General features: G+C 42.8%; 2 protein-coding genes across 3 annotated transcripts; one reads left to right on the plus strand and one right to left on the minus strand.

The window, feature by feature from the left end:
* The first annotated feature begins 242 nt into the window (after window positions 1-242).
* tgm2 (transglutaminase 2, C polypeptide) lies at window positions 243-29119 on the plus strand. Of its 2 annotated transcripts, none has more exon segments than NM_001141723.1 (13): window positions 243-297; window positions 10885-11064; window positions 18068-18286; window positions 19270-19388; window positions 20326-20454; window positions 20640-20817; window positions 22432-22567; window positions 22845-22948; window positions 23245-23484; window positions 23794-24069; window positions 25922-26082; window positions 26782-26918; window positions 28642-29119. In NM_001141723.1, coding segments are annotated over 13 exon segments (2040 nt in total). In that variant the 5' UTR covers window positions 243-287; the 3' UTR covers window positions 28793-29119.
* A 13605-nt stretch (window positions 29120-42724) lies between these two features.
* Window positions 42725-94005, minus strand: LOC106583603 (V-set and transmembrane domain-containing protein 2-like protein). Its single transcript, XM_014167972.2, has 4 exons — window positions 93667-94005; window positions 49074-49240; window positions 47285-47326; window positions 42725-47132 (listed from the first exon to the last, which is right to left on the minus strand). The coding sequence occupies exons 1-4, from the start codon at window positions 93782-93784 to the stop codon at window positions 46818-46820; spliced, it is 642 nt and encodes a 213-aa protein (XP_014023447.1). The 5' UTR covers window positions 93785-94005; the 3' UTR covers window positions 42725-46817.
* Window positions 94006-144179: the final 50174 nt, after the last annotated feature.

The raw sequence follows: 144179 nt of genomic DNA on the forward strand, positions 1-144179 counted from the left end.
ATGTTTCTGTGTGAGTGCGTGCGTGTGTGCTTGCTCATGCATGTGAGCACACGCACGTGGGCGTTCGGCGGAAGAAAACCAACACGCCCAGATGACTTCCCAGCCCACGTTATACATTATGCCGTCAGCTTCCCCAAAATGGTAAGAGTATACTACCAATGAATTTTGGTGACGCGCATGACCACTACAAATATGACTTTCGTTCACAGTCAGTGTAGCTGTGCAGAGTAGAGAATACTTTCAACAGCCTAACACAGACTATTACCCGGCTGTACATCAACGCGATAATGGCTCAAGGTAAGATTTTAATAACTGTTTGAAGTGTTTTATTTGCAATGTTTTATTGAATGTGTTGTATCTCTGTAAATCTTCTCTCTAGTACGTGCATAGCATTATTGAACATTTGAACATAACTGTGAATTACATTTTTTGAGTTTCATCAACAGTATAACAACTAATGCATTTTTTTCAATATCAACGAAAACTTGCATCATGGTCTACAAAGTAGACAGTGGCAGATAATTTAAAATAGCTTATCATGTCATGTTATTGCTTCCTAAAATAAATACTTCCTTGCAGGACTGAGCCATATGCCAGAATATGTATCTAAATATTTGAAGCATTTAGAGGATTTCAATATTACCTTAAAAGGCTGGTGAACAATTGATTCGTTTAGAAAACAATCTCAAATCTAAACAGCAAAGTGAAACTTGATCCATCCCTTCACTATGGACCAGGGTTTTCCAAACTCGGTCCTGGCGACACCCTGGGTGCACGTTTTGGTTTTTGCCTTAGCACTACACAGACCGAGTTTGGGAAACCTTGCTATGGACAAATGATGGCAAATAACTTACCGGTAGCTGGTTTCTTTTACGCCTGATACAGTAGGTTAGGTTGCCATTGATTACCATATCCAGGGGTGTCAATCAAAATTTGCCTGAGGGCCACATGTGCACAAAAGAAAATGTTATATTTCCTCGCCATCAAAATTTGCCCAAAATTATTATTATTATATTTTCCATTATTTTAGAAAAATATTTTTCTCCCTGACTGTCTAGCTTTCATTTAGGTGATTATTAGCGAGCTGGACACAGGCAAGAAACTGTATGAATGTAGATCCATGATCTTTTCTACACAGTTTCAATTTGGTTTTAGTTATTTTAAGGTATATTGAGGTTTTTTTATCCCTCAAAAAAAGAATACAAAAATAAATATACTACATGGCCAAAAGTATGTGGACACCTGCTCGTCGAACATCTCATTCCAAAGTCGTGGGCATTAATATGAAGTTGGTCCCCCCCTTTGCTTCTATAATAACCTCCAAACTTCTGTGAAGGCTTTCCACTAGATGTTGGAACATTGCTGCGGCGACTTGCTTCCATTCAGCCACAAGAGCATTAGTGAGGTCAGGCACTGATGTTGGGCGATTAGGTCTGGCTTGCAGTCTGCATTCCAATTCATCTCAAATGTGTTCGATGGAGTTGAGGTCAGGGCTCTGTGCAGGCCAGTCAAGTTCTTCAACACCAATCTCGACAAACAATTTCTGTGTGGCCCTCGCTTTTTGCACGGGGACATTGTCGTCATGCTGAAATAGGAAAGGGCCTTCCCCAAACTGTTGCCACAAAGTTGGGAGCACAGAATCGTCTAGAATATCCTGGCATCCACCAAACCCAGATTCGTCCGTCAGACTGCCAGATGCTGAAGTGTGATTCATCCCTCCAGAGAACGCATTTCCACTGCTCCAGAGTCCAATGGCGGCGAGCTTTACACCACTCCAGCCAACACTTGGCATTGCGCATGGTGATCTTAGGCTTGTGTGCAACTACTCGGCCATGGAAACCCATTTTCATGAAGCTCCCAACGAACAGTTCTTGGGCTGATGTTGCTTCCAGAGGCAGTTTGTAACTCGGTAGTGAATATTGCAAACGAGTACAGACAATTTTTACTCGCTACGCGCTTCAGCACTCAGCCGTCCCGTTCTGTGAGCTTGCGTGGCCTACCACTTCGCGGCTGAGCCGTTGTTGCTCCTAGATGTTTCCACCTCACCATAACAGCACTGGGCAGCTCTTGCAGGGCAGAAATTTGATGAACTGACTTGTTGGAAAGGTGGCATCCTATGACGGTGCCACGTTGAAAGTCACTGAGTTCTTCAGTAAGGCCATTCTTTGAATATACTTTTGGTGCTTCTACAAGGTATTGACTCAGGGGTGTGAATAGTTATGTAAATGGTTCTTTCTGTATTTCATTTTCAATACATTTGCAAAAATATTCAGTAAAACCTGCAAAACGGCTAATGTAAACCAGGGGGACAAAACACACTATCCTCCCCTGTGCCAAATAAAAAAACACACACCCCTCACCAAAGCAAAACAAAAGTTAGACAATCCTCTATTTTGGATGCTATGCTGTAATGCGTAAACACTTTGCCTAGCTGCCAACCTGCTTGCACCAATCCGCTGTAATTACAGTTAAATACTGAAATGCAAAACCTTCCCTTCAATGAATTTCATTCATTCATTTAGATTATGGTAGCATTTACCTTTTTTCTTTTTCTTATTTCTTTTTTTTACAGTGTAATACTTTACATTTAACGCTATTGTACTGTTTGTCATTCCACAGTACTTGATTTGATACTGTATTTATTTTACAGGTGAGGTACACTGTAATATGACATACAGAATTTTCCTTGTCACTGAGCTGCCTGTAAGTTAAATTCACAGCAGCCCCTTTAGAGTGCATGTTATAATGTTGTGAAAATTCAAGTTTCAAGTTTTAATGTCACTTGCAGAAATACAGTGAAATGCCTTTCTTGCAAACTCTAAATCCGACAATGCAGTAATCAACAACAATGTAATACTAAAAATAACATAAGGAGGAAGAAAAAACAGACAATAAATTAAAATAAGAAATAAGAACACAAGAAAGTAAGTAAGCATATTATATATAGGGTCAGTCAGTTCCAGTACCAAATATACAATGTGCAGGGATACTGGCGTGATAGAGGTATATACTGTATGTTTAGGGATAAGGTGACTAGGGATCAGGATATATGATAAACAGAGTAGCAGCAGCGTACGTGATGATTGTATGTGAGTGTGTGTGCATGTGCATAGAGTCAGTATAAATGTGTGTGCATCTTATGTGTGTGTGAGCAAATGATGAAGTGATTGTGTGTGTGTGTGTGTGTGTGTGTGTGTGTGTGTGTGTGTGTGTGTGTGTGTGTGTGTGTGTGTGTGTGTGTGTGTGTGTGTGTGTGTGTGTGTGTGTGTGTTGGAGTGTTAGTGTGCGTGAGTATGTAGGGTCCTGTGTGTGCAGAGAGACAGTGCAAAAGTAAAGGGTCAACTCAGATAGTTTGTGTGGCCATTTTGTTAGCTATTTAGTTAGCTATTTAGCAGTCTTATGGCATGGGTATAGAAGCTTTTCTGAAGCCTGTTGGTGTCAGACTTAATGCAACGGTACCGCTTGCCATGCGGAAGCAGACAGAACAGTCTATGGCTTGGGTGGCTGGAGTCTTTAACAATTTTCCGGCCCTTCCTTGGTTGGCAGGGAGCTCGGCCCCAGTGATGTATTGGGCTGTATGCACTACTCTTTGTAGTGCCATGCGATCGAGGGCAGTGCTGCTGCCATACCAGGCATTGATGCAGCCAGTTAAGATGCTCTCAGTGGTGCAGCTGTGTAACTTTTTGAGGATTTCAAGGCCCAAGCCAAACCTTTTTAACCTTTTGAGGGGGCAAAGATGCTGTCGCACCTTCTTCACAACTGTATGTATGTGTGGACCATTTTAAGTCCTTAGTGATTTGGACACAGAGGAACTTGAAGCTCCACTGCATCCCTGTCGATGTGGATGGGAGCAATCAGCTCCTTGGTCTTACTGACGTTAAAAGAGAGGTTGTTGTTTCGGCACCACACTGCCAGGTCACGGACCTCTTCCCTGTAGGCTGTCTCATTGTCGCCGGTGATCAAGCCTACCACCGTCTTGTCGTCAGCAAACTTGATGATAGTGTTTGAGTCATGCGTGGCTACGCAGTCGTGGGTGAACAGGGAGTACAGGAGGGGACTAAGCACACACCCCTGTGGGGCCCCCGTGTTGAGGGTCAGTGTGGCGGAGGTGATGTTGCCTACCCTCACCACCTGGGATCGACCTTAAGGAGGTCCAGGATCCAGGTGCAGAGGGAGGTGTTCAGTCCCAGGGTCCTCAGCTTGGTGAAAAGCTTAGACGGGACAATGGTGTTGAACACTGAGCTGTAGTCAATGAACAGCATTCTGAAAACTGCACCAACCAAAACTGTCATCCAACATCTAAAAGTTGGATGGGGTGAGAACTTCTTTTCACATTGCCAATGCTGAAACCATAACCACTAAATGACAGCTTAACTTAACAAGCTGTCTATAGGCCATTGTGGTTGATGTCTTAACAGAACCAAATGTAATTTTTATATATTTTTCTGGCTCACCATTGCTGGAGACACAAGTGTTGTCTCCCACGTTGTCAGCTAACCATAAGCTTTAGCCTAGTCGTATGCATCTTCAATGCATCTGAGTTATGTGTTTCAGAGGGAGTTAAGTGTTGCTAAGGGAACTTTGGGCTTTTAATAGCAGACAGCAGCTGTAACTGCAACCAGAAACTGTGGCGAACTTAATTTGTCCTTGGAATGATTTTGCGAAGCCCCTATGAACCCATTCAAACCTTTTACACCTTGCACACACACACACAAGCACGCAGACACATACAGACAACGCTGAGCAGCACGCACACACATACAGACAGAGAGAGAGAGAGAGAGAGAGAGAAGAAAAATTGAACATGTTTATTTTTTTTGTGTTTATTATCTATTTCACTTGCTTTGGCAATGTAAACATGTGTTTCCCATGCCAATAAAGCCCCTTAAATTGAATTGAATTGAGAGAGAGAGAGCTCTTGCTGCTTCATTCGTGACTAGGCTGGATAGGTTGCTGTTAATAGCTGAGAGAAGGTATTTATTGTTCCTGGGATTTACTGTACCTGCTTCTGTGCATTTTTCCCTGACTAGGATCTTTCATTGCCCCAACCTTATTGGGTTTATTCTGGCCCAGTAATTCTGCTTTGCCTATAACAGGACTCTTGATGTGGTGTTGTTCAAGTTTAGTAGACTGGAAGCAAAACAAGGGAGTGTAAGTCTAAAGTGATGGCATGGTGGAGATGGTGACCTCATGGTAGTAGCCTGCTCAATTGGGGCATGTGATCACATAAATGGGAAGACACCCCCCCTACACACATAGCTCACCTTGATCTCTGTCCGTAAATTTATTTTTGCGCTATTCATGTTTGTGACAGACTGTAATTAATTACAGAAACCTTTCCGTTTCAATTCAGACTGCACATTATCTTACATCAGCTTTCATTCCACAATGCGAGAGAGGCTAATAAAAATGCATTTTATTTGATACCAACAGTGTAATACAAGAATGAAACGCAGCAATAACTACACTTTACCATTACATTGATTGAGCCTGCATTGTTTGGACTGTGTTGTCGAAAACAACATTTTGGTTGTTTATCTGCTATCAATCTGCCTAATGGTCTCCAGATTCTAGGTTTGTAGTCCTGTTGCCTCTAGCTCTGGAAAAGCACAAGTTCCCAGCCGCTTTATGACTGAGTAAAATAGGCTTATTGACAACTTTATTTCTCTTTAGGATGAAAGAGCTGGACTGGAGACTTAAGTTTGTCTCCTTTGAAAGACCACTTTTCTTCAACTAGGTGTAAGGTGTAAAACACATGCAAAATTCCCCACGGCTGGTCAAATGTAGAAGATACACTATCCAGATGTTCCTACAGAAATAGATTTCTCATACATGTAGAGTTGGGTAGGTTACTTTTTAAATGTAATATGTTACAGTTACTAGTTACCTGTTAAATTATAATCACTAATGTAACTTTTGAATTACCCAAACTCAGTAACATAATCTGATTAATTTCATGTACTTTTCATTTACTTTTCCCTTAAGAGGCATTAGAAGAAGACAATAAAGAATCTAGCAAACACTTTTAGTGTGTCATCACAGAAGTCTCTGACTTTTGGTCAGACTCACTCAGATGGAACAAACTTAAACACCTTTTTTCAATTCTGAATGGAATGTCATTGAGAAAACAGAACTGTGGCATAATGTATTTTTTTCTCTTGCAAACATCCTTTATGAAATTTAAAGTAATCCATTAAATAATAATCTAGTTTTTAAAAATTATATGTAATCAGATTTTTGTTGTTATAGCAACTGATGAGTTTGTTTTTTTGTAATCAGATTGCAAGTAAGTGATTACATGTAATCAGGTTCTCCCCAACCCTGCATGTAGTTCAAAGTAGCACTCTAACATTATTAAAGAAGTAGTACACTGGCAGAGAGGGTATACAAGCACCCTAAGGCAAGCAACCTTTTAAAGCTTGAACAATATTCCTCTGATTGTGTAATACGGCAATCAGAGGTAGCATAATTACTTTAGCCGTTTGATGTTAAATTCTTTCTGAAAGATACAGTTGAAGTCGGAAGTTCACATACAGTTAGGTTGGAGTCATTAAAACTCATTTTTCAACCACTCCACAAATGTCTTGTTAAAAAACTATAGTTTTGGCAAGTCGGTTAAGACATCTACTTTGTGCATGACACAAGTAATTTTTCCAGCAATTGTTTACAGACAGATTATTTCACTTATAATTAATTCACTGTATCACAATTCCAGTGGGTCAGAAGTTTACTGTGCCTTTAAACATCTTGGAAAATTACAGAAAATGATGTCATGGCTTTAGAAGCTTCTGATAGGCTAATTGACATCATTTCAGTCAATTGGAGGTGTACCTGTGAATGTATTTCAAGGCATATCTTCAAACTCAGTGCCTCTTTGCTTAACATCATGGGAAAATCAAAAGAAATCAGCCAAGACCTCAGGGGAAAAAATGCTGGACCTCCACAAGTCTGGTTCATCCTTGGGAGCAATTTCCAAACACCTGAAGATACCACGTTTATCTGTACAAACAATAGTTTGCAAGTATAAATGCCATGGGACCACGCAGACATCATACCGCTCAGGAAGGAGATGTGTTCTGTCTCCTAGAGATGAACGTACTTTGGTGTGAAAAGTGCAAATCAATCCCAGAACAACAGCAAAGGACCTTGTGAAGATGCTGGAGGAAACAGGTACAAAAGTATCTATATCCACAGTAAAACGAGTCCTATATCGACATGACCTGAAAGGCCACTCAGCAAGGAAGAAGCCACTGCTCCAAAACTGCCATAAAAAAGCCAGACTATGGTTTGCAACTGCACATGGGGACAAAGATTGTACTTTTTGGAGAAATGTCCTCTGGTCTGCTGAAACAAAAATAGAACTGTTTGGCCATAATGACCATCGTTATGTTTGGAGGAAAAAGGGGGACGCTTGCAAGCCGAAGAACACCATCCCAACCATGAAGCACGGGGGTGGCAGCATCATGTTTTGGGAGTGCTTTGCTGCAGGAGGGACTGGTGCACTTCACAAAATAGATGGCATCATGAGGGAGGACAATTATGTGGATATATTGAAGCAACATCTCAAGACATCTGTCAGGAACTTAAAGCTTGTTCGCAAATGGGTCTTCCAAATGAATAATGACCCAAAGCATACTTCCAAAGTTGTGGCAAAATGGCTTAAGGACAACAAAGTCAAGGTATTGGAGTGGCCATCACAAAGCCCTGACCTCAATCCCATAGAACATTTGTGGGCAGAACTGAAAAATTGTGTGCGAGCAAGGAGGCCTACAAACCTGACTCAGTTACACCAGCTCTGTCAGGAGGAATGGGCCAAAATTCACCCAACTTATTGTGGGAAGCTTGTGGAAGGCTACCCGAAACGTTTGACCCAAGTTAAACAATTTAAAGGCAATGCTACCAAATACTAATTGAGTGTATGTAAACTTCTCACCCACTGGGAATGTGATGAATGAAATAAAAGCTGAAATAAATCATTCTCTATACAATTATTTTGACATTTCACATTCTTTAAATAAAGATTGTGATCCTAACTGACCTGAGACAGGGACTTTTTACCAGAATTAAATGTCAGGAATTGTGAAAAACTGAGTTTAAATGTATTTGGCTAAGATGTATGTAAACTTCAGACTTCAACTGTATGTCATTTTGTCCCATAAGCAATTGGGATAAGTGAGTTTTGACAATGCAGCTCTAAAGTGATTGGTGAAACAAAATGGTAATGTTAGATTGTGTGTCAGTGACTGAGCAACCCAGAATACAGTGTTATCTTAACACTTCAGGTGTTAACCAGTTACCAGTGTTAGAACACCAAGCTTTAACACACCATGCAAACAAAAACAAACCTTTGGAAACACTTGTCAGTTAGTCGTTGTTGTTATGTACTGTCTAGAACCAATAAGGGTTCTTCGGTTTGATAGGTTTGGATTTCTAAACTTTAAATATTATTAGTCATTAGCTGTAACAGAGACCTGAGGGGTGCCATAGCCGAGGGGCTACACCAGAGGTTAATGGTTATCTGTAGGAGGAAAGTATATGGTGGGGGCAATTAAGCTTGGAATCTACTGAGTGTAGGGAAAGTGATCACATGTGGTAGGCATTGATAAGGGGAGAGAGAGCCATGGATTAGTGATGAAGGGGGTGGAGGGCAGGTCAGGTCACGTTAAGGGAGAAAGAAAAGTTTATTGCCCGTATCACTTAGTTACCTGCCTAGCAATAAAGCTGCAATGTTTGTTCAGATGTGTAGGAGGAGACTCAGCATAGATAAAGGTTTAAATATCAGTGCTTGTGTGAATATGTCCTTGTTTGATGCAGCTGTATTGACCCTCTGGGAAGAATAAACTTGGTTTGAGCTTTCATAGTGTCCGGTGAGTTTTTATTCTGAGAACCCTTTGAAAACCCTGTTGGTTCCAGGTAGAACCCTTTGGGTTCCATGAAGAACCCAGGGTTCTACATGGAACTCAAAAGGGATGTACCTGGTACCGGAAAAGGTTCTAGCTGGAACCAAAAATGGTTTTCCTATGGGGACAGTCGAAGAACACTTTTGGAACCCTTTTCTAGGAGTTTGGGCATAACCTTTGTCACCTCACATTTTGTTTTCATGTCGTTTTCTCCTGCCAAGATTATTTAACAACAACCAGTCTTGTCTTAAAGAAGCAGGATGACTGTAAATAGGAAATGAGAGGGTGGGATCTTATTCACACACTGAGCCCTGGGGACAAGGAGGTGTACAGTATTTGCTTGCACATCTCGCCTCGCAGGGTGTGACAGAACACTGCTTATTCATGTTTTCTTGTTTTTTCTCTCTTGTGAAATACTTCCTTTTTTTAAAAATGAATCAATGAAAGAGTTCAAGTCTGTGTCTCAATGGGTTGGTGAAGTATTTACCCACTAGTGCTACTTGAGTAAATATAGTTCCCAAGATAGTTATTTGCAAAGCAACATTTCCTGTCTGAAGGATTCCTATGATTTTTATGGCAATACAAGTCTTTCTGTTACACAACAGGTAAGGTGTTTCTCTTTCCACTCAACAACAGGAAGTGAACTCTTATGGTAAGTTTAAATAACAATGAAAGTCCTTGGATTCATGCCTGCTGCCAGAGATAAGATGGCAGAAGGTCTGAAAATGTCTGGAAACAATTTGCAGCAGTCCTTTGACCATTTCTCTAAGGCCTACTTACCGCAAGTTAATTCGACACCCTTAATGCTTTATCCATGCATATGTTTTATTCTATAGGCTATACACTTAATATGATGAAGTATACCATAGCTTATGTACATTTTCTTTAACACTAAAACCGCTAAAGCAGTCATTTTGACAGCTCATGTATAAGAAAAATGTAAAGTCATGCCCCCCTCCGTTCTTGACACTTGGCGCTTATAATGATGTTTAGGCTACTGATGTTTTCATAATTTGACCGTACGTCTTTGTGGTTGGGGTATTTTATTCATTTTGTTGTTATAAAAATAAGCTATTGCCGTGTTCCAACACATATGCTTTTAGTTTCATAGTTGTAATTAAGGCATTCCCCAAATAAAATGTATTGAATATATGAAATGTTGTGTTTTTTGTGTGTTTATGTTTTTACATACAGTATATCCTATAGTAAAATAAACTAATTGAAATGCTATGGTGTTCTAAAAAAAATATTATATTCCAATGTTACCGAAGACCTTCATAAACACAACCAAATTATTGTTTTTGCAATAGCATATATGAAATGTTCTCAATTACACTGTTAGAATGTTGGATTCAGAATGACTGCTCGTTAGCTTGAGGCTCAGTGGTTCTAGTGTTAACAGACATTTAGCAGACGCTCTTTTAGTAAAAGCACATAGTCAAAGAGCTGGACAGCTAGCATAAAAACAAGCAACTCTCTTCAGAGGTCAGTAGAATACTTCATTGTAGTGCTAAAAATAGAATTAAGTGCCAGAATTGAAATGCTACAAGACAATGTAAAGCAACTATTATAGACATTTCCAGAGTAGTAGTGCCATTGGCGGTGAGAGGAAGGGGTGGTCTACTTGGAAGGAACCAGCGTTGAGAGTTGGGTAGCCAATTTGAAGAGGAAGGTCATCAGCCTAGCTAGAAACAGGTATAGACCCAATTGTCTTAAAAGCAATAGGGGAGTTTGGTCCGCCACTGAGGCACCATGAAAGAGAAGACAATCAATTGATAAAATAATATTTCTATAGCACTTTTGACTAACACATTTGTCAGAAAGTGTTAAGCCTTATTATACTGAAGACTGGACTGACACCCCCAAAGAGCAAACAGAGGAACTGTAGGGCAGAATTGTATTCTCTTGTAACTGGCTGGGTAGATGGTCAATCCTGAGGGAATTCTACTCATTGTTTCCTTTCTCTCTCTTATCCGTCTCCCAGCACTGGACATTGCCCGATGGGACCTGGAGTGTGAGTTCAACAACACAGACCACCGTACGGAGCTCAACGGGGTGGAGCGCCTCATCGTGAGAAGGGGCCAGCCGTTCACCATCAACCTGCACCTCCGCTCGGGCGTCTACCAGCCTGGTGGCAGCGCCCTTGACCTCACCGTAGAGACAGGTACTGTGTTATCCCTGGGTTGTTGACTAATCAATTCCATGTGAAAGGCACAAGATAAATGTTGTTTAATTTTTATTAAATCCTAAAGGTTAATCTTAATTAAAACATAAGATCATTTCAGTGTTTCCGCTAGATATTTCCAAAGGCATGACACAAAGGTTCCTGACAACAGAAACCAAAGCCTGGGCAGGGTGAGTAAAGGTAAATGATGCAGGGTAGAGTGTCAGCTAGCTAACTGTTCTGTAAGAGTCAATAGTCTCATCACTGATAATTGGAGCAGGATCAAACAGTTTTCCTATCCTCTAAACAACATTAGACCTCAACATCAGCTTTCCGTATCCCTATCTCCCTATCACTTTTGGAGAAAATTAACAAGTTCCCTGTGCCAATAGAAACACACAATTAGGCATTGCCGTGGTCCTTTTAACATTTCCTGACAGACACGACCCAGTAAAATAATGCTTTCCATTCTCTGCTCAAAATCGAAACAGAAACCCAGTTCCAAAATCTTTGCCATGAGGACTTATTGAATAGCTCCAGTGAATAATACTTACCAATTCTTCCTTGATTGAATGAAGACACAGTCTATTGGGCTGTGACCGATAAATCTCAAGTCTAAATCTTAACTGAAAATACCTCATGCATGTGCTGCTGCATAGTGTGTAACACTATAACAAAATACTCTATGCTATATTTTTCTATTGTTTTAACCCCTTAAAGTCTAAGGCCTTTCTTTTCACTACCTTTACATTTTTGGCTTCTACAGGCATTTCTGTAATAGGAACCATCCACAGGTATACACTGGAGCGATCCAATAAGTCGATTTTGGAACTGGCTTGCTGTTTAGATTTTGACCAGAGACCCAGTCTGTAATACCTACATGTTTCAAGCAAAACCACCATAGTCCCTGTGCCCAAGGACGTCAATGAAACCTGTCTAAATGACTATCGCACCGTAGCACTCACATCTGTAGCCATGAAATGCTTTGAAAGGCTGATCATGGCTCACATCAAGACCATCATCCCAGACACCCTGGACCCACTCCAATTCGTATACCACCCCAACAGATCCATAGATGACACAATCTCTATTGCACGCCAGAGTGCCCTCTCCCGCCTGGACAAGAGGAACACCTATGTGAAAATGCTGTTTCTCGACTACAGCTCAGTGCTCAACACCATAGTGCCCTCCAAGCGCATCACTAAGCTGAACACCTCCCTCTGCAACTGGATTCTGGACTTACTGGCGGGCTGCCTCGAGGTGGTGAGGATAGGCAACAACACATCCACCACGCTAACCCTCAACACGGGGGCCCCTCATGGGTGCGTGATTAGTCCCCTCCTGTACTCCTTGTTCACCCACGACGGCGTGGCCGCACATGAACGCAACACGATCATTAAGTTTGCTGATGACACGACGGTGGTAGGCCTGATCACCGAAGACAATGAGACAGCCTATAGGGAGGAGACAAAGGAGCTGATTGTGGACTACAGGAAACGGAGGGCTGAGCACGCCCCCATCCACATTGACAGAGCTGTAGTGGATCAGGTCGAGACCTTCAAGTTCCTCTGTGTCCACATCACTAAGGAATTAACATGGACCAAACACACCAACACAGTCATAAAGAAGGCACGACAATGCCTCTTCCTCCTCAGAAGGCTGAAAAGATTTGGCATGGGCCCTCAAATCCTCAAAGTTTTACAACTGCACCATTGAGAGCATCTTGACTGGCTGCATCACCGCTTGGTATGGCAACTGCTTGGCATCCAACCACAAGGCGATACACAGGGTAGTGTGTATGGCCCAGTACAACACTGGGGCTGAGCTCCCTGTCATCCAGGACCTCTATGCCAGGCGGTGTCAGAGGAAGGCCCTGAAAATTGTCAGACTCCAGACACCCAAGTCGTAGACTGTTGTCTCTGCTACTGCACAGCAAGCAGTACCGATGCACCAAGCCTGGAACTAACAAGACTCCAAACAGCTTTTACCCCCAAGGAATAAGACTGCAAAATATACTAAGCATGGAAAATATACTGCTCAAAAAAATAAAGGGAACACTTAAACAACACATCCTAGATCTGAATGAAATAAATAATCTTATTAAATACTTTCTTCTTTACATAGTTGAATGTGCTGACAACAAAATCACACAAAAATAATCAATGGAAATCCAATTTATCAACCCATGGAGGTCTGGATTTGGAGTCACACTCAAAATTAAAGTGGAAAACCACACTACAGGCTGATCCAACTTTGATGTAATGTCCTTAAAACAAGTCAAAATGAGGCTCAGTCATGTGTGTGGCCTCCACGTGCCTGTATGACCTCCCTACAACGCCTGGGCATGCTCCTGATGAGGTGGCGGATGGTCTCCTGAGGGATCTCCTCCCAGACCTGGACTAAAGCATCCGCCAACTCCTGGACAGTCTGTGGTGCAACGTGGCGTTGGTGGCTGGAGCGAGACATGATGTCCCAGATGTGCTCAATTGGATTCAGGTCTGGGGAATGGGCGGGCCAGTCCATAGCATCAATGCCTTCCTCTTGCAGGAACTGCTGACACACTCCAGCCACATGAGGTCTAGCATTGTCTTGCATTAGGAGGAACCCAGGGCCAACCGCACCAGCATATGGTCTCACAAGGGGTCTGCGGATCTCATCTCGGTACCTAATGGCAGTCAGGCTACCTCTGGCGAGCACATGGAGGGCTGTGCGGCCCCCCAAAGAAATGCCACCCCAAACCATGACTGACCCACCGCCAAACCGGTCATGCTGGAGGATGTTGCAGGCAGCAGAACGTTCTCCACGGCGTCTCCAGACTCTGTCACGTCCTACACGTGCTCAGTGTGAACCTGCTTTTATCTGTGAAGAGCACAGGGCGCCAGTGGCGAATTTGCCAATCTTGGTGTTCTCTGGCAAATGCCAAACGTCCTGCACGGTGTTGGGCTGTAAGCACAACCCCCACCTGTGGACGTCAGGCCCTCATACCACCCTCATGGAGTCCGTTTGAGCAGACACATGCACATTTGTGGCCTGCTGGAGGTCATTTTGCAGGGCTCTGGCAGTGCTTCTCCTGCTCCTCCGCGGAGGTAGCGGTCCTGCTGCTGGGTTGTTGCCCTCCTACGGCCTCCTCCACATCTCCTGATGTACTGGCCTGTCTCCTGGTAGCGCCTCCATGCTCTGGACACTACGCTGACAGACACAGCAAACCTTCTTGCCACAGCTCGCATTGATGTGCCATCCTGGATGAGCTGCACTACCTGAGCCACTTGTGTGGGTTGTAGACTCCGTCTCATGCTACCACTAGAGTGAAAGCACCGCCAGCATTCAAAAGTGACCAAAACATCAGCCAGGAAGCATAGGAACTGAGAAGTGGTCTGTGGTCCCCACCTGCAGAACCACTCCTTTATTTGAGGGTGTCTTGCTAATTGCCTATAATTTCCACCTGTTGTCTATTCCATTTGCACAACAGCATGTGAAATTTATTGTCAATCAGTGTTGCTTCCTAAGTGGACAGTTTGATTTCACAGAAGTGTGATTGACTTGGAGTTACATTGTGTTGTTAAGTGTTCCCTTTATTTTTTTGAGCAGTGTAGTTACATGGAATATCTGTATTGGCACTTTTTGCACTGACTATTTTGACTCTTCACATACGCAAGTGTTTTCTAACTCCGGTCTCCAACAGCCCAAACACACCTCATTCAACTCATCGAGGACTTGATGATTAGTTGGAAAGTTTAATCAAGTGTGCTTGTCCAGGGTTACAATAAAAATGTGTACTGTTGGGGTATACTGGAGGACCAGGGTTGGGAACCACTGACATACGCTGCTGCTGCGGTTTATTATCTATCCTGTTGCCTAGGCACTTTACCCCTACCTATATGTACATGTAGTGCATTCGGAAAGTATTCAGACCCCTTCCCCTTTTCCACATTTTGTTATGTTACATCCTTTTCCTAAAATGTATTACATTGTCAATCTTAACACAATACCCCATAATGACAAAGCAAAAACAGTTTTTTTTTATTTTGTGCCAATTTATATATATATATATAAAAAATGAAATATCACATTTTCATAAGTATTCAGACCATTTACTCAGTACTTTGTTGAAGCACCTTTGGCAGCGATTACAGACTCCAGTCTTCTTGGGTATGACGCTACAAGCTTGGCGCACTTGTATTTGGGGAGCTTATCCCATTCTTCTCTGCAGATCCTCTAAAGCTCGGTCAGGTTAGATGGGGAGTGTCGCTGCACAGCTATTATCAGGTCTCTCCAGAGATGTTCGACCGGGTTTAAGTCCGGGCTCTGGCTGGGCCACACAAGAAAAATTAAGAGACTTGTCCCGAAACCATTCCTGCGTCGTCTTGGCTGTGTGCTTAGGGTCGTTGTCCTGTTAGAAGGTGAACCCTTTCCCTTGATCCTGACTAGTCTCCCAGTTCCTGCCGTTGAAAAACATGCCCACAGCATGATGCTGCCACCACCATGCTTCACAGTAGGGATGGTGCCAGGTTTGCTCCAGACGTGAAGCTTGGCATTCCGGCCAAAGAGAATCTTCTTTCTCATGGTCTGAGAGTCCTTTAGGTGCCTTTTGGCTAACTCCAAGCGGGCTGTCATGTGCCTTTTACAGAGGAGTGTCTTCCGTCTGGCCACTCTACCATAAAGGCCTGATTGGTGGAGTGCTGCAGAGATGGAACTCTGGAGTTCTGTCAGAATGACCATCAGGTTCTTGTTTTTTTATTTTTTTTATTTTATTTAACCCTTATTTTACCAGGTAAGTTGACTGAGAACACATTCTCATTTACAGCAAAGACCTGGAGAATAGTTACACGGAGAGAAAGGGGGATGAATGAGCCAATTGTAAGCTGGGGATGATTAGGTGACTGTGATGGTATGAGGACCAGATTGGGAATTTAGCCAGGACACCGGGGTTAACACCCCTACTCTTACGACAAGTGCCATGGTCAAGTGCCACGGGTTCTTGGTCACCTCCCTGACCAAGGCCCTTCTCACCTGATTGCTCAGTTTGGCCGGGTGGCCAGCTCTAGGAAGAGTCTTGGTGGTTCCAAACTTCTTACATTTAAGAATGATGGAGGCCAGTGTGTTCTTGGGGACCTTCAGTGCTGCAGAAATGTTTTGATACCCTTCCCTAGATCTGTGCCTCGACACAATCCTGTCTCAGAGCTCTACGGACAATTTATTTGACCTCATGGCTTGCTTTTTGCACTGACATGCACTGTCAACTGTAGGACCTTATATAGATAGGTGTGTGCCTTTCCAAATCATGTCCAATCAATCTAATTTACCACAGGTGGACTCCAATCAAGTGGTAGAAACATCTCAAGGATGATCAATGGAAACAGGATGCACCTGAGCTTAATTTAGTCTCTCATAGCAAATGGTCTGAGTACTTTTGTAGATAAGGTATTTCAGTTTTTTATTTTTAATACATTTGCAAATTTTTTCTAAAAAACCTTTTTCGCTTTGTCATTATGGGGTATTGTGTGTAGATGGATGAGGAACATTTTTGATTTAATCCATTTTAGAATAATGCTGTAACGTAACAAAATGTGGAAAAAGTTAAGGGGTCTGAATATTTTACGAATGCACTGTATCTACCTCAATTACCTTGTACCGCTGCACATCGACTCGGTATATAGCCAAGTTATGTATTTATTCCGTGTGTTAACATTTTTTTCTATAATTTTTCTCTCTGCGTTGTTGGCAAGGGCCAGCTCGTAAGTAAGGATTTCACTGTTAGTCTACACCTGTTGTTTATGAAGCATGTGACAAATAAAATGGGATTTAGTTCTGATTTGAAAGCATTCTTTTACTGGGTTGTGTCCTTCAGGAGATTACAAAGGTACTATGGCAACGCCTACTTGAGTGTTTCTATTGGCATTGGGAACTTATTTATTTTCCCCAATGGTCATTGTGATCTACAAAGTGATAAGGAGTAAGAAAGCTAATGGTGAGGTTGAATGTTGTTTCAAGGAAAGGGAAACCGTTTAAGCCTGTTCAAATTTTCGGTGATAACGCTATTGACTCTTGCAGAATAGTTAGCTGACACTCTACCCTGTCTCCTTTACCATTACTCACCCTGCCTAGGCTTTGGGCTTTGGTTCTGTTGTCAGGAACCATAGATGTTGCGTTTGGGACCCTTTCGGTCCCGCCTTTGGAAATATCTAGGGGAAAACACTGAAATGATCATATGTTAAATCAAGATGAATGTGTCAGATGTAAGTAACAGTCATAAGAGGGGTAGAGTGGCCATTGTACAGACCACAGCAGTTTCTACAGTATCCACCAGTTTGAAAACAGGAAGAGGATCACTCCACAGGAAAGCATGTGTCCTATCAAAGATAAGGCTATCACAGTGAAAGTTAAACTATTTTTTTAATGGACTGTAATATAAACTTTAATACACAGAACAGCCAAGGAAGGAATCTAAGTTGTTTCAGCATGCTGCTGAAAGCAAAGGGGTTAAAAGGGGTGATTCTTTGGCGTTATGCCCAGTCTGAACACAATGGCAATTCAGTTCAGCCAGTTTATCTTAACGGAGGTCACTTGAAGGAAGCTGAGTTTCCATCGTCTTTGATCCTTGTGGAATTGTCCACCATTTTCCAATGTTCTCGCTGAAGGGTTTGGGAATAGTATGTCAATTGTACAGTCTGAATTATGAAAATGTTTCATGTGTGACCTGAAAGCATCTGTGTGCTTCATATTTTTCACAATACAGTAAAGAACGTAATTCTTATAAAGGACAGCAACTTCTGTCGAGGTCATGACTTTTGTCAAGGCCTATTTAAAACCCCACTTTAGACTATTGAGATCCATTGACACATCTCATGACAAAGAATGACAGAATAGCTATGGCCAATATTACTTTCCCTCCAATGGTAAAATAAGTAGGTAAGCTCTAGTGTTTTGGCTTTGAAGTCCTTTACATCATCCCTAGTCAAGTGTTCCATCTTTAACCCTTTCTCTTCTTCATGTCCTCTACTAGGTCCCCAGCCCTCTGACCAGTATGGTACACAGGCCTCCTTTGGGCTGACCGACCAAATCGACACCTCCCGCTGGAGCGCCGCCATCACCAGTCCCCCCGGGAACATGGTGTCCCTGTCCATCTGTTCCCCCCCAGACGCGCCCATCGGACGCTGGCGCCTGACCCTGGGCCAGGGGGGCAGGGTGGACTTTGTGCTGCTCTATAACCCCTGGTGCACCGGTAGGTAAACATTCCATACATCATTCTGTCTGCGAGTGTAGTAGGGGCTATGCATAGTTGAGTGGAATGCCTTAAGAGTAATTCACAGACGCAGAGACGAGACATAGCTATGCGGAATGTGTTGACAGTTGGAGAAATTGCTTGAGCCGTGCTGAGAATTCGAAAAGTAAGAGAGCCAACAGTCCAATATTTTAGAACATTTATGCGTACATGTTTTGGACTCTGATAGGCGCTTTAGATGTCTCTGTTACAAAGACAGCCAGAGATGCAGGCTTACAGGAAGGATCCCACTGTGGGGAGAACAGGATGGCATGGATGGATGGATGGATGGATGGATGGATGGATGGATGGATGGATGGATGGATGGATGGATGGTAGTTTGGGAGAGGATATGATGATCATACAATGGAGAATTGGATGGATGGGGATGGAGAAGTATGCTGTATCTACAATACATGTTACACTTAGACATTTTGTTACACTTAGACATTTTGTTACCTTAGACATCAAAGTAAATAGACAGCAGATAGTCTCATTAAAGATGCACTCTCAAACTTTTGTATCATTTCAGCCAGTAGATTTGAAAGTGGTGCTCACGAGCCAAAAGTGGTCCCCATTTTTTGTGTACTAATTCATCCAATTGCTTACTACATCATCCACTCCGTATGATATGTTACATCCTGAAAAAAACAAATATATGTTTTATTTTTGGGCAATTCATATTATATGTTACAAATCAAATTCGTACTATAAGGATACGAATTTTTTGTACTATGGTAGAATCAGTTTTACCATACATGTTTCATAGAAAGTTATATTGAAAAGAAATTGTAATTTATTAAGCCCTATACATTTTGAAATACTGTTTCCTACTGCAAGCAGATAGTGAGGCACCCTTTATTCCATTCAGCCTTTTGAGACCTTGTCTTTTTCTATGGAGGACGATACTTTATCCCTGTATTATTTACTTCTCTCGTCAACAGGTGATGTGGTGTACATGGACAGTGAGGAGAAACTGAGGGAGTACATCTTGGCTCAAGATGGTATCATCTACCGAGGCGGCTGGAAATACCCCATCCCTACACCTTGGAACTATGGCCAGGTACCAACAGCAGCACAGCTCTGATCGTTGTATAAACAGCCTCCTTGAGGAGAGACAACCCAGAAGTTTGCAGTGGCAGTGATAAAGGCTTGGCTTTTGAATTTGGCTTACGCTTACCCTGATAAGGGAGAAATAGCCATTCATCAAGAGATGTATGTTGAACTGCTTTCCAATGTAACTACTGTACTGTGCACTTTCAAAGGTGAGATCATTCTGCCTCATAGTACTGTATATTTAGAGATGTAGGATCTTAATTTGATCACCCTGTTGCAGGAGAACTTTCCTGCAATGCAGGACATGAAAAACGTGTAGTGTATTTAAAAAGGCTTCTGAAGTTTATCATTTCCATTTTATTCTTATGAAAGAAATTATCAACCCCTACAAAAATGTCCAATAATTATAATCCACATAATAATTCACATTTCCTGTTGCTGCAGGATTATTTTCCTTCTGTAGGAAACAGTCTCAAATTAAGATCCTACATCTGTATGAGTGGCCTGACAAGTTTGATAAAGTGAGAAGATAAATTATAGTTAAGAAGAACTTGTGATGGGTGAACTGTTGACTGGTGAAATCCAATTGAGGCTATTTTCTTTCCACATCAAGACGCTTCCATTGGTTCAATCTGTGTATAATTGACAGATCATGATAATCCCACTGAGATGGTGAGACCAAGATTCAATTGTTGATACAGCTCATTATCTAATTGGTGTGTGTCATAGTTGCATATCGTGCACACTGTTTATGCATGTGACTGGCGTTCAGCTTTACTAAACGTTTGCACATGATATTTTCAGGAGGGAATCAAAGATGAGAAGCAAACTTCTAATCCTTTGATCTTTATTCGATCTTTTGCTCACCTTTGCATGCTTAGTTCCCTTTTGAAAATAAATAGCAGGTTGATTTGACCTTGTGTGGTTTTCTCTGTGTGGTGTAGTTTGAGGATGGGATCCTGAATGCCTGTCTGAGAATCCTGGATATGAACCCGAAGTGCCTGCGTAACCCTGGGAAAGACGCTTCAGGGAGAAGGAACCCAATCTATGTGTCCAGAGTCCTCAGTGCCATGGTGGGATCACATCAATCGGTTTCACATCCTGTCATGCACTGTATTACACACTGCAGTTCATACAGTAGAATAGAATATAAAATATACACATGAACATATAGTAGATGGCAAATAGCAAGGCTCAATATAACAACAAACCTGAATGTGAAATTAAGAGCCTGACCATTGTTGTCCATGTCCCTCAGGTGAACTGCAATGACGACAAGGGAGTCTTGCTGGGCAGGTGGACTGATGACTATGACGGCGGGGTGAGCCCTCTGTCATGGAAGGGTAGTGTGGAGATCCTCCGGAACTGGGACACAAATGCCTGTCAGCCTGTGCGCTTTGGCCAATGCTGGGTGTTTGCAGCAGTGGCCTGCTCAGGTTAGACATGAATGCATAGACATTAAGACTGAGTTTTTTACATACTGTATCGTTATATTATGTAAGAGACATTCTGTCCCCTTTTTGTATTGCACAAGACACCGTTAGTAACACATTCATCACTAAGATAAAGACTCTGGGACTAAACACCTCCCTCTGCAACTGGATCCTGGACTTCCTGATGGGTCGCCCCCAGGTGGTAAGAGTAGGCAACAACACGTCTGCCACGCTGATCCTTAACACTGGGGCCCCTCGGGTGTGTACTTAGTCCCCTCCTGTATTCCCTGTTCACCCACGACTGCATGGCCAAACACGACCCCCAACACCATCATTAAGTTTGCTGACGACACAACAGTGGTAGCCCTGATCACCAACAACGATGAGACGGCCTATAGGGAGGAGGTCAGAGAACTGGCAGTGTGGTGCCAGGACAACAACCTCTCCCTCAGTGTGAGCAAGACAAAGGAGCTGATCGTGGACTACAGGAAAATGCGGGCCGAACAGGCCCCCATTAACATCGACGGGGCTGTAGTGGAGAGGGTCGAGAGTTTCAAGTTCCTTGGTGTCCACATCACCAATGAACTATCATGGTCCAAACATACCAAGACAGTCGTGAAGTGGGCACGACAAAACCTTTTCCCCCTCAGGAGACTGAAAAGATTTGGCATGGGCTCCCAGATCCTCAAAGGTTCTACAGTTGCACCATCGAGAGCATTCTGACTGGTTGCATCACCGCCTGGTTTGGCAACTTCTTGGCATCTGACCATAAGGCGCTACAGAGGGTAGTGCGAACGGCCCAGTACATCCCTGTGGCCAAGCTTCCTGCCATCCAGGACCTATATAAATGAATAGGTGGTGTCTATTAATAGGCGAAACCCATAAAATTGTCAGAGACTCCAGTCACCCAAGTTATAGACTGTTTTCTCTGCTACATCACGGCAAGCGGTACCGGAGCGCCAAGTCTAGGACCAAAAGGCTCCTCAACAGCTTCTACCCCCAAGCCATAAGACTGCTAAACAATTCATAAAAATCGCCATTGGACAATTTACATTGACCCCCCCTTGAACACTGCTGCTACTCGCTGTTTGTTTGTTACCTATGCATAGTCACTTTGCCCCCACCTACATGTACAGATTACCTCAACTAGCCTGTACCCCCGCACACTGACTCGGTACCGGTGGCCCCTGTATATAACCTCGCTATTGTTATTCTTATTGTGTTACTTTTTATTATTGCTTTTTATTTTAGTGTACTTGGTAAATATTTTCTTCTTCTTGAACTGTGCTGTTGGTTAAGGGCTAAGGGCTTGTAAGTAAACATTTCACGGTAAAGTCTACACTTGTTGTATTCAGCGCTTGTGGCAAATAAAGTTTGATTTGATTTGATTCTATGAATAGTGGGGCAGGTAGCCTAGCAGTTAAGAGCCTTGGGCCAGTAACCAAAAGGTTGCTGGTTCGATCCCCAAGCCAACTAGGTGTCCCCTTGAGCAACTTTACCCAAATTGTTCCTGTACATCACTGGATAAGAGTGTCTGCTAAATGACCTGTTAGACCTGTAGTAGAATAGTTGATGAGTAGTATTGGCTAACTGTACATGATTTATGTTCCCTCTCAGTTTCACGAGCCCTGGGCATCCCTTGTCGACTGGTCACCAACTACAATTCAGCCCACGACACCAACAGTAACCTGGTGATAGAGCGCTACGTGGACGAGAACGGACAACTTGTTCAGACGTCCAGAGACATGATATGGTGAGACCTCAGGAGGACTATCAAATCGGTGTATTTCCACTCAGACAAATTCAATACAGAGCTATCCATGTATTTGTTCATGCCTTTTTTCCAACAATCTGGAAATGGTTAAGGGGTTACTATGGTTGGGTATATGAGCAAATGTTCTTCAGTTGTAGCAGACCGTCTGGAAATGGTTAAGGCATTCCAGAGGTTGAGTATATGAGCTAATGTCCTTCTGTTGTAGCAGACCGTCTGGAAATGGTTAAGGGGTTACTGTGGTTGTGTGTCTTTGTAGGAACTACCACTGCTGGGTGGAGAACTGGATGACCAGACCTGACCTCAAACCAGGTTTTGACGGCTGGCAGGTCATGGACCCCACACCACAGGAGAAGAGTGAAGGTGAGGCCTAGATGGTATTGACAATAACCCCAACTACAATAACCCCAACTAAAATAACCCCAACTACAATAATCTCAACTACAATAACCCCAACTACAGTAACCCCAACTACAATAATCCCAACAATTTCAGAATAGCCCATAAAAGGGCCTGACCCCAATTCATATGTGTATTGATTCCAGAAAACTCCTGAATTGCTCATCATCATATTCTACTAGAAGTGATAAGGATATGGCTGCAGATATGTCATAAAAACATGTAATTTTCAGTTCGCTCACAGATTGTCCTTCTTTCAGGGGTTTACTGCTGTGGCCCTATCCCACTGAAAGCCATCAAGGAGGGCGAGCTCACCTATAAATATGACGCCCCATTTGTGTTTGCGGAGGTCAATGCTGACGTGCACACCTTCATGAAGCGCAAAGATGGCACCACGAAGAAGATCATTAGCTCCGTCCATGTGGGGCTGAAGATCAGCACTAAGAGCGTGGGCAGTGATAGGAGAGAGGACATCACACACCTGTACAAGTACCCTGAGGGTAGGGAGCTTCACTATGACACCACTGTAACATGCCACCAGGACACACCAATGTCACATTACACCATGATATGCCGCCAAGACAGCAGATAGGAAAGTCACATATTCTTTCTTTAGTATTTGAAGTAGTCTGTTCATTATATGTACAATCAGATAAAGTATGGAGCTTCAAAATAAGAAATATATGGTGAAGTTCACTAAAGACTACACTGAAAACAAGTTGTTATTCTTCCCTAAATGTGTCAGAATGTATCAGAGTTAATTTACAGTATATGAAAGCATGTATAACTTTTGCTTTCTGTGCCCCCAGGTTCTGACGAGGAAAGGGAGGCCTTTACAAAAGCCAACCACCAGAACAAACTACTGCAGCAGCAAGACAATGCTGGCCTGCTTATCGTCATCAAGGTGTCCGCGGAGATGAGAAAGGGCTGTGACTTTGACGTGTTTGCCGTGATTACAAACAACACGCCCAATGAGAAGAAGTGCCGTCTGGTGTTCGGCTCCAGAGCTGTGTCCTACAACGGTATTCTGGGAGAGAACTGTGGGTTCAAAGACCTGCTCAACGTACAGTTGGCACCTGGAGAAGGTCAGTTGGCTTTGTATAATGGAAAGTTTTGTGTATATATACACTGCCTTCGGAAAGTATTCAGACCCCTTGACTTTTTACACTTTTTGTTCGTTTACAGCCTTATTCTAAAATTGATTACATAGTTTTTCCCCTCATCAATCTACACACAATACCCCATAATGACAAAGCAAAAACAGGTTTTTAGAAATTTTTGCTAATTTATAAAAAAAATTACAATTAAATATCACATTTACACAAGTATTCAGACCCTTTACTCAGTACTTTGCTGAAGCACCTTTGGCAGTGATTACAGCCTTGAGTCTTCTTGGGTATGACACTACAAGCTTGGCACACCTGTATTAGGGGAGTTTCTCCCATTCTTCTCTGCAGATCCACTCAAACTCTGTCAGGTTGGATGGGGAGCGTTGCTGCACAGCTATTTTCCGGTCTCTCAAGAGATGTTCGACGAGAAGTCCGGGATTTGGCTGGGCCACTCAAGGACATTTAGAGACTTGTCCCAAAGCCACTCCTGCATTATCTTGGCTGTGTGCTTAGGGTTGTTGTCCTGTTGGAAGGGGAACCTTTGCCCCAGTCTGAGGTCTAGAGCGCTCTGGATTAGGTTTTCATAAAGGATATATCTATACTTTGCTCCGTTTATCTTTACTTCCATCCTGACTAGTCTCCCAGTCCCTGCCGCTGAAAAACATCCCCACAGCATGATGCTGTCACCACCATACTTCACCGTGAGGATGGTGCCAGGTTTCCTCCAGATGTGACGCTTGGCATTCAGGCCAAAGTGTTCAATCTTGGTTTCATCAGACCAGAGAATCTTGTTTCTCAAGGTCTGAGAGTCTTTAGCTTCCTTTTGGGAAACTCCAAGCGGGCTGTCATGTGCCTTTTACTGAGGTGTGACTTCCATCTGGCCACTCTACCATAAAGGCCTAATTGGTGGAGTGCTGCAGAGATGGTTGTCCTTCTGGAAGATTTTCCCATCTCCACAGAGGAACTCTTGAACTCTAGTCAGAGTGACCAACGGGTTCTTGGTCACCTCCCTGACCAAGGCCCTTCTCCCCCAATTGCTCAGTTTGGTCGGGTGGCCAGCTCTAGGAAGAGTCTTGGTGGTTCCAAACTTCTTCCATTTAAGAATGATGGAGGCCACTGTGTTCTTGGGGACCTTCAATGCTGCAGAAATGTTTTGGTACCCTTCCCCAGATCTGTGCCTCGACACAATCCTGTCTCAGAGCTCTACGGACAATTTCTTCAGCCATTCTGACATGCACTGTCAGCTGTGGGACCTCATATAGACAGGTGTGTGCCTTTCCAAACCATGTCCAATCAATTGAATTTACTACAGGTGGCCTCCAGTCAAGTTGTGGAAACATCTCAAAGATGATCAATGAAAACAGGATGCACCTGAGCTCAATTTCGAGTCTCATAGCAAAGGGTCTGAATACTTTAGTAAATATGATATTTTTGTTTTTAATAACATTTGCAAATAAAACATTTAAAAAACTGTTTTTGCGTCGTCATTATGGGGTATTGTGTGTAGATTGATAAGGAAATGATTTTATTTAATCCATTTCAGAATAAGGTTGTAACATACCAAAATGTGTAAAAAGTCAAGGGGTCTGAATACTTTACAATGGTTCTGTATATGTGAGCGTGATATACTGTAACTCATTTAGAGTTTAAGACTGTGTATGGAGTTATCTTTTCATGTTATTTCATGTCTCATGCTAATTCGTGAATGTGTGTCTGTGTGCAATGAAATCATACTGTCCAGTGTTCTATGTATCTGCTTATGTCAACGTGTCAACATCCTGAGGAATTTTGTGGTGTCTCACTTTCTCTGCATTATGTCTCGCTCCAGAAAAGCGGGTTGCTCTTAGGATGAACTACTCCAAGTATGCAGAGAACCTCACTGAGGACAACCTGATCCGGCTGGCGGCTCTGCTCCTAGACTACGGTACCCAAGAGGCCTACCTCGCTGTGAGGAACGTCGTACTGGTTAACCCCGAGATCAAAGTCAGGGTACGGCCACTACTCACTACTTTAACACTTTACAAAACACAAGAATACAGTGATTAACATGAGTAATAAGTATACTTATTGCAGTAACCTCAGTGGAGTACTCTGACTAGGGAATCAAAAACGTTCAAGCATTTGGTCCCAAGCCAAGGACGCTAACCACAGCTCCAAGAGAACTAAGTTGCTTGGAAGTACTCATGCCAGGACAGAGGTCACAATGTGAAAGAACAGTACCAGCTGGCATTGCAAGTTTGCATATGATTATCAGAGATATCAAATTAAAATCCTACATCTGTAGCTAAAGACATCCATAGATAGTCAAGATATTTATCTAAACTTTCATAAAAAATAATCAACTGTCTTATGTCAACATGTGTTAACATCTGATAAATTGTTTGAAAGAACCGTTCCAGCTGGCATTGCAAGCTGGAGTGTGATTATCAGAGATATCAAATTAAAATCCTACATCTGTAGCTAAAGACATCCATAGATAGTCAAGATATTTATCTAAACTTTCATAAAAAATAATCAACTGTCTTATGTCAACATGTGTCAACATTTGATAAATTGTTTGAAAGAACCGTTCCAGCTGGCATTGCAAGCTTGAGTGTGATTATCAGAGATGGAGCGTTCTCCATGTTCGCCTAGCCGATGAAATGCAATATGTCAAAGCATTAAGAATTTACGTTCCCTGATATATAGATCCTTGGGGAACCCAAAGAGAACCGTAAGCTGGCGGCTGAGATCACCCTGCAGAACCCTCTCCCGGTACCGCTGCAGAACTGCTGCTTCACCGTGGAGGGGTCCAATCTCACTGGAGGACAGATCGTCACTGAAAGGTAGGAGGGAACCATGACAGGGTGACGTTTATTTCCAAACGGGACTGTTTACAGATCAAGTGCATTTACCACTAAAAGTAACAGGAGTGTAAATAGGACCTATTAGTGAGGGTCAAAACAACAATTGCATGTTATGTTTGTTAAGGATGTCTAAAAGGATATGTATAATTCAAAGACATATAATCAATCATGTTTTAGTCACCAAGTAGTGCGTGTCCATGCCTTGGTGGAGTTGGAGGTGTTCATGACAAAGGAAATGTATGTTTTGTAGCAGACTCACAATAGTGCTTACATGTCAAAAGCAGACTAAAAGTCTTATTAGTGCTAAGTGAGATACTGAATTCCCAGCCATGTACAATTCAAGCACACTTTAACTATCCAAGAGTTTTGCCAAGACCACAATTTAATGAATCTTCTCAAAAAATGTTTGGGATTTGAAAATGAACATTTTCACATCAAAGACTAGGAAGTTCACTGGACGGAAGCTGACTGTTTCACCAGGTCGTGAATGTTTGTCTGGATTTATTCAGTATTTATAATAATAATTTGATTGTGAGAGTATTGTTTTGTCATAGTTGGTTTTCCAAGCATTCAGATGGTATAAGGGCACAAGGCAAGACCCAGATGCAGACACGGGAGGCAGATGGTTTGAGTCTTTGATATTTATTATAATCCAAAGGGGTAGGCAAGAGAATGGTCGTGGACAGGCAGAAGGTCAAAACCAGTTCAGAGTCCAGGAGGTACAGAGTGTCAGGCTGGCTCGAGGTCAAGGCAGGCAGAACGGTTAGGCAGGTGGGTACAGAGTTCAGAAACAGGTAAGGGTCAAAACCGGGAGGACCAGCAAAAAGAGAATAGAAAAAGCAGGCGTACGGGAAAAACATGCTGGTTGACATGAACATACAAGACAAACTGGCACAGAGAGACAGGAAACACAGGGATAAATACACCGGGGAAAATAAGTGACACCTGGAGGGGGTGGAGACAATCACAAGAACAGATCAGGGTGTGACAGATGATTGTGATGAGTTGTAGGTTTGGTTGGCATGTGACTCCTAGATGTTTGGCTCAATGTGGTGTTACACAATCGAGACGAGAATATGAATGGATTTGTTCATAAAAACAGTTTTGAATGAGTTTGACGAGCTTATAAAACATAATTAAATATCCTATACTATAATATGTTTATTTAGCCGATGCTTTAATCCAAAGTGTTTTCTAGTTCAGACATATATCTATGTAGAGAACTATGGCTGATGCAATACATACACAGTCCTTGCTGGTCAGCTCAGAAAAATCATTACAATCACACTATAGCTGTAGGATCTAAATTTGAGCCAGTTTACTACAGAGGAATAATAATCCTGCACCAACAGGAAATGTGAATTATTATGTGGATTATAATTCATGGATATTTTTTGTAGGGGTTGATCCATTTTTCATTAGGGCAAATTAAGTCTGAAATTATAAAATGGATATTACAAACTTATATAAGCCTTTTTAAAACTAAAATACACTACAGGTTTGCATTTCAAGTCTCAGAAACAAAAGAGTGATCAAATTAAGATCCTACATCTGTACCTAAAGACATCCATAGATAGTCAAGATATTCAACTAAACTTTCATGAAAAATAATCAACTGTCTAAATATGTATGCTGGGAATGTAGTGTGATAGAGTTACAGTGCATGTAGATAGAGTAACTTCTAAATATTTACCCTTCTTAGACTTAACTCCACGGTGGAACCTGGGCAGGATGCCAAGGTCAAAATCTACTTCACGCCCACCCACTCGGGCCTAAGGAAACTGGTGGTCGACTTCGATAGCAATAAGTTGTGTCACGTCAAGGGCTACAGGAACGTCATCATCGGAAAATAGAGGACCCACCCTGAGCCAACACTCCATAAAACCTGATGAGAAAGAAGCCTTGTTACGAAATCTTTGCAAAGCAACATATTGCTGTTCTCATACATATATCTCTCTTATCACCTGTAGTTTTATACATTTATACATTTATAGGATGTATAAATATTTTGCATGGAAAGCTTTGAATTGTAATACTTTCACATTTTTCCATATTGGTGTCAACAAAATCATATTGTAAATAAATGTATTGACAATATAGTGCTGCAGACCTTTTTAATACATTTATTGACAATATAGTGCTACAGACCTTTTTAATAAATACATGGAAAATAGCACATATTCTATTTTTCGGGCTCTCTTTTTTGTCAAGCAAATCCACAATTTGTTGGGATTAGAAATCTGTTCAAGTAAAGCTTAATAATGTAAGATTTGTGTTATGATTATTGATACAGTAAGTGGCCTATGTTCTAAATGATGTATTGACAATGCATACATTTTTCATTAGGGCAAATCAAGTCTGACATTTTATAGTGGAAATTACAAACTTTAAAAGCCTTATTAAACCTTGAATACACTATCAATTTGCATTTTCTGCTGTGCAGGAAAATTATCAGTAACAAAAGACGGATCAAATTAAGATACAACATCTGTATGAAATGGCATAATGGTTACTATGTACTATTTGTATACTTAGTTTGCGGTCACTGCTATCATTAAAAGCTATTGGATTATACTGTATACAAATACATTTAGATACCCATAAAAAGGTATTTGATATGCCCATTTATTATTTAGACAGACACAGCTTTACAGAAGTGCTGCCAGCTCTAAGCCTATGAACCCTGTGTCAACAATTGTGCAAGGAGAAAAGTATTAAGCAACATGACCAAATAGGACTGATAAGCAATCTTTTGGCAAATACATAGCAATTTCCTTGAGGACAAAAAGTTATCCTCCGTCTTCTTGACAGCTCTGAAATAGGAAGACAGTTTTCTGCATTAAGGAGGTAAATAGTTGGCAGTAGCTAGAGATACAAATCGGAACTTCCACGATGAGATAACGCATGGCAGCGTAAAAACAAAAGGATTGCCAACACACTTTATCTGGAAAATAGTCGTCTATCATGAATGGTCAAGTCACAGGTACATCTTACCCAGCTTGCACATTTGGTTCCTTGGAAGTTGTGGGAACATATGTTTTTGGTTTCACATTCATTGTGGGAACGAAGCCATGTGTTTCCTAACCGGTAAAAAGTAACATTTTTTAAACGTTCTGAGAACAGAAGTAAAAATGTTGCCTGTTCTGGGAATGTTTATTTTTAGGTTGCAGGGAGGTTCTGAGAATGTTTTACTCTGATTCCTTGAAAGTTTTCCTGGGAGGTTTTATTAACACTATGAAAAGGATATTTGAATAACTTCCTTAAAACTTTCACTGAATCTTTCAATAAGACTTTTCATAACACTGCTGACTTATTTGGGGTTAACTTTTTTGAACTCAAAGCACAGATTCCAAGATGGCGTAGCAGTCGGACGTGTGTTTTATCTTGTCCTGTCCCGTGTAAATATCCCTTTTCCTTGTTTTTGACTACTGGCTAGTAGTCAGTTAGCCATTGCTAGGCCCATCTCCCGTCGAAGAGGTCCATCAGCCACTCCTTGGGCTACAATACCAATTTTGCCAATTGGCCTGGACCCCCACCAACCCATCACGACTGGACTACCAACGTTATCCGCCCGAGAGGATTTTTCAACTGACTCCTCCGTCGCGATGTCTCCTGAATGCCCACCCGCTAGCCTGCTTGCCGCGGCCCACTAGCTCTCTAGATCACATCGGACTGTTAGCTTAGGAGGCCCATCGGACAAATTCTTTGGCCACTATACAGTGAGGGAAAAAAGTATTTGATCCCCTGCTGATTTTGTAAGTTTACCCACTGACAAAGAAATGATCAGTCTATAATTTTAATGGTAGGTTTATTTGAACAGTGAGAGACAGAATAACAACAAAAAAATCCAGAAAAATGCATGTCAAAAATGTTATAAATTGATTTGCATTTTAATGAGGGAAATAAGTATTTGACCCCCTCTCAATCAGAAAGATTTCTGGCTCCCAGGTGTCTTTTATACAGGTAACGAGCTGAGATTAGGAGCACACTCTTAAAGGGAGTGCTCCTAATCTCAGCTTGTTACCTGTATAAAAGAAACCTGTCCACAGAAGCAATCAATCAATCAGATTACAAACTCTCCACCATGGCCAAGACCAAAGAGCTCTCCAAGGATGTCAGGGACAAGATTGTAGACCTACACAAGGCTGGAATGGGCTACAAGACCATCGCCAAGCAGCTTGGTGAGAAGGTGACAACAGTTGGTGCGATTATTCGCAAATGGAAGAAACACAAAAGAACTGTCAATCTCCCTTGCCTGGGGCTCCATGCAAGATCTCACCTCGTGGAGTTGCAATGATCATGAGAACAGTGAGGAATCAGCCCAGAACTACACGGGAGGAGCTTGTCAATGATCTCAAGGCAGCTGGGACCATAGTCACCAAGAAAACAATTGGTAACACACTACGCCGTGAAGGACTGAAATCCTGCAGCGCCAGCAAGGTCCCCCTGCTCATGAAAGCACATATACATGCCCGTCTGAAGTTTGCCAATGAACATCTGAATGATTCAGAGGACAACTGGTGAAAGTGTTGTGGTCAGATGAGACCAAAATGGAGCTCTTTGGCATTAACTCAACTCGCCGTGTTTGGAGGAGGAGGAATGCTGCCTATGACCCCAAGAACACCATACCCACCGTCAAACATGGAGGTGGAAACATTATGCTTTGGGGGTGTTTATCTGCTAAGGGGACAGGACAACTTCACCGCATCAAAGGGACGATGGACGGGGCCATGTACCATCAAATCTTGGGTGAGAACCTCCTTCCCTCAACCAGGGTATTGAAAATGGGTCGTGGATCGGTATTCCAGCATGACAATGACCCTAAACACACGGCCAAGGCAACAAAGAAGTGGCTCAAGAAGAAGCACATTAAGGTCCTGGAGTGGCCTAGCCAGTCTCCAAACCTTAATTCCATAGATAATCTGTGGAGGGAGCTGAAGGTTTGAGTTGCCAAACGTCAGCCTCGAAACCTTAATGACTTGGAGAAGATCTGCAAAGAGGAATGGGACAAAATCCCTCCTGAGATGTGTGCAAACGTGGTGGCCAACTACAAGAAACATCTGACTTCTGTGATTGCCAACAAGGGTTTTGCCACCAAGTACTACGTCATGTTTTGCAGAGAAGTCAAATACTTATTTCCCTCATTAAAATGCAAATCAATTTATAACATTTTTGACATGCGTTTTTCTGGATTTTTTTGTTGTTATTCTGTCTCTCACTGTTCAAATAAACCTACCATTAAATTTATAGACTGATCATTTCTTTGTCAGTGGGCAAACGTACAAAATCAGCAGGGGATCAAATACTTTTTTCCCTCACTGTACCTATTGTGCCAATTGGCCTGGTTTACCACACGGAGCCCTGCTGATCCGTCCTCTGAACCCACAACAGAAGCTAGCCAGCTAACTGGCTACTAGCTAGTAGTTAGCTAGCCACTGTTAGCGGTCATCAGCTACCTTTAGCCCAGACAACTCTCGCCAGTCTGCACAGCACACGTAAACCAGAGCAAATCTGACTTATTTTTCTCCATATCTCCGGATTCCTACCGCAAGCTCTGAACCTTTTTTCACCTGGATCATCGGAGCTAGCTAGCTGCTATCCGAGTGGCCACTCCTGGCTAATGTCTCTGTCTTGAAGCAAGAACCAATTAGCCTTGAGCTAGCCTTGCTAGGTCCATCTGCTCGGCTAGCCGAAGAGGTCCATCAGCCACTCCTTGTGCTACAATACCTATTTTGCCAATTGGCCTGGACCCCTGCCGGCCCATCATGACTGGACTACTGACGTAATTCACCCGAGGGGGTTTCTCAACTGGTTCCTCCGTCGCGACGTCCCCTGAATGCCCATCCTCTAGCCTGCTAGCGTTGGCCCGCTAGCTGTCTAGAGCACGTAGGACTGTTAGCTTAAGAGGCCCAAATTCTTTAGCCACTATACCTATTTTGCCAATTGGCCTGGTTTACCACACGGAGCCCTGCTGATCCGTCTGCCGACGTAACACGAGGGGCCACAACAAACTTTCTTCCGTCGCCCTTCTGCTAGCTTGCTAGCCCCAGCCCGCTAGCTGCTTGAAGCCACTCACTGGACTTCTATGATCACTCGGCTACGCATGCCTCTCCCTAACGTCAATATGCCTTGTTCATTGCTGTTTTGGTTAGTAATTATTGCCTTATTTCACTGAAGAGCCTCTAGCCCTGCTTAATATGCCTTAGTTAACACTTTAGTTATACCTCCCACACATGAGGTGACATCACCTGGTTTAAATGATATTTGTAGAGACAGTATCTCTTTCATCGTCACTCTATTCACAGCTTTACCCCCACTTTATTCACATCCTACCATACCTTTGTCTGTCATCATGCCTTGAACGTATTCTACCATGCCCAGAAATCTGCTCCTTTTACTCTCTGTTCTTAATGTAATAGACAACCAGTTCTTTTAGCCTTTAGCCGTACCCTTATCCTACTCCTCCTCTGATCCTCTGGTGATGTGGAGGTTAATCCAGGCCCTGAAATGCCTAGCTCCACTCCCATTCCCCAGGCGCTCTCATTTGTTGACTTCTGTAACCGCAAAAGCCTTGGTTTCATGCATGTTAACATTAGAAGCCTCCTCCCTAAGTTTGTTTTATTCAATGCCCTAGCACACTCTGCCATCCAGGATGTCCTAGCCGTGTCTGAATCCTGGCTTAGGAAGACCACCAAAAACCCTGAAATTTCCATCCCTAACTATAACATTTTCCGACAAGAAAGAACTGCCAAAGGGGGCGGAGTTGCAATCTACTGCAGAGATAGCCTGCAGAGTTCTGTCTTACTATCCAGGTCTGTGCCTAAACAATTTGAACTTCTACTTTTAAAAATCCACCTCTCCAGAAACAAGTCTCTTACCGTTGCCGCTTGCTATAGACCACCTTCTGCCCGCAGCTGTGCCTTGGACACCATATGTGAATTGATTGCCCCCTATCTATTTTCATAGCTCATGCTGTTAGGTGACCTAAACTGGGACATGCTTAACACCCCTAGCCATCCTACAATCTAAACTTGATGCTCTCAATCTCACACAAATTATCAATGAACCCACCAGGTACAACCCCAAATCAGTAAACACGGGCACCCACATAGATATCATCCTAACCAACCTGAACTCCAAATACAGCTCTGCTGTCTTCAACCAGGATCTCAGCGATCACTGCCTCATTGTCTACGTCCGTAATGGGTCTGCGGTCAAGCGACCACCCCTCATCAATGTCAAACGCTCCCTAAAACACTTAAGCGAGCAGGCCTTTCTAATCGACCTGGCCCAGGTATCCTGGAAAGATATTGACCTAATTCCGTCAGTAGAGGATGCCTGGTTATTCTATAAAAGTGCATTCCTCACCATCTTAAATAAGCATGCCCCATTCAAAAAATGTTGAACCAGGAACAGATATAGACCTTGGTTCACTCCAGACCTGACTGTCCTTGACCAGCACAAAAACATCCTGTGGTGTACTGCATTAGCATCGAATAGACACCACGATATGCAACTTTTCAGAGAAGTTAGGAACCAATATACACAGGCAGTTATGAAAGCAAAGGCTAGCTTTTTCAAACAGAAATTTACGTCCTGTAGCACTAACTCCAAAAAGTTCTGGGACACTGTAAAGTCCATGGAGAATAAGAGCACCTCCTCCCAGCTGCCCACTGCACTGAGGCTAGGAAACACTGTCACCACCGATAAATCCGCGATAATTGAGAATTTCAATAAACATTTTTCTACGGCTGGCCATGCTTTCCACCTGGCTACCCCTACCCCGGTCAACTGCCCTGCACCCCTCACTTCAACTTGCCCAAGCCTCCCCCATTTCTCCTTCACCCAATTCCAAATAGCTGATGTTCTGGAAGAGCGGCAAAATCTGGACCCCTACAAATCAGCCGGCTAGACAATCTGGACCCTCTCTTCCTAAAATTTTCTGCCGAAATTTTTGCGACCCCTATTACTGGCTTGTTCAATCTCTCTTTCATATCATCTGAGATCCCCAAAGATTGGAAAGCTGCCGTGGTCATCCCCCTCTTCAAAGGGGGAGACACTCTAGACCCAAACTGCTACAGACCTACTGTATATCTATCCTACCCTGCCTTTCTAAGGTCTTCGAAAGCCAAGTTAACAAACAGATCACCGACCATTTAGAATCCCACCATACCTTCTCCGCTATGCAATCTGGTTTCCGAGCTGGTCATGGGTGCACCTCAGCCACTCTCAAAGTCCTAAACTAAATCATAACCACCATCGATAAGAGACAATACTGTGCAGCCGTCTTCATCGACCTGGCAAGGCTTTCAAATCTGTCAATCACCACATTCTTATCGGCAGACTCAACAGCCTTGGTTTCTGAAATGACTGCCTCGCCTGGTTCACCAACTACTTCTCAGACAGAGTTCAGTGTGTCAAATCGGAGGGCCTGTTGTCTGGACCTCTGGCAGTCTCTATGGGGGTGCCACAGGGTTCAATCCTCGGGCCGACTCTTTTCTCTGTATTCATCAATGATGTTGCTCTTGCTGCTGGTGATTGTCTGATCCACCTCTACGCAGATGACACCATTCTGTATACTTCTGGCCCTTCTTTGGACACTGTGTTAACTAACCTCCAGACGAGCTTCAATGTCATACAACTCTCCTTCCGTGGCCTCCAACTGCTCTTAAATGGAAGCAAAACTAAATGCATGCTCTTCAACCGATTGCTGCCCACACCTGCCCACCCATCCAGCATCACTACTTTGGACTAGAGGTTGACCGATTATGATTTTTTTTAACGCCGATACCGATTATTGGAGGACCAGAAAAGGCCGGTACCGATTACTCTGCCAATTTTTTAGAAATGTCTTTGTAATAATGACAATTACAACAATACTGAATGAACATTTATTTTAACTTAATATAATCCATCAATAAAATCAATTTAGCCTCAAATAAATAATGAAACATGTTCAATTTGGTTTAAATAATGCAAAAACAAAGTGTCGGAGAAGAAAGTAAAAGTGCAATATGTGCCATGTAAAAAAGCTAACGTTTAAGTTCCTTGCTCAGAACATGAGAACATATGAAAGCTGGTGGTTCCTTTTAACCTCTATGGGCAAGGTGGGACGTAACAGCGACTTGCAGCCTGTGGCGCGATTTTCAAAATCTTAAAAATCCTATTACTTCAATTTCTCAAACATATGACTATTTTACAGCTATTTAACGACAAGACTCTCGTTAATCTAACCACACTGTCCGATTTCAAAAAGGCTTTACAACGAAAGCAAAACATTAGATTATGTCAGCAGAGTACCAAGCCAGAAATAATCAGACACCCATTTTTCAAGCCAGAATATAATGTCACCAAAACCCAGAAGACAGCTAAATGCAGCACTCACCTTTGATGATCTTCATCAGATGACAACCCTAGGACATTATGTTATACAATACATGCATGTTTTGTTCAATCAAGTTCATATTTATATCAAAAACCAGCTTTTTACATTAGCATGTGACGTTCAGAACTAGCATACCCCCCGCAAACTTCCGGGGAATTCGCTAACATTTTACTAAATTACTCACGATAAACGTTCACAAAAAGCATAACAATTATTTTAAGAATTATAGATACATTACTCCTCTATGCACTCGATATGTCCGATTTTAAAATAGCTTTTTGGTGAAAGCACATTTTGCAATATTCTAAGTACATAGCCCAGGCATCACGGGCTCGCTATTTAGACACCCGGCAAGTTTAGCACTCACCATAATCATATTTACTATTATAAAAGTTTGATTACCTTTTGTTGTCTTCGTCAGAATGCACTCCCAGGATGTCTACTTCAATAACAAATGTTGGTTTGGTCCAAAATAATCCATCGTTATATCCGAATAGCGGCGTTTTGTTCGTGCGTTCCAGACACTATCCGAAATGGTAAAGAAGTGTCGCGCGCATGGTGCAATTCGTGACAATAAAATTCTAAATATTCCATTATCGTACTTCGAAGCATGTCAACCGCTGTTTAAAATCAATTTTTACGCAATTTTTCTCGTAGAAAAGCGATATTATTCCGACAGGGAATCTCCTTTTCGGCAAACAGAGGAAAAAATCACAAAGGCGGGGGCGGTCGGGGTCACGCACATAAGCCCAGAGTCCCTTGATCGGCCACTTGAGAAAGGCGATAATGTGTTTTAGCCTGGGGCTGGAATGACGACATTCTGTTTTTTCCCGGGCTCTGAGCGCCTATGGACGACGTGGGAAGTGTCACGTTAGAGCAGAGATCCTTAGTAAAAGATAGAGATGGAAAAGAAGTTCAAGAAATGGTCAGACAGGCCACTTCCTGTAAAGGAATCTCTCAGGTTTTGACCTGCCATTTGAGTTCTGTTATACTCACAGACACCATTCAAACAGTTTTAGAAACGTTAGGGTGTTTTCTATCCATATGTAATAAGTATATGCATATTCTAGTTACTGGGTAGGAGTGGTAACCAGATTAAATCGGGTATGTTTTTTATCCAGCCGTGTCAATACTGCCCCCTAGCCCTAACAGGTTTTAACATGAGTCTTCAATATTCCCAGGTAAGAAGTTTTAGGTTGTAGTTATTATAGGAATTATAGGACTATTTCTCTCTATACCATTTGTATTTCATATACCTTTGACTATTGGATGTTCTTATAGGCACTTTAGTATGTCAATGTAACAGTATAGCTTCCGTCCCTCTCATCGCCCCTACCTGGGCTCGAACCAGGAACACATCGACAACAGCCACCCTCGAAGCATCGTTACCCATCGCTCCTCAAAAGCTGCGGCCCTTGCAGAGCAAGGGGAACAACTACTCCTAGTCTCAGAGCGAGTGACGTTTGAAACACTATTAGTGCGCACCCCGCTAACTAGCTAGCCATTTCACATCGGTTACACCAGCCTAATCTCGGGAGTTGATAGGCTTGAAGTCATAAACAGCTCAATGCTTGAAGCACAGCGAAGAGCTACTGGCAAACGCACGAAAGTGCTGTTTGAATGAATGCTCATGAGCCTGCTGCTGCCTACCATCGCTCAGTCAGACTGCTCTATCAAATATCAAATCATAGACTTAATTATAACATAATTACACACAGAAATACGAGCCTTTGGTCATTAATATGGTCGAATCCGGAAACGATCATTTCGAAAACAAAACGTTTATTCTTTCAGTGAAATACGGAACCGTTCCTTATTTTATTTAATGCATGGCATCCCTAAGTCTAAATATTGCTGTTACATTGTACAACCTTCAAAGTTATGTCATAATTATGTACAATTCTGGCAAACTAATTACGGTCTTTGTTAGGAAAAAATTGACTTCACACAGTTCGCAACGAGCCAGGCGGCCCAAACTGCTGCATATACCCTGACTGCTTGCACGGAACGCAAGAGAAGTGCCACAATTTCCCTAGTTATAGGAAATTCATGTTAGCAGGCAATATTAACTAAATATGCAGGTTTATAAATATATACTGGTGTATTGATTTTAAAGAAAGGCATTGATGTTTATGGTTAGGTACACATTGGTGCAACGACAGTGCTTTTTTCGTGAATGCGCTTGTTAAATCATCACCTGTTTGGCGAAGTATGCTGTGATTCGATGAGAAATTAACAGGCACCGCATCGATTATATGCAACGCAGGACACGCTAGATAAACTAGTAATATCGTCAACCATGTGTAGTTAACTAGTGATTATTATGTTAAGATTGATTGTTTTTTATAAGATAAGTTTAATGCTAGCTAGCAACTTACCTTGGCTTCTTGCTGCCCTCGCGTAACAGGTAGTCAGCCTGCCACGCAGGCTCCTCGTGGAATGTAATGTAAGGCAGGTGGTAAGAGCGTTGGACTAGTAACCGCAAGGTTGCAAAAACGAATCCCCGAGCTGACAAGGTAAAAATCTGTCGTTCTGCCCCTGAACAAGGCAGTTAACCCACCGTTCCTAGGCCGTCATTGAAAATAAGAATGTGTTCTTAACTGACTTGCCTAGTTAAATAAAGGTGATTTTTTTGGTTATTATTATTATTATTTTTAAACAATCGGCCACAATTGGTGTCCAAAAATAACGATTACCGATTGTTATGAAAACTTGATCTCTACTCTGGACGGTTCTGACTTAGAATATGTGGACAACTACAAATACCTAGGTGTCTGGTTAGACTGTAAACTCTCCTTCCAGACTCACATTAAGCATCTCCAATCCAAAATGAAATCTAGAATCGGATTCCTATTTCGCAAACAAAGCATCCTTCACTCATGTTGCCAAACATACCCTCGTAAAACTGACTATCCTACCATTTACAAAATAGCCTCCAACATTACCATTTACCAAATAGCCTCCAACACTCTATTCAGCAAATTGGATGCTGTCTATCACAGTGCCATCCGTTTTGTAACCAAAGCCCCATATACTACCCACCACTGCGACCTGTATGCTCTCGTTGGCTGGCCCTCACCAAACCCACTGTTTACTCCATGTGTAACTCTGTGTTGTTGGTGTGTCGCACTGCTTTGCTTTATCTTGGCCAGGTCACAGTTGTAAATGAGAACTTGTTCTCAACTAGCCTACCTGGTTAAATAAAACACAGAAATTCCTTTCCCATTAATCACCCAAACATTGTGACACTCCAGTAAGATTTGAACCTGTACTCTTATCTTCATTATCCATGGAATTAGTCCACTGAGCCACCAGGATGGAGCTAATGTCCCAGGTATTTTTACGCATACAAACCTGTTAATTTCAGTCTATTCACACAGACCCCATTTCAAAGGTAACAGGAACTCATTAAGATCAGGTTTGGTCAATTAGTGTGCGTGGCCAACATACCTGAACACACTCAACAAGATAGAGGATGTAGAGCAATTTGTAGACGCTGAGAATGGAATGTATCTGTTTTTAAATATAATTCTTAAAACGTTCTCTGAGAGTTAATCAAGTTATCTTGTGGTTTTTATGGAAAATGTTAACGTTCTCAGAACAATTTGAGAACATGACTTTAAATAGAATCGTGATGAAACCTGTTGGAAATGTTATGCTGAAGTACTGAAATTCCCACAGAAGAACATTGTTTCTTAACGTTCTCTGAACTAATTGAGAAAATTCCCAAAGTCAAACCAGAATGGAGAACGTTCCTAAAATTGAAATGAAGTGTAACCATGTTTTAACTTTTAGGAAACATTCTGTTAAAGTAATGAAATACCAAGAAAATATTTTTCTTTTGTTAAATTCGTTAAATGTGCTGAGAATGTTCCAATGCCAAGCAACTATTTTGCACGATTTCCAGAAAGTTGTGGAAAGGTTGTATGCAAAATAACCATAGGATAACCACGCTCTCAACAAGCTCTAAGAAACATATGGTTCTCTGAACATTATGTGCTAGCTGGATAATGTCTGCCATTGGATGATTTTGCCATAAAGAATAGGTGTGCCATTAAGTACATACAGTTTACATACACCTTAGCAAAATAATTTTAAACTCAGTTTTTCACAATTCCTGACATTTATTCCTAGTAAAAATTCCCTGTCTTCGTTCAGTTAGGATCACCACTTTATTTTAAGAATGTGAAATGTCAGAACAATAGTAGAGAGAAGGATTTATTTCAGCTTTCATTACTTTCATCACATTCCCAGTGGGTCAGAAGTTTACATACACTCAATTAGTATTTGGTAGCATTGCCTTTAAGTTGTTTAATTTGGGTCAAACGTTTCGGGTAGCCTTCCACAAGCTTCCCACAATAAGTTGGGTGAATTTTGGCCTATTCCTCCTGACAAAGCTGGTATAACTGAGTCAGGTGTGTAGGTCCTCCTTGCTCGCACACGCTTTTTCAGTTCTGCCCATACATTTTCTATGGGATTGAGGTCAGGGCTTTGTGATGGCCACTCCAATACCTTGACTTTGTTGTCCTTAAGCCATTTTGCCACAACTTTGGAAGTATGCTTTGGGTCATTGTCCATTTGGAAGACCCATTTGCGACCAAGCTTAAACTTCCTGACTGATGTCTTGAGATGCTGCTTCAATATAGCCACATAATTTTCCTCCCTCATGATGCCATCTATTTTGTGAAGTGCACCAGTCCCTCCTGCAGCAAAGCACCCCCACAACATGATGCTGCCACCCCCATGCTTCATGAATGGGATGGTGTTCTTTGGCTTGCAAGTCTCATTTTCCTCCAAAAATAACGATGGTCATTATGGCCAAACAGTTCTAGTTTTGTTTCATCAGACCAGAGGACATTTCTCCAAAAAGTATGATCGTTGTCCCCATGTGCAGTTGCAAACTGTAGTCTGTCTTTTTTATGGCAGTTTTGGAGCAGTGGCTTCTTCCTTGCTGAGCGGCCTTTCAGGTTATGTCGATATAGGACTCGTTTTACTATGGATATAGATACCTTTGTACCTGTTTCCTCCACGATCTTCACAAGGTCCTTTGCTGTTGTTCTGGGATTGATTTGAACTTTTCACACCAAAGTACATTCATCTCTAGGAAACAGAACACGTCTCCTTCCTGAGCTGTATGACGGCTGCGTGGTCCCATGGTGTTTATATTTGCGTACTATTGTTTGTACAGATGAATGTGGTACCTTCAGGCATTTGGAAATTGCTCCCAAGGATGTGTCAGACTTGTGGAGGTCTACAATTTATTTTCTGAAGTCTTGGCTGATTTCTTTTGATTTTCCCATGATGTCAAGCAAAGAGGAACTGAGTTTGAAGGTAGGCCTTGAAATACATCCATAGTTACACCTCCAATTGACTCAAATGATGTCAATTAGCCTATCAGAAGCTTCTAAAGCCATGACATCATTTTCTGGAAATGTACAAGCTGTTTAAAGGCACAGTCAACTTAGTGTATGTAAATTTCTGACCCACTGGAATTGTGATACAGTGAATTATAAGTGAAATAATCTGTCTGTAAACAATTGTATAAAATTACTTGTGTCATGCACAAAGTAGATGTCCTAACCGACTTGCCAAAACTACAATTTGTTTAACAAGACATTTGTGGAGTGGTTGTAAAACGAGTTTTAATGACTCCAACCTAAGTGTATGTAAACTTCCGACTTCAACTGTATGTAGGACCTTATTTTGATCACCCTGTTGCTGGAGACCTTTCCTGCAAAAACTTGTATTTGTGGTTTAGAAAGGCTTCTGAAGTTAGTATTTCCACTTTGACATTTTAGAAAAATGTATCCATCAAATACATTTGGTTTTCAGTTTGTGGTTGCACTGTGGCAACACTCAACCCACACACAATATCATAAAAAATATCCCCATGCTTCTGAGATTCTGTTCTACCAGACATCTCTAAGAAGAATTCGGGCAATTTTATCCCGGGAATATGCCATGTTGGGAAGGTTTGGTGATACTACCTGTTAAATACTACCACTCAACCTTTGCACTGGGTATAATCCCTTCACTTCCATTGATTCTACACCCCCAATCTCCTACAGGACTTCTGCTAAAGAAACATTAAGAGCAGGCTAGAAGGCATAAGCAGGCTATGACGGGAGGTGTTGGTGAGGGGACCAAGGTGCAGTCAGAAGAAACAGGTCTCCAGTCTTGGCTGTAAAACTCAGTTGACCTCAGTGAGAGGAGCTAGTAATCCATCAGTTTACATATAGTACCATGCAAAAATCTGAGGGAAACCAAATCCATGGGGGAAATGCACAAACAAATCCCAAAATGTTGATGTAACGGTCTGGTTCTGGTTAGGTTCTGCTCTATGGTTTTTACGAGTGGACCTCCATTTTGTGGTGCACAGCCAAGTTAGCCACACGGAAGATTGTATGCACTGATTGTTCATTTTATTGTTAACTTTGACAAAACATTAAGTTGTATTTATAAAATGTCAGATACAATACAATCTACTGCTACCAAGAGATGGTGACAGGTTTACAAAACCACTCTCCCAAGAAATTCAGAATTATTTATCTCTTACTTTATGATTTCCTGTTAAATAATTTGATTGTTTGAAAACAAGCTAAACAAGTACAAGTATAAGTTGTAAAGCAAATGTGCAAACACAAACATACTATTATTCTGATGGTAGTTTTACCAATGACCTCAGACAACTCTAACCTGCCCTTGGCATATTCTTAACATTGCAGCTGTTGTGTCATGTTGATGCAATGATCACTTCAGCGTGTTCATCTGGGCTGGAATTCCTACAGCATTTCCAGACACGCTTAAAGTGACAATCAGCAGTTAAAACAATTACAAAGCATTCTCCCCTTCCGTTTCAGTAAAAAGCTGAGGGATGGAGCTGGAGAAATATATCCACTCTCAAATTCATATACAAAGCTATTGATGCAAGGACTGACCATCCCTGGTATTAAAATGATAGTTTTAACCATGTTTTGATGCTATATGGTGCTTCTTTACATTGGCTTTGTTTTCAAACAAGCTTATATTTTGGGTTCTGATGGGGTATAATGGTTGAACTAAGCTCATGATTCTTCAAGAATCAATGGCTACATGTCATTCATTTATAAGTAAACTAAATTGATGTGGTAACTGCAGATTGCCTCTTTAAGAGCACTACAGTGAACTAGCTCTGCTGAAATGAAGCATGTTTCCAACCATCTGAAAAGACTTGAACTGCCTCACATCCATGCGGGTGTAACAGTGTAGGTTCCGTCCCTCTCTTCGCCCCAACCCGGGCTCGAACCAGGGATCCTTGCACACATCAACAACTAACACCCCACGAAGCATCGTTACCCATCGCGCCACAAAAGCCGCGGCCCTTGCAACGCAAGGGGAAACCCTACTTCAAGTCTCAGAGCGAGTGACGTCACTGATTGAAACGCTATTAGCGCACCACCGCTAACTAACTAGCCATTTCACATCGGTTACACGGGAATTACCTCACATGCATACGCAAAGGCAATATCTAAGAGCTTAACTGTAACTTCACAGTGGATATTTAGGCATCAGCAGAAGCTCATGACCATAACCTTACTTTTCTAAGTTAGGAAGAGTTGACTGCATGGTTCATGGTGCAACCTTTTGTTACTGTGGTCCGTGATTGTAAAATCACTCCACTGAAAACCGCACCAGAGTCATTACTGAGAAATTACTTTTCAAAGGGATAAGGAGTCTCAGATATGTGTAATGGCAGGTTAGGGTCCTGTTTTTTTATGGTCAATATGGTCAGCAGGTGATAGGATGTGTAACACAGACCTCTATTGTTTAAACAAGGAAGTGCAATTAAGCAGGCTGAGGAGCACTGGTAATTGTAATTCATTGTTAGGACTGTGTGTGGCAGTAGTGCACCCCAAATGAGGATAAGAAGATGGGAAGAGTGAAAAGGGGGGCTGTGTAACACTTCATATTCTGTTGTTGTGTCCTCAAACCAACATAGACCAACTGAAGGGACCAAATAAAAAAAAGACAATTTTGGGGGGGATTTAATAAATATGACAGGAATTGTTCCATATATTTCCTAAAATATTTCACAATGGCAGCATAACATTGATGATGTTGCATTCCACATCCCAGCTCTCCTTTTAAATGTTCAGAGAGTATATAACCGTCACCTTACCTTCCAATGATATGTAATGAATGGTTAAACTTTTTTTTAAACATAGAACTGTCTGTCCTTCAGTGTATAGCGACAACTTCATTCTACAATTTACCAGCTAAGCAACTTTTAAGAGAAGCGTAAAAAACAATCAATTGATCCACACCTCATATATTTGAATGCACTAATTGTAAGTCGCTCTGGGTAAGAGTGGGTGCTAATTGTCTAAAATGTAATTTTCAGGATTGTACAGTTAATATATTATTCACGGGTTATTCAGGGTTTTGTTAAATATGTACCTGTCCGTTTATCTTGGAAATACTAACAGGTGGTACATAGTCTGTCATAAAATCTCAAAACACTGCAATAATGAAGCTTCTATTCTCCTTACATGTAATTCATGACAACTATATCTGACAGATGCTTCAAAAGGTGTTTGCTGGTGTATTCCTGATCACAGCAAAGCAGATGTAGAAGAATACAAGCATCCATGGTCCTGTTGTGCATTTAAGACCTCCCTTTCCTTTTCAAACAGCGCACTCTGCCTATTGACAATCAACTCTTTCATCAACCATCAAGTTCAAATGTTTTGATTTCTGTGAATTACTTTTTTTCTCTGACAGGAGATCACGCAGACATAACAGTACTTTAACTGAAACAATAAAAATAAAAAATCTAAAGACCAAAGGTTTCCCATCAAATAAAAGTATTTAACAGAATAGATATCAAACAGCAGCACTTAGATTGAAGAACAAACACTGTCAAGAAGACGAACATGAAAAGAGTTGAAAAAAACATACCTTAACTGTCATTTTAACTCTACTGATGAAATAATTGCACAAAAAAGCCCAACACTAGTTGGAAATAGAATGACAAAAAAGCAAGGATTAACATACTCTGGGGAGGTTTCTCTGACACATATTAAGCCTAGTCCAGGACTAAAAATTATTCTCAATGGGGAATTTCCATTGAAAGTGCATTTTCGTCCAGCACAGGCTTAATCTGGGTCCAGAAAGCCAACCCACTATGTGCCATATGATTCATTTGGTTACTTAGCACTGAATAAATTGTGTTGTGTTGATAGGAAAAGTGTGTGTGTGTATTGTGAAGACAATATTATACAGTTTATTCCAGGTGATGAAGGCATACATGTATGTTTGGGTTTCCGTTAGACATTCTAGAAGTGGTTTAAATAGTTACACCCTTTAGATAAAGCAAAATGTAAGTACAAACCAAAAAACAACTCTCCAAAGTACTTTCACAGACCTTGATAAAATAAAAAGTGTAGTTTGCATGTAAATACTGTAACTTTTTTTGGCATACATTTCCATAAAACACCATTGAGGAACGAGGCATTTCAATGTATACATCACTGAGAGCAAAATCTCCCTATCCAATCAATCTATCATGGGGTGTCTTTCTCTCCTCGTCTCCTTTACTTTATAACTACAGATAGGGAAAGATCTGGATTGGTTCCTACTATATTGCCTTGTCCCTTTCCAGTCATTTCATATCAGTGCTTAAGAAGGAATGGAGACAAGGGAAGGAATGAAATTCAGACTTTTGAGACACAGGCCTTACCGCCATCTCCTCTCCAGCCAACAATACCCTCATCTTCACCCATCACAATCCCAGAGTCAGAAATCATGGACAAAGCATTTAAAGGTCAAATGCAGCCGTATTTATCTCAATATCAAATCATTTTTGGGTAACAATTAAGTACCTTATTGTGATAGTTTCCAAATAAAATTGTAAAAAATAAACAAAAATAGGTTCTTAGCAAATAGCAATTTCTAAAGCAAGAATTTTGATAGGACTGTCTGGGAGTGGTCTGAGTGGGGAGGGGAAAACTATCTGCCAGAGAGGTCTGGAACTCTCTTTCTTATTGGTCCATTATGATGTCACGAGGCAGGCCAAACTCCATCCCACCAAAACAGGCAGAAATTTCAGCCAATCTTTTCAAACAGCTATTACACTAAAAGGGCATAATCATAATTTTGACAATTTCACAGTATTAATCAAACCTCATGGTGTGGAAATATATTAAATACAGGAAAACACGTTTTTGACTGCACTGGGGCTTTAACGAAAGTGATGAGAAATAACATTACATTGAGAACCAAGATAACGTACGATCATGCCCCCTGGTGGTCTCTGACAATCCTAATCCAAACAAGCATAAAGAAATATAAGACAAACAAACAAGCCAAACAAATCGATTCATAAATGAACATATAAATTAAGCAGAAAGAGTCCTGTTTTTGTCCAGGCCTCTCTGTGGGTGTTAAAACAATCATCCTTCTTATGATAATCGGGAACATGCACTCCTGTTCTTCCCATCTGGACACAATAACCTCTAGAGCACACAGCTCTCAGTGCAGTCCGTGGTGCTGTCATCGGCCGAACGCCTCTTCAGTTCCCGGCCCTCTGTTTGGTGTAGATCCGCCTGGCTCCCCTGTCCCCTGTGCCGAGGCTCCTGAGGCAGGGTGTCTGCCGAGATGTGGCCCAGGCTTCGTTCAGCCTCCACCTGCAGGTAGGCCCGGACACGGTGGTGTTGCGCCACGCTGCCGCTGAAGTCGATGACACGGCACTCGTACGTGCCCTCGTCCGACCGCTTGATGCTGGAGAGGCGAAGCTTGTGGGAGATGTTGCTCCCGGCCACTTTTACCACCTGTGGCAGAAGATAATGTATTTGTAAATCATAAGCATATAAATCCTATTCCTCGGTATCAATAGTATGTATGTTGACAATGAGTTAATCATGTTTAGCTTACAGTCAATTTAGTTTCAAGTGCAGTACTGTACACTGATGTGTCTACTCACACTTATTTTTGCGGCATCTTTAGACATCTCCATGGGAACCACCTATAAGGAATTGATGGAAAGAAGTCAGGCACATGGCTGAAATAACATTAGCAAGTGACATACAGTATCAGTATAGATAAGAATCAAATATCACTTGAAATATGTCGACCCTTTCAAATATGTTACACGTCAGATCATCAACAAATGAAAATGTCTTACAGTCCACCACCTAAAAATGGTATGTAGAACTGTGTACATATTTTAGCTTTCACACATCTGCAATTCAAAACCTTTAGCACTGCGATCAAATAAACAATTTCCTATCCACACTGGGAAGTCTAATATCTTGTTTATGTCACTGGGTAGCCTAATATCTTGGTTGTTATGTCACTGGGTAGCCTAATATCTTGGTTGTTATGTCACTGGGTAGCCTAATATCTTGGCTGTTTTTATGCCACTGGGTAGCCTAATATCTTGGCTGTTTTTATGCCACTAGGTAGTCTAATATCTTGGTTGTTATGTCACTGGGTAGCCTAATGTCTTGGCTGTTTTTATGTCACTGGGTAGTCTCATATCTTGGTTGTTATGTCACTGGGTAGCCTAATATCTTGGTTGTTATGCCACTAGGTAGCCTAATATCTTGGCTGTTTTTATGTCACTGGGTAGTCTAATATCTTGGTTGTTATGTCACTGGGTAGCCTAATATCTTGGTTGTTATGTCACTGGGTAGCCTAATATCTTGGCTGTTTTTATGTCACTGGGTAGCCTAATATCTTGGTTGTTATGTCACTGGGTAGCCTAATATCTTGGCTGTTTTTATGTCACTGGGTAGTCTAATATCTTGGTTGTTTTTATGTCACTGGGTAGTCTTATATCTTGTTTTTTGTTAAGTCACTGGGTAGCCTAGTATCTTGGTTGCTGTTGCACTGGGTAGCCTAATATATTGGTTCCTGTTGTACTGGGTAGCCTAATATATTGGTTCCTGTTGTACTGGGTAGCCTAATATCTTGGTTGTTGTTGTGTCTGATAGCTAGCTATTTCGGGGCATCGAGTGAAGAAAATATCTGGGAAAGTTGGGGAGGGGAAGGAATTATTTTGGGGCATAGGTATGCATTATGCATCGAACAGAGATGTGGAAAATCTATTTCTTCCTTAGTGCCAATTATAGTGTCTAGCACCACAGCAGGAGCTCTAAGTTTCCCTAAGTTAGAGAAGTCAACCTGCTCCCACAGTGCTAGAAAAATGCTAATCAGCAATTATCTATTCTTTCCTGTGCCAAGGGCTGCAGCTAATGTTTTCCTCTGCCTGCTGTATTGTAGGCTAATGTGGATTCAGTCAATTCAGTTCTGTCCACAGTAATGTACATTATCTCTTTGTATGGTAATAGTGCGTTAACAAAGTCTATGTGGGCTTAATGAATGTTTTTTGCATGATGATGATAATCAGATACAGGGCTCCTCTTTTAAGAAACAAGCACATAAGTCAAGTGAATAATGCATTGACCTGTAAGGGAGGAAGTTATACACATGCCGACAAGAATATCTCAAGTTAGGATTTAGGGCTTAATTTGTAACCTTTCAACAGACAAACCAGGGTTGACAGTTACTAATCTCTTAGTGGGTAGGTCTACATTGTTTCATTGTGGTCATCAAGTCCTGAGCAAACACAAGCACTGCTGCTCTATGTCGAGCAGAATCACAGACAGTTACTCGGATTCAATAACTCATAGGTGTCACCCCCGGGCCAATAAAACTCTCCCTTAAATAAAATTCTCGCTGCGACCATAACATTTCTCTCAGCGGCTCACCTGATTGGTGGTCCAGGTGGGTTTCTCTGGCCAGTCTCTGTGGTTCTTCATGTACCACCACTGGATCTCCAAGGAGTAGGAGGGGCCCGCCCCCCGGAACGAACAGGCCATCTCCACGTCCTGACCGCTCTGCGTCGTGATGTCATGAGGAACCTCTGTGAAGACAGCTGAGTGAAGAGAGAGGGAATGAAGAGAGAGAAGAGTATTTATGCACCTGAAAAGTGACCCAAAAAAGTGACCGACCAATCAAGCAATCGATGAAACAAATTACTCTAACATCTGTACAATCTGTAACTTTCCTTCCCAGTGAATAAAACCCATCCCCAAAGTTTACAAACAGGTGCTGGCATACCACTGGAAATAACGGTTATAGATCAAAGGTTAAAAATCCAAATCTTTCTCCTGCGACGGCCTCTGTCTGTTAAACTTTGCCAAACATTTTGCTACAGGAAATGAAAAAGACTGGTTCTTATTGGACAAGTCCGGGTAGTCCCTCCATATTTCAGTCCCTTTTCTTCCATTTGGTGCCTAATGAATAGGACCCAGCTCTGTTGACTCAGACAACGTCATGTGTGGGCTTTTTTTGTTTTCCGTTCCTAATCCTTCAGAGGGCCAAAGTAGCCAGGGACATTTCTCAAACGAAAACATCACTCCCCATATCCCTTATCTATCCTCACACATCTAGCTATTAGGCTAAATCCTCTTGCCAGTTCTGTTTAAAACACATTGCTAATTCAAGAGACTAATCCTCCTTTATAACTTCACCACCACAGAGACTTCCTCCACCGAGAGCTTCAGTCTTATAGACAAGTCTTTGAAAGATAAAGTAGTCAATGGTATTTTGTTTAAGCGATGTGCTGTTGTTTAAGATGCACCATCTGCCGACTATTACGAGGATAAAACTTCAGCAAGAAACAACAGGCGGATGAAGATAATTAAGTTGAAGGGCACTTTGGGGATTTTAGGGAGGATTTTTTTTGCATGCAGTTGGGAGATGTGTCTTCAAGAAAGGGAGATATGTTTTGTGTGTCTTAGTTAATTCGTATAGACATTGGAAATGTATCAGACAAATGTTACTTTACTGGATAATCTAATTACATTTTTGAATCATGCTTCTTATGGATGTTGTCCTTCAGGTAATGAGAAGCATGAGTACAAATGTATCATAATACATAACTACTTCCATAGATTGTGAGAGGTGGTGTCAGAGGAAGGCCCTAAAAATTGTCAAAGACCCCAGCCACCCCAGTCATAGACTGTTCTCTCTACTACCGCGTGGCAAGCGGTACCGGAGTGCCAAGTCTAGGACAAAAAGGCTTCTCAATAGTTTTTACCCCCAAGCCATAAGACTCCTGAACAGGTAATCAAATGGCTACCAGGACTATTTGCATTGTGTGCCCCCCCAACCCCTCTTTTTACACTGCTGCTACTCTCTGTTTATCATATATGCATAGTCACTTTAACTATACATTCATGTACATACTACCTCAATTGGGCTGACCAACCAGTGCTCCCGCACACTGGCTAACCGGGCTATCTGCATTGTGTCCCACCCACCACCCGCCAACCCCTCTTTTACGTTACTGCTACTCTCTGTTCATCATATATGCATAGTCACTTTAACCATATATACATGTACATACTACCTCAATCAGCCTGACTAACCGGTGTCTGTATGTAGCCTTGCTACTTTTATAGCCTCGCTACTGTATATAGCCTGTCTTTTTACTGTTGTTTTATTTCTTTACCTACCGATTGTTCACCTAATACCTTTTTTGCACTATTGGTTAGAGCCTGTAAGTAAGCATTTCACTGTAAGATCTACACCTGTTGTATTCGGCGCACGTGACAAATAAACTTTGATTTGAGATGTGTCTTATCTAAAAGATATAGCATGATCGAAGTGTTACATCTCACAATCCTTCTCCTTGACAGCCTGTTGTTTTCCTAACTGTCATACAGCTACCCCTTGTATTAGACTATGTAAGGAAACATTATTCCTGTCATATAGCATCCTTTGTCCTATTTGTGTAATAGCATATTGCCCCACCAACCCTACAGTACATGCATGACAACAGGTCACAATACACACAGTATCACTGTATCTGTCACACCCTGACCATAGAGAGCCCTTGGTGACTAGGGGGTGTTCTAGTCTTTTCATTTCTATGTTGGTGCTCTTGGTATGGTTCCCAATTAGAGGCAGCTGTTTATCGTTGTCTCTAATTGGGGATCATACTTAAGTTGTTCATTGTTCCCACCTGCTTTGTGGGATATTGTTTTGTGTTTGTGTATGTAGCACCACTACTTTCACATTTCGTTGTTGGTTTATTGTTTTGTAGAAGTTTCACTTTGAAAAAAGATGTCGAACTCAAATCACGCTGCGCCTTGGTCCGTCTCTCATCACGTTTGTGACAACAGTATCATGCCTCTATCAATTCAAGGTATTTTCCAGGGGTCTCCAAATCTCATCCAGGGTGTGCAGGGTTTTACTCCAGCCCAGCATAACACACCTGTTTCAAATAATCAATGAATCATGATCTTCGATGTGGACCATGATTAAGTGAATTAATTGAGTTAGTGTTGGGCTGAAACAAAAGCTTGCACACCCAGTAGCTCTCCAGGACCGGACTAAAGAGTTCCCTGGTCTATGCAACGCCATGCAGGGCAACCGGTTCATTTCGTGCCACATCTATCATGTTGATCTATCTACATTTGATCTATTATCATACTGTACTAATGAAAGTAGTTAACAATGTATTGTGAAACTATATGCATGTTCAGTACATTCAGTTCCTGATCTACAAAGTGTAGAAGTTTAGCCTGAGGTCATGTGGTGGTAAACTCATCACACCCCATTGAGTTTCACATTTTAGACTGTAAATGTCTCTATTTTGCTCTCTCTCTCTCTTTCGCCATATTGATTTTATATGACTATGTACTTACAGTGGTAAATTATTGTGGAAGTGAGTGCTTTGTCCTGTATAAGTGGGTCTCTCCTATTTGTTCACTTTATATTCTTGCACAAATGTTGTTTTTCAGTAAACAGACCTTGCAGAGTAGCTCTAAGCAAATAACATTTTGCAAAGGACACAAAAGGAAGACAAAAGTAAAAGGTCCGTAAGCTAAAACGTACATAACCACTGCTGTACTTCAAAAGCCAAATGTTTTAAGCCTGAGAGGAAAGCATGTGTTCCGAATTCCATGTCCGTCTGGGACCATAAAACAGACAAGTGTGAAGGCGCCACAGTAGCAGCCAATGTGTGATGTTCAATGTAGGTCTACATTACATGAGACTTTTGAAAAAAACATGTAGGGATTGACATTAACCTGTTTATCCACTTGTCCTTCAGACAAGGAGGTGACTGAAAATGTTGTGTTGTTTGATGCATGAAACCACTATACAAAATAAAATGAATTAGTATTTCCATACAATTATTACAGAGTAACAGGCAAATTATGCTACCCCCTGCCTATTGGCTACTTAGCTTATTCAAGCCTGTCTCAAAATACAACACTGACCCTTTAAGACAGAAAATAAGAACTTTACCTGACTTGCTTTTGTGCTCTTGTAGGAAGCAACCACTCCCCCATTGCTGACTAGAAATTAGCTATACCTGGGCTAATAACTCACTTACAAACAAAGAATATGAACTAATGTGCAAACGTGGCTACATGCAGCTCTCACTTTAATTTCAAAACAAGACCACTCATGTTATAAACATTGTCCAGTTCATAGTGAATGGCACAGATCCATGTATGGCAATTGTCTATTTGCATATAGGGATACTGCAGCTCTGATTGGTTATGGCACACCAGTCTCTGTAGATTATGAGCCTGTCAATGCAATAGAATCCTACTCCAATGTGCTCTGCATACAAGAAAATCTCTTGCATAGTTTGTTTTTGTTTTGGTATGTTGCATTGAAAGTTGATTCAATCACAATTCCCAGAGTAGAGGGAAACTAGAAAGTTCAATCTCGTGCTTCTCTGTACAGGCTGATATTTCATCTGCGCACGCGCACAGCTTCGAGGGAACATTGCTCCACGTATCTTCAAACCCTATTGGAGGAGAAGGTCAGAGGGGCGGGACCTCTGGCTTTCTCATCCAATGGCTTTTGAGAAGGAGATGAGGAGAGAGGACTCGAGGACTATGCAACTGAGATCTTCCCCTTGACCTCAAACCAAACCCTCATGCGTTTATGAAAGAGAAGTGAAGTTTGAAATGTGAAATTATGTTAGCCTGCTGCTGTTAGCTAAGTTAGCTAATTGGTGTTAATTAAGTTTGCTAATTGGTGTTAGCTAAGTTGTTTGCTAATTGGCATTATCGAAGTTTGCTAATTGGTGCTAGCCATTCAAAATAATTGCATTACCCATGCAATTAGATCACTACAGATGCTAGTATTATGAAGCTGTAATGATGGTTATTTTTTGGTGCATATAATTTCTGTTCCGTAATTAAGACAATTAGGACATGCTTGATTGCCAGCTGTATTTTATACAGGCATAATCAAGAGCAGGCATAATCAACATGACACTGAATCAAGGTTGAGACAAGCAGTTTCTTAACTTGATGTTAAAATATCTAGTGTTACGACATAAAAATGTCAATTTGTTCGCCATTTTAGAAATAATTTTAGGAGCAATCAGGTCTTCAGAAAGGGATTGATCTATGGACAGACCAATATAAGTTACAATTCTTTTAGATTCAATCTCCTTGCCTGCAGTTTATCTTCATCTTGTCAGCACTAAGCAATCTACGTTTTGTTCCAAACAAAATCGATTTAGTTTTTCCCAAATGTAACAACAATTTGTTGTCAGACCCAATCTCTAACAAAACACAATTCCTTACTCAGGGTCTCCTCTATGTAAACTGTATCCTTCCCTGATATGCCTTTGCATTTGCATATTAAAGTTCGATGTTATTGAATAGAGCCTTTTTGTGTAGCCATTGCATAACCTGATAAAATTCAGGACACACATTCCACCCCACGTGCACTTGGTAAGGTGCACTTATTTGATCATGTCCGTTAACCTGTTGGGGCTAGGGGGCAGTATTTGCACGGCCGGATAAAAAAAAACGTACCCGATTTAAACTGGTTACTACTCTTGCCCAGAAACGAGAATATGCATATAATTAGTAGATTTGGATAGAATACACTCTAAAGTTTCTAAAACTGTTTGAATGGTGTCTGTGAGTATAACAGAACTCATATGGCAGGCCAAAACCTGAGAAGATTCCATACAGGAAGTGCCCTGTCTGACAATTTGTTGTCCTTCTGTTGCATCTCTATCAAAAATACAGCATCTGTGCTGTAACGTGACATTTTCTAAGGCTTCCATTGGCTCTCAGAAGGCGCCAGAAAGTGGAATGGGGTGTCTGCTGTCTCTGGGCGAAGAACAGCAGGAGAATTTGTGAGTGGTCAGCCAGGGGACAGTGAGACAGAGGCGCATTCACGAGAATTCTCCATTTTTTCTTTCAGCCTTTGATTGAATACAATGTTGCCCGGTTGGAATATTATCGCTATTTTACGAGAAAAATAGCATAAAAATTGATTTTAAACAGCGTTTGACATGCTTCGAAGTACGGTAATGGAATATTTTGAATTTTTTTGTCACGAAATGCGCTCGCTCGTCACCCTTCGGATAGTGACCTGAACGCATAAACAAAATGGAGCTATTTGAATATAACTATGAATTATTTGGAACCAAAACAACATTTGTTGCTGAAGTAGAAGTCCTGGGAGTGCATTCTGACGAAGAACAGCAAAGGTAATCCAATTTTTCTAATAGTAATTCTGAGTTTAGTCCCAAACTTGGTGGGTGTCAAAATAGCTAGCCGTGATGGCCGAGCTATGTACTCAGAATATTGCAAAATGTGCTTTCGCCGAAAAGATATTTTAAAATCTGACACCGCGATTGCATAAAGGAGGTCTGTATCTATAATTCTTAAAATAATTGTTATGTATTTTGTGAATGTTTATCATGGATAATTTAGTAAATTCACCGGAAGTTTTCGCTGGGTATGCTAGTTCTGAACATCACATGCTAATGTAAAAAGCTGTTTTTTGATATAAATATGAACTTGATTGAACAAAACATGCATGTATTGTATAACATAATGTCCTAGGAGTGTCATCTGATGAAGATCATCAAAGGTTAGTGCTGCATTTAGCTGTGGTTTTGGTTTTTGTGACATATATGCTTGCTTTGAAAATCGCTGTGTGATTATTTTTGGCAGGGTACTCTCCTGAAATAATCTAATGTTTTGTTTTCGCTGTAAAGCCTTTTTGAAATCAGACGATGTGGTTAGATTAACGTGAGTCTTGTCTTTAAAATTGTGTAAAATAGTCATATGTTTGAGAAATTGAAGTTATAGCATTTTTGAGGTATTTGTATTTCGCGCCACCCGATTCCACTGGCTGTTGACTAGGGTGGGACTCGCCCAGACAGGTTAACCTCTATGGGCTAGGTGGGACCTACTCAACAGGCAGTGTAATCCCGTGGCGCGTTATTCAAATACCTCAAAAATGCAAAAACTTCAATTTTTCAAACATATGACTATTTTACATCATTTTAAAGACAAGACTCTCGTTAATCTAACCACACTGTCCGATTTCAAAAAGGCTTTACAACAAAAACAAAACATTAGATTATGTCAGCAGAGTACCCAACCAGAAATAATCACACACCCATTTTTCAAGCTAGCATATAATGTCACATAAACCCAAACCACAGCTAAATGCAGCACTAACCTTTGATGATCTTCATCAGATGACAACCCTAGGACATTATGTTATACAATACATGCATGTTTTGTTCAATCAAGTTCATATTTATATCAAAAAACAGCTTTTTACATTAGCATGTGACTAGCATTCCCACCGAACACTGCCGGTGAATTTACTAAATTACTCACGATAAACGTTCACAAAAAACATAACAATTATTTTAAGAATTATAGATACAGAACTCCTCTATGCACTCGATATGTCCGATTTTAAAATAGCTTTTCGGTGAAAGCACATTTTGCAATATTCTCAGTAGATAGCCCGGCATCACAGGGCTAGCTATTTAGACACCCAGCAAGTTTAGCCTTCACCAAACTCCGATTTACTATTAGAAAAGTTTGATTACCTTTGGTGTTCTTCGTCAGAATGCACTCCCAGGACTGCTACTTCAATAACAAATGTTGGTTTGGTCCCAAATAATCCATTGTTATATCCAAACAGCGGCGTTTTGTTCGTGCGTTCAAGACACTATCCGGAAGGGTAAATAAGGGTGGCGAGCATGGCGCATTTCGTGACAAAAAAAAATCTAAATATTCCATTACCGTACTTCGAAGCATGTCAACCGCTGTTTAAAATCAATTTTTATGCAATTTTTCTCGTAAAAAAAGCGATACTATTCCGACCGGGAAAGCCTGTATATGTACAAAGAGAGAGAAAATAAATACATCTCGTGCCCTCGTGCACGAGCGTGAGTCTCAGAGTACTCTGACCAGCCACTATCCAAACGCGATAATGTGTTTCAGCCAGAGGCTGCCTCGATATCATTCAGCTTTTTCCCGGGTTCTGAGAGCCTATGGGAGCCGTAGGAAATGTCACGTTACGGCAAAGATCCTTAGTCTTCAATAAAAAGAGCCAAGATGAACAACAACTTGTCAGAGAGGGCGCTTCCTATTTGGAATCTTCTCAGGTTTTTGCCTGCCATATGAGTTCTGTTATACTCACAGACACCATTCATACAGTTTTAGAAACTTTAGGGAGTTTTCTATCCAAAGCCAATAATTATATGCATATTCTAGTTACTGGGCAGGAGTAGTAACCAGATTAAATTGGGTACGTTTTTTTATCCGGCCGTGTCAATACTGTCCCCTAGCCCTAACAGGTTAACTGAGAGTACCATGTCATCAACAGCAACAATCGGGGGAAGAGTTGCAGGGGAGTGGAGAGAAGTTGAATTAGCCAACTGGAAGCTATGGATGATTAGAAGGCCAGGTTAGGTAGATCTTGACATGCATTACAACAAAACTATATAGGCCTTAATCCCCAAATGAATGGGAGAGCTTGGCACCATCTAATAACATGGCAATAAGAATGAACGTTTGGCTACAGTATGGTCCACTATAGTTAACTTATAGGTGTATATACATTAGACAAACTCAGATTTTTGGGTGCACTTCCCCTTTAAAATGCCAGACTCAAACTGTATATTTAAAGGTGATTAGAGGGGTGGTAAATCAGGACAGCTGTATTCTCATCCTCATTCTCATCAATAATAATCTTTCTGAGAGCCTCTGCTGATCAAAAAGACTAGAATCTTTAGGCTGCGGGAGAGAGAGAGAGAGAGAGAGAGAGAGAGGCCCAAATGTGTAATTGATATTCCATCAGGCCTGTGAATCTGTGACACAGCTGGGAGGGAGGGAGTTAAAGAAAGAAGGAAAGAGAAAGGGGGGGTGAGGACTGACTGACTGAGCTCCCACGAGTCGTGCCCTGGATGCTCCGCTGCTCACGGCCAGGCAGTGGCCTCATTTGTGAGGAGAGAGAGGGAAAGGGACAGAGGGCGAGGAGAGTGGGAAAGATGAGATACACCCAACAACACTTATGGAGGGCATTGTACACAACGACTGTATAAAACTGTGTGAAAACTGCTCACACATGAATAAGGGGTCCCTACACACACTGGAAATACTCCAAAGGGTGTATAACACAGAACAGAGAGTGACACTATCATTCTCGTCTTTTGAATCATGAGCAGTGTGCAGGCAGGCATCTTCCTTTTGAAAAGTTGTTTAGCGGGACATCCAAATTCATGTGTAGCCTAAACCCAAGATAGGAACAGTGATTGTGGCAGTTAACTGACAAGAGCGTTTGTTACACAATACAGACAGTTGTAGGCATAGCATATCCATTTCACTAACTGGCTAGAAGCTAAACATGAACATAAATAAACAGGTGAAGGATGGTAGTTGATCGAAAGAGAAGATTAACAATAATGATCATAGCAAAGACAGACACAGTGTATAACACGTTTTTTTTAAACAAACTACATCTTGGGTTCGTGATCATTTTCATATGAGCAGAGAAAGAAAAGCAATGAATGTAGTTTTGATCGGATTTCAGAAATCGGATAGAATTAAATGCATAGAAATATAACGAATAGAACAGATGTACCATTGACTTGAATGGGGACGCCCGTTCTATTGACATATTTCTATGCATTTAATCCTATCCGATTACCGAAATCCGATCAGATCACTTTTGAAAAACTGGACCCTGACGGTATAGCCTAACAGATAAAACCCTAAAGCAAGGTCATCTCAAGGACAGCGCTATTCATGGAGCCCTGTGTGAGGCTTAGATATGGGATTCCGCACCACAGTAGGATGGTCTTATAAGATCCTGTACTTTCAATTCCCACAGCCAAAAAAGAGACGTAGTAAAAAGACTCATTCTGCAGACTCAAGCCTTTTCACTCTATTTCCCCTCCCTCCCTCTCTCTAGCTTCCTATCTTTCACTCTCTCATTCTGTGTATCCCTTTCTTGTTCCTGCTCTTTCTCTCCCTCTCCCTCTCTCTCTCTTTCTCTCTCTCTCTTCCTACCCTACAGTTTCAAACTCACACGCGTTGCTGTCTTCCTCTCAAAAAGACCCTCTTCGTTCTCTCTCTTGTTTCCCCTCACTGTCACCACCTATAAATCCACGATAATTGAGAATTTCAATAAGCATTTTTCTACAGCTGGCCATGCTTTCCACCTGGCTACAAGCCCCCTACCAGATCTCCTTTACCCCTATATGGTTACTAGGGGGATCATTCAGCATATACCTGATAACATTATTTTGCATGACCTACATTCTCTCATGACCTACAGTCTTCGAAAGCCAAGTTAACAAACAGATCACCGACCATTTCGAATCCCACCGTACCTTCTCCGCTATGCAATCTGGTTTCCGAACTGGTCATGGCTGCACCTCAGCCACGCTCAAGATCCTAAACGATATCATAACCTCCATCGATAAAAGACAATACTGCGCAGCCGTATTCATCGACCTGGCCAAGGCATTCGACTCTGTCAATCACCGCATTCTTATCAGCAGACTCAACAGCCTTGGTTTCCCAAATGACTGCCTCGCCTGGTTCACCAACTACTTATCAGACAGAGTTCAGTGTGTCAAATCGGAGGGCCTGCTGTCCATTGTCCAGACCTCTGGCAGTCTCTATGGGGGTGCCACAGGGTTCAATTCTCGGGCCGACTCTCTTCTCTGTATACATCAATGATGTCGCTCTTGCGGCTGGTGATTTTCTGATCCACCTCTACGCAGACGACACCATTCTGTATACTTCTGGCCCTTCTTTGGACACTGTGTTAACTAACCTCCAGACAAGCTTCAATGCCATACAACTCTCCTTCCGTGGCCTCCAACTGCTCTTAAATGCAAGTAAAACTAAATGCATGCTCTTCAACCGATCACTGCCTGCACCTGCCCGCCCATCTAGCATCACTACTCTGGACGGTTCTGAGTTAGATTATGTGGACAACTACAAATACCTAGGTGTCTGGTTAGACTGTAAACTCTCCTTCCAGACTCACATTAAGCATCTCCAATCCAAAATTAAATCTAGAATCGGCTTCCTATTTCACAACAAAGCATCCTTCACTCATGCTGCCAAACATACCCTCGTAAAACTGGCTATCCTACCGATCCTTGACTTTGGCGATGTCATTTACAAAATAGCCTCCAACACTCTACTCAGCAAATTGGATGCAGTCTATCGCAGTGCCATCCATTTTGTCACCAAAGCCCCATATACTACCCACCACTGCGACCTGTATGCTCTCGTTGGCTGGCCCTCACTACATATTCATCGCCAAACCCACTGGCACCAGGTCATCTATAAGTCTTTGCTAGGTAAAGCCCCACCTTATCTCAGCCCACTGGTCACCATAGCAGCACCCGCCTGTAGCACGCACTCCAGCAGGTATATTTCACTCATCACCCCAAAGCCAATTCCTCCTTTGGCCGCTTTTCTTTCCAGTTCTCTGCTGCTAATGACTGGAACGAATTGCAAAAATCACTGAAGCTGGAGATTCATATCTCCCTCAATAACATTAAGCATCAGTTGTCAGAGCAGCTTACAGATCATTGCGCCTGTACATTGCCCATCCAACTACCTCATCCCCATATTTCATTTTTTTTGCTTCTTTGCACCCCAGTATCTCTACTTGCACATTCATCTTCTGCACATCTATCACTCCAGTGTTTCATTGATAAATTGTAATTATTTCACCACTATGGCCTATTTATTGGCTTACCTCCATAATCCTACGTCATTTGTACACACTGTATATTTACTTTTCTATTGTGTTATTAACTGTACGTTTGTTTATTCCATGTGTAATTATGTGTTGTTGTTTGTGTCACCCTGCTATTGCTTTATCTTGGCCAGGTCGCAGTTGGCCTACATGGATAAAGGTGAAATAAAAAAATAAAAATAAAAAATGTCAGCTGTTGCCAGAGGTGGGACCAAGTCATTGTTCTACATGTCACAAGTAAGTCTCAAGTCTTAGCACTCAAGTCCCAAGTCAAGACAGGCAAGTCCGAGTCAAGTTTCAAGTCAAGACCGTCAACTATCAACTCAAGTCTCAAATCCTAAACTTTGAGTTTTGAGTCCTAAACAAGTCATAATGTGCTCTTCACCAAATTCATATTTTTAACAAGAGTTAAAGTTAGTATATTACATTTACACAAATCATGAATGCTTTTAAAAATATCTATATATTTATTACTTTCCAAATAAATATTATATTTCCATGGAAATACATTGCTAGTGTCACGACACCGACGGATGGTGGCGCCCCTCCTCGACCGGGCGGCGCTCGGCGGTCGTCGTCGCCGGCCTACTAGCTGCCATCGATCCTTTTTGTTTCACTTTCTGTTGGTTAGGTCTAGGTAGGCACGCACCTGTTTTGGGTTAGTTATTAGTAGGGGGGGTATTTAGTTTAGCGAGGTATGTCTGTGTTTGTGCGTGATTATGTTCCTTGTCAGGTTTTGTGGTTCTTGAGGAACGTGTGTTTTTCCCTCTGCCTGTGGTTGGTTTTGTGTTTTATCACCGCAGAGGTATTTATGGGCTGCGTCCCATTTTGTGACGTCTACAAGGGTTTTGGAGTGCGATACTGTTTGACGCCCTACCCTACCGTGTTTGGACTATCTTTATTTTTGTACATACGGATTAAAGTGTGTTCAAGAATTCCTGCGCTTGACTCTACCTCTCCTGCTTCCTTGAGCCAGCCTTGACAGAAATCACGCACCTAATTGATGGAGTCAGCAGGAGCTTCAGCGCCAACCCCGTCCATGGAGGAAAGAGTTGCCCAACACTCCACCCTGCTCCACCGTCTGGGTACCGCCATGGATCAGGTGTTGGCGCGCATGGAGAGCTGGGACCGAAGCGCTCTCGGCCCCACGAACGCGGCAGGTCAACAGCCTGCGCCCCAACCAGCACCCACTGCACCCAGTACCAGTGGGGTGAAACTCGCTCCCCCCAGGGAGTATGATGGGACGGCCCCCGGGTGTAAGGGCTTCTTACTCCAGTTGGGGTTATACCTGGCGACCATTCGTCCCTCTCCCTCGGGGGAGGAGAGCGTCAGCGTCCTCGTCTCCTGTCTCACGGGTAGGGCCCTGGAATGGGCAAACGCCGTGTGGGACAGTCCGGACTCAGCCAGGGACAACTACCCAGAGTTCACCCGCCGTTTTCGGGCAGTGTTTGATCACCCCCCGGAGGTGAGCGGCTGTTTCACCTGAGACAGGAGACGAGGTGCGCGCAGGATTTTGCTCTCGAGTTCCGGACCCTGGCCGCGGGAGCAGGGTGGAATGAGAGGGCCCTTATAGATCACTACCGATGTAGTTTGAGGGAGGACGTCCGCTGGGAATTAGCCTGTTGGGACACGACCATCACCCTGGACCAACTGGTGGACCTGTCCATCCGACTGGACAATCTGCTGGCTGCCCGCGGACGTCCGACCCGGGCCCTGCTCATTCCACCCTCCAGCCCTCCTGCTCCCACGCCTATGGAGATAGGGGGGGCAGCAGCCAGGAAGACTGGAGGGGGAGTTCGCTCCTGCACCTCATGTGGTCGCAGAGGGCACACTGTGGACCGGTGCTGGAGAGACTCACCTGGGAGTCCAGAAGGCAGGCAGAGCGCTCCTTTGACACCTCAGGTGAGTCAGAACCAGCCTCACCCTGAGCCTCCTGTCCGTCACATGTATGTGTCAGTGTCTTTTCCTTGTTTCTCCCCTCACTCCCGGTTTAAGGCGCTAGTCGATTCAGGCGCGGCTGGGAGTTTTATGGACCGTGGGGTCGCGGCTAAGTTAGGGATTCCCCTGGTCCAGTTGGACCAACCCTTCCCAGTGCACGCCCTAGACAGTCGACCACTAGGGTCAGGGCTGGTCAGGGAGGTCACTGTGCCACTGGTCATGGTAATGCGGGTGGGTCATGAGGAGCGGATTAGTCTTTTCCTCATTGATTCCCCAGCGTTTCCAGTGGTTCTAGGGATTCCCTGGCTAGCTACTCACAACCCTAAGATTTCGTGGGGACAGAGGGCTCTTAAGGGGTGGTCAAATGAGTGCTCGGGCAGGTGCATAGGAGTTTCCATCGGTGCGACTACGGTGGAGAGTCCAGACCAAGTCTCCACCGTGCACATTCCCTCAGAGTATGCCGATTTGGCTATCGCCTTCAGTAAAACAAATTACCACCTCATTACCACCCCAATTACCACCTCATCGACGAGGAGACTGTGCGATAAACCTCCAGGTGGGCGCTGCACTTCCTCGTAGTCACGTTTATCCCCTGTCTCAGGAAGAAACAGCGGCTATGGAAACATATGTCACTGAGTCTTTGAGGCAGGGATACATTCGGCCATCTAACTCACCCGTCTCCTCGAGCTTCTTTTTTGTGAAGAAGAAGGAGGGAGGTCTGCGCCCGTGCATTGACTATAGAGGTCTAAATGCCATCACAGTGGGTTTCAGTTACCCACTACCTCTCATCGCATCAGCGATAGAGTCATTTCACGGAGCGCGCTTCTTCACGAAATTGGATCTCAGGAGTGCATATAATTTGGTGCGTATCCGAGGAGGGGACGAGTGGAAAACTGCATTTAGTACCACATCTGGCCATTATGAGTACCTCGTCATGCCGTATGGGTTAAAGAATGCTCCCGCAGTCTTCCAATCCTTTGTGGACGAGATTCTCCGGGACCTACTCGGTCAGGGTGTAGTGGTGTACATCGATGACATTCTGGTCTACTCCGCTACACGCGCGGAGCATGTGTCTCTGGTGCGTAAAGTGCTTGGGCGACTGGTGGAGCATGACCTATACGTCAAGGCTGAGAAATGTGAGTTTTCCAAACCAGCCGTCTCTTTCTTGGGATATCGCATTTCCACATCAGGGGTAGTGATGGAATGTCACCGCATATCAGCCGTGCGTAATTGGCCGACTCCCACCACGGTGAAGGAGGTGCAGCGGTTTTTGGGATTTGACAATTACTACCGGAGGTTTATCCGGGGCTTTGGGCAGGTGGCGGCTCCCATTACCTCACTGATGAAGGGGGGCCCGGTGCGGTTGCGATGGTCCGCGGAGGCGGACAGGGCCTTTAGTCGTCTGAAGGTTTTGTTCACCGAAGCTCCAGTGCTGGCGCATCCGGACCCCTCTTTGCCCTTCATAGTGGAGGTGGATGCGTCCGAGGCTGGGGTAGGAGCCGTGCTATCCCAGCGCTCGGGCACCCCCCCCAAGCTCCGCCCCTGCGCCTTCTTCTCTAGGAAGTTGAGTCCGGCGGAGCGTAACTATGATGTGGGGGACAGGGAGTTGTTGGCTGTGGTCAGAGCCCTGAAGGTGTGGAGACATTGTCTTGAGGGGGAGCGTCACCCTTTTCTCATCTGGACTGACCACCGCAATCTGGAGTACATCCGGGCGGCGAGGAGACTGAACCCGCGTCAAGCCAGGTGGGCGATGTTCTTTACTAGATTTCAGTTTAACATCTCGTATATCCCAGGTTCCCGGCCGACGCACTGTCTCGTCTCCATGACGCCGAGGGACGGTCCACCGATCCCACTCCCATACTTCCAGCCTCCTGCCTGATGGCACCGGTGGTCTGGGAGGTGGACGCGGACATCGAGCGGGCGTTACGGATGGAGCCTACTCCTCCTCAGTGTCCAGTGGGTCGTAAGTACGTTCCGCTCGGTGTTCGCGATCGTCTGATTCGGTGGGCGCACACGCTTCCCTCCTCGGGTCACCCCAGGGTTGAGCGGACAGTGTGTGGTCTTAGTGGGAGATACTGGTGGCCCACCTTGGTGAGGGACGTGAGGCACTATGTCTCCTCCTGTTCGGTGTGCGCTCAGAGCAAGGCTCCCAGGCACCTGCCTAGAGGGAAATTACAGCCCCTCCCGGTTCCACAGCGACCATGGTCCCACCCGGCGGTGGATTTCCTGACCGATCTCCCGCCGTCTCAGGGCAACACCACGATCCTGGTCGTTGTGGACCGGTTCTCTAAGTCCTGCCGTCTGCTTCCTTTACCCGGTCTTCCTACGGCCCTGCAGACCGCGGAGGCCTTATTCACCCACGTCTTCTGGCACTACGGGGTGCCCGAGGATATCGTCTCAGATCGAGGCCCCCAGTTCACGTCCCGAGTGTAGCGGGCGTTTATGGAGTGACTTTGGGTTTCGGTCAGTTTGACCTTAGGGTTTCACCCCGAAAGTAATGGGCAGGTGGAAAGGGTAAATCAGGAAGTGGGCAGGTTTCTGCGGTCCAACTGCCAGGACCGGCCAGGGGAGTGGGCAAGGTTCGTGCCATGGGCCGAAATGGCTCAGAACTCTTTGCGCCACTCCTCTACCAACATGTCGCCGTTCCAATGTGTGTTGGGTTATCAGCCGGTCCTGGGGCCATGGCATCAGAGCCAGACGGCGGCCCCTGCGGTAGAGGAATGGGTTCAGCGCTCAAGGGAGACCTGGGACGCTGTGCAGGAATCCCTGGAACGAGCCAGGGAACGACAAAAGTCGAGCGCTGACCGGCGCCGCAGCGAGGCCCCCGTGTTTACCCCAGGGGAGAGAGTCTGGCTCTCGACCCGGAACATGCGCCTCCGCCTGCCCCACCCGGAAGCTGGGTCCGCGGTTTGTGGGGCCATTTAAAGTCCTGAGGAGAATAAACGAGGTGTGTTACAGATTACAACTTCCTTCTTATTATCGTATTAACCCCTCGTTTCATGTGTCTCTCCTCAGGCCGGTGGTAGCTGGTCCGCTGCAGGAAAGTGAGGTGCGGGAGGTCCCTCCACCCCCCTGGACATCGGGGGGCCCCCGGCGTACACAGTCCGGTCCATCTTGGACTCCAGACGCCGGGCGAGAGCCTGCAGTACCTCGTGGACTGGGAGGGGTACGGCCCGGAGGAGAGGTGCTGGGTACCGGTGGAGGACATATTGGACCCAGCGCTCATCCGGGAGTTCCACAGCCTCCATCCGGATCGCCCTGCGCCTCGCCCTCCGGGGCGTCCTCGAGGCCGGCGTTGGCGTGCTGTGGGAGCCGCGCGTCAGGGGGGGAGTACTGTCACGACACCGACGGATGGTGGCACCCCTCATCGACCGGGCGGTGCTCGGCGGTCGTCGTCGCCGGCCTACTAGCTGCCATCGATCCTTTTTGTTTCACTTTCTGTTGGTTAGGTCTAGGTAGGCACGCACCTGTTTTGGGTTAGTTATTAGTAGGGGGGGTTATTTAGTTTAGCGAGGTATGTCTGTGTTTGTGCGTGATTATGTTCCTTGTCAGGTTTTGTGGTTCTTTAGGAACGTGTGTTTTTCCCTCTGCCTGTGGTTGGTTTTGTGTTTTATCACCGCAGAGGTATTTATGGGCTGCGTCCCATTTTGTGACGTCTACAAGGGTTTTGGAGCGCGATACTGTTTGACGCCCTACCCTACCGTGTTTGGACTATCTTTATTTTTGTACATACGGATTAAAGTGTGTTCAAGAATTTACTGTCTCCTGCGCTTGACTCTACCTCTCCTGCTTCCTTGAGCCAGCCTTGACAGGTAGCCATGAGAAAGACCCCCACCCCAATAGTGATTGACTATCGAGGATCGCTATGGGGCGCAATCGGGCGATGTAGGCTTGTACACAATCGCCCAAACGTAACACACACACAGACACACACTCCCTCTCTCTCTAAGTGTGGTTACAGTAGGCTAACGTATATCAATGGTTTTAGGAACAGCAGTAACATCAGGCCGGATTTAGGCTACCAGCTGCCTAGCCAGGTGTAGCTCAATCTTGGGTGCAATGATCACGTTCCCGCACTGACTGTGTGGAGGCTCATTGATTTAACATTACTTTAGCCTACACTAGTAAAGTAATAAAATATATAGCTGTCGGCTATATTAGCCACGACTTACCGTTCTTTGTGCAGCTTCAAATGTCGAACAAAGTTGGAAATTGTTGCACCTCCGTCTGTAATTTTCTTCCCGCATGTTTTGCAAGTTGCAATCCGTTTTTTGTTGATACAGAGTCGTCTTTATATCCAAAAATAATAATTTGGGGTATCATCTTTTCAAGGGCTCCATCTGAATTCACCCGCCGACGTTCCTCTGCACTGCCACGCACAACTTTTTCTCAGCTGGCACAATTTGATTGGCTGCTGTCCGATTCAAACTGTAATCCGTTAAATGAAGAGTTGATGCGCTGCACACTTTTTTTAATAGCATCATTTTTTATATTTGGGCTTGGGGAGGGTATCAAGTCAAGTCGAGTCATAAGGCTCAAGTCCAAGTCAAGTCACGAGTCATTGGTGTTAAAGTCAAAGTCATCATATTTGTGACTCGAGTCTGGCTCGAGTCCAAGTCATGTGACTCAGAGTCCACACAATGCTAGACCTCATGTGGCTGGAGTGTGTCAGCAGTTCCTGCAAGAGGAAGGCATTGATGCTATGGACTGGCCCACCCATTCCCCAGACCTGAATCCAATTGAGCACATCTGGGACATCATGTCTCGCTCCATCCACCAATGCCACGTTGCACCACAGACTGTCCAGGAGTTGGCGGATGCTTTAGTCCAGGTCTGGGAGGAGATCCCTCAGGAGACCATCCGCCACCTCATCAGGAGCATGCCCAGGTGTTGTAGGGAGGTCATACAGGCACGTGGAGGCCACACACACTACTGAGCCTCATTTTGACTTGTTTTAAGGACATTACCTCAAAGTTGGATCAGCCTGTAGTGTGATTTTCCACTTTAATTTTGAGTGTGACTCCAAATCCAGACCTCCATGGGTTGGTAAACTGGATTTCCATTGATTATTTTTGTGTGATTTTGTTGTCAGCACATTCAACTATGTAAAGAAAAAAGTATTTAATAAGATTATTTCTTTCATTCAGATCTAGGATGTGTTGTTTAAGTGTTCCCTTTATTTTTTTGAGCAGTATATATAAATATATATATCAACCTCTCTCTCTCTCATATATATATATATATATATATATATATATATAAATAAATATATATATATCTACATATATCAACCTCTATATATACAGTATGTATGTATATATGTGTTAATCTGTATATATATGTGTGTACAGCCCCTTGTTCTGCTCTCCTGTTTTGGCGTACAGTGATGCCCTCACACTACCAGTGGCACACAAGAGCTGGGTTTCCCAAACTCCGTCCTGCCCCTCCCCACTGGGTGCACGTTTAGGTTTTCGCCCCTGCACTACACAGCTGTATATGTGTGGGACTGCAATGTGTGTGTGTTAGGAGGGTTTGTTGGTGTGTGTGTTTGGAGGGTTTGTTGGTGTGTGTGTTTGGAGGGTTTGTTGGTGTGTGTGTGTTTGTGTTTGTATGCGTCTGTGTTTGTGTTTGTGTAGGTGTGTGTCAGCGCAGAGTGGGAAGGAAGTCTCTAGGTAGGAATGCCATCCACGATGTCCTTTGATACTGTGAGAGAGGACGGATGTATGCAGCCGTGGCCCTGCCAATTTACACCCACTCCACTCACAACCCCCTCCTCTTCCCACCGACCCCTATGACTCTGTACTCGCTAATCCCACAACATGCTCCATCTCCACAACACCCCCAGCCCCACAAACAATCCTGGATTCAGGAAGCTGGCAGATAGATTCATCCAAGCACAGAGAATTATAGCCATTTCAAAGATCAAAGATGAAAACAAGAACTGTATCCTCTGTGCAAAGAAAGGTAGGGAGACAGGGACAGAGTACATCTGAGAAAAAATTACACGGAAGAGTGATTCTCTACGCAATGACTACATGCAAGGAAAACGGTGTATTCTTTTGCAAAAACAACAACACGGTTACGTTCTTAATTCGAGCCATTGTTTTTCTTAATCATACAGTGGTTGAGAGTGTTGTCATGTGGTGTTATTTTAATTCAGCGAATTAGCTGTTTCTCAGTGTTGTTTGTGCTTGTTTATGTCCATTTTAGAAACGTGAAAATACATGGGTTTCATATCAATATAATTCAAATGTAAATACAGAGTAAGAAAGAAAGAGACTATAGAGCTATAGTATCCAGTTAGAAAGACAGACAGACACACAGAGACACATGGTGATGACAGACAGACAGACACACAGAGACACATGGTGATGACAGACAGGCAGACACACACAGAGACACATGGTGATGACAGACAGGCAGACACACACAGAGACACATGGTGATGATAGACAGACAGACACACAGAGACACATGGTGATGATAGACAGACAGACACACACAGAGACACATGGTGATGACAGACAGGCAGACACACACAGAGACACATGGTGATGACAGACAGGCAGACACACACAGAGACACATGGTGATGATAGACAGGCAGACACACACAGAGACACATGGTGATGACAGACAGGCAGACACACACAGAGACACATGGTGATGATAGACAGGCAGACACACGGTGACACATGGTGATGATAGAAAGACAGACAGACACACATAGAGACATGGCGATGATAAACAGACTGACAGACACAGAAACACACAGCGATGACAGACAGACAGACAGACAGACAGACAGACAGACAGACAGACAGACAGACAGACAGACAGACAGACAGACAGACAGACAGACAGACAGACAGACAGACAGACAGACAGACAGACACATGGTGATGATAGACAGACTGACAGACACAGAAACACACAGCGGTGATAGACAGGCACAGACACAGAAACACATGGTGATGATAGACAGACAGATAGATATGTCACAGTGGCTGGGAACAGACCTGGCTCAAAGTAGTATTTGATTTATGTATTTGATTTATTTTTCATTTAACTAGGCAAGTCGGTTCTTATTTACAATGATGGCCTCAGTTACTATATGTGCGCTTGGGTGGGCAGGGTTTGTACACTTGGGACTATTCTATTGGTGTAATTGCACCAGGGAAGCTAAATCAAGGGCACCTAAAGTGTTTGGAAGACAATAAATACTATTTTGACCCAGGTCTGGTTGCGAAACCTAGCCTAAATATTAACAGAAAATGTAGCTTGATGTACTCTGTCAGCCATAGTTGGCTCGGGGTTAGTTTCATTCTATACCATTATGTACAGTCGTGGCCAAAAGGTTTGAGAATGACACAAATATTAATTTCCACAAAGTTTGCTGCTTCAGTGTCTTTAGATATTTTCATCAGATGTTACTATGGAATACTGAAGTATAATTACAAGCATTTCATTAAGTGTCAAAGGCTTTTATTGACAATTACATGAAGTTGATGCAAAAAGTCAATATTTGCAGTGTTGACCCTTCTTTTTCAAGACCTCTGCAGTCCGCCCTGGTATGCTGTCAATTAACTTCTGGACCACATCCTGACTGATGGCAGCCCATTCTTGCATAATCAATGCTTGGAGTTTGTCAGAATTTGCGGGTTTTTGTTTGTCTACCCGCCTCTTGAGGATTGACCACAAGTTCTCAATGGGATTATGGTCTGGGGACTTTCCTGGCCATGGACCCAAAATATTGATGTTTTGTTCCACGAGCCACTTAGTTATCACCTTTTCCTTATGGAAAGGTGCTCCATGCTGGAAAAGGCATTGTTCATCACCAAACTGTTCCTGGATGGTTGGGAGAAAATGCTCTTGGAGGATGTATTGATACCATTCTTTATTCATGGCTGTGTTCTTAGGCAAAATTGTGAGTGAGCCCACTCCCTTGGCTGAGAAGCAACCCCACACATGTATTGTCTCAGGTATGCTTTACTGTTGGCATGACACAGGACTGATGGTAGCGCTCACCTTGTCTTCTCCGGACACGCTTTTTTCCGGTTGCCCCAAACAATCGTAAAGGGGATTCATCAGAGAAAATGTCTTTACCCCAGTCCTCAGCGTTCCAATCCCTGTACCTTTTGCAGAATATCAGTCTGTCCCTGATGTTTTTCCTGGAGAGAAGCGGCTTCTTTGCTGCCCTTCTTGACACCAGGCCATCCTCCAAAAGTCTTTGCCTCACTGTGTGTGCAGATGCACTCACACCTGCCTGCTGCCATTCCTGAGCAAGCTCTGTACTGGTGGTGCCCCGATCCCGCAGCTGAATCAACTTTAGGAGACGGTCCTGGCGCTTGCTGGACTTTCTTGGGCGCCCTGAAGCCTTCTTCACAACAATTGAACCGCTCTCCTTGAAGTTCTTGATGATCCGATAAATGGTTGATTTAGGTGCAATCTTACTGGTAGCAATATCCTTGCCTGTGAAGCCCTTTTTGTGCAAAGCAATGATGACGGCACGTGTTTCCTTAATCGTGGTTGACAGAGGAAGAACAATGATTCCAAGCACCACCCTCCTTTTGAAGTTTCCAGTCTGTTATTCAAACTCAATCAGCATGACAGAGTGATCTCCAGCTGTGTCCACATCAACACTCACACCTGTGTTAATGAGAGAATCACTGACATGATGTCAGCTGGTCCTTTTGTGGCAGGGCTGAAATTCAGTGGAAATGTTTTGGGGGGATTCAGTTCATTTGCATGGCAAAGAGGGACTTTGCAATTAATTGCAATTCATCTGATCACTCTTCATAACATTCTGGAGTATATGCAAATTGCCATCATACAAACTGAGGGAGCAGACTTTGTGAAAATTAATATTTGTGTCATTCTCAAAACTTTTGGCTACGACTGTACAGTAAGTACAAACACTACCCAATAGGAACAGATGAGACCTATAAGGACAACGGCTTATTTAAGATGCAACACTTTTTTTGTCATTGTTTTGTCCTACAGCAGGATTTTCACAAACTTGGTCCTTATTTCTTTACTATTGTGCAGGAAACCAGGAGACCAGAGGAGATTATTAGTGAGTTCAATATACTGGCCACTAAGGCTGACTGAGAAGTTGGTAGGGGTTATTATTGAGGTCTTCAACTGATCAGAGTTCAGATACTGGCCACTGAGGCTAACTGAGATAAGTGGAAGGGGTTATTACTGCTGTCTTCAACTGATCAGAGAACAGATTTTGGCCACTAAGGTTGACTGAGATAAGTGGTAGAGGCTATTAACGAGTTTATAATACTGGCCACCAAAGGCTGACTGAGATAAGTGATAGAGGCTATTAGCGAGTTTATAATACTGGCCACTAAGGCTGACTGAGATAAGTGGTAGAGGCTATTAGTGAGTTTATAATACTGGCCACTAAGACTGACTGAGATAAGTGGTAGAGGCTATTAGTGAGTTTATAATACTGGCCACTAAGGCTGACTGAGATAAGTGGTAGAGGCTATTAGTGAGTTTATAATACTGGCCACTAAGGCTGACTGAGATAAGTGGTAGAGGCTATTAGTGAGTTTATAATACTGGCCACTAAGGCTGACTGAGATAAGTGGTAGAGGCTATTAGTGAGTTTATAATACTGGCCACTAAGGCTGACTGAGATAAGTGGTAGGGGTTATTAGTGCTGTCCTCAACTGATCAGAGATCAAATACTAGCCACTAAGGCTGACTGAGATGAGTGGTAGAAGTCATTAGTGCTTTCTTCAACTGATCAGAGATCAGATATTTGCCAGAGAGGCTAACACTAACCATGAGGCCAGATAATATAGGTGCTCTGGTGTTAGATTAATTAGCATTAGCCTGCCACAATTCACTCATTCCTACTAATGGGAGCTAGGTGGCTTTAAATAACACTGCTACTGTGTGGGGTCAGAGCAGAGGGAATTAGGAAGGAGTTACGTGTCCTATAAGCCCTGTTTTGAATTAAGCTCTTCTGGTCATTATTGGTTTTGTCGTGATCAATATGGTTATTGTATTTCATAGCAATGTAAAACACCATGTAGGTGGGTCCAATCTAAAAAATAAGCAGGGTTGGGCCTGGTTAGTACTTGGATGGGAGACCACGTTATTATAGTTTGATTCGTGATAGTAGCTTATATCTAACCTAATATTTTTCAATCAACATAGCACTGCCTACACACCTACACATAAATACATACAGTGCATTCAGAAAGTATTCAGACCCATTGACTTTTTCCACATTTTGTTACGTTACAGGCTTATTCTAAAATGGATTAAATCGTTTTCCCCCTCATCTATCAACACACAATACCTCATAAGGAAAAAGCAAAAACAGGTTTTTAGTCATTTTCGCAAATGTATATATAAAAAAAAAATTAAGATCACATTTACATAAGTAATCAGACCATTTACTCAGTACTTAGTTGAATCACCGTTGGCAGCGATTACACCCTCAAGTCTTCTTGGGTATGACCCTACAAGCTTGGCACACCTGTATTTGGGGAGTTTCTCCCATTCTTTTCTGCAGATCCTCTCAAGCTCTGTCAGTCTGGATGGGGAGTGACGCTGCACAGTTATTTTCAGGTCTCTCCAGAGTTGTTCGATCGGGTTCAAGTCTGGGCTCTGGCTGGGTCACTCAAGGACATTCAGAGACGTGTCCTGAAGCCACTTCTGCATTGTCTTGGCTGTGTGCTTAGGGTTGTTGTCCTGTTGGAAGGTGAACCTTCGCCCGGAGCAGGTTTTCATCAAGGATCTCTCTGTACTTAGCTCCGTTCATCTTTCCCTCTATCCTGACTAGTCTCCCAGTCCCTGCCACTGAAAAACATCCCCACAGCATTATGTTGCCACCTCCATGCTTCACCGTAGGGATAGTGCCAGGTTTTCTCCAGACGTGACACTTGGCACTCAGGCCAAAGAGTTCAATCGGTTTCATCAGACCAGATAATCTTGCTTCTCATGGTCTGAGTCTTTTAGGTGCCTTTTGGCAAACTCCAAGCGGGCTGTCATGTGCCTTTTACTGAGGAGTGGCTTCTGTCTGGTCAATCTACCATAAAGGCCTGATTGGTGGAGAAAGTTAAGAACAAATTCTTATCTACAATGACGGCTACCCTGGCCAAACCCGGACACCGTTGGGCCAATTGTGGGCCGCCCTATGGGACTCCCAATCATGGCAGGTTGTGATACAGCCTGGAATCTAACCAGGGTCTGTAGTGACACCTCTAGCACTGAGATGCAGTGCCTTAGACTGCTGTGCCACTCGGGAGCCCCAAGTGCTGCGCCCGTCTCCCCCCGATTGCTCAGTTTGGCCGGGTGGCCAGCTCTAGGATGAGTCTTGATGGTTCCAAACTTCTTCCATTTAAGAATGATGGAGGCCACTGTGTTCTTGGGGATCTTGAAGGCTACAGAAATGTTTTGGTATCCTTCCCCAGATCTGTGCCTCGACACAATCCTGTCTCAGCACTCTACAGACAATTCCTTTGACCTCATGGCTTGGTTTTTGCTCTGACATGCACTGTCAACTGTGGGACGTAATATAGACAGGTGTGCGCCTTTCTAAATCATGTCCAATCAATTTAATTTACCACAGGTGGACACCAATCAAGTTGTAGAAACATCTCAAGGATGATCAATGGAAACATGATGCGCCTGAGCTCAATTTCGAGTGTCATTTAATTTTTTATGAATTTGCTAAAATTACAAAAAAACTGTTTTCGCTTTGACTTTATGGGGTAGTGTGTAGATTGATGAGGGGAACAAATAATTGAATCCATTTTAGAATACAGCTGTAACGTAACAAAATGTGAAAAAGTCAAGGGCTCTGAATACTTTCCGAATGCACTGTATACCCACTAGCTCACTCACTCACACACATCTTAACAACACTCACCCACCCACTCACCCACCCACCCACACACAAACACACCCACTCACCCACCCACCCACCCCATCAACACTTCTTCATGCTGAGCACACATACTCTATCTTCAACACATGCCCAAATCATCACCACTAGCAAATCATGCTCGGACAAGGAGCTCTGCCTCTTTCTCTCTCCCAGTCTCTCTGCCTTATCGACCTGACAGTTGTCAAATTGCCTTGCAGCTCAGTATGCAGGCTCCTCTTCCAGCGGCCTATGAAACATGACTTGTTGACAAACAGGCTATATCCCAGGGTGCTTTGTGCCAATATTAGGTTCTGACAGGCCTGCTCAGCAAACATCTGACATGTTCATGACTTAAATCAAATTAGTGTGGTGGGAAAATCAATCCGCTAAACTTAGCTGGACGTTAAAACAACATGGCCCATACATCCAGTCTGCTTCAATGGCAACTCGCCGCTGAGAACGAGCACAGAAAACAAGCGGAAACATTAGAATTTCAATACTGTTGAAGGAAAGTCTGCACTCATGAATTTGAGATGAAAAAAACACCACCTTTGTGGTATTTTGTACCACCAGAAAAATAATCCAAGGAGGGGGAGCATTGTCTAACTTGACCCATTCTTTTTCAGTTAACTTGCTACACTCAGCCTAGCTAGCCAACAACTTTAAATGTGATTGATGGTGCAGATCCGAGCATGAAACTCATAAAGGCAGTGGTGTCATAATCCTCCCCCGGCAGTGGCAGACCATGCTCGTTTGAAGATGCAGCACATGCATTTTTAAACGCCCTACGCACACATGTAGTTGTTCACTGTGTTGCTTGGAGTGCTATGATAGAAATGTGGTTGTGTCACACAGAGACTGCCGGCTGCTGTCGACTGAAGCCTCATTAAAAATGAAAAGGGGAGAAATAATGAAATAAAATGGAAAGTGCCGTAGGTAAATAAATATATAAACAAATTAATATATATATAGCGCAATCTCGAGAGACCCTACTCCATATATTCGCTTCCTCCTCCCACATGAAATGAGATGGATAAATCCAGATAGTGATCTTTCTTTCTTTCTTTCTTTCTTTCTTTCTTTCTTTCTTTCTTTCTTTCTTTCTTTCTTTCTTTCTTTCTTTCTTTCTTTCTTTCTTTCTTTCTTTCTTTCTTTCTTTCTTTCTTTCTTGTCTCTCTCTCGCTCTCTTTCTCTGTCATACTCTCCAAAGGGAATTGAATGAGTTAGGCCGAATCACAGGAGTCTAATTAGCATGGGCAATAGCCCATGGCTAATAAGTGTCTCACCACAGCAACGAGAGAGTGTGTGTTTGTGTGTGCGTGTTGTTTGGTCGAGTGGGAGTCTGGAACCGAGAATCAGATGCCTAATCAGGCTAAAGACAGACAACAGTGGGGGGGTTAACAGCGTGTTGTCCACTCACTCTCTCTATCCATTCACCAGTCCCCGTTCTGCTTGCTTTCTGTCTAAAGGCCTAAATAGTCCTCCGCAGCCAAAAGAGTGTAGGGACTGAGTCACTGGGCCGTTCCAATCTCTTCGCCTTTGTGTGTAGTTACTGTGCTTGCAACTTTGTAACTGAACTGCCATATCATGGAAAAAAGTACTTTTAAACAGTCGTTTTAGAAACTTGAAGAATCTCTGAAGCTTAATTTGCATGCAGATCCTGCAGTAATATGACATAATAAGTAATGACTTATTACAGAGGTAGTTACCATATTATGCTAACTACCTCTGTAATAAGTCATTACTTATTATTACACAGTCGTCAGTCTTATACCTGCAGAGAGGGATATAGGAGCACCATCATCCCACACTTAACCACACTGAAAGGCTGTGACTGATACACGGCGTAAAGTATTTGATGTAAGAGCAGTGTCTGATTCCCCCACTGTTTCCAATCTCGCCATTAAGTGAAAGTGAAAAAAAATGTATATTGAAATGTACCACCCTGAGGTGAAAGACTGTAAAATCAAAGGGTCATTGAATCATCGCTTTGAGTCACATCCAGAGGGTGAGAGACAGAAAATAGATACATGAAGCTATAAGAAAAAGGATACACACTGAGTGTACAAAACATCCAGAACACATTCCTAAAATTAAGTTGCACCCTCTTTTGCCCTCAGAAAAACCTCAATTCGTCGGGGCATGAACCCTACAAGGTGTCGAAAACGTTGCACAGGGATGCTGGCCCATTTGGGTGGTGGACCATTCCTGATACACATCGGAAACTGTTGAGCGCAAAAAACCCAGCCGCGTTGCAGTTCTTGACACACTGGTGTGCCCGGCACCTACTACCAATACCCCGTTCAATGGCACTTCAATATTTTGTATTGCCCATTCACTCTCTGAATGGCACACATACACAATCCATGTTTCAATTTTCTCAAGGCTTAAAAATCCTTCTTTAACCTGTCTCCTCCCCTTCATCTACACTGATTGTAGTGGATTTAACAAGTGACATCAATAAGGGATCATAGCTTTCACCTGGATTCACCTGGTCAGTCCATGTCATGAAAAGAGCAGGTGTTCCTAATATTTTGTACACTCAGTGTCTATCCCAGTTTTCCAGCACAAAGAAACCCCATGTAACCCTGCACCAAGGTGAATGCATATATCCCTTGAGTAGCACCCTTAAGAAATGAAAAATGTGCATTTAAGTGATTAATGAGTTAGGGTAGTCAGAAGAGAATAGTTGCTGTAACAAGCTGTTGCTTCTTGTGGATGGGTAATTTATCATATTCAGTGTAGTGTAGTGTAATATTGTGAGGTAAAATTAACATACACTGAGATTACAAAACATTAGGAACACCTTTATAATATTGAGTTGCACACCATTTTGTCCTCAGAACAGCCAAAATTCATCAGGGCATGGACTGTACAAGGTGTCGGAAGCGTTCCACAGGGATGTTGGCCTATATTGACTCCAATACTTCCCACAGTTGTGTCAACTTGGCTGGATGTCCTTTGGGTGGTGGACTATTCTTGATAAACACGGGAAACTGTTGAGTGTGAAAGGCACTTAAATATTATGCCTTGCCCAATCACCCTCTGAATGGCACACATACACAATCCATGTCTAAATGTCTCAAGGCTTAAAAATCCTTCTTTAACCAGTCTCAACCCCTTCATCTATACTGATTGAATTGTTAACAGGTGACATCAATAAGGGATCATAGCTTTCATCTGGTCAGTCTATGTCATGGAAAGAGCAGGTGTTCCTCATGTTTTGTATTCACAGTGTACATTATAATGTCTATAAACACTTCAAGTAGATAATGTATTTAAATGTATTTGTTGTTGTTAAACACTTCATCATACAAGAAAGACCAAGAGAAAAACTCCCCCAAAGTATGTTATGAACTTGTTATTGTCAATAAACCTTTGGATAATAAAAAAATGTCAATATCACGCTTCTCTAATGCATTGAGGGATTTCACTGGAATACAGTTGCTGTCGGCCGCTCATAACCAAAATATGAGAAAAAGTCATAATACTGATAAACAAAAATCTAGTCTGGGAATTCGCTGAGAAGCCAATAAATGCCAAGGCAGCTTAAGGTCACCGTCGGGTCGAGCTGGCAGAACCTCCTTGGGGAAATAATGGCTTGTTGCAAGACCTTCAGCCTCCATTCAAGCTGGAAGGTAAAATAATGAAATAAGAATGAGCCGGTAATCAACCGAGGAGCTGTCTGTCTGTAGTTGCCGATACTTGGGCCTCGGGAGTGAATTTTTCATAGCCTTGGGGACAGGTGGCTCAGAGGCTATTTCCTCCCTCCTTGCAGTTTATGTGTGCGCTACGCAAGTGTCGTGCACAGATGTAGCTGCCTGTGTTGACAAGAGTGGCTGGGAGCTAACTGCAGCTCCACATCACTTTTCTCCATCAGAAGACCCTGGGGTACAAAGCTGTTGGACTTCATCTCTTCATCTCAACACTCTGCCCCTGAGAGGGTTTCTCTGGCACAACTTTTGATGAGCTGTAATGGTTGTGCATTGCAGAATGGTTATACTGCTAGTAATGGACTTAGCATCTAAGTGATGTCTGTCTCTATATCCGTTCCATTGCCTAAGCTCACATGGTTGTTGAACTCAATTAGGGTTTGCTGTTCCGGAATTATTCACAACTTGGATGCCAAGCCCCATGTACCTGCAGTAAATACCATGCACAGGTATCAGAGAGTCAAATGTGAAGAATTCCATCTCATGGAACTCATTTAGTTTATACAACTATCTCTACTAGATGCACGTGAAGGCTTTGGAATAATGGAGTCTTCAAAACCCCTGTTTGAGTGAGAGATTCACCAGTTTTGCACAGCGAACCCCTTGAGTTTTGAACCTCAAGGTGTAGCTTTCTACAGCCACGATGTGTATGAGAATAGAGAAGACCTTGCACAAAGCTCAATCCCCCAGGCTCCCTGCTAAGTGTCACGTTATGTGGACCTTTTCTTCAAAATGTTACACCGCCTGTGATCTTGATTTGCTGAAGACTCCTCTCCACAGATCAAAGGCTCAGAGCATTTATTTTGATTTTCCCCGACATTATTCCACTGCCATGTCTAGCCCATACAACTCCTCAGGAACCATAATGTTGCTACAACACATTCAATTGATAACATGGTAGAGAAGCACGCACCTATTTCAGAATATGTGTATTGGCCCTACAATACTTGGATGTAGTGGTGTAAAGTACTGAAGTAAAAATACCTTAAAGTACTACTTAAGTGTTTTTTTTAGGTATCTGTACTTTACTTTACTATTTGTATTTTGAATACTTTTACTTCACTACATTCCTCAATAAAATTCTGTACTTTTTACTCCATATATTTTCCCTGAAACCCAAAAGTACTTGTTATACACTGCTCAAAAAAATAAAGGGAACACTTAAACAACACAATGTAACTCCAAGTCAATCACACTTATGCGAAATCAAACTGTCCACTTAGGAAGCAACACTGATTTACAATACATTTCACATGCTGTTGTGCAAATGGAATAGACAACAGGTGGAAATTATAGGCAATTAGCAAGACACCCCCAATAAAGGAGTGGTTCTGCAGGTGGGGACCACAGAGCACTTCTCAGTTCCTATGCTTCCTGGCTGATGTTTTGGTCACTTTTGAATGCTGGCGGTGCTTTCACTCTAGTGGTAGCATGAGACGGAGTCTACAACCCACACAAGTGGCTCAGGTAGTGCAGCTCATCCAGGATGGCACATCAATGCGAGCTGTGGCAAGAAGGTTTGCTGTGTCTGTCAGCGTAGTGTCCAGAGCATGGAGGCGCTACCAGGAGACAGGCCAGTACATCAGGAGACATGGAGGAGGCCGTAGGAGGGCAACAACCCAGCAGCAGGACCGCTACCTCCGCCTTTGTGCAAGGAGGAGCAGGAGGAGCACTGCCAGAGCCCTGCAAAATTACCTCCAGCAGGCCACAAATGTGCATGTGTCTGCTCAAACGGTCAGAAACAGACTCCATGAGGGTGGTATGAGGGCCTGACGTCCACAGGTGGGGGTTGTGCTTACAGCCCAACACCATGCAGGATGTTTGGCATTTGCCAGAGAACACCAAGATTGGCAAATTCGCCACTGGCGCCCTGTGCTCTTCACAGATGAAAGCAGGTTCACACTGAGCACGTGACAGACGTGACAGAGTCTGGAGACGCCGTGGAGAACGTTCTGCTGCCTGCAACATCCTCCAGCATGACCGGTTTGGCGGTGGGTCAGTCATGGTGTGGGGTGGCATTTCTTTGGGGGGCCGCACAGCCCTCCATGTGCTCGCCAGAGGTAGCCTGACTGCCATTAGGTACCGAGATGAGATCCTCAGACCCCTTGTGAGACCATATGCTGGTGCGGTTGGCCCTGGGTTCCTCCTAATGCAAGACAATGCTAGACCTCATGTGGCTGGAGTGTGTCAGCAGTTCCTGCAAGAGGAAGGCATTGATGCTATGGACTGGCCCGCCCGTTGCCCAGACCTGAATCCAATTGAGCACATCTGGGACATCATGTCTCGCTCCATCCACCAACGTCACGTTGCACCACAGACTGTCCAGGAGTTGGCGGATGCTTTAGTCCAGGTCTGGGAGGAGATCCCTCAGGAGACCATCCGCCACCTCATCAGGAGCATGCCCAGGCGTTGTAGGGAGGTCATACAGGCACGTGGAGGCCACACACACTACTGAGCCTCATTTTGACTTGTTTTAAGGACATTACATCAAAGTTGGATCAGCCTGTAGTGTGGTTTTCCCCTTTAATTTTGAGTGTGACTCCAAATCCAGACCTCCATGGGTTGATAAATTGGATTTCCATTGATTATTTTTGTGTGGTTTTGTTGTCAGCACATTCAACTATGTAAAGAAAAAAGTATTTAATAAGATTATTTCTTTCATTCAGATCTAGGATGTGTTGTTTAAGTGTTCCCTTTATTTTTTTGAGCAGTATATTTTCCATGCTTAGCAGGACAGAAAAGTGGTTCACTCACTTATCAAGACAACATCCCTTGTCATCCTTACTGCCTCTGATCTGGAGGACTCACTAAACACAAATGCTTCACTTGTAAATTATGTCTGCGTGTTGTAGTGTGCCCCTGGCTATCCTTAAATAAAAAAAGAAAAGAAAATTGTGCCATCTGATTTTCTTATTATAAGCAATTTGAAATGATTTATATTTTAATTTTTGATACTTACGTATATTTAAAACCAAATACGTTTAGACTTTTACTCAAGTAGTATTTTTCTGGGTGACTTTCCCTTTTACTTGAGTCATTTTCTATGAAGGTATCTTTACTTTTACTCAAGTACGACAATTGGGTACTTTTTCCACTGCTGCTTGGATGACCAACCACCATATTGAAATGTACTGTATAATTTTGTATTTCCAAACTCCTACATTTTGATTTAATATCAGAAAATGTGACACTGGCGACGTAGACTTCTTCCTGGTATCAGACTAACACTTCGATAGTAAATATTTCATAACTTCTAATTCATGTTCTAAAAACAGTATATTTCTTCCACAGAAAGTCATCTATAAAACCAGGGTTTCCGTTAGCTGGTAATAGCCAGCTTTTGGACATATAATACAATTTAGTGAAATTAAATTGGTGCGTGTGTACAGTATATTCGTAATGTTTCTTATTTATCACATGTGTCCAGCATAAAGATACAGAGCCTTTGAGCAGAAAATCTATCAGACAGCGCGAAAGCTGCTGCAACAGCATCTCAAACAGCAAATGGTTAGGCAATGGAAAATAGGCTTCATCAGCGCGCCACACAACACTTTGCAATGAGCTGGAGGCAGTCTGCATTTTGAAAACATATACTTAATTGTTTGAAACTTGAACGTTTTACTACATATTATGAGGCATGTCTTATCTTGCTTCAAAGTCTAGCCAAAATCATATCATATCAATTATTTTATATAAACATTCTTTCATTGTCCAGTAGCCAAAGGCACAATCCTAGTAATATTAGCAACCAATGCTAGTTGTTGCATATTAGATCTCCCCTCCCTCTTTTCAAAATGTTATAATGGATATTTAAATCTCTGTCACATGAAACTGCTGGCATGTGCTGTGCTCTTTTAACAAAGGTGTATCCCGCTAATTGCATTAGGGAACGAACATTCACACGTAGCCTATTGCCTTGTACGCATTGCTGCACATATAATGTGAAGAAATAATAGTTGATCAACATTTTAAGCTAAACGTTCTGATCTGTTGCATCAGACTCATTACTTTTTAACTTATTTTCTGGCAGCCGAGGCCTACTGGTTGTATGAATTTGGGACCTATTGTCCCACAGTTGTCCCAGAGTCGGTTTGGAATAGGCAATTTCTTTCTCGACAAGCTGACCAATAGAATAGGTAAACTCTTCTACTATGGGGAATAGTAGATTGACATAGGCAAATGATTTTGCTGTTCGTTACTCTTCTTGTTGGCTGAGGAAAAGTAAATGTGGACAGTTATTCTAAAATCTTCAAAGTACGCATCAGAATTCGGCAAGAAGGACCGCACATCTTTGCATCCTCGACTTGCATGTTCTGTTAATAGGAATTACCATAATCTAAATGTGATTTCTGTCATTCTGAGCCCTAATCAGGTTACACACCCAATGCATATGGGTCCAGTAAATTAAAATGCTGCTGGTCAAATGTCAGGCATCACATTTTCCTAAGACAAAACCTATATCATACAGGCATATAGTCTTAGAGAACTATTTGTGTGTAGAATTATTGTGGATTGATCCTTTAAGGTTCAGTCTTAAATACAAAGTGAAGCTCTCACTTCCTGTCAGTCCTCTCCACTCACCCACCAGGTCTCTGCCATCACCCTCTGCTGTGACAGCGGGCGTGTCCAATCTGTTGGCCCCTCCCTCACAGCCAGAGCCATATTCAATTAAAGCCAAAGAAAACTGTATAATGAATTCATACAGTATGCCCAGACTGTGAATTTAGTGTAAACACCGATTACATGGTGAAACCATGGTGGTCCTGTGTGGCTCAGTTGGGCTGTGAGTTTGATTCACATGGGGGACCAATAAGGAAATGTATGGACCAGTCACTCTAGTCAGGTTGTATAGGCCCACAGATGTTTTTTTTAGATACCTTTTAGCAACCTGGGGCATAAATCTATAGTATACGTCTAAATTTTTGCAGTGGCAGCCACAGTTTAGCAGTGACTGCCACGATTTAGCAGTGGTGGTGCGCCACTGCTAAATGCAAATAGGGGAAACACTGCTTCCAGGTACACATGGAGACACACTCAACATTGTTTTCTACCTTGCTTGTCTCTATACAACCTTCCGAGACCTGAACCTGTGAGGTTTGACAAGGTCGAAGCAGACCTAGACACGTGAAAACAACCAGGTGGTGTTAGACCTGACCACTTCACCTTGCCTTCCGATGCCAGACAATGTTCCACCTAGCTGCACAGGTGTTAGACCTACAGATCTGTACATGGGCTGAGCAGGGGACCATGCAGGGGCCAAGAAGCCTCGGACGAATATCCTTATCTGGGGCTGAGCCTGGGCCAAATCTAACAAGCGCTTTCTGGAACACTGCATGGGCTTCTGTAATCTACATGAAGGCACAACTCCCAAGTGTCTGGGGAATATATCAACCCACCAGTGTTTGGGCTGATAAAAAAAAACTCCCGTGGGGATTACTTAACCTCAAAGGGATGCAGCTCTAATTTCTGTTGAGAGAGACAGTCTCGTTCAAAAGGGAAACAAAAGGCTATTTTTCCAGGTCTCCAAACAGAGAACATCATTCGCACAAAACTGAAAGCACGAGCCACCGCATTTAATCATGGAAAGAGGTCTGGGAATATGGCCGAATACAAACAGTGTAGTTATTCCCTCCGCAATGCTATCAAACAAGTGAAATGTAGGTATAGGGACAAAGTGGAGTCGCAATTCAACAGCTCAGACACGAGACGTATGTGGCAGGGTCTACAGGCAATCACGGATTACAAAAAGAAAACCAGCCACGTCACGGACACCAACGTCTTGCTTCCAGACAAACTAAACACCTTCTTTGCCTGCTTTGAGGATAATACAGTGCCACCAACGCGGCCCGCTACCAAGGACTGTGGGCCCTGCCTCTCCTTCTCCGTGGCTGACGTGAGTAAGACATTTAAATGTGTTAACCCTCGCAAGGCTGTCGGCCCAGACGGCATCCCTAACCGCGTCCTCAGAGCATGCGCAGACAAGCTGGCTGTTGTGTTTACAGACATATTCAATCTCTCCCTATCCCAGTGTGCTGTCCCCACATGCTTCAAGATGGCCACCATTGTTCCTGTACCCAAGAAGGCAAAGGTAATCGAACTAAGTCTGGCTTCCGGTTTGGAGCGAGCAGCCGCACCACGCTTCACTCCACAGGTAATATTACACTTCACTACATTACAACGGCTTGATTTGTTTGATCTGAGCAATTCTTCTTAGCTAGCTACATAGCCGTCTTTGTATCAAAGATAATTGTGTAGTTTAGAGTAACTGAGTAATTATCGAGGCTAGCTATCTTCGTCCTCCTAACGTAGTCAACACTGCTAGCTGCTAGCTAGCTAGTCATCACTGCTAGCTAGCCAACTTCTAACGACTAGCAGCACTGCAGAAACTATTACATCGTAACGACTTGATTAGTGTGGTGTTAGTGTTAGTTAGCCAGCTACATAGTTGTCTTTGCTGTCTCTGTATCTAAGATAATTGTGTAGTTTGAGATTGAGTATTATCGAGGTGAGCCAGCCAGCCGCGACGCGGCGCCAGACTTACTCAACACACCTAGTCATCATTAACCCACTGCCAGCTAGCCAACCGTTACCGACTAGCAGCGCTGTAGATACTAATACTTTACAACGGAACGATTTGACTAGTGCAGTGTTACCTAGCTAGCTACTTAGTTGTCTTTGTCATAGCTTGATAATTGTTAGCTAGCCAGCCATCGAGGTTAGCTAGCCAGCTATTTCCGTCCCCCGCGACGCCATTTTTCCTAACCCAGCCAACTATTACCGACGAGCAGCATTGTTGAAACTAAATACACTACAAGGAACGTCTTGATTAGTGTTATGTTAGCTAGCTAGCTACAAAGTTGCTTTGTATCATGACAAGGTGTAGTACTGAAACTACCGAGGCTACCTAGCCAGCTACACGTTCAAAGTCAACAACGCAGCCACTGCTAGCTAGCCTACTCCACCAGCCAGCAGTACTGTATCATTTTAGTCAATAAGATTTTTGCAACGTAAGCTTAACTTCCTGAACATTCGAGATGTGTAGTCCACTTGTCATTCCAATCTCCTTTGCATTAGCGTAGCCTCTTCTGTAGCTTGTCTACTATGTGTCTGTCTATCCCTGTTCTCTCTCCTCTGCACAGGCCATACAAACGCTCCACACCGCGTGGCCGCTGCCACTCTAACCTGGTGGTCCCAGCGCGCACGACCCACGTGGAGTTCCAGGTCTCCGGCAGCCTCTGGAACTGCCGGTCTGCGGCCAACAAGGCTGAGTTCATCTCAGCCTATGCTACCCTCCAGTCCCTAGACTTCCTGGCGCTGACGGAAACATGGATTACCACAGATAACACTGCTACTCCTACTGCTCTCTCCTCGTCTGACTACGTGTTCTCGCATACCCCTAGAGCATCGAGCCAGCGGGGTGGTGGCACTGGAATCCTCATCTCTCCCAAGTGGACATTCTCTCTTTCTCCCCTGACCCATCTGTCTATCTCCTCATTTGAATTCCATGCTGTCACAGTTACCAGCCCTTTCAAGCTTAACATCCTTATCATTTATCGCCCTCCAGGTTCCCTTGGAGAGTTCATCAATGAGCTTGACGCCTTGATAAGTTCCTTTCCTGAGGATGGCTCACCTCTCACAGTTCTGGGTGACTTTAACCTCCCCACGTCTACCTTCGACTCATTCCTCTCTGCCTCCTTCTTTCCACTCCTCTCCTCTTTCGACCTCACCCTCTCACCTTCCCCCCCTACTCACAAGGCAGGCAATACGCTTGACCTCATCTTTACTAGATGCTGTTCTTCCACTAATCTCATTGCAACTCCCCTCCAAGTCTCCGACCACTACCTTGTATCCTTTTCCCTCTCGATCTCATCCAACACTTCTCACTCTGCCCCTCCTCGGATGGTATTGCGCCGTCCCAACCTTCGCTCTCTCTCTCCCGCTACTCTCTCCTCTTCCATCCTATCATCTCTTCCCTCTGCTCAAACCTTCTCCAACCTATCTCCTGATTCTGCCTCCTCAACCCTCCTCTCCTCCCTCTCTGCATCCTTTGATTTCCTCTGTCCCCTATCCTCCAGGCCGGCTCGGTCCTCCCCTCCTGCTCCGTGGCTCGACGACTCACTGCGAGCTCACAGAACAGGGCTCCGGGCAGCCGAGCGGAAATGGAGGAAAACTCGCCTCCCTGCGGACCTGGCATCCTTTCACTCCCTCCTCTCTACATTTTCCTCTTCTGTCTCTGCTGCTAAAGCCACTTTCTACCACTCTAAACTCCAAGCATCTGCCTCTAACCCTAGGAAGCTCTTTGCTACCTTCTCCTCCCTCCTGAATCCTCCTCCCCCTCCCCCCTCCTCCCTCTCTGCGGATGACTTCGTCAACCATTTTGAAAAGAAGGTTGACGACATCCGATCCTCGTTGCTAAGTCAAACGACACTGCTGGTCCTGCTCACACTGCCCTACCCTGTGCTTTGACCTCTTTCTCCCCTCTCTCTCCAGATGAAATCTCCCGTCTTGTGACGGCCGGCCGCCCAACAACCTGCCCACTTGACCCTATCCCCTCCTCTCTTCTCCAGACCATTTCCGGAGACCTTCTCCCCTACCTCACCTCGCTCATCAACTCATCCTTGACCGCTGGCTACGTCCCTTCCGTCTTCAAGAGAGCGAGAGTTGCACCCCTTCTGAAAAAACCTACACTCGATCCCTCCGATGTCAACAACTACAGACCAGTATCCCTTCTTTCCTTTCTCTCCAAAACTCTTGAACGCGCCGTCCTTGGCCAGCTCTCTTGCTATCTCTCTCAGAATGACCTTCTTGATCCTAATCAGTCAGGTTTCAAGACTGGGCATTCAACTGAGACTGCTCTTCTCTGTGTCACGGAGGCTCTCCGCACTGCTAAAGCTAACTCTCTCTCCTCTGCTCTCATCCTTCTAGACCTATCTGCTGCCTTTGATACCGTGAACCATCAGATCCTCCTCTCCACCCTCTCCGAGCTGGGCATCTCCGGCGCCGCCCACGCTTGGATTGCGTCCTACCTGACAGGTCGCTCCTACCAGGTGGCGTGGCGAGAATCTGTCTCCGCACCACGTGCTCTCACCACTGGTGTCCCCCAGGGCTCTGTTCTTGGCCCACTCCTATTCTCGCTATACACCAAGTCACTTGGCTCTGTCATATCCTCACATGGTCTCTCATATCATTGCTATGCAGATGATACACAATTAATCTTCTCCTTTCCCCCTTCTGACAACCAGGTGGCGAATCGCATCTCTGCATGTCTGGCAGACATATCAGTGTGGATGACGGATCACCACCTCAAGCTGAACCTCGGCAAGACGGAGCTGCTCTTCCTCCCGGGGAAGGACTGCCCGTTCCATGATCTCGCCATCACGGTTGACAACTCCCTTGTGTCCTCCTCCCAGAGTGCTAAGAGCCTTGGCGTGACCCTGGACAACACCCTGTCGTTCTCCACCAACATCAAGGCGGTGACCCGATCCTGTAGGTTCATGCTCTACAACATTCGCAGAGTACGACCCTGCCTCACACAGGAAGCGGCGCAGGTCCTAATCCAGGCACTTGTCATCTCCCGTCTGGATTATTGCAACTCGCTGTTGGCTGGGCTCCCTGCCTGTGCCATTAAACCCCTACAACTCATCCAGAACGCCGCAGCCCGTCTGGTGTTCAACCTTCCCAAGTTCTCTCACGTCACCCCGCTCCTCCGCTCTCTCCACTGGCTTCCAGTCGAAGCTCGCATCCGCTACAAGACCATGGTGCTTGCCTACGGAGCTGTGAGGGGAACGGCACCTCCGTACCTTCAGGCTCTGATCAGGCCCTACACCCAAACAAGGGCACTCCGTTCATCCACCTCTGGCCTGCTTGCCTCCCTACCTCTGAGGAAGCACAGTTCCCGCTCAGCCCAGTCAAAACTGTTCGTTGCTCTGCCACCCCAATGGTGGAACAAGCTCCCTCACGACGCCAGGACAGCGGAGTCAATCACCACCTTCCGGAGACACCTGAAACCCCACCTCTTCAAGGAATACCTGGGATAGGATAAAGTAATCCTTCTAACCCCCCCCTTAAAAGATTTAGATGCACTATTGTAAAGTGGTTGTTCCACTGGATATTATAAGGTGAATGCACCAATTTGTAAGTCGCTCTGGATAAGAGCGTCTGCTAAATGACTTAAATGTAAATGTAAATGACTATCGCCCCCTAGCATTCACTTCTGTCATTATGAAGTGCTTTGAGAGACTACTCAATAATCTTATCACCTCCACCTTACCTGCCAGCCTAGACCCACTTCAATTTGAATACCGCCCCAATAGGTCCACAGACGATGCAATCGCCATCACACTGCATATTGCCCTATCCCACCTGGACAAGAGGAATACCTATGTAAGAACGCTGTTCATTGACTACAGCTCAGCATTCAACACCATAGTACCCTCCAAGCTCATCATTAAGCTTGAGGCCCTGGGTCTCAACCCCGCCCTGTGCAATTGGGTCCTAGGCTTCCTAACGGGCCGCCCCCAGGTGGTGAAGGTAGGACCCCCCTTTCCACATCAACGGGACAGCAGTGGAGAAGGTGGAAAGTTTTAAGTTCCTCGGTGTACACATCACAGACAAACTAAAATGGTCCACCCACACAACAGCGCCTCAGGAGGCTAAAGATATTTGGCTTGTCACCTAAAACCCTCACAAACTTTTACAGATGCACAATTGAGAGCATCCTGTCGGGCTGTATCCCTGCCTGGTACGGCAACTGCACTGCCCACAACCGCAAGGCTTGCCATAGGATGGTGCGGTCTGCACAACGCGTCAAGTGGGGCAAACTACCAGCCCTCCAGGACACCTACAGCACCCAATGTCACAGGAAGGCCAAAAAGATATTCAAGGACAACAACCACCCGAGCCACTGCCTGTTCACGCCGCTACCATCCAGAAGGCGAGGTCTTTTCAGGTGCATCAAAGCTGGGACCAAGAGACTGAAAAACAGCTTCTATCTCAAGGCCATCAGACTGTTAAACAGCCATCACTAACACAGAGAGGCTGCTGCCTACATACAGACTTGAAATCATTGGCCACTTTAATAAATGGATCACTAGTCACTTTAATAATGCCACTTTAATAATGTTTACATATCTTGCATTACTCATCTCATATGTATATACTGTATTTTATACAATCTATTGCATCATGCCTATGACGCTCGGTCATTGCTCATCCATATATTTATATGTATATATTCTTATTCCCTCCCTTTACTTAGATTTGTGTGTATTAGGTAGTTGTGGAATTGTTGGATTACTGTTAGATATTACTGCACTGTCGGAACTAGAAGCACAAGCATTCCGCTACGCTCGCAATAACATCTGCTAACCATGTGTGTGTGACCAATAAAATTAGATTTGATTTGAGGACGATCTGAGCTATAGCTATGCCCTTTTATGCAATTCCCCCCATGAGCCATTCTCTTTTGTGGATGGTAAGATGTAGACTGTGGAGAGAACATCGCAGTTAAACTCCATTTGAATTAACTCCCTCAGGGAGTGATGCATGCTAATTGATTTTTCTACCCGTCCAAGATAGTCAATCCATCCAGCGCCAGTATACGTCACACTCATTCTTATTGATTTGGCTAAAGCTAACATGCTAAGGAGAGAGAGCTCCTGGGACCAGCTGGGGATGCACAATGATAAAGTGTTTATCGCACACGATCAAATTAAATCTTATAGCAGCCTGCAGATAGAGACAACCTCCTGGAGAAACCACTTTGTGACAGGGAAAATGGCAAAAATGCTGTGCCACAAATACCAATTAGTAAGCTTCTACTGAACTCCATTTTACACGACATGAACAAAAGTATATAGGCACCTGCTCCTTGAACATCTCATTCCAAAATCATGGGCATTAAAATGGAGTTGTTCCCCCCTTTGCTGCTGTAACAGCCTCCACTCTTCTGGGAAGGCTTTCTACTAGATGTTGGAACATTGCTGCGGGGACTTGCTTCCATTCAGCCACAAGAGCATTAGTGAGGTTGGGCACTGATGTTGGGCGATAAGGCCTGGCTCGCAGTCTGCGTTCAAATTCATCCCAAAGGTGTTTGATGGGGTTGAGGTCAGGGCTCTGTGTAGGCCAGTCAATATCTTCCACACCAATCTCGACAAACCATTTCTGTATGGACCTCGTTTTGTGTGCAGGGATAGGAAAGGGCCTTCCCCAAACGGTTGCCACAAAGTTGAAAGCACAGAATCATCTAGCATTGTATTGTATGCTGTAGCATTAAGAATTCTATTCACTGGAACTAAGGGGTCTAGCCAGAACCATGAAAAACAGCCCCAGACTATTATTCCTCCTACACCAAACTTTACAGTTGGCACAATGCATGGGGCCAGGTAGCGTTCTCCTTGCATCCACCAAACCCAGATTTGCCCATTGGACTGCCAGATGGTTATGAGTGACTCATCACTCCAGAGAATGTGTTTCCACTGCTCCAGAGTCCAATGGCAAGCTTTACACCACTCCAACCGACACTTGGCATTGCCCATGGTGATCTTAGGGTTATGTGCCACTACTCGGCCATGGAAACCCATTTCATGAAGCTCCCAACGAACAGTTCTTGATGTTTGTAACAGTTTGTAACAGCAGTTTGTAACTCGGTAGCGAGTGTTGCAACCGAGGACAGACAATTTTAGCACTCTGCTTCAGCACTCTGCAGTCCCATTCTGTGAGCTTCTGTAGCCTACCACTTTGCGGCTGAGCCGGTGTTGCTCCTAGACGTTTCCACGACACAATAACAGCACTTACAGTTGGCCAGGGCAGCTCTAGCAGGGCAGAAATTTGACGAACTTACTTGTTGGAAAGGTGGCATCCTATGACGGTACCATGTTGAAAGTCACTGAGCTCTTCAGTAACTATCAATGATTGTCTATGGAGATTGCATGGCTGTGTGCAACATTTTATACACCTGTCTGCAGCAACGGTTGTGAGTGAAATTTTAAGGAGTGTCCACATACTTTTGTATATATAGTGTATGTTTAAGCATGTTGGTAATACTGCTGATAGAGGAATGCATCAACAGACCAGGAAAGTCCATCAATCTTGATAATACAGATTTGTTTATTCATTTGTATCTTACCTACTTTTTCTCTATTTTAACAGTGCAGTAGGAGCAGCGGTCAGTTGTGATTGAATGTATATGTGTCTCTCTATGTTTTTAGAGTATGCAGTGTGATGGACTGACTGGATAAAATGTGTGTTATGTGACAATGTATGTGTATGTGATCCTTTTAATGGAAGGAGATGCTTAGGAAAAATATCCCTTCTGGATGGACAATACATTTTTATTCTATTCTAACCTAACTCCAGGGTTTCAGGGTAGTGGCCCATGAACATTTTGAAAAAATGTTTTGTAGATAACATAGATCAAGATTGATTTATAAAGATTTAAAACTATTGCTTTCTATAAATAATGGGGCCAATTGTGTGACATTGGGATAGAAATGTCAAAAACATGGCCCATAACTCCATGTCAGGTCCTGACCATAGTAAGATGTTATTTTCTATGGTATAGTTGGTCAGGGCATGACAGGGGGTGTTTGTGTTTTTCTTTGTTTTGTATATCTATGTTTAGGTTCTAGTTTTTCTATTTCTATGTTGTTGTTTTTGGGATGATCTCCAATTAGAGGCAGCTGGTCCTCGTTGTCTCTGATTAGAGATCATACTTAAGTAGGGTTTGTTTTTACACCTGTGTTTGTGGGTAGTTGTCTTCTGTTTAGTTCATGTACCTGACAGAACTGTGTGCTTTTGTTTTCTCTTTGTTATTTTTCCTTTAGTGTTTTGAGTTATAATAAATATTCATCATGCGCAATCAACATGCTGCGCTTTGGTCCCTTCTCTACGACAGCCGTTACACTCCATATATAAAGTTGAAGTCGGAAGTTTACATACACCTTAGCCAAATACATTTAAACTCAGTTTTTCACAATTTCTGACATTTAATCCTAGTAAAAATTCCCTGTCTCAGGTCAGTTAGGATCACCATTTTATTTTAAGAATGTGAAATGTCAGAATAATAGTAGAGAGAATTATTTATTTCAGCTTTTATTTCTTTCATCACATTCCCAGTGGGTCAGAAATTTACATACACTCGATTAGTATTTGGTAGCATTGCCTTTAAATTGTTTAACTTGGGTTAATCTCTAGGAGACAGAACACGTCTCCTTCCTGAGCGGTATGACGGCTGCGTGGTCCCATGGTGTTTATACTTGTGTACTATTGTTTGTACAGATGAATGTGATACCTTCAGGCATTTGGAAATTGCACCCAAGGATGAACCAGACTTGTGGAGGTCTACAATTTTTTTTCTGAGGTCTTGGCTTATTTCTTTTGATTTTCCCATGATGTCAAGCAAAGTGGCGCTGCGTTTGAAGGTAGGCCTAGAAATACATCCACAGGTACACCTCCAATTGACTCAAAAGATGTCAATTAGCCTATCAGAAGCTTCTAAAGCCATGACATCATTTTCTGGAATTTTCCAAGCTGTTTAAAGGCACAGTCAACTTAGTGTATGTAAACTTCTGACCCACTGGAATTGTGATACAGTGAATAATAAGTCTGTAAACAATTGATGTAAAAAATGACTTGTGTCATGCACTATAGTTTGTTAACAAGAAATGTGTGGCGTGGTTGAAAATCAAGTTTTAATGACTCCAGCCTAAGTGTATGTAAACTTCCGACTTCAACTGTATACATATATATAACTTCCCAAGTAAGTCACAGAGTAATCCTCCACATATCGTACCTAGTGTGCTCACACCTGCCATATCTGGGTCTGAACCACCTGCCATATCTGGCTCTGAACCCCCTGCCATATCTGGGTCTGAACCACATAACAAGCTGGTTCTGAACCACCTGCCATATCTGGTTCTGAACCACCTTACATATCTGGGTTTCATACCACCTGCCACCAATCTACAACTCCCCTCCAGAAATATTCTCCTGCCACCAATGTACACCCTTGCCATCCTCGATTTCACAGCAGACAAATTAAGCAAATGTTGGCATCCAGAGTCTCTAGTCTCTAGTCATCCAGAGTCTGTATATCCTCCAACAAACGTAAAATGACATGGTTGATTCATAGCTTTGGGACATGAACATCGATTTTCCTCTTACCTGTATTGTTCTGTCAGTAAATTAGCCCAAGATGCACTGCTACCCAACTGGTAATACCATTTACAAAAGCCAACAGCAATTGCTCAAAACGGTTGAGCCAAGTAAAGCATTGTCAGATATGATCTAGCTTGAACTGCCCCTCACAAAATGGCCATTGAGTTCATAAAATTGCATTGTACTGTAGGATACATGTAACAGTTGTTCCAGGTTGATGTCATTCACCTTTTCAGTACTAAAACTTGCCATATAAATTATTATTGCATTAATGAACACATCATTTTATAATAATAACCAAGCAATGTTCACAGAGACAGGCTTAACAGAGCAGGAAAGTTATCTTAAAAGCCAATTTCATTAAAAAAAAATAAGTTAATATTGCTGATCTTGTATTTCATTCATGAACTGCTTTTTAAATATTCTACTGATATTCATTATTGTAGGGACAAAATGATCTTGTCATAACTTCGTATTCGAAACAATAGCCGCAGATATCATATCGGCATCAGTCAACCCTGCCCAATCACTAGTCGTGAATAATGTATGGGATACATAATTACCACGACAGTAAACCTACCATTTCCAGATATATGATTGTCCACCTCGGCGGGCACAGCCGGTTTGGAAGCAGCGTTAAGTTGACTATAGAGTCCCATATAATGTAAAATCCCTATTATCACTCGAAATGATCCCATTGCTATTGTTCTTGTTTCAAGTGGTGGACGAAAATCTCACATTAGGCAGAGCACGTTCACTAACATGTATCCAATCCGTCCTGGATGACAGTCCCCTCCGAAATGCAAAATAACCCCTGGACAAAAAGTGCGCTTTACTGCGCAAGTTGTAGACTGACAGTAGCCTGCCCAAAATTATAAGCACTGTTGGTTCCCTGTGCATCGGCAAGCAAGCATCTCCAGCTGAGGCGGACGGAGAAAGGCATGGAGGTAAGTGCAGCGGCTTGCTGAGAAAGTAAATTAGGCGGAGGGATCTAGAATAATGATACTGTTATAAACTTTTATGACAAGTTATATTTAGGTATCAGCCTGTTTTACATCTTATTTTATGAATACTCATTATACAAAATATATGTTCAATAGTCAAATCCCCTGTACTGTATTCTTACCTGTCTATAAATCTTTCTGAATTTAGTAGCTAGGCAACTCTCAAGATGGGCAAGGTTTACAATTGCATTTTGCAATTGCAGTTGATCTGTATTACATTGCGTATGGATAAGACTGCATATAGCAATCTATTTATCCATCAGTTTATTTAAAAAGCACCACGACATATTTTCAAATCTGCCAAAAATCTGGGGTGCAACTCAATAGTAGGAAGGTGTTCCTGATGTTTTGTACACTCAGTGTATATGTGCTTATATGTGATGGTTTTATTCTCAGCCATACTGTAAGTGGTTTGATTCCATAGAAATGTAGGTTACTGTCTTTTTCTGAACCACTGGAGGATTATGTCAACTAACCTGCTGCCATCATAATTACCACAGGGCATTACAGCATTATTAACCTAGGTCTCTGTGCTACAGCTGTTAGCCTAGCACTGCATGTCCTCCTATGGGTCTCGTATTGGCATGCAGAGAGCTCACAGGCTCTTAATGGACATCAAGATTAAAATAATGCCCTGGAATTTTAATGGTCAAGCTGGCTGGCTACTACTCATAGTGTGGTTGAACATCCTTCATCATACTGAATGAGCTACATCTGGCGAAGCTATCCTCTATATATGTGAATCAAGGAGAAAATCCTTTCTGGTGTAGAAAATGCAAGTGTTTGCTGGTTACTATAGGCTACTGTATAGTCTTGGATGTGTGTGAAAGGTTTAGCAATCTACAGTATGGCTGACAGAACTGCTCAAGCAAACAGAATTCCTACAGTCACACACAACACAAGATTAAGCTTTGAGTGTAGGCCTGCTTACATTACAATTGGAATTTATTGAATGGCCCAACTCTCACTGCAGCAGGCGTGATCTTGGATAACATAGTCTCCTCACAAGTGGCCCAGCCTCTTTATTGCATCTGGCATGACATGTGCTATCTGTGAAAGCTTTAAAGCACATTGTGAAGAGAAATGTTCCTTGAGTTTTGTCCAGTTTCAGTATAAGAATTCATTGAGGAGGTCTAGTTCAAAGCGTTTCAGTTTAAGAATTCATTGAGGAGGTCTAGTTCAAAGCGTATCAGTATAGGAATTCACTGAGGAGGTCTAGTTCAAAGTGTTTCAGGATAGGAATTCATTGAGGAGGTCTAGTTCAAAGTGTTTCAGTATAGGAATTCACTGAGGAGGTCTAGTTCAAACCGTTTCAGTATAGGAAATCACTGAGGAGGACTAGTTCAAAGTGTTTCAGTATAGGAATTCACTGAGGAGGTCTAGTTCAAAGTGTTTCAGTATAGGAATTCACTGAGGAGGTCTAGTTCAAAGCATTTCAGTGATCAAAAGGGTCGTGGTCAATAGGCAGGCACGAAAACAGAAAAATAGCTCTCTCATTGGACAAGATTACATATTGACTGAGGCTTGGATACAATATATGACAATTAAAATGTATCTGGGTATCACATTTTAGTCATTTAGCAGACACTCTTATCCAGAGCGACTTACAGTAGTGAATGCATACATTTCATACATTTTTTTCTCCGTACTGGTCCCCCGTGGGAATCGAACCAACAACCCTGGCGTTGCAAACACCATGCTCTACCAACTGAGCCACACGGGACCACGTGTATCAGAGGAGGCTGGTGGGAGGAGCTATAAGAAGACGGGCTCATTGTAATGGCTGGAATGGAATTAATGGAATGCAGTGGTGTAAAGTACTTAAGTAAAAATTATTTAAAGTACTACTTAAGTCGTTTTTTGGGGTATCTGTACTTTACTTTACTATTAATATTTTTGACTACTTTTACTTTTACTTCACTACATTCCTAAAGAAAATTATGTACTTTTTACTCCATACATTTTCCCTGATACCTAAAAATACTCGTTACACTTTGAATGCCTCGCAGGACAGGAAAAGGGTCTAATTCACACACTTATCAACAGAACATCCCTGATCATTGCTACTGCCTCTGATCTGGAGGACTCACTAAACACATGCTTAATTTGTAAATTATGTCTGAGAGTTGGAGCGTGCCCCTGGCTATCTGTAAATAAATAAAAACTAGAAAATGTGGCCGTCTCCTTTGCTTAATATAAGGAATTTGAAATGATTTATACTTCTACTTTTACCTTTGATACTTAAGTACATTTTAGCAATTACATTTACTTTTGATACTAAAGTATATTTAAAACCAAATACTTTTAGACTTTTACTCAAGTAGTTTTTTACCTGGTGACTTTCACTTTTACTTGAGTAATGTTCTATTAAGGTATCTTTACTTTTACTCAATTATGACAATTGGGTACTTTTTCCACCAATGATGGAACGGAGTAAAACATGTGGTTTCCAAATGTTTGATGTGTTTCAAACCGCTCCAAATGTTCAATTTCCAGCCACTACAATGAGCCCATCCTCCTATATCACCTCTGTTGGTTATTTCCAGGTGCTGTGTGAGGACTCAACATTCTCTTTTTAAACAAATTCAACAAACAAACCTGCTAGTAGGCCTAACAAGACTTTAAACGTGTTTAGCTCTACACTTTTCTAAGTATACCACAGTTGATCAAATGAACAGTTAATAACTAATAATGAGACTAATAGCCAGCTATGTGTCTGGGTCTTCAAGAGAGTGTAATCTAGCCTCACTTAATATTCAGACCTTGACTCATTTGTTTTGCTTGAGAGGGTACTTAATTACCATTAGCAGTAAGGGGGACTATTTCTCCTGTTGACAAAGCTCCACAATGTTCCACTCGGGGGCAGACTGCTAGGAACATAGTTGTGGAGTTCCGGAAAATGCTGCAGTTGGTAATATTATTTGCACATGAAGATGATTTGTCATTTTACCAATCCAATTTTCTATATTGAACTTCCGATTTCATATGAGATTGAACTTTAGAGAGCAATATGAAGATATGACTGGTGTCGAGAGTGAGGGGTCTTTATTTCTATTCAACATTTAGCTTTATCAAATGAAGTTTTTCGGTTTGAATATCATTTATTTGAGTATTAAACATACTATGTCTATGTTCTATCAAACCTGAAAATATGTTTTTCTCTCTCAATAAGCCATACAGAAGGATTGAATCTTTTCAAGACCTTAAAAAGCAGTTAACCTTTCGGATCTCGTAGAAACTCTCCCTTTTTGACTTTGTGTCAGCTGCAAAAGCATCTCAAACTCCATGTCTTTTCTTCTCCCCAGGAGCTCCACTCCTCTGCTCTCTCCCTAGAGTTGTCAGCTCCAGGCTGCAGCCAGGGAGCTTTGGGGGAAAGTGAAGCTAATATATGCAGACTTGAGTCGCTGAGAAGGACATCACCTGCCTGGCAGCCCTGAACTCCACACCTCCCGGCACTAAGTGCTTGAGACAGCCCATCCAGAGATGAAGTGTGTGTGTGTGTGTGTGTGTGTGTGTGTGTGTGTGTGTGTGTGTGTGTGTGTGTGTGTGTGTGTGTGTGTGTGTGTGTGTGTGTGTGTGTGTGTGTGTGTGTGTGTGTGTGTGTGTGTGTGTGCGCGCTTGTATGTGTGCGTGTGTGTGTGGAAAGAACTGGAAGAATTCCAAAGCTCTAGCTTTTCCGGAGTCTTTCATCTCAGAAGTTATTGAGTTTCTGACACTACTATAAGTTGGCCTTTTTAACCTGCTGCATTGGATGCAAGATTTCTTTTACAGGATATGTATTACATATATGAGGCTACGCAATGGTTATTCTCTTGAAACGACAATCAAGGCCTCTCAACCATGCCAACTTATCAATCTTACATTTCAGGCTGGCTTTCAGTAAAGCAAGAGTATTTAATTGAAACAATGACCAAGTGTCACCTCGCCTCTGTTTTGGTCAAATGCTAAGGGAAGGGTTTTCTATGGTTTGTTGTGCCTCTCCCTCTTTGTATTGACAAACAGATTTATTGTAGATTCCTCCCCATTGGCTGGTCTCCTTGGAGACTGAGTTGGCCCAGGTCTGCAAACCTGGACCTGATTGCCTGGCTAACACCTAACTCTCCAAGTCCTCCTGAATTCAGAGTCTGGAATGGCTCTTTGATGTTGTCGGCACAATCCATTGTTAATGAAGGGGGCTGTGCTTTTACTGGTTGGCTCTCCTCTGTGTCTTTCTCATTCAAACACCCACACGCACATCCACTCACATCCCCCAGTGCTGCCCACGTCCATTACAACGAGAGGTCTCAACTCCCGAGGAAAAAAATACATTTGAGAAAACCAATCAAACCCTTTGCACAATTTCTGAGCAAATATTACATTAACAAACAACCTCCTTTCCAGACCAGTGTTGTCATAGCTCTCCCTGTTGCTACAGTATGAGTCACGTGGGTCACGTCAGCCAGGCTATTAACAAGCTACCAAACAAATAAAAAAGGAGCTTTCAGGTTTCAGCTTTGGCCTATTGCTGGAGGGAGAACACCACTGCCGTACTGCTGCTGGCGCCACCACTACCACCACCATCTGGACCACGTCACACCCAGCCACCAATGGCCTACAGCCAGAGGGGGACCAAACATGTGAGTTTGGTTGAATACTTCTGTTCAGAAGGGTTCCCTGCTCATGCATGTTATCCTCTCCCCCTCTATTGTCTGCTTGGACCAGACAATGGGCTGGGTGCCACAGACGCCTGATGACAACGGACAACAAGAAACGACTGCCGAACGACTACTGACAAACGAACAAACAAACGTACCAACGGCAGATGTTACGGCCATTTAGCGGCGGCCATTTTGACGACCCTCCAACAGCATGGACATTATTGACTTGGACTGAGTTTGTTGTGTGTGTGAGTGCGTGTGTGAATGGTGTTTTTTTTTTTACATGTACTCCCTTAAAAACCTTTACAACCTAGTCTGTGTGGTGGCCTGGGATTTAAAAAACATATACTTGATGTTTATATGTACAGTCGGAAGTTTACATACACTTATGTTGGAGACATTACAACTAGTTTTTCAACCACTCCACACATTTCTTGTTAAGAAACTATAGTTTTGGCAAGTTGGTTAGGACATCTACTTTGTGCATGACGCAAGTAATTTTTCCAACAATTGTTTACAGACATTATAATTCACTGTATCACAATTCCAGTGGGTCAGATGTTTGCATACACTAAGTTGACTGTGCCTTTAAACAGCTTGGAAAATTCCAGAAAATGATGTCATGGCTTTAGAAGCTTCTGATAGGCTAATTGACATCATTTGAGTCAATTGGAGGCGTACCTGTGGATGTATTTGAAGGCCTACCTTCAAACTCAGTGCCTCTTTGCTTGACATCATGGGAAAATATAATGAAATCAGCCAAGACCTCAGAAAAACAATTGTAGACCTGCACAAGTCTCGTAGAACCTTGGGAGCAATTTCCAAACGCCTGAAGGTACAATGTTCATCTGTACAAATAATAGTACACAAGTATAAACACCATGGGACCACGTAGCCGTCATACTGCTCAGGAAGGAGACGCATTCTGTCTCCTAGAGATGAACGTACTTTGGTGCGAAAAGTCCAAATCAATCCCAGAACAACAGCAACGGACCTTGTGAAGATGCTGGAGGAAACAGGTACAAAAGTATCTATTTCCACAGTAAAACGAGTCCTATATCGACATGACCTGAAAGGCCGCTCAGCAAGGAAGAAGCCACTGCTCCAAAACCGCCATAAAAAAGCCAGACTACGGTTTGCAACTGCACATGGGGACAACGATCATACTTTTTGGAGACGTCCTCTGGTCTGATGAAACAAAAATAGAACTGTTTGGCCATAATGACCATCGTTATGTTTGGAGGAAAAAGGGGGATGTTTGCAAGCCAAAGAACACAATCCCAACCGTGACGCATGGGGGTGGAAGCATCATGCTGTAGGGGTGCTTTGCTGCAGGAGAGACTGGTGCACTTCACAAAATAGATGGCATCATGAGGGAGGAAAATTATGTGGATATATTGAAGCAGCATCTCAAGACATCAGTCAGGAATTTAAAGCTTGGTCGCAAATGGGTCTTCCAAATGGACAATAACCCCAAGCATACTTCCAAAGTTGTGGCAAAATGTCTTAAGGACAACAAAGTCAAGGTATTGGAGTGGCCATCACAAAGTCCTGACCTCAATCCTATAGAAAATTTGTGGGCAGAACTGAAAAAGCGCGTGCGAGCAAGGAGGCCTACAAACCTGACTCAGTTACACCAGCTCTGTCAGGAGGAATGGGCCAAAATTCACCAAATTTACAGTGAGACGCTTGTGGAAGGCTACCCGAAACATTTGACCCAAGTTAAACAATTTAAAGGCATTGCTACCAAATACTAATTGAGTGTATGTAAACTGCTGACCCGCTGGGATTGTGATGAAATAAATAAAAGCTGAAATAAATCATTCTCTCTACTATTATTCTGACATTTCACATTCTTAAATTGAAGTGGTGATCCTAACTAAACTGAGAAAGGGACTTTTTACTAGGATTAACTGTCAGGAATTGTGAAAAACTGAGTTTAAATGTACTTGGCTAAGGCGTAGGTAAACTTCCGATTTCAACTGTACATTGTTTTCAATCATTGAAGTAAAACAAGCTTATATTTTGGGTTCTGATGGTGTACAACAGTTAACTATGTTCATGAGGCATTTCTGTTGTATTCTTCAAGAATCAATGTTATATCATTAATTTATCATTCCAAAAATGGATTTAGCAAGTATGGATTCTAGCATTCAATCAAGTTGAGGCATTGGTCACAATAAATTGACCGCTTTCTCAAAGACAGGTTGTCAGTATGTGTAGGCAAAAATTTGTCTGGCTATATGCTAGACTCTTATCAAAGTAATGTCAATCGTAAGTGCTTTCTGGGGGACTTTGCAGTTCTATGACATCTGTTGATATTCCAAAAAGAGAATTGGCAGTTTATCTTGAAAATGCCATCTTTCCATTGTAGTTACTTTTTCACCACTCTTGTTTACCTCATCTTCCATTTTAATGCCGCTAGAACAAAATATATTTTAGCTCCTTCTCGCCTAGAGATCTCAACACCTTCATGAATATTAAAGTGTGCTTCGAGCTTCAGAGTCTTGGAGAAACCAAATAACCAAAGCTTTACTGCACATGGTAACAGCTTAAATGTGGGCAAAGCCGTTTGCATGCTCAATCGTTCCCAGTGTTTTCAGGCTGTTTTGGGAAGCTGCTGCTATCCTTTATCCTTTATCTGCAGGGATTTAGCTCCGGAGGTGTTTAAGTCCATGGGCTTCTATTTCTCTGATGACTGAGGCTTTTTAGCATGTAAATAACATGGTTATTTATTTACAATAGGGAGGCTATTTTGTGAGTCATAATGTAGGGAGTGGGAAATGTAGATTTGCATAGGTAAGGACGAAGGGATTTACACTTTGAGGATAGTTTCTCTCGGGGTCAGCGAGAGACTGTACAACGCAATGGAATAGAAACAGGGGTAAATGTGTCGAGGCCTGCTTTGTCTTTTAGAACCTAGGAAAGTGTCAGTACATTGTTTTGACGGCACTAAAATAGCACTTGTAACAATGAATCGGGATCATTACTCCTGATTCTAATAATTTCCCAGCATTTACCTTTGTCAGTTGTAGCGATATAATTCCTTTAGCCAACTACAACAAAAGTTGTGACATTCTGCAGTTTTGATTATAGGGCTCCATCGCTATGTAGTCTTAAATGCTCTACATGCAAAAATATGTAGGCTGTGTCACCTGCTGCATTGCTGTCTTGGCTACGGTGATGCATTTGCCAACACAACCTAAATAATGTTATATTGTAACACAAGTTCTCAACAGAAGAAATACATGTTTTTTCACACCCCAACAGTCCCATCAATTTCCAGTCAGGCGTTTCTCTGGCCAGCCCTTTCCTCTCTCTCCACCTGTCATCCGGCTGACCGTCCAGGAAAATGTATATGATTGTAAAATCTCTCCACCATTTCCTGGTTCACTGACTACGGCTTCCTGCTCCAGTAAATCTTTCGCTGTTCATTTCCAGAGCAATTCCAACCCGCTACATCGGAGAGCGGAGATGTCAAGAAGCCACCCAGCAGCTGGAGGTTCTGAACATTAACTTGCTCTAACATTCACTGCCTTCCTCCCAGGGGCTAATGTGGCTTGACAGAGTAATGAAATGAATATGGATGCAGGTATGGAGAGAGGCCATTGGCTGTGATGAATGCACCGCACATGACACGCATCAGGCATGATGTCTCTGGCTGTTCGGGGAACATTATGCAATCACAATTGGCATTCCATCACATCAACAGCATTGGGGAGACATGCATGGTCTTGTTTGTCCATATATGAATAGTCAAACACTTTAGGCTCTATTGAAGCCTTGCCGCAGATCATCCCTTGGGCAGTGTATCCCTATCCATTTGGCAGTTGGATGGATGGATAACCGTCATCAGACACAGACTCTCACAAAATTTGACAAGCAGAAGACAGATGCACTAATACAGGAGGTGCATTACAGTGGTAGCTGTCTATGAAGGTCCATGGTAGGCTGCACCACAAGGAAAGAAGTTGTTTCTACACTGCTGTGCTTGATTACGGCACCTAATCTACACTTTGCAATCAATTAAGCTTCGTAAGCACCCATTTAAAATCTCTTCTCTGTGGATTGTCTGTGTAGGGTAGTCCATGGGGAACTCGACCAGCACTTAAAGGTCTATTCGCGCTATTAACACATGCGGTGTTAACACGCCATTATTAGAGTAAGCATTTTGCACAGGAGGTGATGCAATCTTCATTCGCATCCCCGCTTTTAGCAGCCTTTGGCATTTCCACACAGTGGGCGCTGATTGCAGCAAACTGCTTTTTAATCTACAACCACTTTTAATCAGGGTCTCTCACCCTTCTCTCTTTCTCCCTTCTGCTTCTGTCTTTTCTTCAACCTCCCTCTAGTCAACTGCTTCAGTGACACTTCATGGCAAACGTGGCAGTTGACAAAAAGATCTGCTTCACATTGTGTGCAGCATCGGGGAGGGAGGAGGGTGGTGGGCTATTTTATAATAAGAGGAAAACATCAGCTCATCCTCCATCTTATACTTGCTGTTTGATCTTCCAGGACTGCCTCAGTCTTTCACATGAATTTCTCTGCAATACTCAACACTTCAATTCACAATAATGTGGTTCAACCAAGGGAATGTATACCTTACCACATACTCTCCCTTGTTCACCCCCTGTTCACCCCCGATTCATCCCCCTGTTCACCCCCGGTTCATCCCCCGGTTCACCCCCCCTGTTCAGCCCCGATTCATCCCCCTGTTCACCCCCCGGTTCATCCCCCGGTTCACCCCCCTGTTCACCCCCGATTCATCCCCCTGTTCACCCCCCGGTTCATCCCCCTGTTCATCCCCCTGTTCACCCCCGATTCATTCCCCTGTTCACCCCCCGGTTCAACCCCCTGTTCACCCCCGGTTCATCCCCCTTTTCACCCCCCTGTTCATCCTCCTGTTCACCCCCCGGTTCATCGCCCTGTTCACCCCCCTGTTCATCCCCCCTGTTCACCCCCCGGTTAATCCTCCTGTTCATCCCCCTGTTAATTTACCCCATCGTCCCTTTGATCCAGAATAGGCCTCATTCCAAGAATGCAAAGTGAAACGCACACAGATATGTGTAACAACATTCAATACCTTCAGTACCTTCACAGTATGCACATAGAAATTCAAGAGGTGGATGTTATTCAAATAGCTTTGAGAAGCAGACCCTCTCAGAAAGAGGTGTAGCCCAATGTGGAATAATGAGGGGAGAAATGAGGGAATCAGAGAGAGATTGTATATACAGTGCCTTTGGAAAGAACTCAGACCCTTTGACATTTTCCACATTTTGTTACGTTACAGCCTTATTCTAAAATTGATTACATTTAAAACATCCTCAGAAATCTACACAAAATACCCCATAATGACAAACTGAAAACTATGAGAGCTCAGGTGAGCTCAGGTGCATCGTGTTTCCATTGATAATCCTTGAGATATTTCTTCAAATTAATTGGAGTCCACCTGTGGTAAATTTAATTGACTGGACATGATTTTGAAAGGCACACACCTGTCTATATAAGGTCCCACAGTTGACCGTGCATGTCAGAACAAAAACCAAGCCATGAGGTCGAAGGAATTGTCCGTAGATCTCCAAGACAGGATTCTGTCGAGGCACCGATCTGGGGACAGGTACCAAAACATTTCTGCAGCATTGAAGGTCCCCAAGAACACAGTGGCCTCCATATTTCTTAAATGGAAGAAGTTTGGAACCACCAACACTCTTCCTGCAGCTGGCCGCCCGGCCAAACTGAGCAATCGGGAGAGAAAGGCCTTGGTCAGGAGGTGACCAAGACCCCGATGGTCACTCTGACAGAGCTCCAGAGTTCTTCTGTGGAGATGGGAGAACCTTCCAGAAGGACAACCATATTTGCAGCACTCCACCAATCAGGTCTTTATGGTAGAGTGGCCAGACGGAGGCCATTCCTCAATAAAAGGCACGACAGCACAACAGGAGTTTGCCAAAAGGCACCTAAACACTTTCAGAGAAACAAGATTATCTGGTCTGATGAAACCAAGATTGAACTCTTCAGCCTGAATGACAACTGTCACTTCTGGACACTTGGCACCATCTCTACGGTGAAACATGTTTATCAGTGTCAGGGACTGGAAGACTAGTCAGGATCGAGGCAAAGATGAACGGAGCAATGTCCTTGAGTGGCCAGCCAGAGCCCGGACTTGAACTCGATCAAACATCTCTGGAGAGATTGTGCAGCAACGCTCCCCATTCAACCTGACAGAGCTTGAGGATCTGCAGACAGGAATGGGAGAAACTCCCCAAATACAGGTATGCCAAGCTTGTAGCGTCATACCCAAGAAGACTCAAGACTGTAATCGCTGCCTAAGGTGCTTCAACAAAGTACTGAGTAAAGGTTCTGAACACTTATGTAAATGTGATATTTCCGTTTTTTTACGTTAATATGTACATTTGCTGAAAATTCTAAAAATCTGTTTTTGCTTTGTCATTATGGGGTATTGTGTGTAGCTTGACGAAGAAAAAAACGATTTAATCAATTTTAACGTAACAAAAGGTGGAAAGATCAATGGTCTGAAAATTGTCTGAATGCACTGGATGCGCCCATGGCCACCTGAAAGTGCCTCCGTTCCTATACTGAAAGCTAATGGGATTTAAATACAAAGTAGAATCATGCATTTGTTCCTGGAGTTCCATGTCCGTTCTCTAGCATCCACAATGGGAGATCCAACACAGTGTTCCTAAGTATGCAGTATGAATTTAGAGCCAATCAATTTGGATTGTGTTCTACAACTTGCTGGATTGTTAACCATAGTGAGTTATAGGCCCCCATCCTTCCGCATCATATATGCAGTTGCGCGGTTGACACACACACACACACACACACACACACACACACACACACACACACACACACACACACACACACACACACACACACACACACACACACACACACACACACACACACACACACACACACACACACACACACACACCAGGGTTAGTTCTAATTCATGTCACTCAGTTCAGGAAGTGATTAGAACAAAAAATTCAAAAAGGTTTGAAATAAATAGCTTCTCCTTTTCAGTATTGAGAAATCATTGAAAGTTAATGCAATATTTTCAATTCTCGAATTTGAGTTTATTTCCTAAATTAACTTGACCCTAACTCTGATACGCACGCATGCGCACACACACAAACAAATATCATCCCTCTCCTAAAATCCCTTCAAAATAACAGAAAGTTGGCCTTGGATAGAAGATAGGTTAAGAGAGGAGTTAAGAGAGGAGTCTTTAAAGTGCTGTCAGCCAAATCCTCAAGCACACAGGCTCTGTTCCGTTGGCTCAGCTTCAGTCTTCCAACAGATGGGTTTTTATTACACTGTTTCATGTTCGACAGTGCCAGCCTGGCCCAATGAACTGGCATCCTCTCCAACACCCCTAGCCAACCCCCTAGGGGATTCATGTGTCTTTTGAAAAACAAGGGCCCGGTGTGATGTGCCAAGCTGTAAAAAATCATCACTGGAGAGGAAATGAGTACCGTAAGTATGGCCCAGCTTTCTAAAAAACAATCATAAAAAAGGGACAACTGTGTACAGAGGCCAAAGTCTGAAAATCAAACTTGTTTTTTTCCCCCCAGGTCAAACTTGACTGATTGCTAATTAGGTGAAGTGACTATGATAATGAAAGTGAAAAATGCTATATGAAGGTCAATCTCTTTTCAAGCACACATGGCTGCCAACTCCAATGCTTTATTAGGCTATGAGTAGTTATTTAATTAAACAAATTCTTCATTGTGTGTGCTCTACTCTTTTGTGAATTATGACCTATATGTTTTGTTGTGCTGGCAGACCAATGTCTCTCTATTTTACCATGTTGAAGACTTCCTCAAAAATCTCTATTTGATCACACGTGTCATATAATGTAGGATTGCTTTATAGGATTTTCTCTAGCTTGTATTTCCTTTATGTACAGTAAAACAGCAAATGATGAAGCCTGGCTGTGGCAAAGGTAATCAATCCAGTGTCTTCTGTCAGCTGTATGTGGGCAGGCATAATGAACACAACCATGGCTGAGGGCAGAAACAGATGATACAGAGACGTGAGACGCCATTCGCACAGAGAGTCTTTGCTGTCCACCCACTCAAAGTCCTACTCTCTGATTCTATAGCGCTTAGATAGACACATTTTGTACACATAGGAGGCAGGGGTGATTTGTAATTGGACGCAGTTCCTTTTCCTTGGCTGGCTGTGTGATCCCATGCAGATCCACTCTGTTATAGATGTGATCCCATACAGCTCCTCTCTATTATAGAGTTGGCAGCTGTAGCACCACAAGGGACAGTTTGTCCACATCTGGCTGCCGTCCCTGACAGGAACATGGAACTTGGCATGTCTGAGAGCCAGTAATTGCTCTTCCAGAGGTTCTGAGGGACAAAGCGCTTTCTCTTCAGGATGGAAGTAGCAGGTTGCTGGTACCATTATACGGGAAAGGCCACAGGTTAATTTATATTGAAATCTCCATCGCTAACTATAACATTTTCCGCCAAGATAGAACTGCCACAGGGGGCGGTGTTGCAATCTACTGCAAAGATAGCCTGCAGAGTTCTGTATTACTGTCCAAGTCTGTACCCAAACAATTCGAGCTTCTACTTCTAAAAATGCACCTTTCCTGAAACAAGTCTCTCACTGTTACTGCTTGCTATAGACCACCCTCTGCCCCCAGCTGTGCCCTCGATACCATATGTGAATTGCTTGCCCCCCCTTCTATCTTCTGAGCTCGTGCTACTAGGTGACCTAAACTGGGACATGCTTAACACCCTGGCCATCCTACAATCTAAGCTTGATGCCCTCAATCTCACACAAATGATCAATGAACCTACCGTCATAGATGTCATCCTAACTAACTCGCCCTCCAAATACACCTCTTCTGTTTTCAATCAAGATCTCAGCGATCACTGCCTCATTGCCTGCATCCGTAATGGGTCTGCGACCAAACGACCACCCCTCATCACTGTCAAATGCTCCCTAAAACACTTCTGCGAGCAGGCGTTTCTAATCGATCTGGCCGGGGTATCCTGGAATGACATTGACCTCATCCCGTAAGTAGATGATGCCTGGCTATTCTTTAAAAGTGCCTTCCTCACCATCTTAAATAAGCATGCCCCATTCAAAAAATGTAGAACTAGGAATAGATATAGTCCTTGGATCACCCCAGACCTGTCTGCCCTTGACCAGCACAAAAACATCCTGTGGCGTTCTGCATTAGCATCGAATTGCCCCCGTGATATGTAACTTTTCAGGGGATTTAGGAACAAATATACACAGGCAGTTAGGAAAGCTAAGGCTAGCTTTTTCAAATCAAAATTTGCATCCTGTAGTACTAACTCAAAGAAGTTCTGGGACACTGTAAAGTCCATGGAGATAAGAGTACCTCCTCCCAGCTGCCCACTGCTCTGAGGCTAGGAAACATTGTTACCACCGATAAATCCACTATAATTGAGAATTTCAATAAGCATTTCTCTACGGCTGGCCATGCTTCCCACCTGGCTACCCCTACCCCAGTCAACTGCCCGGCACCCTCCACAGCAACCCGCCAAAGCCCCTACCATTTCTCCTTCACCCAAATCCAGATAGCTGATGTTCTGAAAGAGCTGCAAAACCTGGACCCCTACAAATCAGCCGGGCTAGACAATCTGGACCCTCTCTTTCTAAAATGATCTGCTGAAATTGTTGCAACCCCTATTACTAGCCTGTTCAACCTCTCTTTCATATCGTCTGAGATTCCCAAAGATTGGAAAGCTGCCGCGGTCATCCCCCTCTTCAAAGGGGGTGACACTCTAGACCCAAACTGCTACAGACCTATATCTATCCTACCCTGTCTTTCTAAGGTCTTCGAAAGCCAAGTTAACAGACAGATTATCGACCATTTCGAATCCAACTGTACTTTCTCCGCTATGCAATCTGGTTTCAGAGCTGGTCATGGGTGCACCTCAGCCACTCTCAAGGTCCTAAACGACATCATAACCGCCATCGATAAGAGACAGTACTGTGCAGCCGTATTCATCGACCTGGCCAAGGCTTTCGACTCTGTCAATCACTACCTTCTTATTGGCAGACTCGACAGCCTTTGGTTTCTCAAATGATTGCCTTGCCTGGTTTACCAACTACTTCTCTGATAGTTTTCAGTGTGTCAAATCGGAGGGCCTGTTGTCCGGACCTCTGGCAGTCTCTATGGGGGTGCCACAGTGTTCAATTGTCGGGCCGACTCTCTTCTCTGTATGCATCAATGATGTTGCTCTTCCTGCTGGTGATTCTCTGATACACCTTTACGCAGACAACACCATTCTGTATACATCTGGCCCCTCTTTGGACACTGTGTTAACTAACCTCCAGACGAGCTTCAATGCCATACAACTCTCCTTCCGTGGGCTCCAACTGCTCTTAAACGCAAGTAAAACTATATGCATGCTATTCAATCGATCACTACCCGCACCTGCTCGCCCGTCCAGCATCACTACTCTGGACGGCTCTGACTGAGAATACGTGGACACCTACAAATACCTAGGTGCCTGGTTAGACTGTAAACTCTCCTTCCAGACTCACATTAAGCATCTCCAATCCAAAATTAAATCTAGAATCGGCTTCCTATATCGCAACAAAGCATCCTTCACTCATGTTGCCAAACATACCCTCGTAAAACTGACCATCCTACCGATCCTTGACTTCGGTGATCTATCATCTATAAAATAGCCTCAAACACTCTACTCAACAAATTGGATGCAGTCTATCACAGTGCCATCCGTTTTGTCAACAAAGCCCCATATACTACCCACCATTGCGACCTGTACGCTCTCGTTGGTTGGCCCTCACTTCATACTCGTCGCCAAACCCACTGGCTACAGGTTATCTACAAGTCTCTGCTAGGTAAAGCCCCGCCTTATCTCAGCTCACTGGTCACCATAGCAGCACCCACTCATAGCACGCGCTCCAGCAGGTATATCTCACTGGTCACCCCCAAAGCCAATTCCTCCTTTGGTCGTCTTTCTTTCCAATTCTCTGCTGCCAATGACTAGAACGAACTGCAAAAATCTCTGAAGCTGGAGACTCATATCTCCCTCACTAGCTTTAAGCACCAGCTGCCAGAGCAGCTCACAGATCACTGCACCTGTACATAGCCCATCTGTAAACAGCCCATCTATCTACCTACCTCATCCCCATACTGTACTTATTTATTTATCTTGCTCCTTTGCACCCCAGTATCCCTACTTGCACATTCATCTTCTGCACATCTACCATTCCAGTGTTTAACTGTTGGGGCTAGGGGGCAGTATTGACAATTTCGGAAAAAATATGTGCCCATATTAAACTGCCTCCTACTCAAACTCAGAAGCTAGGATATGCATATTATTAGTAAAACACTCTGAAGTTTCTAAAACCGTTTGAATGGTGTCTGTGAGTATAACAGAACTCATATGGCAAGCAAAAACCTGAGAGAAATCTTACCAGGAAGTGGAAATCTGGATGCATGGGCTCCCTTCAAGTTGTTTCCTATTGAATACACTGTTACATAGTAATAATTGTGCACTTCCTACGGCTTCCACTAGATGTCGACAGTCTTTACAAAGTTGTTTGAAGCTTCTACGATGAACAGAGACCGAATGACAAGGAGGGGAAGTTGTTGAGGCAGGGGGTGACATCACTTCTTGGGGCGCGTTCACGAGCGAGGATCCTCCCGTTCCAAAACCTTTTTCAAGACACAGGAACTGTCCGGTTGAAATATTATTGAATCTTCACGTTCTGAAGGCCCTAAAGATTGATGTTTTACAACGTTTGACATGTTTGAACGAATGTAAATACAACTTTTTTTTAACTTTTCGTCGCGACATCGTCCGCGCGCTTTCTACACTTGGAGTAGCTTACTGGACGCATGAACAACAAGGAGTTATTTGGACATAAATTATGGACTTTATCGAACAAAACAACATTTGTTGTGGACCTGGGATCCCTGGAAGTGCCTTCTGATGAAGATGATCAAAGGTAAGGGAATTTTTCTAATGCAATGTATGATTTTAGATGTCCCCAAGATTGGGGCTAAGTGTATAGCCAAGTGTATTTTTCTGAACTCAGTACTCAGATTATTGCAAAGAGTGCTTTCCTCGCGAAGCTTTTTTGAAATCTTTCATAACGTTTGCATAAAGGAGATGTTCATCTATAGTTCTTTGAATGACAGTTTAATTTTGTATCAATGTTTATGGCAAGTATTTTTGTAAATTGTGGCGCTGATTCACCGGCAGTATTTGAGGGAAAATATTTTCTGAACGTCACACGCCGATGTAAAATGCTGTTTTTATATATAAATATGAACTTTATCGAACACAAAATGCATGTATTGTGTAACATGATGTCCTAGGAGTGTCATCTGATGAAGATCGTCAAAGGTTAGTGCTGCATTTAGCTGTGTTTTGGGTATTTGTGATGCATGCTAGTTGCTTTGAAAATGGCTGTGTGATTATTTTGGCAGGGTACTCTCCTAACATAATCTAATGTTTTGCTTTTGCTGTAAAGCCTTTTTGAAATCGGACAACGTGGTTCGATTCAGGAGAGGTGTATCTATAAAATGGTGTAAAATAGTCATATGTTTGAGAAATTGAAGTTAAAGCATTTATGAGGTATTTGTATTTCGCGCGACGCGATTCCACTGGCTGTTGACTAGGTGGGACGCAAACGTCCCAACTTGCCCAGGGAGGTTAATTGCTATATTGTAATTACTTCACCACCATGGCCTATTTATTGCCTTAACTCCCTTATCTTACCTCATTTGGACTCACTGTATATAGACTTTTTGTTTTCTTTTGTTCTACTGTATTATTGACTGTATGTTTTGTTTATTCCATGTGTAACTCTGTGTTGTTGTATGTGTCGAATTGCTATGCTTTATCTTGGCCAGGTCGCAGTTGCAAATGAGAACTTCTTCTCAACTAGCCTACCTGGTTAAATAAAGGTGAAAAAAATATATAATAAAAAAATATATATAATGTAGCAGAAACTCTACCCATAGAACAATACACAACCAGGAGTTATAAAATATGCCTTTTGATGTGTAGGTCTTGTGTGACATTTAATACAAAGCAACGTTTTAATAATAAGATACAGTGTACACTATATGGTATTTAGAAATGTATTTCTTTTTCTGAGGTAAAATGGAAGTTTTGTCAGCCAAAGAGGATAATGCGTGGGCTTGTGCATATGCTACATCAACACATTCTGAGGAAGCTAATGAAAGTCTTCATTACAATTTTCAAGACTGTGGGATTGCAATGGAGGAGAATTTAAGACATAGCAACAGAGGCCAAGAACACATTAAAATGTCTGCAGCTATTAGGCATAGTACTGGACTTGTTAAGTAGATACAAATGGTTGCACTTGTATCTGTGATAGGTAAAACTGATGGGACCAGACAACAAGAACGTATTCAGCGCTTCTTCATCATTAGACTGTGAAAGGGTTGACAAAACAAACCTAATTCAAAAGACAAAAATACATAGCAATGACATGTTGGTACTACATATACTGAGGACCGGAACGTTTTGTTATTCTTCCTGTGGGTTTGTCAATGCTCAACCACAGATAGAACCTTGAAAATGACATTGATTCAGTCGCTACTGTATTGTCATTAGCAAGGATTTGTGCAAGGAATTGTATGGAATTTAAACCCATAAGCGACCCCTACAAATAAATGCATTTATCAGACATATCTCATATTGTTATTTGAAAGTACTTGGAATAGTTTTGAGCATTTTCTCTTAATCCAGAAGTCTGAGGATCAGTTTGCCTTCAAGGGACTTGAAGTGCTTGACGCAGATCCCAGGAGTCTGAATCTGTATTGACAATGACGTCCATGCGAAGAAGAATTACTCTGACACTTGCCAGTTATTTATTTCTCAACAGGGACAGAGTTTCTCTCCATTTAGGTCACTGCTTTTATCTGCAGTTTTCTAGTGCTTAGCACTCTGTGTTTACACGCCCCGTCGCATCTGTTTACTACTGAGACCTCAGCGTTTCCATGCTAGAAAGAAACTGAGGCAAGAAGAAATGAGCAGAGTGGAGCGAGAGAGTTCCTCTGAAGGTATACAGGCGGAGTGGAGAGAGAGAGTTCCTCTGAAGGTATACAGGCAGAGTAGAGAGAGAAAGAGAGAGAGAGAGAGAGAGAGAGAGAGTTCCTCTGAAGGGATACAGGCAGAGTGGAGAGAGAGAGTTCCTTTGAAGGTATGTAGGCAGAGTGGAGAGAGAGAGAGTTCCTCTGAAGGTATACAGGCGGAGTGGAGAGAGAGAGTTCCTTTGAAGGTATATAGGCAGAGTGGAGAGAGAGAGAGTTCCTCTGAAGGTATACAGGCAGAGTGGAGAGAGAGAGTTCCTTTGAAGGTATTTTGGCAGAGTGGAGAGAGAGTTCCTCTGAAGGTATACAGGCAGAGTAGAGAGAGTTCCTTTGAAGGTATATAGTCGGAGTGGAGAGAGAGAGTTCCTCTGAAGGTATACAGGTGGAGTGGAGAGAGAGAGAGATAGAGAGAGAGAGTTCCTCTGAAGGGATACAGCAGAAGTGTTCAGAGGTACCGGGAGCTGAGATGTGAGAAACTACACATACGTGAGTGGCATTTTAAGGCCATCCCAAATGATAGTGATACAGCCACGCTAAGATGATCCAGAGGTTGGAATACAGCATTTAGTTCCCTGTCAATCAGTCAACAATACATTTTATTAGTGGAATACAGACCTAACATTACCACTGTCAGTTGATAAGAATTGATTGAGTTAGGGGTTAATTACTTTTTAATTCCTACAGTTCAGGAAATTTACAGAATCTGATTAACGGATTAGAAAATGCTTATGCTTATTTTCAATGAGGGCTGCTTCAATTAAGCAACTCAACATTGGTCCATTTACTGTGATCGTGTAAATCATATCAATGATCACTGGGAACATATTTAATAATGTTGTTCAAGATTCCCCCACAAGGGATACCAGTAATAGATTGGCCAATCAGAAAGGATGAAGGATGTCAATATCCCTGGTACACAGAGACTGGCCTAATAGAGGACTGAACAACAGGCTCACTTGGGTGATTATGCCTTGAAGCGAGTTAGCATAAAGGACCCCTAGCAGGAGCCCCCGCCAGGCGAGAAGTCAGAGATACAACGTCTCAGTATTTGCTCAGTAATTAAATAAAGCTATTTTCCAAACGCATGAGGGCTCAGATAAACAAGAGTCAGAGGTCTGGAAGGGATTAGGATGAATAGGAGAAAGGAATGTCTAAATCAACTGCTGAAATACATTAAGATGATATCAGTTTTGCTGAAATGTCCACAGCTTTTCAGAAAGCCATCCCAAATGAGAGTGATATAGGTCACAGAACTCGTCACATGCGTGGCTGAATATCATAATCTGCCCATGAGTATTCATATAAGCTCTAATGAACTACCATAACGTGTAATGATGATACCTGCATGCCTCATATCAGCATGGCCACGTATTGTCTATGTCTGCAAGCATTTAACAGGCTGGAAGACCTTCTACTGTATTAACATCCACTTCTTCGCTTTCCATGAAGTAAAAATATATTTTCAAAAAAGTTCAGCTCTAGCTGATGTTCCCCATTTTATGTATGTATTGTAAAACTTCTGAATAAGGGAAAGACCTTGTCAGTTACACAACTGAATGCCTTCAACTGAACTGTGTCCTCCACATTTAACCCAAACCTCAATCAGAGGGGGTTGCCTTAATCAACATCTTTGGCACCTGAGGAACAGTGGGTTAACTGCCATGTTCAGGGGCAGAACGATAGATTTTGACCGTGTCAGTTTAGGGATTCAATCCAGCAACCTTTTGGTTACTAGCCCAACACTCTAACCACTAGACTACCTGCCGCCCCAATTATGGACTGCTCCAAATGCGCACAGCCATAAAAACGGCAGTGCTGTGACAACACCATTAGCACAGATGAGTGTCGGGAGTTAAAACACTCAGGTGATCAATCCCAAGGACCCGCTGCCCTGCAGACAGACAGATTAGCTTTAGCAGTGGTGCAGCTATAATGACCTATCTCGGGCGCTAATCCATTTGCACTCTACCTGGCACAGATACCATCTGGGCAGAGGAGCAGTCACAGGAATAGACACTGACCTTGTGACCCTGTGTTTGGGTTTAAATACAAGGTCGTGACCCTGACATGTTTCTACCAAATGTTAAGTGTCCAGGTTTCATATTTACAAACATATGTCACAATCCCTGGGTCAGCTTTGATTGTATATGTGTGCACAGACACACCTGCACACACAGTCATTATCGGCAATACTTTGAGGTTCAAGGATGATCACTAGATCAAAGGTTGATTAGTTGTTGGTTGTTGTGTCTGCGATAGCTGAGCAGCAAAATTTGGCACTGCGCAAATTTATGAAAATAACTTGAACTTTGTGAAAATTCTGTGCAACTTCCAGGGCACGTTTACTGTGAACACCACTTTAATTTACAGTTTTGACAGTGGTCAAGTAGGCCACTGTGGCTATTTGATCATAATGTAGGTCTAAAAGATTAGCCTACCATAAAAAACACTGGAGAAAATACACCCCATAACATTTGAACATGGAAATATCTATTCTATCATTCAGCCTACATTACCCAGATAGCAGACATTTCCGGACCACTTACAGCACTGCTGGCTTTGCGCTGGCAGCGGCCAGTCCTATGTGGGCCAACAGTGGGACAAAAATGACCAATTATTCTGTATTCATTATGTTGGCCGACATGCAAGTAAGCATTTCATTGTAAGGTCTTACTCTAGTTCTTGCATATGACAATAAACGTCCTTGACTTGACAATGAATTGCAATTAACGGCGTTTTTTTGTGCTATATAAAGTTTAACCTATTGTAATGACCTGGCTAGATCATGAATGAACAATTGTCCAGACAGGTTTGAGTTTACGAATTCCCGGTTTATTAACCAAACTCAACACAGGCTACTGTTTGGCCATAGCACACTCCAAATAAATCAAGGATACCCGTATAAAACAACCGTGACCATCTCGTTAAGACCAGACGTAAGAGAGAGGTCTTAAACTTGTGATGCTCCACCCACCCCCCCATCTAGCTAACTTCATGAAATCGTCAAGTTAGCTATTTTTTCCTACCTGACCTTTATATAACTTAGCTAGCTAGCTATCAAAAATATATGTGTGCTAGCTTGGCAAACATTAGCATGGAGCAGACATTGCTGTATAGACAAGAAGGCAGAAAGAGTTTCTGCCACATGCCCTTTTTAAAACTCTCTTAAGGATAGGACCGTTCTTTTCAATTTCCACCTAAAATGACACACCCAACTCTAACTGCCTGTAGCTAAGAACCTGAAGCAAGGATATGCATATTCTTGATACTATTGGAAAGGAAACACTTTGAAGTTTGTGGAAATGTGAAATTAACTAAGGGGCATATAACACATTAGATCTGGTAAAAGATAAAACAAACAAAAATGTTTTTTGTTTTTTTGCATCATCTTTGAAATGCAAAAGAAAGGCCTTACAATGACCTAGGATGCTTGGTGTAATTTAGATGTCCACAAGAGGACAGCAGTGTGGGTGCAAAGTTTCAGACTGATACATTGAAGAATGACAGCGCTACATAATGTTTGTATCAAGTCTCCCAGGTGTTCCTCACGAGTTTGACTATATGTACCCAAGTGGCTGAATTGGTCAATTGATACATTTCCAAGTACATAACTATAGAGAACATACAAAAATGCTATGGGAACAAAACATTTTAGTTTACACACTCCCAGGAATGTCATACATGATGGATCATTAGCTTCCCTACATAAAAGGTTACTAACCTTCACACCTCTAGATGGCCGGGCGGGATGGGTGTGGAGCCAGAGACAGCAGAGGGGTCAAACTGAAGAAGTCAGTTCCTACATTTGAATGGGGCATGCAGGACTTGAATGTAGTTTGTTTCAAATTGGCTTCCCAGGTCATGATACTTTCTACCACTATTGAGTATAAAAAAATCAGTTAGAACTCAAGTTTACTATTACTTATTTTATTTAACCTCAATTTTAGCATAGGGTGAGCACTGCATCAATGCATCAAATACACAACACATACAGTTCAAGTCGGAAGTTTACATACACCTTAGCCAAATACATTTAAACTCAGTATTCCACAATTCCTGACATTTAATCCTAGTAAGAATTCCCTGTTTTAGGTCAGTTAGGATCACCACTTCATTTTAAGAAAGTGAAATGTCAGAATAATAGTAGAGATAATGATTTATTTCAGCTTTTATTTCTTTCATCACATTCCCAGTGGGTCAGAAGTATACATCAAATCAAATCAAATCAGATGATATCTCAAAGTGCTGTACAGAAACCCAGCCAAAAACCCCAAACAGCAAGCAAGAAGCACTGTGGTCAGGAAAAACTCCCTACATACACTCAATTAGTATTTGGTAGCATTGCCTTTAAATTCTTTAACTTGGGTCAAACGTTTCGGGTAGCCTTCCACAAGCTTCCCACAATAAATTGGGTGAATTTTGGCCCATTCCTCCTGACAGAGCTGGAGCACGCTTTTTCAGTTCTGCCCACAAATTTTCTATAGGTTGAGCTCTGGGCTTTGTGATGGCCACTACAATACCTTGACTTTGTTGTCCTTAATGCTTGGGGTCATTGTCCATTTCGAAGACCCATTTGCGACCAAGCTTTAACTTCCTGACTGATGTCTTGAGATGTTGCTTCAATATATCCACCTAATTTTCCTGCTTCATGATGCTATCTATTTTGGAAAAATTACTTGTGTCATGCACAAAGTAGATGTCCTAACCGACTTGCCAAAACTATAGTTTGTTAACAAGAAATTTGTGGAGTGGTTGAAAAACCAGTTTTAATGACTCCAGTACTAAATCCATGTGTATGTATAATTTGTTATCATGTGTGTTTTCTATTTCTATTTTACTTTTATTTAACAAGGCAAGTCAGTTAAGAACAAATTCTTATTTTCAATGACGGCCTAGGAACAGTGAGTTAACTGCCTTGTTCAGGGGCAGAATGAGATTTTTCCCTTGTCAGTTCTGGGTTTAGATCTTGCAACCTTTCGGTTACTAGTCTAACGCTCTAACCCCTAACCACTAGGCTACCTTCCGTGTGTGTGTATATGCATGTGTCTGTGCCAATGTTTGTGTTGCTTCACAGTCCCTGCTGTTCCATAAGGTGTTTTTTTAATCTGTTATTTAAATTGAATTTTACTGCATGCGTCAGTTACTTGATGTGGAATAGAGTTCTATGTAGTCATGGCTCTATGTAGTACTGTGTGCCTCCCATAGTCTGTTCTGGACTTGGGAACTGTGAAGAGACCTCTTGTGGCATATCTTGTGGGGTATGCATTGGTGTCCGAGCTGTTTGCCTGTAGTTTAGACAGGCAGCTCGGTGCATTCAACATGTCAATACCTCTCATTGATAAAAGTAGTGATAAAGTCAATCTCTCCTCCACTTTCAGCCAGGAGAGATTGACATGCATATTATTAATATTAGCTCTCTGTGTACATCCAAGGGCCAGCCGTGCTTCCCTGTTCTGAGCCAATTGCAATTATCCTAAGTCCTTTTTTGTGGCACCTGACCACACGGCTGAACAGTAGTCAATGTGTGACAAAACTAGGGCCTGTAGGACCTGCCTTGTGGATAGTGTTGTTAAGAAGGCAGAGCATCACTTTATTATAGACAGACTTCTTACCATCTTAGCTTCTACTGCATTAATATGTTTTGACCATGACAGTTTACAATCTAGGGTTGCTCCAAGCAATGTATTCATCTCAACTTGCTCAATTTCCGGATTATTTATTAGAAGATTTAGTTGAGGTTTAGGGTTTAGTGAGTGTTTTGTTCCAAATACAACACTTTTAGTTTTAGAAATATTTAGGGCTAACTTATTCCTTGCCACCCACTCTGAAACTAACTTCAGCTCTTTTTTGAGTGTTGCAGTCATTTCAGTCACTGTAGTAGCTGACGTGTATAGTGTTGATTCATCCGCTTACATAGACACTCTGCCTTTACTCAAAGTCAGTGGCATGTCGTTAGTAAAAATGGACAAAAGCAAGGGGCCTAAACAGCTACCCTGGGGAATTCCTGATTCTACCTGGACTATGTTTGAGAGGCTTCCATTGAAGTCTAACAAGACAGCCCCACAATCATTTGATCACCATTTTCTCTCAGCCAATCATCAGTCATTTGTGTAAGTGCTGTGCTTGTTTAGTGTCCTTCCCTATTAGCATGCTGAAATTCAGTTTTTTTACTGTGAAATAGCATTGTAGCTGGTCAAACACATTTTGTTTTAGAAGTTTACTAATGGTTGGTAACAGGCTGGTCGGCTATTTGAGCCAGTAAAGGGGGCTTTACTATTCTTGGGTAGTGAAATGACTTTAGCGTCCCCTCCAGGCCTGAGGGCACATGCTGTCTAGTAGGCTTAAATTGAAGATGTGGCAAATAGGAGTGGCAATATTGTCTGCTATAATCCTCAGTAATTTTCCATCCAGATTGTCAGACCTCGGTGGCTTATCATTGTTGATAGACAACAACCATTTTTTCACATCTTCCACAAAGATTTTACGAAATTCAAAAGTACATTTCTTATCTTTCATAATTTGGTCCGATATACATGGATGTGTAGTGTCAGCGTTTGCTGCTGTAATGTCATCCCTAAGTTTGCTTATCTTTCCAATGAAAAAGTAATTAAAGTACTTTGCAATATCAGTGGGCTTTGTGATGAATGAGCCATCTGATTCAATGAATTTTCCCAAAATTTAATTTAAGGTGCCCCAAAGCGTTTTACTATAATTTTTGATATAATTTATCTTTGTTTCATAGTGTTTATTTTTATTTAGTTTAGTCACATGATTTCTTAACATATGAATCACTACAAAACTTCTTGTATGACCTCTTATACACTATATGAGACCCAGCCTTTGGAACTTTGGTTATCCTAGATATGGCTATTATATTGTGATCACTACATCCTATGGATTTGGATACTGCTTTAAAGCAAATATCTGCAGCGTTAGTAAAGATGTGAGCAATAAATGTTGATGATTTCATTCCTGTGCTGTTTGTAACTACCGTGGTAGGTTGACTGACAACCTGATCCAGGTTGCAGGCACTGGTTACAGTTTGATATTGCAGGTGCAGTTAGAGGAAAAGCAGTCGTTCAATGATTTTGTTTAATGCTTTTGTCCTCTATCGTTTTTCTTAAAGTACTACTTAAGTAGTTCTTTGGGGTATCTGTAATTTACTTGACTATTTAATTTTTTTGACAACTTTTACTTTTATTCCACTACATTCCATACATTTTCCCTGACACCCAAGAGTACTCGTTACATTTTGACAGGAAAATGGTCAAGTTCACACACATCAAATCAGATCGAACTGTATTTGTCACATGCGCCATCAATAAATAGTCTGGGTGGTCATTTGATTAATTGTTCAGCAGTCTTATGGCTTGGGGGTGGAAGCTGTTAAGGAACCTTTTGGTCCTAGACTTGGCGTCCGGTACCACTTTCCGTGTGGTAGCAGAGAGAACAGTCTATGACTTGGGTGACTGGAGTCTTTGAAAAAATGTTGGGCTTTCCTCTGACACCATCTAGTATATAGGTCCTGGATGGCAGGAAGCTTGGCCCCAGTGATGTACTGGGCCGTACATACTACCCTCTGTAGCACCTTACGGTCAGATGCCGAGCAGTTGCCAAACCGGGCGGTGATGCAACCGGTCAGGATGCTCTCGATGGTGCAGCTGTAGAACTTCTTGAGGATCTGGGGACCCATGCCAAATCAAGAGAACATTCCTGGTTTTCCTTACTGCCTCTGATCTGGCAGACTCACTAAACACAAATGCTTTGTTTCTAAATTTTGTCTGAGTGTTGGAGTGTGCCCGACAAAAAAAATATTTATAATAATAATAATATAAGGAATTTGAAATGGTTTCTACTTTGACTTTTGATACTTAAGTATATGTAAAACCAAATACTTTTAGACTTTTACTCAAGTATTTTATTAGGTGACTTTCACTTTTACTTGAGTAATTTTCTATTAAGGTATCCTAGTGGTTAGAGCATTGGGCCAATAACTGGAAGGTTGCTGAATTGAATCCCAGAGCTGACAAGGTAAAAATCTGTCATTCTGCCCCTGAGCAAGGCAGTTAACCCAATGTTTCCTCGGCGTCGAAGACGTGGATGTCGATTAAGGCAGCCCCCCGCACCTCTCTGATTCAGAGGAGTTGTGTTAAATGTGGAAGACACATTTCAGTTGAATACATTCAGTTGGACAACTGCCTAGGTATCCCCCTTTCCCCCCCTTAACTTTTACTCAAGTATGACAATTGAATACTTTTTCCACCACTGCATGCCCATTAATAATTGCATAACAGAAGGCTACAACAAAAATAAACTGAAGTTATAGGCCACACAAGTGACACCAATTGAATTGTAATGACTCCAGTGATATCTTCATTTCAACATATTTATTGTATAAAATGGTAGCCCACAATGGCATGTAAATTAGTAGGCTACTTTAAGGCCAACACAGGCAAATGTATCAGTCTCCACATGTAATGTCAGTTTCATTTACATAAGAGAAATACGATGTTGGCCGCAGTGCAACTTAGAAATAGCCCAAAAACCAAAACATTTTCACCTGCCACATCGTTTTCAATGTAGCCAAATTTGGATAGAAAACTGTGGACATGGCAACCCTGCGGACAGGGTGGGTTTGGGTGGATACCTACTGTACAGATCCGAAGCCTCTGCTTTTATTAATTAAGATTTCATTTTAGAACATCCCCCATCCTCACATATTTGGGTTTCAATCATTTCAATATTTCCCACTAATCCTTCGATAATTAAATAACTTTGTTGAGGACTGTCCTTTTGTCTGTCTGTAGATATCAAGCCCTTTTCTGTTAGTGTCACTTTGTCTATTTCACACAGATGGGGGAGAGAAATCTATAAGCACTCAGGTGAGGAACCACACACTTGGCTTTGGATCATTTGAAATGATACTCGGACATAAATGACTGAATCTCTGCGCACACGTCCTGTGAAATCACTTTTCATTAGTTGCACAGCTAAGTTGTTTTCAGAGCCTTCTGGAAGACTTATCAGAAGTAACACATTTAAATTACATTCTGACATCATTACAATTATAATTTAAGTTTGTATTATTATGATTCACACACAATTTTGGATGGAAGAAAAATATTGAATATGCTTATTACCAGTAAAAAGCTGGTAATAAGTAAAGAAAGATATGGGGACAGAGAGGTAAAAAGCAAAGAAAGATATGGGGACAGAGAGGTAAAAGGCAAAGAAAGATTATGGGGACAGAGAGGTAAAAGACAAATAAAGATTATGGGGACAGAGAGGTAAAAAGCAAAGAAAGATGATGGGGACAGAGAGGTAAGGAAGATGGGGAACATAGCAACAATGAAACTGTAGGAAAATTACCTCTGCTGCACTAAAACATCAATCTAACCAGAGAGCTGTGGATAGAGAGGGTAGAAAGAAAGAGAGAGACGGAGGGATGAAGCAAGAGAGAAATATAGCTGGAGAATAGAGACTGATGTGGAGAGGTGGTGAGAGAAAGAGGGGTTGAAACAGAGAAATGGACTGTGGGACAATGCTAACTAACGGTACGAGGAGCATAAACATTCACCAACACATGAGATGGAGAGGAAATCGATTGAGCTTTAGGTCTGAGTAGGTGATGCATGCAAGCCAACTGGGGCAACCATGGTGAGCTGGAGAGAAACTCACATACAATGTGCTGCTGACAGAATATCCACAAGGAGAAGGTTGCCTTTACACATGCAAAGACCAAGCAGGGCTGAAAATGCTTTTCATTGGTTGTGTAGGTGAAAATACAAGCTTAATACCACAATTTAATCACTCAGCCAAAATTAAAAAACTGTACCATAAAAAATGTAATAAAAGTTGGTTGACAACACACCCTTGGCACCCCCCGATTGCACACCTATTCACCTATTCATTGTTCCTCCTCCCCTTCTGTGTCAGCCCAGCCAAGGTCAAATGGAGATATGGGGTAAAGCAAAGACCCTGCTGGGGCCTATTAAACAAAGTAAAGTGTCATAAATCCCACAGGGTGACATCATAGGAAAGGTGAAGCGGGATTGAGCTCCACAGAGCCTTCAGCAGCCAGCGATACTTTTTAAAGGCTTGCCTATAAAAAGTGCAGTCATGGCACTAAATGTCCACCCGGACCACATAACTCATTACCTTTTGTCCTCCTATCGGAGCTCACCCTAGCGCAAACACTAAAAAATATAGATTTTTTAATTAACCCTTAAAGAAGAATGTGTGTCTGTGTGGCACGCCGCTTTGCAAGAGGGGATTTTTTAAAAATGGCACAGTGATCCTTTACAGCCTTCAAAGGGAAACAAGTATTGTAAAAACATAGGGATGTATATGAAGCCATGCAGCCTTTAATGGTGGAGGAGCTGGATGGGGCTAGCAGTTTCACAGGGCAAACATTAATATTACAAATCTGTCTCAGACCATTGATGTATCAATCAGAGAGAGAAATATATATAGAGAGAGGAGGAAGAGAAATGCAATCAGTCCCACTCAAGAGGACTTCATCATGCTCTTGAGATGAGCCAATCTAGTACTTTAAAAAGAGCCTGCTTTTATTGAATACTTTTTACACTGACGTGATGTAATTAATGCATGTATAATAAATGAAAATGTACAGGTTCCCTGTTCCTATTTGATCATTGACAGAATTGTCAGAATATCTTATATTCCCTCATTTGTAAAGGAGAGGTATGCTCATCCTATACCAGAGAGGCTTTTGTGTAAAGGTTGTCACAGGTTAGAAAAGAAACAGATCTGTAGGCATCTCAGGCTGGACACACGGGGATTCTGGGTGAAATACACAATGACTTCTGTCGAGACTGTAGAGCACATCTCCATGTAGATATGCACAAAGCACAGTAGCAGTCAAAGGAACAATAGCCTGCAGATAGACTTACCCGAAAACAAACGGTGAGATAAGCTTCCAAGGGGAATGAAGACGTACTAGCTACAATCACAGTGGTTATGTAAACAAAATGATAACGTACATGCCGTTGACAACTGGGAGAATGGTAAAGTGACTGGCTGTAATTAAAATTGTAAGTTTGCAACGGTGTGACGCGGAATAAAATTCTGAGATGTTGTGAGGCCTTTAATCACATATTTGTTATGAGGAGCACATCCCTGCTCGGTCGTGATGAACCAAACGGATTAGGGATTTGAGAGAGCGCCGTGTGATGCCTCAATTGGAATGTGGTGCCTGTCTGCATACGAAACAACTATTTCTCCTCTGTAGGGCGGCTAGGATAAACTGTTTCATATATCAGCTTCAATCACTGTAGCGCTCTAAAGTCATTTCTGGGTAACGACTGAAAACATCAAAGGTTAGGTGAGTGGAAACCATGCAAATAATGAGGGTTTAGTATTTTTGAGAAAATGCCATGCAAGGAACATAGGCCACTCTTCCAATCCATAGTTTATCAAGAAATATGCAAATGTATGTATGCAATAAATAGGCTGATCCAAAATTCAGCCTGTGCTTTTAGATAGGCACACACAGCACATCACACACAGACACCTTGCAACAAAAAAAACAGGCAGAACGGGATATTTGTATGCAAGCAGAATTTGCAAGATCACTTAAATCACATCCAGCCGTGCCTGAATATCTCCCAGCTAGTCAGTCAGTCAGCTAGTACGTCAGTACTGCATCAGCAGAACTCTGATCTGTTCATTTGAGATTAAAAAAAGACAGCAAGCCATCTCTCCAGGACATTAGCAAGCACTCCTACACCTTCTCACCTCGCAATCCACCTCAATCCACCTCTCAAACCTCACTGTGTCATTTCAGTTAGAGACAACTCCAGATGAAAATACAGCTATGTGCCAACTATATAAAAGGAACTGCAAATGAACATAACTTCGGCTGTCCATTTTTTGGGTGTGCTTGAATAATTCATAACACTTTCAAGATGGAATATGAAATAATCAGTGTATTCTGAAAACATATACAGTTTTGACAGGGCTTTAATCTACCTCTGAAAAACTAATTAATCTGGGTTTGAAAGAAATACGAGGTGGATATGAAGAAGGCCTCCAACTATAGAGGGGACTAGGAGTTGATCACTAACCTACAGTCATACATATGTATTTAGTTCTTATTTAGCTCTTGATGTTTCTAGCTGAGGAGCCTGGGTACTTTCCAAATCGACAAGGAGCTAGCACAGCTCTTATTTTACAGCACAGTTTTCCATAATGCTTCATGCTGAACTGTAGGTGTAAACCATGCTATGGCCAACCCAGTTCCAAAAGCTGCTTCAGACTATCAAATTCATTGGTACTAAAATATACACTATTGTTTGACGAGCAGGTGTCCACTTACTTTTGGTCATGTAGTGTATATCGTGGACATTTAAGCCACTGCGTCTTAAAAATATTTCAAGTGAATCCAAACCGTGGAAGGGGTGGTAGGCTTTATTGTTTACTCTTACTGTGCACTTCTGGCCATAGTCTCTCTGACTCTCTGTGTCCCAACACATCACTAGTACTACTTTGCATGCAACCAAGCACACCGCCAACCCTGATTTTACTCAATACCACAAAGTCATTAGCCTTCCAGCTCATTTGAAAGCAATATTACATCCAATTTTCTGTTTGTCTCAGAAACAATGCAATCACAAGTTTCGATTCTAAGTTTCCCTATCTAAAGGCTGGGGGAAGGGAGAGGGGGAGGGGGTATAGATATAATTTAAGCATTCTGGCTATTGTTATTTAGTAAACATTTATAATAACATTTGGTTTCATTCTGAAAGTAATTTTCCCTCCTATTCTCTGTAAAGGAAGATTATGAGCCAATGAACTGAAAAAGCGTGATGAAGCCATTACTACACTATTATTCTTGCATAATGATGACTGTATTATGAGTCACCCAATTCATAATAACTACTGAATAAGTATTCTATATGCCAATCTCAATAATGTTGAAATACATTTATAAATCTCTTGACCAAGAATCTACTCTACCGAGTCATTATACTTCAACATTGTTGAATCAAGTCAATTTGTTGATTCAATTTCACTTAAATCACCTAAATGTTATGATATCTTTGTATTTCAACCATATAAGTTCAGTTTACAGTTACATTTTAGTCATTAAGCAGATGCTCTTATCCTTGCTCAAGGCCTGTTGGTTCCTGGCCCTATGCTTTTAACATCTAGGCTACCTGCCGCCTGTAAGTAGTCCACAGTACAACACATATAGCTCAGCCGTATCGATACAGTCAGTGTAATTAGATCCTAAAGGGCCTCTTACTATGGAACACAAATATTGAACTTCTTCTGGTTCAGTATATACCCACTACCCAGCATATCTTGGTGTGACATGAAACACTTTATTCTAAACGTACTACATGATGAAAAAAATTGAGATTTTAAGACCTCAACCAAACTGAAGTCTATAGGTAGAGTTTAAAAACACATGACAGCTACAGGTATTAAAACAATATGAAATGATTAGATGCTCATATACTGTAAATGTCAAGTCTTGATGACATGGAAACAACTGAAGGCATTTATTTATTTTCCGTCTTTGTTCTCACTAGCTTGTACTCCACAGCTCTGTATTTCCGTTACACTATAGTTACTGTGCAGCACACAGTAAGTTTAACAAAAGTGCGTTACAACTTACATGAAGACTGCATTTATATGCGTTGCCTCTTAGATTTGAATAGAATTTTAACAAAAATACATTCAATCAATCTTATAAACATGGTGGAAATCTTCATTTCTTGGATGGCTTTGCAGGTTTTGTGTTAGGAAACAACCTCTTGTTCCCCCAATAGGTCATGGGATACAGCCAGCTTAGTCACTGCACATAATTATATCTACTAGCCTAAGGTAGGTTTAAAACTTAAAAGTAACCTTTTTTCTTTGAATAGAATGGAATGTTAAGTCCTCTTCTAGACTTTCTTAAATCAATATAGCAAAGCAACACACAAAGCTCTTTCCTTTCTGGAGTAGTTACCAACAGGGCTTGTCAGGGAGGCAGAAAATCCCTTTTTCAAGTGTGTCATTTCAAGTTTATGAGCACTGGCTGGCAGTGCCTGCTCTGGTTGTCACCTTCGATTAGTCACAGGACACACAGCAGCAACTTGCAAACAGCAGACGATTGGCAAAGCAGCGATCCTTGAGAGAACATGGAAAACGGGAAGGGTAGAGAGGTAGAAAGAGGGAGACAGAGAGAGGGTGGGGTGTAAAGAGAGAGATAGAGAGAGAAATGCAGGAGTCACTGTGAGAGAAGGGGAAGAAAAGGCATAAGATTCCCATACAGTGTATTCAGAAAGTATTCAGACCCCTTCCTTTTTTGGACATTTTGTTACGTTACAGCCTTATTCTAAAATCGATTAAATATTTTTTCCCCCTAATCAATTTACACACAATACCCCATAATGACAAAGCAAAAACAGGTTTTTGGGAATGTCTGTACATTTATAAAAAATGAAAAACTTAAGTATTCAGACCATGAGATTGCTATGAGACTCGAAATTGAGCTCAGGTGCATCCTGTTTCCATTGATTGTCCTTGAGATGTTTCTGTGGTAAATTCAGTTGATTGGAAATGACTTGTAAAGGCTCAGAAGTGTCTATATAAGGTCTCACAGTTGACAGTAAATGTCAGAGCAAAAACCAAGCCATGAGGTTGAAGGAATTGTCTGTAGAGCTCCGAGACAGGATTGTGTCGAAGCACAGATCTGGGGAAGGGTACAAAAGAATTTCAACTGCATTGAAGGTCCCGAAGAACACAGTGGCCTCCATCATTCTTAAATGGAAGAAGTTTGGAACCACCAAGACTCTTCTTAGAGCTGGCTTCCCGGCCAAACTGAGCAATCGGAGAAGAAGGGCCATGGTCAGGGACGTGAGCAAGAACCCGATGGTTACTCTGACATAGCTCCAGAGTTCCTCTGTGGAGATGGGAGAACCTTCCAGAAGGACAACCATCTCTGCAGAACCACCAATCAGGCCTTTATGGTAGAGTGGCCAGACGGAAGCCACTCCTCAGTAAAATGCATATGACAGCCCACTTGGAGTTTGCCAAAAGGCACCTAAAGGACTCTCAGACCATGAGAAACAAGATTCTCTGGTCTGATGAAACCAAGATTGAATCCTCATCACTGTCAAACGCTCCCTAAAACACTTCTGCGAGCAGGCCTTTCTAATCGACCTGGCCGGGTATCCTGGAAGGATATTGACCTCATCCCGTCAGTAAAGGATGCCTGGTTATTCTTTAAAAGTGCTTTCCTCACCATCTTAAATAAGCATGCCCCCTTCAAAAAATGTAGAACTAAGAACAGATATAGCCCTTCGTTCACTCCAGACTTGACTGCCCTTGACCAGCACAAAAACACCTTGTGGCCTACTGCATTAGCTTTGAATAGACCCCGCAATATGCAACTTTTCAGGGAAGTCAGGAACCAATACACACAGGCAGTTGGAAAGCAAAGGCTAGCTTTTTCAAACTGAAATTTGCATCCTGCAGCACTAATTCCCAAAAAAATTGGGACACTGTAAAGTCCATGGAGAATAAGAGTACCTCCTCCCAACTGCCCACTGCACTGAGACTAGGAAACACTGTCACCACTGATAAATCCACGATAATCGAGAATTTCAATAAGCATTTCTCAATGGCTGGCCATGCGTTCTACCTGGCTACCCCAACTCTGCACCCCCTGCAGCAACTGCCCTCCCCCCCCCATTTCCCCTTCACCCAAATCCAGACAGCTGATGTTCTGAAAGAGCTTCAAAATCTGGACCCCTACAAATCAGCTGGGCTAAACAATCTGGACCCTCTCTTCCGAAAATTATCCGCTGCCATTGTTGCAACCCCTATTACTAGTCTGTTCAAACTCTCTTTCGTATCGTCTGAGATTCCTAAAGATTGGAAAGCGGCCGCGGTCATCCCTCTCTTCAAAGGGGGAGACACTCTAAACCCAAACTGTTACAGACCTATATCCATCCTGCCATGCCTTTCTAAAGTCTTCCAAAACCAAGTGAACAAACAGATCACCGACCATTTCGAATCCCACCATACCTTCTCCGCTATGCAATCTGGTTTCCGAGCTGGTCATGGGTGCACCTCAGCCACGCTCAAGGTCCAAAATTATATCATAACCGCCATCAATAAAGACAGTACTGTGCAGCAGTCTTCATCGACCTGGCCAAGGCTTTCGACTCTGTCTATCACCGTATTCTTATCGGCAGACACAACAGCCTTGTTTTCTCTAATTACTGCCTCGCCTGGTTCACCAACTACTTCTCAGATAGTTCAGTGTGTCAAATCGGAGGGCCTGTTGTCCGGACCTCTGGCAGTCTCTATGGGGGTGCCACAGGGTTCAATTCTCGGGCCGACTCTTTTCTCTGTATACTGTATATCAATGGTGTCGCCTTTGCTGTGAGTGATTCTTTGATCCACCTCTACGCAGACGACACCATTCTGTATACATCTGGCCCTTCTTTGGACACGGTGTTTTAACAAACCTCTAAACGAGCTTCAACGCCATACAACACTCCTTCCGTGGCCTTCAACTGCTCTTAAATGCTAGTAAAACGAAATGCATGCTCTTCAACTGATTGGTGCCCGCATCTGCCCGCCCGACTAGCATCACTACTCTGGACGGTTAGAATATGTGGAGAACTACAAATACCTAGGTGTCTGGCTAGACTGTAAACTCTCCTTTCAGACGCACATTAAGAATCTCCAATCCAAAGTTACATCTAGAATCGGCTTCCTATTTCACAACAAAGCATCCTTCACTCACGCTGCCAAACATACCCTCGGAAAACTGACTATCCTACCGATCCTTGACTTCGGCGATGTCATTTACAAAATAGCCTCCAACACTCTACTCAGCAAATTGGATGCAGTCTATCACAGTGTCATCCGTTTTGTCACCAAAGCCCCATATACTACCCACCACTGCGACCTGTATGCTCTCGTTGGCTGGTACTCGCTACATATTCGTCGTCAAACCCACTGGTTCCAGGTCATCTATAAGTATTTTCTAGGTAAAGCCCCACCTTATCTCATCTCACTGGTCACCATAGCAACACCCACCCGTAGCACGCGCTCCAGCAGGTATATTTCACTGGTCATTCCCAAAGCCAACACATCTTTTGGCCGCCTTTCCTTCCAGTTCTCTGCTGACAATGACTGGAACGAACTGCAAACATCACTGAAGTTGGAGACATATCTCCCTCACTAACTTTAAACGTCAAATGTCAGAGCAGCTTACCGATCGCTGCAGCTGTACACAGCCCATCTGTAAATAGCTCATCCAACCAACTACTTACCTCATCCCCATATTTGTTTTAGTTTTCTGCTCTTTTGCACACCAGTATTTCTACTTGCACATCCTCATCTGCACACATATCACTCCAGCGTAAATTGCTAAATTGTAATTTCTTCGCCACTATTGGTCTATTTATTGCCTTACCTCCTTACGTCATTTGCTCTCACTGTATACAGAGTTTTCTATTCTGTTGTTGACTGTATGTTTGTTTATTCCATGTGTAACAATGTGTTGTTGTTTTTGTTGCGCTGCTTTGCTTTTCTTTATCTTAGCCAGGTCGCAGTTGTAAATGAGAACTTGTTCTCAAGTTGCCTACCTGGTTAAATAAATGTCAAATAAATAAAAAATAAAATTAATATTGACCTAAATGCCAAGGAAGGAAACCTAGCACCACTTTTTGATTTGAAGCGTGGTGGTGGCAGCATCATGCTGTGGGGATGTTTTTCAGCAGCAGGGACAGGGAGACTAGTCAGGATTGAGGGGATAATGAACAGCACAAAGCATGTGCAAAAAGTCAATGGGTCTGAATACTTTCTGAATGCATTGTAATTCCCATTAGGTTTTGTTGTTGCTTTTGCTGTATAGATGCATCTTTTATCTGCATCAGCTACAAGTATAACCATGGTAACCATTGAAATTGAAGTTCTAGATTAGGTTTGTGTAGGTTCACATGACCCACACATGACTCCTATTCATTAGCCAAGTCGATGCACAAGCAATAGACAAAACTCATCTTGTCTTCATTCACGACACATATACTGTACTGTGCACATCCAATCACCAACAGTAATGAAATAACTGTATCTGAAACACATTATTGCTCCCCTCTTGGACAAGTTCTAGATGTGAGTCTTCTTGGAGGAAAATGTGGATGTATGCTTACGAAAAGAGACCGAGAGAGAGGGGGGAGAAAGAGAGAAAGCGAAGAGGAGCTAGAGAGAACGAGTAAGCCTCCCACCCAAACTGCCACTCTCTCGAATGGAACCAACTCAATTACTGGCACTACTTTGTTCCAAGGACTCCACGGTGTTCCATCTTCTGATTGAATAGCACAGGAAATTCCATCAGCCTGCTCCATCTCAGAAATGAAATGAGAGCCTTCATTCTCCCAACCCTCACTTTTGTGTGAGAGGTATATCACTTAAAGGTCCGTTTCGCCTCACAAACTCAGCCAGTCCAGGTAATAGAATGTTGTGTTGGTGAATTCAGCCAGCTTGGCAGGTTATTCAATCTCTCACGTATTAATATGTAATTGACGATGTTGAAGAAGATTATAATTGGATGGTCGAAAGCCACCCATTCATGTACATAACAATAGATTTTAAGAATTTGTTCTTTTTTTTACTCTGATCAAGTGTCCTGATCAGAGTCTTAGGACTTTGTGTTTTTTTTCATAATCAATGCTTTTTTTAGACTCAACTGCCAAGACATTCAGCATTTAAATGCATACTGTCTGGCTCACTTGGCCTTGTTGGTACTTTATTTTTTTTTCTCCATTGATCATAACTACACTGAACAAAAATATAAACGCAACATGTAAAGTGTTGGTCCCATGTTTCATGAGCTGAAATAAAAGATCACAGACATTTTCCATATGCACACAACTGTTTTCTCTCAAATGTTGTGCACAAATTTCTTTACATCCCTGATAGTGAGCATTTCTCCTTTGCCAAGATAATCCATCCACCTGACAACTGTGGCATATCAAAAAGCTGATTAAACAGTATGATCATTACACAGGTGCACGTTGTGCTGGGGACACTAAAAGGCCACTCTAAAATGTGAAGTTTTGTCACACAACACAATGCCACAGATGTCTCAAGTTTTAAGGAAGTGTGCACTTGGCATGCTGACTGCAGGAATGTCCACCAGAGCTGTTGCCAGAGAATTTAATGTTAATTTCTCTACCATAAGCCACTTCCAATGTCATTTTAGAGAATTTTGCAGTACATCCAATTGGCCTCACAACCGCAGACCATGTGTATGGCGTAGTGTGAGCGAGCGGTTTGCTGATGTCTACGTTGAGAACAGAGTGCCCCATGATGATGGTGGGGTTATGGTATAGGCAGGCATAATAGGCATGCTACATAAGCTACATAAGCTACAGACTATGAACACAAATGCGTTTCATCGACCACATGGAGGAAGTCCCTGAAGTCATACACTACACCTCCAGGTCGAGCTTTCATTTCCTGTTCCACGCCATGGTGGAAACTGTCTGCACTAATGAAGGTGTGTCCTCGAAGAACTTGAGGGTGATGTCCTCCATCAAAGTTGAGTCAGCATTGACAACACTCACCAACGATGTTAGGAGGCACCAGTTTTTTTTTTGAGAAGTGTAGTTATCCACCCAATACACTGCATGCTTGACATCTTTCTCCCTCTCCAGTGCTGTTACGTAAGATGAAGTAATCTCCTCTTTCTTCCGACCAGCTGTTCCTTCATGCCATACCACTGCGATTGTTTTCTTCTTCTTTTTTTCTTTTGAGACTTCTTTCCAATGGTTGCGAATGTCTCATGATAGGTAACGATTCTTCTTGTGAACAATGCTGTTTTCACACCTGGCATGCGATGGAGCATGATGACTTTTTGCATATCAATGCTCCTCACAGACCAGTCCTCAGGCCAATCGTTCTGTGCATCAGCCTGGTAATGGCTTCTGCTCTGCCCTGCAGACTTCTTATGTTCCTCATATTTCCTACATTGCATGCAGTTGGGGTTGGGGATGGTGAATTCAGGTGCTGCATGGCTGTTGTCTTGGCAGGCTTGGGTTTCCATGGATCCTAATGATTATATTCTGTCATGGATGATAATAATTAATACTGACATTTTGTGGTGTGCAAACATATGATCATAATCCTTTTCAGTTATTCTATAATATAGGATATAATCAATGTTGATTAACATTATCATAATAATTTTCACTGTCATAACTCAGTTAATCTATTAATGTCATACCTGCTCCCAAAAAGGCTATTAAATGTTCATCTTTATTTACAAATACAAAAAAATTGCATGGATGGACATTGACAGGACTAAAACCTAGTATTGACATGGTTGTACTGTTTTAATACACCCTCACATGGCAACTTTTATCCGCACAGATACTAATCATCTAGACCACATGGATTGGTGGAAGTCATGCAAAGCAATTTCATGTAATGATGGCACTGAAGCAGACACATTGAGCACACATTTGGCATGTCAAAGCTTGTACATATGTCACCAACAAAGGTGATGGATACAATTTGGGATTTTAACTTTCCTGACCAGGACAGTCACACAATACTGGAATATAAAAGACAACCAGAAACCCTGAACATGTGAGTAGATATATTATCAATGAGCTAGCAATGCTGTGTGTGTGCTCATCCGGAAAACGAGTGTGCGTGGCTTTTGACAATTCAGTATAGGGTGCACGTCCAACTGACCGTCAGCTGGCTAGAGATCGTGTGTGTGGTGTAACGTTAGGGATTCAAATAACCCATGGAATGTCAGAATACAACTAGGAATTATATTAATTCTAGGTATAAGAGATTGAAGCTAGTATAAACTGCTGGTCGTCTCTTATGGGAGCATGTAGCACAAATCTATTGCTTCATGCTAATGCTAGCTAGGTAGGTTTTGATGTTTTGGTAGGGGAGCGTCACTTTTAGCTAGGTGGCTGTCACTGGCTAGAAATCGTGTATATGGTGTACTAATTCAAAGAAACCATCAGATGAAATTTCAGAATATAATTCATTATATGGCTAATAGATTGAAGTTAGTATCAATTGCAGATCTCCTCTTATGAGAGCAGGTAGCATTGTTAGTCTATGATCGCTAGCTAGTTAGCTAGCTTAGCTTGCTAGCTAGCTAATTCATTTTGATCGCAGATCTACTTAGCTAGCTAGTTCTTACCAGTGTCTGGATGTTGACGTTTCAGAGCAAGTTCAACCATCATTTTCCCCCGGGAATGCTGTGCCATGGGGTTGTATCCCTGATTAGCAATGTATGTGTGTGTAGCTGTCAGTCAGTGTCATACAGGTTCGATTCCATCACTATCAGAATAAAATGATATGAAACCAAGGTAAGATGCAGTAACTGCAGCCAAGGGCAGGTTGAAACCAAGCTAAAAGGCAGTAAGTTCAGTTACAGCCTTGGTTTCACAGTAACCTTTTGAAGTTACTGCTAATACGACCCCCATTTTCTCCAAAAAACAATACAATAGAGGCAGGATACTTGTCCACATGATTAAGCATGCATTTAATGTGACAAAAATGACATTAACTCATTTTCGCTCAAATTAGCTCTTACTGCCTTCATTTTTCTTTGGGGGGGGGGGGGGATTTGTGACCAATAAATGTATATATGTATTCCCAGTCATGTGAAATCCCTAGATTAGGGCCTAATGAATTTATTCCAATTCACTGATTTCCTCATATGAATGGTAAATGTTTATAACTTTACAGATGACAAATTTGTTCCCAGATGAAGACAATTACAATCTTGGTGTCACTACGTTGGTATCAGAAGTGATATCTTTCAAACTAACGAATCTCATTAAAACGTTATAGCATCACGGCTTTTTTGCAAATAGGCCTACAAATACACCTGCAATAACCTACAATATGCAAAAAACAAGATCTCCCTTTTTCTTGCTTGAAAAACACTCAGATGAGACACTTAAGAACATTTTTCTTTAACCAACAGTATAAAAGGCATCCTCTCTGCTTGCCAGTAGTAGAGGCGGGCCATGAGCTATGAGGAGGGAACAAATTTGAGCAGGCCCATTGGTAAATTGTTGCAAATTGGCCTGGTCAACACTTTGGTGAAAATGGAAACACCAAATCTTATGGTGCTCCTATGGGGCTCTGTTTCAAACAGCCAATAAAGATGTGATAAAAAGTATACATTTTAATAAGGCTGCCAGTGCTCTCTCTCTCCCCGGCTGCCACGGTTCCAGACCGTCCCTTGTCCAGCCACATCAGCTGGAGAGCGACAGACACCCCGGGGTTAATCAGTGTCACTAATAGAGGCCCGGATGCTTAGAGCCTTGGCGATTAGCAATGGAGAGAGGGCTACGGAATGGTACAGTCAAAATGAATTGAAATCAGACGCCCGGGGGTGAGGGTACGCTGAGAATGGAAATGTCCACTACTCACTAAATTACTTTTTTTGGAATCTATTTTTTTCATGGAAGAAATGTGTCCAGGCTCAATTTATGTAGAATGTTATCTATTCATTGAAATATAAAGATGATTAAGATGTCTCTCCAAGAGATCAAATACAGTAAAACCAAATACATAAAACATAATATGAATTTTAATACTGTACAGTGATTAACAGAGCCATAATGACAGAGCCATAATTTGATTTATTAGCTTATTTTAGTTACAGTTCAGTTACAGGTAGGCCATTTTCTCATACAGCATATCCCCACAAATATGGTATGATGCACGTGCAATGCTTTTTTTCATTGACCGCCCATCTCAACAAGGGCTTATGTCGAAAAATGAAACTCCAGCCCCGTCTGCTGCCCTGTTATCTGTTTAAAGATTGCAAAAGGTCAGATTCAGATCTCCAAAATGGTATATCATACACTGTGATTGGAAGAAGCACAGGAAAGTCATGCTGCTTTAAACATTAATAAACTAATCACACTTAGGAGTAAAGTAGGAAAAAATCTTCCAAGGACCCAAGCATCGCTTTAATAATTCACATGCAAACGCCCTCCATTATCTCAGCCAATTATGGCTAGCCAGGAAGGATCCTGAATGTCTCCCTATATAGCTCAAGTTCTTTCTCCATGACTAAACTAGGCTCATAATTTAACATATAGCATATATTGCCTTCTTGAAATGCCTTCTTGAACATGTGAACTTTCATGTGCCTTAAATACAAACTGTATGGGTCTCAAAAATTTTTTTTTAAGCGGCCGCCGTATGGCATACAAGTGAAATAATTGGTCTTGAACTGGTCTTTCAACTCAGAGCTGGTCCTTCTCTTTAGTCATGGTGTTGTACCTGCTCTGGAACTCGGCTCTCTCAACCCAGAGCTGGTCCTTCTCTTTAGTCATGGTGTTGTACCTGGTCTGGAACTCGGCTCTCTCAACCCAGAGCTGGTCCCTCTCTTGAGTCATGGCATTGTACCTGGTCTGGAATTGGTCTTGTTCAGCCGACGAGTTGGTTTTACAAACTAAGATGTTCTCTTCAAAACTGCCTATCACTCCATTATAATAGACAAACAGGCCTATGATCCCAGCTAGTAGGAGAACACACAGCAGCCCCAGACACACTGCAGCAGCTCTAATTTTATTTATTTTCCCTTTATTTTATTAGGCAAGTCAGTTAAGAACAAATTCTTATTTTCAATGACGGCCTAGGAACAGTGGGTTAACTGCCTTGTTCAGGGGCAGGAGGACAGATTTGTACCTTGTCAGCTCGGGGATTCAATCTTTCAGTTGGACTAGTAACCTTTCAGTTACTAGTCCAATGCTCTAGCCACTAGGCTACGCTGCCACCCCAAGGGTCTCTTCTCAGAACCTGAGTTTGTAGCCTGTGGTCTGCTCTTTGGGGAGATGTCCATTGTCTTGCTTCTGGGGTCATGAGAATTGATGGTGTCTTCATTGCTGTAAAGATATTCAAACCTGTCTGCTAACCAATTGTCAATGCCAAACTCCACATTGGCATATATCTCATCAGACATCTCCATGGTCTACCACTGTCTCCATGATCTTATCTGACAGATTCAGTACTTGGTCAGAGCTGTACAGAGTTTCTAGCATTACTACATACTGTATGTGTCACTTAAACCCAATGGACACGAAACTGTCATACCAGGAAGTCTGGTGAATTACAATGAATCACAATTCATTAAAATTCATTACAATCAAAACAGAAGTGTGACATCTCATACCTTCAGGCTCTGATCAGGCCCTACACCCAAACAAGGGCACTGCGTTCATCCACCACTGGCCTGCTGGCCCCCCTACCTCTGAGGAAGCACAGTTCCCGCTCAGCCCAGTCAAAACTGTTCGCTGCTCTGGCACCCCAATGGTGGAACAAGCTCCCTCACGACGCCAGGACAGCGGAGTCAATCACCACCTTCCGGAGACACCTGAAACCCCACCTCTTTAAGGAATACCTAGGATAGGATAAAGTAATCCTTCTAACCCCCCCCCTTAAAATATTTAGATGCACTATTGTAAAGTGGTTGTTCCACTGGATATCATAAGGTGAATGCACCATTTTGTAAGTCGCTCTGGATAAGAGCGTCTGCTTAATGACTTAAATGTAATGTAAATGTAATCTCACATTTGTACATTCAGCTGTATTGTTATAGCTGGTTCCTCTGTGCTTTGTGATATTGATTGTACTTTTTGTAACACTTCATTTTTCCTGTTTCTCCAGTTTTGTATTTTGCCTCCAGCACCGTCACTAATGGGTTTTGGGTGTGCAATAGTTTCTGCCTATTATGTAACTTAATTTGAAATAAAGAATCAGAATGTTGACTGAACAAGAATATAGGAACAGTATTATGTTGTAGTTATGGATTAGGATGTTGTCAATGCATTTATTCAGGTGCTGCATGATTCTCTTTCGCCCTCCATACACGTAGAGGTTGACCGATTATGATTTTTCAACGCCGATACCGATACCGATTATTGGGAGACCAAAAGAGCCGATACCAATTAATCAGCCGATTTATATATATATATATATATATATATATATATATATATATATATATATATTTGTAATAATGACAATTACAACAATACTGAATAAACACTTATTTTAACTTAATATAATACATCAATAAAATCAATTTAGTCTCAAATAAATAATGAAACATGTTCAATTTGGTTTAAATAATGCAAAAACAAAGTGTTGGAGAAGAAAGTAAAAGTGCAATATGTGCCATGTAAAAAAGCTAACGTTTAAGTTCCTTGCTCAGAACATGAGACCATATGAAAGCTGGTGGTTCCTTTTAACATTAGTCTTCAATATTCCCAGGTAAGAAGCTTTAGGTTGTAGTTATTATAGGACTATGTCTCTCTATACTATTTGTATTTCATATACCTTTGACAATTGGATGTTCTAATAGGTACTTTAGTATTGCCAGCCTAATCTCGGGAGTTGATAGGCTTGAAGTCATAAACAGTGCAATGCTTGAAGCACAGCGAAGAGCTGCTGGCAAATGCAGGAAAGTGCTGTTTGAATGAATGCTTACGAGCATGCTGCTGCCTACCATCGCTCAGTCAAACTGCTCTATCAAATCATAGACTTAATTATAATATAATAACACACAGAAATACGATCCTTAGGTCATTATTATGGTCAAATCCGGAAACTATTGTAACGACCCTGGGTTTATAAGTGCGGATATCGACTCTGCCGAACGAGCATGCTTTTGCGGCACAGTCGATAACGCGCTGGACTTCGGGCTAGAAGGTCGAGGGTTCGAGACCTGCTCCCTGCTGTTTCATTACACTATCATTTCGAAAACAAAACGTATATTCTTTCAATGAAATACAGAACCGTTCCGTTTTTTATCTAACGGGTGGCACCCATAAGTCTAAATATTGCTGTTACATTGCATAACCTTCAATGTTATGTCATAATTATGTAAAATTCTTGCAAATTAATTACGGTCTTTGTTAGGACTAAATGGTCTTCACACAGTTCGCAACAAGCCAGGTGGCCCAAACTGCTGCATATACCTTGACTCTGCTTGCACAGAACACAAGAGAAGTGACACAATTTCCCTAGTTAAGAGAAATTCATGTTAGCAGGCAATATTAACTAAATATGCAAGTTTAAAAATATATACTTGTGTATTGATTTTAAGAAAGGCATTGATGTTTATGGTTAGGCACACACTGGTGCAACGACAGTTCTTTTTTCGCGAATGCGCTTGCTAAATCACCCATTTGGCGAAGGTGGCTGTGATTCAATGATAAATTAACAGGCATCGCGTTAACTGTCCGTAAGTTTGACATGAAAACTAAGCATCTGTATAAAGCAAGTTCTGTGAATTGGGAAATTGAGAGGCCCTCCCAACAAAACCATATCCCACCCCAAAATGTTCAAAGTAAACTCCAAAAATGACCCACGCTGTGAGGATATCATCTACTCAACCAGCCGGTTGTAATTAAAACATTTATTTTCTCAATTAAAATCCATTTATCTGATGGTGACGGTATGCTCTGGGTGTTCGCCATTATTAATAAGTGTTAGGAGATGAATCCTCCATCAGCCGTAACAATCACAGTGTCGCATGGTGAATGCTGAGTAAGTACCTGGGCCTTCATTGAAATGCAGGGTAGCTGGCGATTACCAATGGAGAGAGGGATCATGGGCAACAGAATTGTACAGTCAAAACTAATTGAAATCAGACGTCCTTCATAGAAGACAAATGTCCAGACTCAATTTGAGTACAAAGTTATTATTTTTATGTAAAGATAAAGACCTAAGAGATCGAATACAGTGAAACCAAATACAGTTTACATACAGTTAGGTTGGAGTCATTAAAACTCATTTTTCAACCACTCCACAAATTTCTTGTTAACAAACTATAGTTTTGGCAAGTCGGTTAGGACATCTACTTTGTGCATGACACAAGTAATGTTTCCAACAATTGTTTACAGACAGATTATTTCACTTATTATTCACTTAATCACAATTCCAGTGGGTCAGAAGTTTACATACACTAAGTTGACTGTGCCTTTAAACAGCTTATAAAATTCCAGAAAATGATGTCATGGCTTTAGAATCTTCTGATAGGCTAATTGACATCATTTGAGTCAATTGTACCTGTGGATGTATTTCAAGGCCTACCTTCAAACTCACTGCCTCTTTGCTTGACATCATGGGAAAATCAAAAGAAATCAGCCAAGATCTCATTAAAAAAAATGTAGACCTCCACAAGTCTGGTTCATCCTTGGGAGCAATTTCCAAACACCTGAAGATACCACGTTCATCTGTACAAACAGTGGTACGCAAGTATAAACACCATAGGACCACGCAGCCGTCATACCGCTCAGGAAGGAGACGCGTTCTGTCTCCTAGAGATGAATGTACTTTGGTGCAAAGAGTGCAAATCAAGCCTAGATCAACAGCAAAGGATTTTTTGAAGATGCTGGAGGAAACAGGTACAAAAGTATATTTTTCCACAGTAAAACGAGTCCTATATCGACATGACCTGAAAGGACGCTCAGCAAGGAAGAAGCCACTACTCCAAAACCGCCATAAAAAAGCCAGACTAAGGTTTGGAACTGCACATGGGGGCAAAGATCATACTTTTTGGAGACATGTCCTCTGGTCTGATGAAACACAAATAGAACTGTATGGCCATAATGACCATCGTTATGTTTGGAGGAAAAAGGAGGAGGCTTGCAAGCCGAAGAACACCATCGAAACCTTCAAGCTGCATACTGGACCCTATTCCAACTAAACTACTGAAAGAGCTGCTTCCTGTGCTTGGCCCTCCTATGTTGAACATAATAAACGGCTCTCTATCCACCGGATGTGTACCAAACTCACTAAAAGTGGCAGTAATAAAGCCTTTCTTGAAAATGCCAAACCTTGACCCAGAAAATATTAAAAACTATCGGCCTACATCGAATCTCCCATTCCTCTCAAAAATGTTCGAAGAAGCTGTATCGCAGCAACTCACTGCCTTCCTGAAGACAAACAATGTATATGAAATGATTCAGTCTGGTTTTAGACCCCATCATAGCACAGAGACTGCACTTTTGAAGGTGGTAAATTACCTTTTAATGGCGTCAGACCGAGGCTCTGCTTCTGTCCTCGTGTTCCTAGACCTTAGTGCTGATTTTGGTACCATCAATCACCACATTCTTTTGGAGAGATTGGAAACCCAAATTGGTCTACACGGACAAGTTCTGGCCTGGTTTAGATCTTATCTGTCGGAAAGATGTCAGTTTGTCTTTGTGAATGGTTTGTCCTCTGACAAATCAACTGTACATTTTGGTGTTCCTCAAGGTTCCGTTTTGGGACCACTATTATTTTCACTATATATTTTACCTCTTGGGGATGTCATTCGAAAACATAATGTTAACTTTCACTGCTATGCGGATGACACACAACTGTACATTTCAATGAAACATAGTGAAGCCCCAAATTTGCCCTCGCTGGAAGCCTGTATTTCAGACATAAGGAAGTGGATGGCTGCAAACGTTCTACTTTTAAACTCGGACAAAACAGAGATGCTTGTTCTAGGTCCCAAGAAACAAAGAGATCTTCTGTTGAATCTGACAATTAATGTTGACGGTTGTACAGTCGTCTCAAATAAAACTGTGAAGGACCTCAGCGTTACTCTGGACCCTGATCTCTCTTTTAACGAACATATCAAGACTGTTTCAAGGTCAGCTATTTTCCATTTACGTAACACTGCAAAAATCTGACATTTTATGTCCAAAAATGATGCAGAAAAATGTATCTATGCTTTTGTTACTTTTAGGTTAGACTACTGCAATGCTCTACGTTCCGGCTAAACGAGTAAAGCACTAAATAAACTTCAGTTAGTGCTAAATACGGGTGCTAGAATCCTGACTTGAACCAAATAATTTGATCATATTACTCCAGTGCTAGCCTCCCTACACTGGCTTCCTGTTAAGGCAAGAGCTGATTTCAAGGTTTTACTGCTAACCTACAAAGCATTACATGGGCTTGCTCCTACCTATCTTTCCGCGTACGCTACGGCCTCCTAATTGTCCCTAGAATTTCTAAGCAAACAGCTGGAGGCAGAGCTTTCTCCTATAGAGCTCCATTTTTATGGAATGGTCTGCCTACCCATGAGAGACGCAGACTCGGTCTCAACTTTTAAGTCTTTATTGAAGACTCATCTCTTCAGTAGGTTCTATGATTGAGTGTAGTCTGGCCCAGAAGTGTGAAGGTGACCCTAACCCTCTGCCCCTAACCCTATTACAGGGGCCGAGTCACTGGCTTACTGGTGCTCTTCCATGCCGTCCCTAGGAGGGGTGCTTCACTTGAGTGGGTTGAGTCACTGACTTTGTCTTCCTGTCTGGGTTTGCGCCCCCCCTTGGGTTGTGCCGTGGCGGAGATCTTTGTGGGCTATACTCGGCCTTGTCTCAGGATGGTAAGTTGGTGGTTGAAGTTATCCCTCTAGTGGTGTGGGGGCTGTGCTTTGGCAAAGTGGGTGGGGTTATATCCTTCCTTTTTGGCCCTGTCCGGGGCTATCATCGGATGGGGCCACAGTGTCTCCTGACCCCTCCTGTCTCAGCCTCCAGTATTTATGCCGCAGTAGTTTATGTGTCGGGGGGCTAGGGTCAGTCTGTTATATCTGGAGTATGTCTCCTGTCTAATCCGGTGTCCTGTGTGAATTTAAGTATGCTCTCTCTAATTCTCTCTTTTTCTCTTTCTTTCTTTCTCTCTCTCGGAGGACCTGAGCCGTAGGACCATGCCTCAGGACTACCTGGCATGATGACTCCTTGTTGTCCACAGTCCACCTGGCCGTGCTTCTGCTCCAGTTTCAACTGTTCTGCCTGCGGCTATGGAACCCTGACCTGTTCACTGTGATTACTGTTATTTGACCATGCTGGCATTTATGAGCATTTGAACATCTTGGCCATGTTCTGTTATAATCTCCACCCGGCACACCCAGAAGAGGACAGGCCACCCCTCATAGCCTGGTTCCTCTCTAGGTTTCTTCCTAGGTTTTGTCCTTTCTAAGGAGTTTTTCCTTGCCACCGTGCTTCTACACCTGCATTGCTTGCTGTTTGGGGTTTTAGGCTGGATTTCTGTACAGCACTTTGATATATCAGCTGATGTAAGAAGGGCTATATAAATACATTTCATTTGATTTGATGTTACAGGTAGCCCATTTTCTCACATATCCAAAATGTTAATTTATTGCACTGTGCATCATGCCAACTCTTGTCTGGGGTAGAATCCTTGAACAGAATCGTGCAGAACAATCCTCCTCCATGTCATTATAACTATCAGTATGTTCCCTCCACCAGTACCCTGTGGTCAGTGCTGTGCCATCCACCACCCACTTCCAGATCTTCTCTTCAACTCATGTCAGTCAGACCAATACAGAATGTCTCCTTTTTCAATCTGTGGATAAAGACCTCTTCTCTCTGATGTTCATGACCACCAGATCTGCTCCTCTCCTCAGACAGTCCTGTCTGCTCTCCTCACAGATTTTCTTCCTACCAGAGATGAAGTACAAACATGACTTGTAATACCTCTATCCCTGTTGTACATGTTGTTCTACGACTGAGAGCATTGCTTAGAGATTGTGTCTCTCAACCCGGAGCTGGTCTCTCTCAACCTGGGGCTGATCTCTCTCAAACCGGAGGTGGTTCCTCGTAACTCGGGGCTGGTCTCTATTAACCCTCAGCTGGTCCCTCTCAACCCCGGAGCTGGCCTGTTTTCAAACGGGAGCTGGTCTATCTCAAACCAGAGGTGATCCCTCTCAACCAGGAACATGTCCCTATCAACCCTCAGCTGGCCCCTCTCAAACCAGGAGCTGATCCCTTTCTACCCTCATCTGACCCCTCTCATCCAGGAGCTTGTCCCTATCAACCCTCAGCTGGCCCCTCTCAACAAGAAGCTTGTCCCTAACAACCCTCAGCTGGCCCCTCTCGACCCGGAGCTGGTCCCTATCAACCCTCAGCTGGCCCCTCTCAACCAGGAGCTTGTCCCTATCAACCCTCAGCTGGCCCCTCTCAACCAGGGGCTTGTCCCTATCAACCCTCAGCTGGCCCCTCTCAACCAGGGTGCTTGTCCCTAACAACCCTCAGCTGGCCCCTCTCAACCAGGAGCTGGTCCCTATCAACCCTCAGCGGGCCCCTCTCAACCAGGAGCTGGTCCCTTTCAACCCTCAGCGGGCCCCTCTCAACCAGGAGCTGGCCCCTCTCAACCAGGAGCTGGCCCCTATCAACCCTCAGCTGGCCCCTCTCTTTTTTTACAATTTGTATTGTTTTTCTACTTCACAAACAACATAACACAAAAACACAAAAACAAGACACCCACTATACAAAACATACTCCAAGGTGATCAA

This window comes from Salmo salar, chromosome ssa22 (assembly GCF_905237065.1).
Source record: "Salmo salar chromosome ssa22, Ssal_v3.1, whole genome shotgun sequence".
NCBI classification, from domain to species: domain Eukaryota; kingdom Metazoa; phylum Chordata; class Actinopteri; order Salmoniformes; family Salmonidae; genus Salmo; species Salmo salar.

What these genes read in the sequence shown, in the direction of transcription:
- LOC106583603 (XM_014167972.2), bottom strand. Translation starts at nt 93,784, where the DNA reads ATGGGATCATTTCGAGTGATAATAGGGATTTTACATTATATGGGACTC. An exon ending in CAATCATATATCTGGAAATG is followed by an intron (nt 49,241 to 93,666) that starts GTAGGTTTACTG and finishes CTCTTCACTCAG; the next exon opens with CTGTCTTCACAGAGGTTCCT. An exon ending in AAGATGCCGCAAAAATAAGT is followed by an intron (nt 47,133 to 47,284) that starts GTGAGTAGACAC and finishes CTTCTGCCACAG; the next exon opens with GTGGTAAAAGTGGCCGGGAG.
- tgm2 (XM_014167958.2), top strand. Translation starts at nt 18,172, where the DNA reads ATGGTGTCCCTGTCCATCTGTTCCCCCCCAGACGCGCCCATCGGACGC. An exon ending in CACCTTGGAACTATGGCCAG is followed by an intron (nt 19,389 to 20,325) that starts GTACCAACAGCA and finishes TGTGTGGTGTAG; the next exon opens with TTTGAGGATGGGATCCTGAA. An exon ending in TGCAGCAGTGGCCTGCTCAG is followed by an intron (nt 20,818 to 22,431) that starts GTTAGACATGAA and finishes GTTCCCTCTCAG; the next exon opens with TTTCACGAGCCCTGGGCATC.